The sequence below is a fragment of the Nelumbo lutea genome, chromosome 2 (genome assembly GCF_056320005.1).
Source record: "Nelumbo lutea isolate HS-2025 chromosome 2, American lotus-T2T, whole genome shotgun sequence".
In the NCBI taxonomy this organism is placed as follows: Eukaryota; Viridiplantae; Streptophyta; class Magnoliopsida; order Proteales; family Nelumbonaceae; genus Nelumbo; species Nelumbo lutea.
The window spans coordinates 37,501,009-37,645,187 of record NC_142685.1 but is presented as its reverse complement, the minus strand read 5'-3'; the positions used below and the strand labels follow the sequence as shown (position 1 = coordinate 37,645,187).

Here is a 144,179-nt window from a genome sequence, read left to right as displayed (position 1 = left end):
ACAACAAAGTTCTTCTTTAGCATTAAATCTAGAGGCTATCAGCATCAACTACTCACCCAAAGGTGGATTTCATCACATATCACCAAATAACTTAGAGACAAAAATAAATCTCTCCAAAATGATAATAGAGAAGAGGAATAGCAAACCAAACTAGTAGATGTGCAGCCTGAGACGCCATCAATTGCATACTAAAATCTCAAGGTGATCATAGAAAGGGATGTCACGCAAGTTCTGTGTTCTTAGCCATGAAAGCCTACAAAAAATCTCTTCTCCTTTCCCCCCCCTCTCTCTCTCTATTTTTTTTTTCTCTCTATACTCTATTTTGTTTTTGGTGGAATACTTCACCCAACCGTTTCCACTCCCCTCAACTTGCCGAGCAAGTTTTTATTTGGTCATAACTGTCTTTGCTAATGTGAAGACAGTTATGAGTCTCTTTGACTTCTGCCTCTTTTTTTTTTTATATAGTGGGCCCTCCACGTGGGAAGGGAGCCCAACCAACAATCTCCCCCCTCACTTCTCACGTGGAGGGTGGCAGCCCCATGATAGCGGCCATCCTGCAAAAAACAAGCTTTTCCTTTGACAAAGTCTTAGTCATCATATCTGAGCCATTATCGTCAGTATGAACTTTCTCAAGTTGTAGCACAACACATTTCAAATCCAATGATACCTCACATCTATATGCTTAGAATGTGAGTGGAAAGTAGAGTTCTTACTGAAGTGGATTGCACTCTAGTTGTCACAGTATAGAGAAAATTTTTCTTGCTTATGGCCCAACTCTTGTAGGAACATCTTCATCCACAAGACTTCTTTACAGCACTCAATAATAACAATATACTCAGCCTCAGTAGTAGACAAAGCAACACACATTTGCAGTTTTGATTGCCACAAAACAATTCCCCCTGCAAAGGTAATCAAAAACCTTGATGTAGACTTTTTAGAGTCAATGTCACCAGCCATGTCTGCATCAGTATAACTATCTAGCACTGGCTTGTTACTTCTAAAGCACAAACAAACTCTAGAAGTACCTTTGAGATATCTGAGAATCTATTTCCCAGTTGCCCAATGTTTTTTTCCTGGATTAGAGAGAAAGTGACTAACAACACTAACAACATGAGCTATATCTAGCCTTGTACATACCATAGCATATATCAAACTACCAACTACGGATGCATAAGGCACATTCTTCATTTCTTCATTCTCTTTCTCACTTGTAAGACATTGCTTGGAGCTAAGTTTGAAATGACCTGCAAGTGGAGATACAACCGGTTTTCCTTTGCTCATATTGAATCTCTCTAAAACCTTCTCAATGTACTTTTCTTGGGATAACCAAAGCTTCTTGTTCTTCCTGTCACATATGATTTTCATGCCAATGATCTGTTTAGCTAGACCCAAATCTTTCGTAGCAAAAGCTTTACTGAGTTCTTTCTTCAATTTGTTGATTTTAGTAGCATCATGACCAACAATCAACATATCATCCACATAAACCAGGAGAATAACAAAATCATCATCAAAGAATTTCTTTACAAACACATAGTGATCAGAAGTAGTCTTACTATACCCATTAGCTTCCATAAAGGATTCAAACTTTCTGTACCATTGTCTGGATGCCTGTTTGAGCTCATATAAGCTCTTTCTTAACCTACAAACAAGATCTTCTTTACTTTGTCTCACAAAGCCTTCAAGTTGCTCCATGTAAATCTCCTCCTCTAAGTTACCATGGAGAAAGGCGGTATTCACATCAAGTTGTTCAATTTCCAAGTTTAAGTTGGCAGTCAATCCCAAAACAACTCTAATAGATGACATCTTCACAACGGGTGAGAAAATTTCTTCAAAGTCAACACCCTTTTTCTGATTAAATCCCTTCACAACCAATCTTGCCTTGTACTGTGGTTGTGAGCAATTTTCTTCACTCTTCAATCTGAAAACCCATTTATTCTTCAAGGCCCTCTTACCCTTTGGTAGTTTTACCAGATCATAAGTATGGTTCTCATGCAAGGATTTCATCTCATTTTGCATAGCTTTTAACCATTATTGTTTCTTCTCATGAGACAAAATCTCCTGATAATTCTCTGGTTCTCCCCCATCTGTAATCATTACATACTCAATAGGGGAGTATTTTATAGAAGGTTGATGCGCTCTAGTGGATCTTCTCAACTGAGTCTCTTTTGGTGGCTCTGAATTATTCTGTTCATCTGCTTACTCTTCTTCATTTATTGGTTCATTATCCACTAGAGGAGTATTTTCATCTTGATCTTCTTGTACATCTCTTCTAATTCTAGTATTTGTAGCTGGTGGATCAACCATACCTGGGTCAACTGATTCATGATATGTAGACTTTGGCTCGTCTGGCTTTTCAAAGTCTGCAATAGTCTGATCCTCGATGAACACTACATCTCTGCCTCTGATGAGTTTCTTGTTGACTGGATCCCAAAACCTGTACCCAAATTCCTCATGACCATACCTAGGAAAAATACACTACTTCGTTCTACTATCAAGTTTGGATCTCTCATCTCTAGGAACATGCACAAATGTCCTACAGCAAAAAACTTTCAAATAATCATAAGATACATTTCTTCATTTCCAAACCTTCTCAGGAACATCACCATCCAAAGGAAATGAAGGAGAAAGATTTATCAAGTCAACTGTTGTTCTCATTGCCTTCCCCCAAAAGGACTTAGGCAGCTTTGCATGAGAGAGCATACATCTAATTTTGTCATTAATAGTACGGTTCATTCTCTCTGCAACACCGTTATGTTGAGGTGTTTTTGGCACTGTCTTCTCAAACTTGATCCCATGAGTTCTGCAATACTCTGTATATGGCCCTCTGTATTCACTACCATTATCTGCATGAACACATTTCAACTCCTTCCAGTTTCCCTCTCAACTGCAGCATGAAAATACTAAAGCTTGATCTTTAGTTTTCAAACAATAAGCCCAAACATTTCTGGAATGATCATCAATAAAGGTAATATAATAGTGAGCACCACTAAGACTCAAAGAGTCCATAGAGCAAACATCAATATGGACCAAATCTAGAACATTTGCTCTTCTAGAAGGAGAGAAATTTTTAAATGCGACTCTTTGCTATTTACCTACCAAGCAGTGAGAGCATGACTTCAAGTCAGAAAAATTCAAACCTGAAACATTATGCTTCTTTGAAAGAATCTGCAAACCATTCTGAGTCAAGTGACCCAATCGCGTATGCTAAAGTTCAATGGAAGAGTCTTCAACTGCATTTACCTCTCCCCCACAAGATTTAGCCTCTGTCACATAGAGAGAACTACACTTGTTTCCCCGAGCTACCACCAAAGACCCTTTAGTGAGCTTCCATTTTCCTTCACCAAAGTAGTTATAAAAGCCGTCATCATCAAGCATTCCAGTGGAAATCAAATTAAGGTGAATCTTAGGAACATGTCTCACATTCTTCAAGAGCAATTTGTAAGCAGTATTTGTGTTCAGGCATATATCTCATATACCGACAATTTTGCAATTTCCATCATTCCCCATCTTCACATGACCAAACTGACCACTAGAATATGAAGAGAAAACATCACGATGAGAAGTGACATGATACGAAGCACCGGAGTCAACAACCCATTGTGAGTCCTGACATGTGAGATTGACACTGCCACCATCGCATATAATACAAACATTATCACTAACTACAATTGCTACAGTATTGGCTTCTTCTTTCTTTTCTTCACCCTTTTCTTTGCTTTGTTCCCTCTTAAGTACTCTGCATTGGAACTTCTTGTGTCCTGGAATTCCACAATGATAACACTTAATCTCTTTCCTTGAGTTGGATCTTCCTCGAGACCTGTCATTGCTATCATGATTCTTTGGAGTTCTACTTTTGCTTCTCCCTTGCCTTTCAGTAACCAGAACTTGACTCTGCATTGTTAACCCTCGGTCTTTTCTTCTGCTCTCCTCATTCAACATGCTCTCCTTCACCATTTTCAAAGTGGGTACACCATTTGGAGAAGAGTTTACAAGAGAAATCACAAGAGTATCTCAACTGTCAGGCAAAGAGCTAATCAAACACATAGCATGAATCTCTTCATCTAACTTTACTTCCATAGTAGCCAACTGGTTCAATATACCTTGAAAGACATTCAAGTGCTCAGAAACAGAAGTTTCATCCTGATATTTCAAACACATAAGCTTCTTGAAAAGAAAAACTCTATTTTGATAATTTTTTTTCTCATATAACTCCTACAAAATAGTCCACACCTTATGGGTGTTAATTTCATTAGCAACATGCTGATACACAGTATTATCCACCCATAGCCTGATCTTTCCAACTGCCTTTCTATTTAGTTTTTCCCAGTCTTTACCAGACATACCCCCTGGCTTGCCTTCATCACCTAATATGGTGTCTTTATAGTCATAACAACAGAGAAAATCCATCATTCTAGACTTTTATATTGAATAGTTTGAATTAATGAGCCTAATCATAGTGCCACTATTGTTACTGGTTGAGTCCTCCATTTAATTAGCACAAGAAATTCCTCAAAATAACCTACCTCTGATACCATTTGTTGGGAAAAAGCCTGCTATCTCACAATAGCCAAATAATAAAATATATCTGAACTGAAGCAAAATAATTCTCTTTCCCTCTTTGTGCAATTAAATAAGTATGCAAGCCAAACAATATCAACCAAATAGAAAATATATGCAATAACAAGAACACAATCCACAAATAAAGACACACGATTTTAACATGAAAAACCCTCCAAAACGAAGGGAAAAACCACGAGCAACTAACCACTCAAAAACTTTCACTAATAAATTAATGGGATATAGCAAAGTTCTTCTCTAGCATTAAATCTAGAGGCTATCAACATCAACTACTCACCCAAAGGTGGATTTCATCACATATCACCAAATAACTCAGAGACAAAAATAAATCTCTCCAAAATGATAATAGAGAAGAGAAATAGAAAATCAAACCATTAGATGTGCAGCTTGAGATGCCATCAACTGCATACTAAAATCTCAAGGTGATCGCAGAAAGGGATGCCACGCAAGTTCTGTGTTCTTAGCCATGAAAGCCCACAAAAACTCTCTTCTCCTTTCCCCTCTCTCTCTCTATTTTTTTTCTCTTTGTACTTTGTTTTGTTTTCGATGGAAGACTTCACCGAACCGTCCCACTCCCCTCAACTTGCCGAGCAAGTTTTTATTTGCTCATAGCTGTCTTTGCTAATGTGAAGACAGTAATGAGCCTCTTCGACTTCTGCCTCTTTTATATATATATTGGGCCCTCCACGTGGGAAGGGAGCCCAACCAACACCAATAATCTTATATCGATCAGCAACATCAACATATATAATTTCCTATTTGGAGAAACATTTATGGCAGATTTTAGAGAGCTTAGTTATTTCATGTCCAATTTTTCTGGTGTTTCCTCATACAGTCCGGCTTCCTCTTTACTTCATTCTGAAGATTATATATGAGTTTTAAAAAACTCAAAATGATCGTCATTTGATCTCATCTGCTCCTTGTGTGGATCTGAACAGGAAGACATAGATAATCTATTCTTTAAATGTTAATTCCTCTGTTCATGCAGTTTGGTTTGGCTCTCCATTATCATTTCACATTGACCTAGCACCACGGAAATCATTTACAGATTGGTTCAATGAATGGAAACATAGAGATAAGATGGTTCTAGTACAACATTTTCAACATATGTTCCATGATCTTGTGGTGTATTTGGAACTGCAGATGCATAGTGATTTTTGAATGTAAACCTTTCTGACCACTACAGAAGTTTTTGCTCTTGTCCATTCTCATCATCAAGTTCAACATATGCCCCCACAAACTTCAGTAGGTGCATTCAGTCACATATCGCAACACCTCTCGTTGGGTTAAACCTACTCGTGGATGGGTCAAAATAAATGTTGATAGCGCTACTTCAACTGCGGGAGTTGGACTGGTAATCCTATATGAGAATGGTCTGGCAGCAACTCACACTAGACATTTGGATCCTGCCACTCCAATTCAAACTGAAGCAGAAACCTTCCAATTCAAACTGAAGCAGAAACCTTCAATGCCTGAACAACCGACAGGCCAACACCACTTGAGACGAACAATAAGGCTTCGTCAGTTTTTTGGTAAGTTATTTATCCTGGTAAATACATTTATCCAGGAAGGTAAGCGTTTTATTGGAAAGACTTATCCAGGTAAATACATTTATCCATGTTTTTTTGTTTCCCATGTAATTAGGGCAAAAACTATTTTAGCCAAAAAAATCCATTACTAAAAGGGATATTTTTATCACATTCAAATGTTGGCAATTTCCCCCGGGTGGGAAAGTTATTTATCCACCTAGGAGATGAATATCATTTACCCAGGTAAGTGAGATACCCAAGAAAATAAAAATTTCCTTGATCCCCACATAATTAAATAAGAAAAAAAGAACATGAATTTCTTGGTCAATAAAAATCAAAATCCCATTTACCAACTTTTTTTTGAAAAAAGACATTTCTCTTGTTTTCGTTAAGCAAATAAACACTTAGAATCTTAGAATTAAATATAAAACTGCCTTCTATAGTTCTATACTTCTAACGTCAATGTATCACATAGAACGTGATGCCTATGAGAGTTTGGGCTGGATTCTGGATGCAGATGCGAGGCATGTATTGTCTCGTTGAGAATATAAAATCAAGCTACAACTATGGTACAGTTGAACGTAAACCAAATGCCTAACATGATTTTTCAGAATGTTTACACTTTGGGTGCCGTATGACTTAAATTTTCCTAATTAAAAAAAAAACAAATCAAATCAGGATTTGTTTGAATTAGTATATTTTATACATGAAATCTATGATGGGTCATAGCGGATCCCCCTATTTCAAGATTATCGTTGTTAATCTAATTAATGAAATTCAGATCCAGGTCAAAGTGAGTACCTGTATTATTTGAGAAAAATGAAGAAACCATGTGGTAGAAACCTTCTCAATTCCCTATTTTTATTTCATTTATAATTTAATGTAATCTTTTATAATAAAGATAGGGTCATTTATTAGAACGCTCCTATAGTTTCATGGATTTATTCAGACCTACCATATAGTTTTCATTTTACTAAAACACCTTTATAGTTTGCAATATATTTACTTAACTTTCTCTAAGACTCAGTTTGGAAAAGTATAAATACAAATATAGAGCGCAAATACATACAAAATAATACAAAATACAAGGTTTTGCACTCTACATATTTGTATTTGTAACATAATCACCTAAACTGAATGGAAAACATTCAAGGGCATTGCCCATGATTGTTTATTCCAAAATTACTCCTAATTCTTCTTCATACAAATAACAAAATTGACCAAATAGAGTGGTTGTCGTGTTTTATTAAGGGCAAAAATGATATTTTTATTTTTCTTTTCTGTTGACTAAATTTATTCAAATGAACATCAGGGCCAAAACTGTCATTTTCCATTGTCATTTAATGGAAGGTCGATTAAGCAAACCGATTACAAACTATAGGGGTATTTTAGAAAAACATTAATTTAATAAATTCATGAAGTTATAGGGGTGTTTTAGTAAATGACTCTAAATTCTTCTTGCAATTAAGCACACTTAGGTTGCATCTGGTATTCCTTATTTTAAAGACATATCTTTTTTTGTTGTTAAATTACCCTTATGAACACTGAGCTTTTAACTATAAAAAAGAAATAAATCTATAAAATAAGGAATGTCAAATGCAGCCTTAGCGAGACAACTTTCCTTGCGCCAGCCCAATAAAAACTTAATCTGGGGCCAGTTATATTGGCAATGTAATGGCCCAAGTGTCAGCCCAACTCTTCATGTTGAGAGTTTGAGCAAGACGAATGATGAATAGCCCATCCTAGCCCAGCTCTTATGGTGCTGTGCTATTCGACCAAGGCAGGTCTAGCATAGACATTTAGCATGCATAGCCCATCCTAACCCAGTATTTGGCCGGGCCTAGAGGTTGCCTGGTGCTGGCCAAGGAATATACTTTAAAATCTACGTCCACCCCAAATGCCACTTTATGGAAAAAAATGTCAAAGGTTATGTCGTGTCCATTCTACCCATTCCAAGAACCAAATAGTTGGTACCAATATTGGTAATGGCCCTCTTTGATAGATTCTTCTATAAATCCACCATCTTTAGCTAGTCCATTATAGTGTCGTGTTCAATGCCAAATAAGCAAAGAACCCAGATTTGATCCAGTGATGCTGTTGGCGTCGAAAGAGCATTGTTGGTAGAGAAAGGAGCAAAAACTTGAGGAATCAATTTGGACATGAAGAATAAGATTGAAAATTGTATATAGTTTAGTTGGTATATATGGGTTTGATATTTTGATAGCTTTGCTCCAGTTGGGTGTGTCTATGGATTTGGCTTGCAGGTTAAGTGGGCCAGTTGCAACTAGGCTTTTGGATGTGATGAGAGGGGATTAGATTCTCAGAGAGCTTGAGACTTTGGATCATTGTTGGGGCTGACATGGTAAATGCTTGGGCTTTTGATTGGGTTTGTGAAAGACGATGTGGCTGTCAATTCCACAGATTCTTATCTTAGTCTCCAAGTGGGAGGGAGGGAGTCGAGTATTCAACTTCTTTTCCTTCAAAATGGGATTGTGAGTTACTGAGTTGTGACCACTCGTATGTTTTTGGTCTCCATCTTTCTTTCACTACGAATCCTCAAATCTAATTAAATGAGAGAATATGCCCTGTTTTGTTGGGGATCCTTTCCAACAGTTCTGCCTCCTAGGTGAAAATGCCCATGTTGGAATGGGTATACGACCTCTTTTGTCCATTTACCTTATTGCATCAAGAATGTAAAAGAAAAAAGAGAGGAAAAAATCATGCTTTTGTTAATTGTCTGTGGTTCTTGAGGATTCTATCTAAAGTTTAAGGTGAAGAGCAAATTAAAATTTACTGGGATTAAGATTTTCTTTTTTTTTTCTTTTCTTTTTTTATTGAATTAGCAGTTATTGGAGGTAGAAAAAGTAGAAGTTTTAGTGTCATTTTCTGAGAAACTAGAATCGGACATGTGCTTCATACACATGGATTATATCATAGTTCACCCTTTCTCTATTGGGAAATCCTCAACTTATAGAATATGGTTTTAAACAGAACAAATTGGTGAAACAAGATTCATGTAACCGACCTATATAGTTAAACATAAGGCATAGATGATAATCAATCACAAATTGCAGCTCCTAAAATAGTGGTTCACACCCAAAACATAGATCTAAATCGGCCTCCTGACTGAAGATGGTGTAGTTGATGTTGGTGGTCGATCCTGCAACAATCCTTTAATCGAACTACTCCTCCAACAACCTTGAATGTGTGTAGATGTGAAACCACTTCAAATTTGATGTGTTATAGTAGAAAACACAGCAGAAACAATGAAAGAATAATGGCTTCCAAAGTTGGTTCGAATTAGGGTTTATGGGAAGCAAGAGAGAAGAGAAAAATTGAGTGTAGCTAGACTAGTAGTAATTGAACTCTCCCTCTTGTTTCTTTAAATAGACCCTAATCCTAATGCAATTAAGACTAATCCAAATTGATTTGGGTAGGTCTCTAACTACATTAGATAATATAATATAAAGGCCTATGCCCATATTCCATCCAAATTACATGACAAAGTTGTCATATGACTAGTCTAATTAATCTTACTTGTTAATGAGCTAAGGCCCATTTCTTTAAGTGGTTTACTTACATAATTGTTGCAAGTCTTATTAGACCTGAATATTATATGGTATGGGACCCATAAAGGTCCCATATCTGTCCATATGGGTTCAACTCATATCTAAATACAAGTAGGTCAAATTCATTAAACAAAGACAATGAACCCCTAGGCCAATTGAATTGAATTCAGCCACCTTACGAAACCTAAGAACAATGGAATAACATAAGGTAAAGCCCATTAGGTATCAACCCTATTGGTCTCTTGATCTTAATCTATTAGCCCTAAATGATCAAAAGAATGCTCACAAGGAAGGACCTCTTCCTTGACTGTTAAATGAAGTGTCACACCCTCTATTCTGGATTTAAACGTTTTGTATATCTTTTTTTATAGAATAATGCATCATAAATATTAATACATTTTGAAAAAAATCAAAAACAGTTAACTAGGCAAGAAAAAAAGGATAAAGTGTTACTTGACATCAAATTTAATTAAACTAAAATAAAAGACTGAAGGCATATGACTACAAATTTGAGTAGACTTTAGCTAACAAAAAGGAAGCAACCTAAATCAGAGTCTCATCTTTTTCTTTTTTTTTTTATAAAAAAAGAATCTTAGAGAAATGAAATATTTTGTTGCTCCTTTTTCTTTTAATATTCTCTCCTACTTCATTTTTGTTCACAAATCCAAAAGTAGCTATTAATATTATGGTCAGCCACTTTCAGCCATTGTTTTGAAAACTGAATTAGACCGGACAATCAAACCATTTGACCCGGGAACCAGTCAGGTCACCGTTCTGTTTTGAATTTGAACCATTATTTTGCAAAAAAAAAAAAAAAAAAAAAAGTCATTGGAATGGTCACAGAACCACTGACTCAAAAAAAGTGATGTAAAGATAGGGGAGGGACTAAGATGAGATCTCTCAGATATGAAATCACTAAGATGAGAGAGAGAGCAGAAAGGGTCGGGGAGAAATTTGCCACTGCTTTGTGTTGCCATCAACCCAACCACCATTGCCGCTGCCGCCAGTGAGCATCTCATCCTCCTCCTCCTCCTTCCTTTTCTTCTTCCTCTTCCTTTCTTCCTTTCTTTCTTCTTTTTTTTTATTTCCTCTCCCAACTGACAATCACTCACTTTTCTCTTAATGAGACATATATATATATATATATATATATATATATATATATATATATATATATATATATTTTATTTATTTATTTATTTATTTATCATGGTTTTTGAATTACCATTGATTTGGACGGTCAGACCGTTCGGCCTAGAAACTGTCTAGGCAACCAGTTTCATTTCACCTCAAACCCGATTCTTGACCAAAAACCGTTGAATCAGTCAATAACCCGTTGATCCGAACGATCGATCTGTCAACCCATTCAACAGTTTTAACTGTTTTTTATTTTTTATATTTTTTTTGTCAAAACAGACCATCCATTTGAACTGAACGATCAAACCGTCAACTCAAAAATCCTGGCCAGAACAGTTCCATCCCCGAGTCATTTGTTAAAATGACCCAAAAATTGATTAATGTGACGAGATCTCCTAAACATAAAAGATGATGCATACACCTTGAGAGTATAGCATCTAGAGGCGTAATGTGGGCTGGGTAGGCTAGGCTGCCCATACTGTAGTGAGCCAAGCTAGGCCAGCCTATGAACATAGAGGGCCATGCCGGTCTGGCATGAATTACGCAAGAGGGAAGCCCAGTATTGCCTAAGACCCAAGCCCAGCGGGCTTCGGGTCAACCCTAGTGAGGGCTGGGCTGCAGGTTGAACTACGGGGCCAATATAATATTTTAAGAAAAGTAGGAAAAAAATAATAATAATTAAAAGAAATTAATAAGATAGACAATAAATCGGTAAGAAAAAAAAAATTAAAATTTTATTCTTTATAAATTTTAATGTATGTAATTATTTATATATGAAATAATAAAATAATTTATATACATAAACCCTTGACCCAACCCGACCCCAAGGGTCATTTCATGCCAGGCATGATACATCACTGTAGCTAGTTGGGTGCCAGGCCTGGCCAGTTTACATCAACTACGGCATCCAACCCTACATTGGTGGTATCTCTCCAATCTCCATGAATTTAACATACAAGTTATTCCCAACGTACGTTCAGCTTGATGTTGAGCTCTCCTCAGGGTGCTGGTGCTGGTGCTTGTGCCGGATTCTCTCTGCTCCTTGATTTTTTTCTTTTTCTCTCTTTATTTTTCTCTTAAATTTTCTTTCTCTAATCTCTATGGTTCATTTGTTATTTTGTCTTTGGTTGAATTGAACTTTGGGTTCTTTAATAAAACAATATTTTGAATTTTAGTTCTTTCTTCTTCTTCAGGTCCCTCCATGTCCATCCCCTCACCTGGTGGCAAAGAGATTTATTCCCAGACCTCCGCTACAATAACTAAACTACTAAGCCACCATTGGTACTATGCTACTTGTTCTTCCTTCCATTAAAGTAAGTTTTTCATATTCTGAAAATGTCTTGCTGATGTAAATGACAAAAACACCCTTTACTGTTGCTTTCTTCTGCCATTCAACTTTGTAGATATTTTTTAGAATTTAGAGGTGTACGATAAAATATCGACATGAATTGCGCACGTTAGCAGTGCCGCTGCTTTATCATGGGCATGGCAAATTGATAAGGATTGCTAAATAGTGACATGACATGGTAGCCTGGTGAGTGGTGAGTGGGTGGGCAAAAGATTTTGGACCATAACTCAAACTGTGTCTCTGTGACGGTGTGACCCATGAGAGGATGGTATGACCCACGGCCCACGTGAAGGACAGCAACTATTTAGCTCATCATCAAAGACATTCAAGGTTTGTATCAGTACCGTACGTATCCTAAAACTGGAATTTGTTGATGGCCTGATGACAATAAAGGAAAGCAATAGAATTGAAAGGTGGTTTACACATGAATATGAGCTGCCGCATCGTATATTCATTCCTTCATTTCTAGAGACAATCATTTTTTGGGGGGAGGACTGAAAACAGTAAAAACCCACTTTCAATTATGATGATATCATCTTCTTACGCTTTACCATTTGCTTCGTAAGCACTGTTGTGATGGAATGGTCCCATTCCATAAGGAACATGCTATTGGAAGAATTGTTGCACTTATGATCATCATCTTCCCACCATTCAAATCCTTCTTTTAATTTTGGACAGTCCTCAATGTAAATCCCTACAGATGGGGGCAAAACCAGCCGACTCCCTCTGCGCACTCTTCTCAGTTTTGGTAGATCAAGAAGCAGCAAAAGAGACAAGCGGGGGAGGTGGAGGAAATCATCATCAACATGGTTAGAGGAAGACCCCGCCATCTCAGTGTTCTCAAGCGGGGGAGGTGGAGGAAATCATCATGCGCCTCGATAAGATATATGGCAGTTTATTACAATCTTCTACTACTAGATATTTTAACCGGTAGAGGCTCTGAGGTGTAGGTGGTCCCTCCCAAATGCTCTTCAAATTATCTAGTATCTCAGTACTAATTGATGAATGAAGATTTGGCCCGATCTCTCTATTACGTGACACGTGGCAGAAACAACAGCTCGGCAAAAGGGGCCAAGCCTAGGCGGGAATAAGGGGACATGAGCGGACTGAACTCCCTATCGGGGGTCCGAACTCACCCCTTGTAACAGTTCGGGATACACTTTGCCGAATTGACCTTGTAACAGCTCGGGATATACTTCGCCGAACTGACCCACCTTTTAACAGTTCGGGATACACTTCGCCGAACTGACTACCCTTGTAACAGCTCGGGATACACTTTACCGAACTGACCCACCTTGTAACAGCTCAGGATACACTTCGCCGAACTGACCCACCTTGTAACAGCTCGGGATACACTTCGTCGAACTGACCTGCCCTATAGATACCTCCGAGCTCAAGACCGCCTCGCTCAGCACTTCGCATCACTTGGCAGCAAAACCAAACAAGTCGTACCACGCCTGACATTAAGGAAGTTCGTGCCCAAGGGCGCCGCGCCTGACTGACTTGGGATCTGACATTTGGCGGCAGCACCCTGAATGGCCACCTACCACCGCCACTGACACCGCCATCTCCAGTTAGATGACGGTTAGGCAGTGACGGTTTTGTCTCAGCAGAAAGGACGATGGCCGAATTGACAAGCACAAGGGTAATCATACCTGACCTGACAAGGGCCCCGGGACGAGTGCACGAAGTGATTATAAGAGCCCCCTGCCCCCCGACAACAGAGGAATGCAAACTTTGCGCTATCTGGTATTACCTTGCTTTTGAAGGATTCTAACTTGAGCTTCGGAGCCTCTACACCGGGTTCCCCCCAGAGCTTCCCCATCTCCTCCGTTTCAGGTTCCCTGCTACCCCGTTCGGAAGCAAGGCAGCGGACAGCTAAGACCGGCCGGATCGCGCTCCATCAATTGGCGCTGTCTGTGGGAAACGCTTCAAAAAGCCTCCCTCCAAACTTCGATAACCTCTTCTCTAAAAAAAAATCCAACACTCATGGCCTCCTCCAGTATCATCGGACGTGGCACGGAGACAAACGCCGCCGAGGAGCAACTTCAAGTCCCTGTGGTGTGCGTTGGACAGTTCACCATCCCCCTCTCGGCGGATGGGATCCCCAGCTTGAACGCGCCACAAGCAGTGGCACACGTAAACCCTCCTACCACAAGCATCCCCTTTCCTCCCCCCATTGAGACAACCTTCACTGAACCGGCTGTCGTCCCCTTGGCAGCCAGCCAAAACCGGTTGGAGGACTTGATGCAGTGCATGCGGGCAATGCAAACCCAAATGCAACAGTTCTAGCAGCACCAGCTTCACCAACACCAAGTGCTGCACAACATCTCCCAGTATCACTATCAACAGCAGTCCCCCCAATTGCCACTGAACCAACCACTACTTCCGCCTCGCCACCACGCTCCGAGGCAGGTCAAGGCCTCCCCGCAGGATGGGCGCCCCCACCAGGCGAAGGCCTCCCGGCCCCAGAACCACCACAACAGCCAGGCCTCGTCCCCAGGCCGAAGAGAGAAAAATGTCATCCCCGCCTCGCAACCCGCGGGCGGGTCGGGAACCTCGCCCGCGAGGTCGGCACCCCGGCGCGCCGAGCTCGAGCTCCCGCACACCGAAAACCGATTCGGCGCCCTGGCGGCAGACTACCAGCATTCTGGGCCCATCGAGCTTGGTAACACGGAGGCCAGCAGCGCCAGTACAAGGCCCGCTCAACGGAGAAGGCGCTGGCGAAGTCGCCGAACCACCACCCGTGCCTTGTCGGAATTCAGAGGCAAAGACATGAGCTCGGACGAGGTAGGGGCTGCCCCAGCTCTCTCCGTTCCTTCCCCCCTCGCATCGGAACTCCTGGCGGTCCCCTTACCTAGAGACTTCAAGCTCCCACCTCTGGACAAGTACGACGGGCCCTTCGACCCCAACGACCACGTTGACTCCTTTCAGTCGCAAATGCACCTCGCCAGGGCCAGCGAATCGTGCATGTGCGTGGCCTTTACCACCACCCTCAGGGGGGTAGCCCGCACTTGGTAGAGGAAACTGGCCCCTGGGTCGATAAAATGCTGGGCCCAGTTTGTGCAAGTCTTCACCACACACTTCGCCACCAGCCAACGGTGCCCCAGAACAGAAGAGAGCATCTTCGGAGTAGTCCAAAGAGAAGGAGAATCCATTCGGGGCTACATCAAACGATTCAACAAAGCATGCTTGCAGATACTGCGGTTGGACCCTACAGTGCAGCTCGCGGCGGCCAAAAGAGGGGTGACGCACAAACAATTCAAATGGCACATGGTGGCCAACCAGCCCGCAACCGTGACCGAATTCCTCAAACTCGCGGATAAGTTCATGAGGACAGAGGAATAAATCAGCCAACGAACCGAAGGCGGGAACGAGAAAAGAAAGAGAGAAGGCGAGCTCTCCAACCCGGAGAATAGAAAAAACCCGACCCGGGAGCCGAAGCCGAACCAGTCATTCCCGGCCCCCTAGCAGTTCGGACGGACTACACGCCGTTAAACACGAGGCGGACAGAGATCTTAATGACAATCAAAGACAACCCGTACGTTAAGTGGCCACCTCGCCTACAGGGAAATCCGAACGAGAGAAATAAGAATTTGTATTGTAGTTTCCAAATAAACCATGGTCATAGCACCGAACAGTGTAATAACCTCCGGGACGAGATAGAGGGGCTCATCCGTTGCGGATACTTGAGAAGCTTTGTACAACACAACAATAACAATAAAGCAGGTCGGCAAAGGGAGCACGAAAAGGATGCCCCCGAGTCTAGCAACAGACCTGCTGAACCGTTGCAGAAGCAGCCTCCAGAAGAGAGGCCAGTTCGGGGAACCATCCATGTAATAGTGGGAGGTTCGGTGGTAGCGGGGTGTACCTCGGCAGCAGCCCGGACTTCAGTTCGCGAAGCGGCCCTCGAAGAACGGAACCCCCCAAAGAGACCAAAGACCGAAGAACCAATCTTTTTCACGGAGGACGACGCGCGAGGAGTCCACTACCCCCATGATGACGCACTTGTCATTAAACTAAGGATCAGTGACTTCGAGGTTAGGCGCGTACTGTAGATTCGGGCAGCTCAGCGGACATCCTCTTCAAATCAGCATTTGACCAGCTGCAGTTACAAATGAGCGAGCTGAAGCCCGCGAACACTCCCCTGGTGGGTTTCAGCGGAGAGGAAGTCAGGCCCCTCGGAAAAGTAACTGTCCCTGTGGAAGTCGGCACATGGCCTTGTGCGGTCAGACTCAACCATGATTTCCTGGTAGTCGCGACCCCCTCCCCTTACAATGCCATAATAGGGCGGCCGATCATGCATATCCTACAGGCGGCAGTCTCCACCTACTATTTGGCCATGAAGTTCCCTACGAACTTCGGTGTAGGGGTAGCGCGGGGCGACCAGCTCGAGTCCCGCAAGTGCTATGTTGCCGCCCTGAAGGGAAAAACCAAGGCGGCCGACGACCTCGAGCAAGAGCGGCCTGTGGGGCAAGGTGAGGAACGACCTCAAATACCTTGCCAGCCCGTGGCCCTTTGCACAATGGGGCATCGACCTCCTAGGGCCATTCCCACCAGCAACAGGCGGAAGAAAATTCTTAGTTGTTGTAGTAGATTACTTTACGAAATGGATAGAAGCCGAACCTTTGGCAACTGTTATGACTCGAAACATACAGAACTTCTTTTGGAAGAACATAGTATGTCGGTTCGGGTTACCTCGGGTACTAATCTCCGACAACGGAAAACAGTTCGAGGATATCAAGTTCCAAGAATGGTGCCAAAACATGGGGATTCGGCAAAATTTCACGTCAGTCGCGCATCCGCAGGCAAACGGTAAGACGGAAGTAATGAACAGAGCCATCTTGCGCGGACTGAAAGCACGTCTGGATTGAGCTAAGGGATTGTGGGCCGAAGAGCTACCAAGTGTCTTATGGGCTCACCGAACTACCGAAAAAGCAGCCACGGGAGTAACCCCCTTCAACCTCACCTACGGCACTGAAGCAGCGATCCCGGCGGAAATCGAAATACCAACATTGCGATTAGAAACATACGACGATCAGACGAATGGAGACGAGTTACGTACCAACCTCGACCTACTGGACGAGGTAAGGGACCTCGCGCACATCCGAACAGCGGCATACCAGCAGCAGGTAGCTCGCTACTACAGTAGCAGAGTAAAGCAACGAAGCTTCCGAGTCGGCGACCTGGTCCTTCGTAAGATTATGGTGCCCGAACCCAGCATGGGCAAGCTTGGACCTAATTGGGAAGGGCCCTATAAAGTAAAAAGAGCGCTCGGGGGCGCATACGAACTCGAAACCTTGGAAGGCAAACTTGTACCTCGAGCGTGGAACGTTGTGAACTTAAGGCGATACTACCTATAAACCACCAAGCGAAGTGGACGAAATCAGGTCCTAGGTGCCACGAGGCAAGCCAGGAGGAACTTCGGCGTAGACAAACAAAGAAGAGCATATTATCAGCTCGGCAAAAAACCAGTTCGCGACATAAAAGACCGCGGAAATTTAATATCCCGGACAGTTGCAGACAAAGAAGCAGTTCGGGGAAGATGAGCAAGGGGAAAAAGACATTCCATTGCAAGAAACAGTACATTGAAAAAAAAAATTTACATGCCTGGAGCCACTTCTTCGCCATCGGAAGGCACTTCAACAACACCCGAAGGCCCTGCCTCTCCCTCAGAGTCCGGCTCGCTATCGGCAGCATTGGCCATCTCCTGAGTTATACGCGAAGTGGTTATGGCACTTACATCGAGGTCGGGGTACGTATTCCGGATCATCCACCAGCTCAACTTGAACCCCCTCCTGTAAGAGTCCACCATCAGATCGTCAAAACGCGGAGAGGCAATGTAGCCTTCAACTGCCTTCTTCTTGGCGTCTTCAATGCCTTGGGAAAAAATCTGTGTTCTCTCCCTGATGTCCTCTTGAAGATATTCGACTTGATGCTGCAAATCCAACTTCAAGTCCGCTATATGCTTAACAACTACCCCCATGGCCTCGGCGTCATGCTGAGACCTCGCCTGCCTGGCCATCGCGACGCGAGCAGCCTCTTCAGCAGCGTAAGCAACCGCCTCAGCAGCCCGGGTATTTGCCTCTGCAGCACGGAAAGCTTCTTCAGTAGCATGAGCGGCAGCCTCAGCAGCTCGCGCCTGTCGCGAGCTCCTCTCCACTTGGGCTGCCAAGGCATGAATTGAAGAATTCACCTACCAAAAGAAACAAGTGAGCAAATAACAGCAGAAGCAACAGAATAAAAAAGGAAGACAGAATCTAACTTACCACCATGGCATGTGTTACGGCGCGGTAAGCGACCTGATTCAAGGGAAGATTGGTCCACGCCGCCACCTCCTCAGGGAAAGTAGCGTCCCTACTCTTCTAAAGAGCGTAGTTCGGCGTCAACACGCTCCTAAACTCCCCTTGAGCTCTCGAGCCTGAGGTCCCAGCCCGCGTATGAGCAGACACAGAGTGAGCAGGAGCACTTGAGTGCGCAGGAGCGCCCATATGAGTGGTCTCAGCGTAAGGCACCCCGGCAGTTTCTTGCACCGGTGGAGTCACTTCGGGCTCCCTGGGCAGATCCTCCGGCGTATGGTCTGGAACTTGGGGCTCCTCATCCAGGGGCAGCTCGGTACGAGTTCGTTTGGCGACCCGCTTCCACCTCTTCATACCTTGAAACAAATGCCCCCCACGAGTCCTCTCCGCGTCCATGACACCTGTAGAAACGAGTTCGACATCAAAAAAAAAATGAAAAGAACAGAGCAAGCAAGAACCGCATAGCTAGAAACCTACCCGAACTCAGGCCGGCTGCAATAAGCTTGGCCTCCGTTAAGTAGTGGTGGCACTTTAAGCCTTGCCGTGCCCATTGCCGGAGGCCCTTCACCGTCTCTTTATCGAGAGTTACGCCTAAATTGGGAGCGGCCTCACCCCACCCGATCTGAAAGGGCCATCCTTGTGCACTTTCACGCCGAAGTAGTCCCGCTTCCAAGCCGGGACCTTATTAGGAAGATTGTGCAGAAGCTTAAAACCTTGGTGAGGAGAAAGGTAATACGCCCGTCTCCCCCCAGGAAGAGAACCTGCCTGTCTCTTGAGCATCAAGATAGAGGAGAATATCTCTAAGTCCAAGGGGAAGTTCTACTCGCAAAAAAGGGAAACTGTCCCCACCTGGTTCCGAATAGAGTTCGGATGAAGCTGACCAATGGTGACACCGAAGTGGTTTATGACTTCGATGAGAAGGGGATGGAAAGGAAGTCACAACCCCGCAGCGAGCTGCTCTCGAAAAATCACGATCTCGTCAGGACCGTGTTCCCAAGGAAAGCTGCTCGAAGGAATAAAATATGTGTACCCCCAAGGAAGATTGTAAGACAGAAGTATGGATTGAAGCCCCTCAGGCGTCATGGTCGAAGGACCAAACCTGTCTAGCATCCGACCTCGGCGGGAGGTAGACGTCGAACTGCCCGAAGCGACTCGGCCTACTGGTTCATAGTCCTCAAGCTCCACCTCAAGATCACTGAGGCAGTCTGGGGACACGGCTCGGTTGGTGGAACCTACGTCGGCCCTACTCGAAGAATCGTTTGAGCTATCAAAGCTAGACATTGGGGAAAAGATGGATTCAAGAAAGTACTCACCGGAAAGTTTGAAGAACAAGCCAAAGAATCGTGAAGACTGTATAACCAGCCTTGACGCGAGCTGGAAAATACTTGGACGCGAGCTGAAAGGTTGGACGCAAACTCAGTAGACAAACCGCATAAGTGACAAACCAACCGGGGTCCCCCATTATTTATAGCTACAGTAACCAAGAATCGACCATGCAGACCGAAGATGATCCGACGGCCCACGTTCTTACCGACCGCACAACCCTTAAGGTCGGGACGTGATTGGCGCACGTCTTTCTGAAAAAAGCGAAACGTCAGCGCACGTCTTTTCGAAACCGACGTCGCTTCGACACGCGGCTTTTCCAAAACTAACGCGCCACGCGTCTCCCTGACAGTCACCCGTGCACGTACAGCAGTGGCGCGCCTTTTTGAAATGACCCGCTGTCACGTCCCAGCGGCGCGAATTGGTTTGAAATTTAAAACGCGCGCTGTCACAACCACCAGCATTCTTGAGTAAGCACGTTTCCAGCCTTCTCAGAAACCGAAAGAACCCTAGCAAAAGCATCTTGCGCAGTGAAGGTTCGAAGGACGGGACAAATCCACCTGCTACCTCGCGAAACTCCCCGCACCATGGCAAGACCCCCGGCACAAGGAGTGGGGGGCAATTGATGAAGGAAGATTTGGCCCGACCTCTCTATTACGTGACACATGGCAGAACAACAACTCGGCAAAAGGGGCCAAGCCTAGGCGGGAACAAGGGGACACGATCGGACTAAACTCCCTACCGGGGGCCCGAACTCACCCCTTGTAACAGCTCGGGATACACTTCGCCGAACTGACCTTGTAACAGCTCGGGATACACTTCGCCGAACTGACCTGCCCTATAGATACCTCCGAGCTCAAGACCGCCTCGCTCAGCACTTCGCATCACTTGGCACCAAAACCAAACAAGTCGTACCACGCCTGACACTAAGGAAGTTCGTGCCCAAGGGCGCCGCGCCTGACTGACTTGGGATCTGACGTTTGGCAGCAGCACCCTGAACGGCCACCTGCCACCGCCACTGACACCGCCATCTCCAGTTAGATGACGGTTAGGCAGTGACGGTTCTGTCTCAGCAGAAAGGACGACGGCCGAATTGACAAGCACAAGGGTAATCATACTTGACCTGACAAGGGCCCCGGGACAAGTGCACGAAGTGATTATAAGAGCCCCTTGCCCCCCGACAACAGAGGAATGCAAACTTTGCGCTATCTGGTATTACCTTGCTTTTGAAGGATTCTAACTTGAGCTTCGGAGCCTCTACACCGGGTTCCCCCCGGAGCTTCCCCATCTCCTCCGTTTCAGGTTCCCTGCTACTCCGTTCGGAAGCAAGGCAGCGGACAGCTAAGACCGGCCGGATCGTGCTCCATCACTAATCTTTGTAGATTGGGTAAAACGACATGATGAGTTGGAGTACAGCTGGAACTGCCACCTAACTCATTTCCATCTATTACGCTCTCTACTCTCTCACATAACTGAACATGGAAGTCATTTAGCCCCTTGATATTTTCCACGCCCAAATCTGAGAGTTTTTGAGGCGTTCTACAACCTTTTAACTCCAGCATGCTATTGCCAGGAGCACTTGTTATTGCCTCCTCGACAATATTATCATTGGGTAACACCTCAATGCTCTCCAAAAATCTCAATTTATGGATAGCTTTTAAGCGTGAAGTTTTCCATGCATAGCTTTTCTGGATAAATTTGAGATAAGATTCCAGCTTGGTGAAGTTGAATTCAAGACGACTTAGTTGCTTCAAATTTCCCAACTCCTCTGCTATTGATTCTCCAATCTCAACCCATCGCTCATCCAATCTTGGCCCACCGTTGCTGTACCAATATTTAGAGTCAACATGTATCCGAAGATGTTGTAATAGAGCAAGGCATGATAGTAGCCCATGAGGGATCATCCTCTTACCTCCCACACCCACTGCTGAGGATCCTTCATGTCTCTTAAATTTTAAAAACAAGCTCCTAAGCCCAGTCAGCTTCCCAACCTCAAAAGGCAAGTACTCTAGTTCATCTCCAAGATGAAGCACTTCGAGTCTCTTGAGACATCCTATTTCTGATGGACATGTACGCAACCTTGTTCTCATTGCATATAACCCTCGGAGGCTTTCAAGGCATGAAATAGAGGGCGGTAAAGCATCTATATCAGTATATGATATGTCTAGAACTCGAAGCTTATGCATGTACACAAAGAATGATTCTGGGATTCTCTCCAATTTGAAGTTACTTTGAAGAAACAATGTCAAGAGGGATTCACATTGGGGCTTGTCGGGTAGACAACCAAGGTTGTGATTTTCCATCAAAGAGATTCTATGTTTCTGTTTCCATTCCTCAACGCATGGAGGTTCCTCTATCCCCACTCTTGCTCTTACCAACATCCTACATCCACCTTCAATTTCAAAATTATCTAATATTGATGGGCTTGGTGATGTGATTCTCAATGCCATATCGCTAATCACATCATGCATCTTCACATATATATTGTTGACCGAATCCTCTTTAAATTCCAATAAAGAGGCATTGCAAAGCTCATACACCATAGCATATCCTCTATTAATTGCATCATCCAAGCTTTGCTTTCCATCATCATTAATAAAACCCTCCCCAAACCAATAATATATCAACTTCTCAATTTGGATCTTATCATCTTCTGGAAATAATGCACAATATAAGAAGCAATTCTTCAGGTTTTCACTCCTTAACCGATCAAAACTAAACCTCAATGTATTGAAAACAGAGTCCTCCATATCATCAATCATCTCATACTTGGCTGAACTCAGCTCATAAAGTGCATTCTCCCACACATGAATATCCTCTTGTTTTCTCAAACATCCTCCGATCACCTTAATTGTAAGTGGCAACCCTTTGCACTTGTCAACTATCTTCTTTGCTATCCTTCCTATCTCTGGAGAATTCACAACTTCCAAAACCACTTCCCGAAACATATCCCATGCTTCTTCCTCGGACAATACATCCACTTTGATCTCTTGATCAGTTCCCATTTTGTGACAAACTTTTAGGGATCGAGTCGTTAGTACAATCTTGGATTCATTGCTTCTAGTAGTGTGGATGGGGATCCCTACAGTTTCTAAGTCAACTTTATCCCACATATCGTCCAAGATTAGCAACCATTTCTTTTTCACCAACTTTGTTAATATTTGCTTTTTCACACTTCTATTGTCATGAGATTCTACACCATTATTATTCAGCCGTTGAGCAATTTGATCTTGTACCTTTCTCACATCCCCATCTTTGGACACAGTCGCCCAAATAACAATCTCAAACATATTTCTAATTTCTGGTAAATTATTCAACATCTTCACCACCGTCGTCTTACCCACCCCTCCTAATCCCCACACTCCAATCTTCCAAAATCTGTCATTTCTGAGGCATTGCATATCTTCTGTACAGTACGCTCAGTTGAGGTCCCACTTCTCATTGGTGGTGCATCTATTGGCTCAACAACCGGTAGAGGTGCATCAACCGTCACTCCATCCTCGAACCTGGCTTCATCCATGAGCCTAGCAATCACATTTCTCTGAGATGCCACACGCCAACCTAGCCGTACTCGTTGCGGAATGCGGATCCATTTTCTAGGGAGTCTCCTGTATTCTTCAAAATTCGCAAACAATGTGTTATGTTCAGTTTCAAAACGGTGTACATCATCAAGCCATTGTGAAGTTTCAGGAGCTGGCATTTTTTACACAGTGTCTTCATTTATCTTGCTTTCAATACGCGCCTTCTTATTCAAGAGTTGCCGTTCTTCCCTCTTGAGTTCTTCCATGTTTTCCTCAAGGAAGAAAGCGTCTTCGAATCGACGTTTTAGAGGACCACATAGACATAGATGTTTCCCCAATAGATCCATGATGTTTTGCTGTACCTGCTGCAACGTAACTTTTCCTGTGAAAAACAAAATAATGGAAAAAGTATAATGTGCCTATCAAATCCTTCCGCACGTGAATCCATGATGGTAATAACCAAGTAGGCAGAGAATTCCGAGTTCTAACTTCAATTGAAATTAATTTTGAAGAATTCATAAGTATATATTAAGAAATCACTTCAATGTAATATGCATTTGTGGAGAAGAACAACTTCTATGGATTATGGATAGGGCTGGCAATCTTGACGCTAATCCATTTGACCCACCCAATTCATTCTTAGAACCCACTTATACCCACCCATTCTAGTGGTGGGTCAATATGGATCAAATGACCCATATTGTTTATTCTTTTGTAATTGTTATATTTATTCTTGTATTTTGGTTATTTATTTGCAATTTCCTGCTTTTATATAATTTATGGTGTTTTTTTGTAGATTTTTTTTTATACAATTTTTATATTTTTTGAGATTTTTTACATTTCCATTTTCTTGTTTTTTTCTTTTGCATTTTTAGTTTTTTGCTATAATTTCCATTGGTTTTATAATCTATACTTTTTTGCAATATTCTATTTTCTACAATTTTTGACCCACTAACATGGGTGGCAAGGGTCAATATGGGTGGGTTAGTATTCAACCCATACCCAATCCACCCATTTGCCACCCCTGATTTATGGACCACTCTAGATAACTAAAAAGTTACTAATTTCTTTCACGACTAAAAAAAAAGAATTAACTATAATTTTCCTTGGATATCTAGAACTATTATGCAAAAAAAAATCCTTACTTCATAATGAAAAAAAAATCACAATCCATTTCCAAAACTGGGTTCTAAAAGGGCTCGCAAAAGAGTTGAAAGGGTGAAAGCATTCACAAGTAAACATGGGTCTTGATGCTATCGAGAAGTACTCAAGTCCCTGGGACAACTCGGAGGTATCATATAAGGAGAAAAACGAGGTGAGAGGACCTGGGGTGATATCCCAGGCTTGTAGCTCCGACGGTCAAGTTAGTATGCCAAGTTGTCTAGAGGGTAGTTGAGAATTCAGTGAGTCATAAAGTATGAATTGAATGCTAACCTACCCTTTATATAGGATTTGGGATACCTATCAAAGTATGTACGTGTCAGACATACATAGGACACCTGTCATAGCTTGAAACACTTGGAGATTTCTTTGCCATGGTGGAGCTTGGGTAGGATAGCTAGGACTCTACTAAGACACCTATTACTCGAGCTCGGCCACATTGTGCTCGACTTGGATATTTGTGGCCTAATTCAGGCCAGATGGCATTCAGTTAAGACTCCTAGAACCCGGCCCAGGCACTTGGAGCCTAATTAGGGCTACCTGTTAAGCCACCTATAGCATGCATTGGCCACCTAATGCATAATCGTGACATGTTGTGGTGATCTATCCTCCATGTCTCCAATGTATGAAGTGGGCCCGAGACTGACTATCTGGCAAGCTTACCTTACGTGTTGATGGTCTTATTGCATGTGCCACCAGGTGGTCACTTGATGGACAAGTGTCAAGAGTGTGGAGCTCTCTTGGAAGGGAGCTCGTCTTGCTAAAAGTGAAGGAGCTCTCCTGGGTGGGAGCTCGTGTTGACAGGGAGGTCTCCCCTGAGGTCGGTAAAGCTTGTATATACGAGTTGAGTTGAAAATCCCAAGGTGATCTTATATGTCGCCAAGGTAACTCTTATCCTTTGAGATGACAGCAAGATGACGATCTCCAAGCTAAAGGCAAGGCTGTAAGTTCATCCACACATGCCACGTGTTTGGTGGTTTGGAGGTTAGATTTACTCTCATCACTTGCCTCCCACTTCCGAAGGTGAGGTGATTAATCTCGGGTGAAGGAAGTACCTTACTACATCGCTTGCTTGGGTGTTAAATCTTTTGTTACCCCTACCTCCTTGTATGGTAGCATGTTTGTGGTAGAACTGTGAAGCTTTCCAACTGGCATACATGGACTTGAAATAGTGCCAGTTAACTATTTTCATACTTCAAAAATGTGCTAAACTGATTTAGGACCTTGAGAAGCCCAAGTATCGCGAATCTAAGTCATTGAGACCATTTGCATTTTCATCCTTGGAGTGGTTCTATTGAGGTCGGAGAGCTCGTCCACTAAAGCTTGGTTTGCTCCCTGTTCTAGTCCGTTCATCTTCGTTTCCAGCTAGTCTTGGGTGAGCCCTCTCTTCCTGAGTTCTTTATCCAATTTGTTTAATATTCCAATGTCAAGTTCCATAGCAAAATATTTTTCCGAGATGGAGAGAGTTGAGCAAGTGTATAGGGAGGCCACAGAGTCAGCTTCTCAGGTTCATAGGGATTCAGGGCAACTCACCTCAATTCTTAGTGAGCATGTCTCTATCCCAAACTTGCTTGTCATCAATCCCACTGAACTCTTTTCCCCTTCTCAATCTACCTGGGTCGACCTGCAAAAGATCTAGCTTCTTTATGAGGTCCCCAACAGGGTTTGCGTATTCGAGCAAAGTGACAACAAGGCCCCTTGGCACCAAAGTAACAACGAGGTTTGCATATTCGAGCAAAACTTTGTTGCAGGAATAAGGTTCCCCGTACCTCATATTAGTCATAGATGTTTTGTGTGTCTTCCTCGTCACTTTGGAGCAACTTACCCCAAATGCTATCAAAATAATTGTCGGTGCCATCTCGGCTTGTCACTCACATGGTATCCCCATCGACATCCAATCTTTCGTTGCTTTGTGTGCTATCAAGCAGCTATTAAGCACACTCCTGGGGACGAGAAGTTTTTCTACTTTCCTTTTAAGTTCGGTAAGAAACTCCTTGATGGTCTTCCCAGCAAGGTTTCAGACTGGAAGTCAAAATACTTCTTTGTTGTCTAAGACGGCCCTTGGCACTTCATTAATTAGTGGGGTGTAACTATCACTGACCCTGAGGGCCAATTCTTATTCTTAGAGGCACAAAATCAATTATGGGGGTTTGTGCATCTCGAGTTAAAGATTGATGATTACTTGATCGAGGACGCTCTCTTACGAGTTGGCCTAAGCCAATAGCGTCAAGGTAGTTAGAACATAGTTGTTGTCGCTTTTCTTGCTTTCTCCTTTCTTAGTTGTTTTCAATACTGACTTCTTCTTCTTTTTTTAGATTCGGGTTTAGATATGGATCAACTTGTTAGTAGACTAACAGATCTGAGGAGATTGAGGCCAAAGAAGGGGAAAACCACAAAAGGTGAGTTGTCCCAAGCTGTCGCTGATCGACTTGCCACTAGCTCGTTTGAGGTCATTACTGTGAAGGATGAAAAGTTTCCCTAGCTTCTGCAACCGAGGTATAAGTTCAGCGAGAGGGAACCCCAACACTTCCTTTTGAGGTCGTTCTAAGCATCACCTAGTGCACACCCATCTGAAATCTCAACTAGATAGTCCATAGTGGCGACTTTGTGAGGGACCACATAATCACTTGTGAGCTGAGTAAGGGTATGGTATTGATGACATCTTGGGAGGAGATGGAGAACCTCCCCTTTGTGTTCTGGAGACTCATGTCTTCTCCTACATCGTAAAGGTAATTTTTGCTGTCATCCTCTTTATATGTTGATTCGGTTGGGTTGCTAACTTAAACTTTTGATTTTTCAGGCCAATGCCATGGCACAGGGGGTCTTACTTGAGCTCATAGTCAGCAGGCCCAAGTCGATAATCTGACTCGGATTGAGGAGGATCAACAACTTGGCAATGGAGAAGGCCTAGGTCGAATCCAATTTCGCTACTGTTAAGGCCGAGCTTGAGCGTGAGATCTCTGGTCTCCGATCTGTTGTCATGGAGCTGACACAAAAGTTGGAGGTTTCCAACTTAGAGTGCCATAAGTCACTCTTCGAACTCAATGCCAACGTGGAGAGGGAAGAGGCTCTAAAGGCAAAGCTCGTGGAGCATGAGGAGGAATTCAAGACTAAGCTAGAGGTGGTTGTTGAGAAGGCAGTTGCTACTTTCAAGCTCTTGAGCGAGTTTGATGCTGAGAAGCTTGACTTCAACATCCCTTTCATTAGAAAAGGTTTCAAACTTTGCAAACTCCTCTCAGCCACTGTACCTGACTGCCCGATCTATGAGTTGAAAGTGGAACAGGTGCCCAAAAAGCTCATCTTGGTGGCTAATGTGGAGAGAAAACCCAAGGAGGAGGAAAATGGAACCTAGCCAATGGTTGACAATCCTGAGTCTACCACTCCTAGCGACCAGGCCTCCCGATGATCTATTTTTCTGTCTTCTAGATTTACCTCCAAGCTGTTAAGCATGGTATAAATTAGAAGAACTTTGTTGTTTTTGCTCTTTCATCTTTTTTTTTCACATAGAATTTTCTAACTGGTAATGGAAGTGTATGTTTTTTATGACATCTGTGGTTTCAACTTAGTTATTGACTTAAGCCATTCACCCATGAGTTCACCACCTCAATTGAGTTACTAGTCCCTAATTGTTACCCCTTTTTCCTTAACTGAATTTCTCGGTCTACTCGAGTCATCCCAGTAGGGATCCGAGGTTCCTAGCTCTCTTTTACTCTGAACTGAGTTGCAACAAATCTAATCACTAAAAACTCAAAACCTTATTATAATTCCAGGTTCTTATACATATTACATTCTTAGGTTCATGGCATGTTAGGTGCATGGTACAGCTCGCCCACACAGAGTTTGTAGCTTGTAGGTCATTGGACCTAATACATTGACAAGTTTGAAGGGGCCCTCCCAATTTGGACCGAGCTTTCCTACTCTCGACTCAAGTACAATCACCTTCTTGAGGATGAGGTCTCCCACTCTAAAGCTTCTCTTACAAACTCAGGCATTGTAATACCGAGCTACTTACTATTTATATGCTATTGTCCTTATGTGAAAATGGTCCCTTGTTTCTTCAACTAAGTCCAAGTTGTTCTTCAGCTTGTCATCATTGAGGTCTTCCTCATAAGTCACGGTCTGTCGTGTTGGCACTTCTAGCTTGACTGGAATTATTGCTTCTATCCCATACACTAGTTTGAAGGGTATCTCTCTAGTGGTTGTTCAAGATGTAGTTCTATACGCCCACAACACACTTGGGAGTTCTTCAACCCACCATCCTTTAGCTCGATCTAGTTAGGTCTTCAATCATTGTAGTAATGTGCGATTTGTCACCTTGGCCAAATCATTGGTTTATGGCTGGTTGATCGAGGTGAACTATTAGTGGATACCCATCTCTCTACACTAGTTTTGAAATCCAACATTGTTGAACTATTTTCCATTGTTTGAGACAAGCACCCGTGGTAAGCCAAACTATGGATAATGTTCTTCCAAACAAATTTTTGTATGTTATGTGATGTGATTACGGCTAGTGGCTCGAATTCTACCCACTTGATGAAATAATCTATGGAAACTACGAGTTGCTTCCATTGTCCTGGCGTTATTGGAAAGGGACCTAGTAAGTCAATTCCCCACCGGGCAATGGCCCAAGGACTAACAAGATATTCGAGGTCAACAATGGGCTAGCGAGGTATGTTGCATGGCGTTGGCAATGATCACATTTCTTCACATGGTGGAGTGTCTGCTTTCATTGTAGGCCAGTAATATCCTTGCCGTAGAGATTTTGTGCTAGCGACCTACTTCCTATGTGTGCCCCACACATTCCTCCATGAATATCCTAGAGAACATGTTCGGCCTCAAAAGATCTAAGACACCTGGGGTAGGTCTAGGTAAATGACTTTTGGTATAGCTGGTCTCTGATGACTTTGTGTCGAGCTGACCTCCTTTGTATCCTTTTTGCCTATAGCCAATCTGAGGGTAGAGCTCCTATCTGTAGATAACTCAGAATCAATTCTATCCAACTCAGTTCGGGTGCCAACACTAGAACGACCTCTATAGTAGACATATCCAAAAAACTTATGAACCTTTTCTATTTGGAAATTGAGCTACAAAGCTCAATATGACCAAGCCCAAGCCTACCCCAAGCATGGATGGCAACAAAGTGGGTTCGGAGAGGGTTTTATTAATTCCAAACTCTACCCGCCAAGCGGGTTGGATTTTGAGAATCCAAACCCTCCCCACACATGAAAATGAAAAACCCTCCCCGAATTCAAGGGTAGGAGTAGGTTGGGTTTAAAATATGCATCTAATTTCCTATTGTTTCTTGTTATATAAAAGCAATAAATAAGTAAAATAACATAAATAAACAACAAAATTTCCAATTATTTGATTAAGATTTTAAAGAACACATAAACTATCAATATGTAAGTTGAGGGGGTCAAGTTTAGCCTAATAACGTACCCTAACCATAATGTACAGGTTGTAGAATCCCAAAACCCATCCTTCAAACAAAGAAAAACCAGGTTGTAGAATCCCAAAGCCTGGGATGCTTTGTTAAGGTTGAGTTGGCCCTAGGTTGGAAACCTCAAGCTTAACCTTGAATTGGACCAAGCTTGAGCTTGAGGTTTGAGACTTAGGATTGGATTGACCATCAACCCGACCAAACCCACTAAAGTTGTGCCTAGAAAGGACTTGTGTGTTGTACGGGCTTTGTTAAGCAAAAGCTAAACAATAAAAACACACAAGAGTAGACGATTGTTCAATATTTTAACCTTTTAAATAATTAATAATTAGTTATATTTTACATACTAGTTTTAATAATTTTTTACAATACAAAAAAAAAACAATAATTAAATTTAGCTATATTGTTCATCAAACTGGTGAAACTGACCAACACGACCCAACTCGACTTGAGTTGGTCAGTTTTCTAATATTTCTAAAGGGTTTTGATTCAACAATCCCAACCTAACTAGGTTGGATCAATTTCGGTTTGGCCATTTCTAATATACAATAATGGGAAAATTCCCATATTCCTTAGTTTAAAATATTTTATATTGTAAAGTTAAATTTTATTTTATTTTTAATAATACCATTGTAACTTTTAGATTTAATTTTTTTAAGTTTAAATCATTTGAACCAACCAACCAAACTGAAAATTGACCCAAACCAATATAACCCAAATTAGTTAGTTTTCACTAATGATTGGTTGGTTTCAAGTGACCAACTCTCCGACCTAGTCAGGTGAATTTAGTTGGCCAAACAACCTACAACTGAATCGAACCAACCCGTGATAGTTAAATTAATAGTTTAATCTTTAATAAATAACAATAGTTTAATATTCAATAAATATAAATTTTAGTATATAAATATATAATAAATATAGATTAAGATATTAAAATTATTATTAACAAATATCAATTTTCATAAAGTTATTTTCTAGAATTACTAATTAAAAGAAGTGAAATAATGTTTTTATTAATAATACATTAATAATTGAAATTAGTATTATATTTTTAAAATCTATTAAAAACATTTTTTGAAAGTTATTACCCATTTTTGTTATTTGAAAGCTTCAATACCTCTAAATTATTTAATCTATTTTTCATTATTTCAATAATATTATAAAAATTAAATTATTTAGATTTTATATTCTTATTGTCAAATATTATGAAATCTAATATACTTATTTTTGTGTTTTTGATAAAATAATAATTAAAATATTTAAAATTAGTTATTAATTTTTTTATATTTAAAATATTAATTTCATAATTTATTTATTTATTATATATTTATTTAAATAAAATCATTATTTAGTTATTTTAATATTACTTATTTATGGATTTTTAAATATAAAATTATTTTAAATTTAAATATTATGAAATCTATTATAACGATTTTCTTATTTTAATAAATTTTTTATTTATTACATAATTTTGTTATTTAAACTATTTAAATTTTAGTTATACTAAATATTTCATTATTTAAATATTTAAATAAAATGTAAAATAATTAAAAAAATTTTCATTATTTAAATTTTATTTATTTTAAAGTTACTACATAGGAATTGGAGATAATTTAGAAGATGATTAGGACTTATGTATATATATATATATATGTATATATAATTTAGGAGATAAATAGGAATTATAGATAATTGAGGAGAAAGTAGGAGATAGTTTAGATTTTAGGAATATATTTGATTTTGGTAATTATAGATTATATTAGATTTTGATAGAGAGAGATTTTAAGAATAGTTTTAGGATGGGATGTCCAAAGGGATAAACATAGAGGAAGGAGGGATGGGCCAAGCATGTTGAGATGTCAAAATGAGAGAGGGAGAAGGGAGTGATGAAGTGGCTTCATGAGGGACTAAGGAAGATTAAAGTGAAGAGGGATTGAGAGTTCTCCGTTGGGGTAAGGGATAAAGCTTTAGCCATGACTTGGCATGTTTATACTTTAGTATATATATATATATATATATATATATATATATATATATATATATATATATATATATATATATATATATAGTTGTTTTCTTATTGGTTTAATGAGTAATTACATGGAATTAAAAATGAAAACTTCAAAAAAATGGAAATTAAGAAGGGGTTTGGAGCAAAGAGAGACATAGTGATGTGGACAACATTGCTTTATACATTTAGAATAGACTCTGTTTCTTCTGTCGATTTGTTAATGGTATTGTCTTTACTTATCAAAAACAAAACACTTTACATAAAGAAAAAGGTAAAAGAAAGAGAAATGAAAAGAGGCTGCGCAAAAAAGGGAAAAAGGAAAGAAGGCGGCAAGAAAGGAAAGAAGATATAGAAATAATACCCAAATCCTTCACTCTTCTATCTGCTTTTTTGGTTCTCCTTCTCAACGCTTGTGTTTGCACATAGTAAATGATCCCAAGCTCTCATTTTAATTTCATTCAGTCATTAGCTGCATTTTGTATGAGTGCAAAAGAAATGAACTGATGTAAATGCATAATTGTTCATTTAATCATTTCTCCTATTTGGAATGCTAAAACAGTGGTAAAGCCAAAACTTTTGTTTTAGTACAAAAGTGCATTCTTACCAGATACCTGCAAAATCGAACTGGAGTGCAATTGCAGCCTAGATAACAAAAGAAGAATTCATTCTTTTCCTATATTGATTATAAATAAATTAATTAATTGAATTGTCTTGATGGTTGCAGGAGAGAAAATAGTTAACAACTTGCCAAGGTTTGTGCTGATTATATGGGTGTTTGTGGTGCTCATCCTAACACAAAGTTATACCGCAAGCTTAACGTCTATGTTGACGGTACAACAGTTAAAACCAACACTAACCGATATTAATGAACTCAGAAAGAATGGGTTCTATGTGGGATACCAGAAGGATTCCTTTGTCAAAGGGCTCCTAATAAAAAGGTTGAATTTGGATGAAGACAAACTCAGGGCTTATAGCACTCCTGAAGAGTATCACGAGGCCTTATCTAATGGAACTCAGAATGGTGGAGTTGCTGCAATAATCGATGAGATACCCTACATCAAGCTTTTTCTTGCCAAGTATTGTTCTAAATATATCATGGTTGGGCCAACATACAAGACTGATGGATTTGGTTTTGTAAGTTGTTCTATCTTTCAATTATGTTAATTAAGTAGATTTTATACTCTTTTTCTTAAACAATAATGTCATGTGTTAGTAAAATTATTACCAAAAAACAATACAATAGAAAAATAAAGGGACACCATATTGTTCATTCTTGAGGTCATTGTAGATATTATAAAAGCCAATAATGTGGTTAATTCAAACTACAAAACCTAAAGAATTTCTTCTTTTTTTTTTCCTCTAAATGATGGCTTAGAGACAGTAGATTTGATTCCAATATCAAATTTTGATTTAGCTCTCTGTTAGGTAATTAGGTTGGTCAGTGGCAATAAATGATTGATTTTTATTTTCATCAATCTCTGTTTAGATAAAGAAGCTATATCACATATCAATTCTTCTCTGAATTCTGAATTAGCAAGTACTTTTCTTATATCTCTTACAGGCCTTCCCAGCCGGCTCTCCTCTGGTGCCATATATTTCAAGAGCAATTTTGAACCTGACTGAGGGTGATGAAATGGAAACAATTGAGAGAAAATGGTTTCAGTACCAAACCAAATGTCAGGACCAAAGCACAGAGGTCTCTTCAAATTCAGCAAGTCTCAGCCTCAGGAGCTTTTGGGGACTCTTCCTCATCACAGGACTTGCCTCGATTTGTTCACTTATACTATTCCTAGTTGGATTTCTTTATGAACAATGGCAAGTACCAAATACTAGTACCCCTAAATCAACTTGGAAAAAAATTCTCTCAATGGGAAAACATTTTGACCAGAAGGATCTCAGCTCTCATACTTTCAGAAGAACTGAGTCTAGAGTTCATCCAATAAGTGAAGCTGAAGGTGTTGAAATGACAAACAATGTAAATGATTCACAAATAACACCAAGGATTCAAAACTAGGAAGTTTCAGATATTCGACCGAAGGAAGAGGAACAAAGACAACAACAAGGAATCTCCTCTCACAAACTGCAACCCAACTACAAGTTTATATCATGATTGATCTAATCCTTGTTATATATTTGATGGAAAGATTGCCATGGTTGATCAATATGTGGCTAGCTTTTTGTACAAGCGTAGTTGGAGGATGTGGCCTTGTAATAGACTAATAGTAATATGTGTGCAATGTAAATGATTATTTCAGTAGATTTATAGAGTTGATAAATTAGATGGAAGCATATGGTGAGAAATTTGATGATAAGATGATTGTTGAGGAGATTTTAATTAGTTTGCCTAAGAAATTTGATCATATTGTGGTTATCATTAAAGAAACAAAGGATCTCACTAAATTAACTGTTCATGAATTGTTGACATCACTAAAATCATATGAGCAAAGATTGGCATGTCACACCAAAAAATCAATAGAAAATGCATTACAATCCCATCACAATGTTAGTTCCATAAGTCATGATAGGACATCATCAACTCATGAACATGGAAAATGAAAGTTTTATATAGGTGGTAAATATGCTGGAGAAAGAGGAGACAAAGGTAATTTTGATAGAAAATCTAGTGATGAAGGGTCATCACAACGGTGTTCTATTTGCAAAAGAAAGAGCCATGTTGACAAAAATGGTTGATTTCAAGAAAAACCACAATGTTATTATTGTAAAAAGTTTGGGCATCTACAAAAGATTGTATATTGAAAAATAATCAACAAGCAAATTTTAAAGAAGAAAAGGAAGATGAAGGAAATTTATTTTAGGGTAAATTTCTTAAACTATTCTTATAGTATAGTTAATTGACTAAATGTACCCTTACTGATCGGAAATTAACTAACGTTATTCCTACTGTTTCTGATAATTGACAAACTCTACCCTTACCATTAAATTTCGTTAATATTCTGTCAAAATTCATTATATATTTAAAACCCAAATTTACACTCCACCTCCCTCCCCCTCTTTTTCGTATTGGGTTTAGTCCTCTCCCTACTTCTCTCTCTCCTATCTGCCGGTCTGGTTAGATCGCCACCAGCAGCCCCTTTCCTCTTCCCGTAAGAAACCCTGTTGTAGTGGCGGCGATATTCCTAAGCTTAGAACACTTCTAGTGTTCAGCCGTAGAAAGTAAGCCATGTCAAGCTGCCAAAGCCAGTCGTCTTCCACACGACCGCCTTGTCCAAAACCCAACTCCAAATCATGACCTTGCTCATTGTAATTTGGATACCTGTAGCATATTAGTTCTACACCCTTGGCATAAAAAGATGAAACAATCAATGTATTTAATGTACAATTTGTATGCAATGAGAGCCTTTCTGATAATGGTTTCTTCTTGTTTAGTTTTCTCTAGTATTGTTCTTGAACTCAATCCATCTTAGCCAGTTGCTGGAGATTCATGTTGCGCGTCAGTGTTGTGAAAAGACGATGGGGGCTCGTGAAGGAGGAGAGGAAAAAGAAAGGGAAAGAGAAAAGCAACATGTTAATCGAACAGCTAGGGATAACACCCACATCACTTGGTAAATCCCCATTCTCCAAAGATAAAAAAAGAAAGCAGGCTCTCAAATTCACATAAAACATGGAAAGTGTTCAGATCAAAAGGCTGCGACACCTCAGTTGTCGGTGTTGCCTCAGAATTCTAGCACTTCGTCAACTTGATTACAAGTTGTTGGTGAGTATTTTGAGTTGGTAGTCTTGGAAGTTGGATTCTTTTTCCCAACTCTTTCTTTTGATCCTTTAGAAATCTCCTTCTGGGGCTGACGATGGCAGTCTTGGTTTAATGAGCATCTATAGCACCAAAGAGGAAAAGGCCGCGACCGGTAAAGTTTGTGAAAATTCCAATCGGAGTCATCCAATTTTTTTCCAAATGCAAACAAGGGTTTTGCATAGGGGGGTTTTCATTAGTTTCCAATCGAACCCTATAAAGCCTCTCATTTTTGGAGTTTTTTTGTTCAGATTTGAAGATTTGGCGGTCACAGATTAGGTTAAATCCATTTTCAGCGGTCTGCTCTCTCTCTTGCTCTGACATCGCCCCTTCAATTTGGCAAAGAGTCTTGGCGAACGCCACCGATAGAATCGATTGGTTGACCTTTCTCAGTGACTTGCATCCTTCCCGGAGATTCTCGTCGATGAGATTTTCAGCTAAGTTTCGAACCATTTCATATTTGCAGGAGCTGACTGGGATATAGTTGACGATGGACAAAATCTGAGAGAGTGCTCGAGCGATACCGGAGTCTCCTTGGGTCAGGATTTTCTGCTTAACGTGGTGGGGTTTGAGAGGAAAGTCAGTCACCGATTTGGTAATTAAAGAAGGGAGGATAAAAGGTAGGAAACGAAGAAAAAATAAGAGAAGTTGGATAAGAAGGTAGCGAATGAATTAGAGAAGCTTATATCCTTCTGATAAATTGAGAAGGGATTTGTCAGCAAATATGAATATAGAGGTTACCAAATTCTGAAGAAGAAAAGGAGCCATAGCGGTGGCTGAGTTCTCCATCATCATCCAATCCTATCTATCAGGTTCTAGTCTGAATGTCTGATTCTTCTCCCACCATCCATATCATTTCTGAACTACATTATTAGCAGATTTATGTATCTGTGTAAATATGGGTTAGACCACCACTGGCACACCCTTTCCTCTCACTGTTGGAAACCTATTGTAGCAGCAGTCTTAAGCTTAGAACAATTCTAGTGTTTAGCTGTAGAAACCCTTCCTGCCCAAGTCTCTAAAGTTTCTAAGCGACATTATTCTTTCCCCTTTTCCTTGTTTTATTTTGAAATTTTGAAAAAAAATAAAAGATAAAATAGTTTTTTTTTTTCATTTTTCTATTAACGGCGGCAAGGAAAGTATTAGTCAATTATCAGAAATAGGTAGAGTTAGTTAATTTTCAAACAATAAGGGTACACTTAGTCAATTAGCTAAACCATAAGGGTAGTTTAAGAAATTTACCCTTAGTTTTATGCATGTCAAAGTGCTACAGAGGAAAATAATGATGTATGGTTCTTAGAAAGCGGGGGTAGTAATCATATATAACAGGGCACTCAAATATTTTTCTTAACATGGACATATTATTTAGTTCAAAAGTAAAGTTGGGAAATGGAGAAATTGTTGAAATAAAGGGCAAAGGCACAATTAGTGATGAAACAAAGAAAGAAAGAAAGTTTATACATGATATGTTATTTGTCTTTGAGTTGAATGAGAATCTTCTTAGTGTTTGACAACTTTTAGAAAATGGTTATTCACTTCATTTTGAAGATCTTGGCTATATTATTTATGACCATAAGAAACATGTAGTGAAAAATGTGAAAATGAAGATAAATAGAAGATTTACACTAGTATTAAATTATGCAAGAAATGTTGCTATAAATTCTAAGGAGGTTGATGAGCCATGACTATAGCATTGAAGATTTGGCCACCTAATTTTCAAGGAGCTAAAGTTGCTATCATAAAAGGAGATGGTTAATAAGCTTCCAAAATTGAAGAAAAACATGAATTTCGTAAAAGTTGTGCACTTAGAAAGCATCACCGACAACCATTTCCAAAAGAAGTAGGGAGAGCCAATAAAGTACTAGAATTAGTTCATACCAATGTGTGTGAACCCATGGAGACTCCTTACTCCCAAAACAAGTAATTCTTTTTATTGATGATTATACTCACATGACTAATTAGGTTTATTTTGTGAGTGAAAACCTGATGCATTTACCATTTTTAAGAAACTTAAATGTCTTGTTGAGAAACAAAGTGGTTGTTAGATTAAAAAATTAAGAAGTGATTGTAATAAGGAGTACACTTCAAATGAATTTGATAAATTTTGTGAATATGAAGACATTGAAAACCAACTTATAATACATTATATTCCTCAAAAAATTGGAATATTGAAAATGAAAAATCAAATTGTGATATAGATAGCCAAATCCATGCTACATGAGAAGAAACTTTCCAAAAGTTTTTGGGCTGAAATTGTTAACACAATGTGTATTTGATGAATTGATGCCTTATTGTTTCTATTAAAGGAATGACTCTATTAGAAGCTTGGAGTGGAAAAGACCATCAATTTCACATTTGAAAGTGTTTGATACTATGTGCTATGTCCAAATTCCAAAAAAAAAAAAAAATCAAAACTTGATGAAACAAGTGAGAAGTGTATTTTTGTTGGCTATAGTTCTCTATCAAAGGGTTATAGGTTGTGTAGTTTGAAAACAAATAAGATGATTATTAGTAGAGATGTGTTGTTTGAAGAGAAAGTTGTATAGAATTGGGAGTAAGAAAAAATTGAAGAATATGTTCTCATGTTTAACTTAGAAGAGAATACAATACAAAATAATGAAAGAACTTCTCAATCATCTCCAAGTTCAAAACCATCTTCATCGAACTCAACTCAAAGAAACATGAGGAGATTGAGTAATGTTTATACAAAGTGTTATTTTTGTGTTATGGATAAGGATTCAAATGGATCAATCGGATTCAAATCTAGGTATATCCGAATCCAATCCAATACTATTCATGTCGGATTTGATCCAGTCAGACTTGATAGGCCTCGATCTAAATTTGAATCCTATCAGTAAGTCAAATCTTCAGATATGATCCGATAAGACTTGTTTTCTTTAAAAATTAATAAATTATTAAAAGAAAAATAAAACATACCAATTTAAATAAAGTAAAAGCAAAAATGCAAGTGTTTTTTAATTGTTTTCATCATATATATACATATTTTTATAAAAAAAATAAATAATATAAAAATTATAAAAATACAATATAAATAATATATTTATAAATAAATAACATATTTTATGTATTATATATATTATATTTATAAATATATAACATATATTAGAACTTCTCGGATCGAATAGGGGTGATCCGAATCCGATCTAATTTCTAATTGGGTCCTATTATCCAATCCTATCCAATCCAAAGATCCAAACAAGGGTGATCTGAATTTGACCAAATAGGATTGGATCTCAAATCGGATCAGATCATGATCCAATCCATTTGCACCCCTAGTTATGGAATCAAAAAGTTTTGAAGAATTTGTTAGGGAAGAAGCTTGAAAATAAGCAATGGAAGAAGTTTCTATCATAGAAAAGAATAAAACTTGGGAGTTGGTTGATGGACTAAATGACAAAGAAGTGATTAGTGTTAAATGGATTTACAAAGTGAAACATAATTCTAATGGTTTTGTGCAAAGAAACAAAACAAGGCTAGTTACTAAGGGCTGTGCATAACAACCAAGTGTTGATTACTTTGAAATATTTGCTCCCGTAGCATGGTTGAATACCGATAGAGCTCTCATTACACTTGCTGCTCAAAAAGGGTTTTTTTTTTTTTCAAGCAAAAGAGTGGTGATTAAATTATATTGTGAGTAAAGTTGTACAAGGAAACATGTCCATAGTAGAGTGCCTTTGATATTTACAAGCATAATAAGCTAAAAGATGATCCTAAGTTTTCTTAGTTCTAAATATGTAAATGAATTTTAAATCCCTAAATTGACTTTGGAGATGCAAAATCCATCCAAAACCAACATTTGCTGCTCACAAAAGTTAGTTGGTATGACAACTTAATATTAAATCAATTTTCTTAAATGGAGAATTAAAAGAAGAAGTAAATGTAGAACAACCACAAGGCTTTGTGATTTAAAGCAAAGAAGAAAAGGTGTACAAGTTGAAGAATGCCTTGTATGGGTTAAGATGGCTCCAATGGCATGGTATAGCCAAATTGGTGCCTACTTTTTTGAAAAAGAGTTCATTACAAGGAAAAGTAAGCCTACTTTGTATGTGAAAAAACAAGGTATGGATGATATTCTCATTGTTGCTATGTTGTTGACTTGGTTTTCACTAGAAATAATAGGAAAATAATAGAATATTTCAAAAATGAAATGGTGAAAAATATAAAATGAATGACATTAGACTGTTATATCACTTTCTTGGTATTGAAATTTATAAAGATAATGATATGGCATATTCATTTGTAAAAGTAAGTATGATGAAAAAGTCAGAATATTTGGATGCACTTTCCTCTCTCAACCTAATTGCCACCTTCTTAAAGTAGTTTAGCTGCTGCGTTTTGAGGTTTATTACCCGTCCTTTGAATGCTTCAATACTTGCTATGTCTTGAAATGCAGAGGCGTGCCTTTGGCGATTAAGACCGTAGATGCACCAAGTTCCAAGAATTGCTATGTTTTTCATGCTTAAAAGCATTGAGGGAATATATAATTAATTTATAAAATCCACATATATATCAAAAATGAATTTTAATTTCAAAAATTTATACAAATAGAATATTCATAATAGAATAATTATTTTAATACTTAAATTTTATAAGTTTCCATATGGTATATATATCTTAAGTTTTTATAAATTATTAATTAATATTTTAATTTTCATTAAATAATAATGTACTTATTATTTACAAAAATAAAAGCATTGTTCACAAAGTATTTGAAAATATAATATAAATTGAATATATCAAATCTATTAATCTACATTTTATATAAAAAGTAATTTTTAACTTGAAAATTTTATAAAAATAAAATATTAACAATGAAATAATTATTTTAGTAATTTAAAGTTATGAATTTTCATATGATATGCATTTTCAAAATTTTAATAGATTTGATATATTTTAAGTTAAGATTATATATTTTTATAAATTAATAATTGATATTTTAATTTGTATTTTATGATAACATATTTATTGTTTACAAAAATATAAATATTATTTATCAAATATTTAAGAATTAAAATTTTAGTTAATTTTTTTGTTAATGTTAAAAAATAAAAATAGAAGAATGATATAATAATTCAAATATAATAGTTGCATATGCTTTATGCCTTATACTTTAATAGATAATAAAATAATATTGGCTTTTTGCATGTATTAATTTGTAAAAATCTATATAATATTTGTCTTGGACTTTTGATTGAAGCGTTATTAATAAAATTGTATATATAATATCTACATATCCAATTATATTAATTATAATATATTTTTCATATATATATATATATTATTGCATCATTTAAATATACAATTCATATATATTTATATATTATTTATAGTTGTTTTGACATTAAACTTAATGCTATTAATATATTTATGGAATTTGTGTGCATTTTATTAGCATATTCAAGCGCTTCCATGTTTTTTCGTTTATACCAATACATTTCCCAAATGTATTCGTATCCATATCCAAGTTGTCTGATAGCGTACCCGATACCAATACTTTAGTTCTTAATCGGGAGATGATTTAGCGCCTGCTCTAAGATTTGTCTTGAGGACTTATTGGATATACTTGGGGAACTCACCGCTTTGTTTTGATTAGAGGTTTTATTGTGTTTTTCGTTTTGGTGTTTTGAATGCAACATTAGTTAAAGGGGCATGTAGCACCTCAAATGAGAGATCAAAGACAGTTATTACAAGGTCATTATAGTATTAAGCATAACCACTATTTGGGGAGATAAAGGGACTTGTATTGCCTATTATACTTTAGGAAAGATCGATACATTTTATAGGGAGCAATGAAAGGTCATGAGTTACTTCAACACAACGGTTGAGATTTCTTTAAGTCAACGGTTAGGATTAATTGTTGTTAAGCCTTGGCTAGCTCCTACTATAAATACTTCTCTCAGGTCTGTTTGGTTTGCAAGAATAAGAGTCCGGAATCGGAATCGGAATGGGTCCAGATGTTTGGTTGGGCGGAATCGGAATCCAATTCCCATTCTAAGCAGAATGGCCATTCTCGACCCATCTCCTAGGAATCCGATTCCCTTGGAATGGCAATCCCCCATTTGAGGGAATGGCCATTCCCGACCCATCTCCCAGGAACCTGATTCCCATTCAAGCTGGTTAAATTAGTAAAAAGTAAAATGACAGAAAAACCCCTCAAACCCTTGATTCCCTTTTTCTCCTCTCTCTCAACACTCCAACTCGCTTTCTCCTCTCTCTCAACACTCCCTCCTTCAAACCTTCTACGGTTTGACGATTGGACTCTGAAGATCCGACTTGTATTATTCTGGCCAAGTCATTATGGATCTCTCTCCCTTCCTCTTCTTCTTCTTCTTCTTAGAAATCCACCGCCCCTTGCCTCCTCTTCCTTCTTCTGCTTTTTTTTTCACTAACTAAATATGTTTTTATGTTTTGCAGATCTACTCCTACTCTATTGGGATCGATCTACTTCTTCACATATTTCGATTGTTTAAACAAACGTCTTCAGCAAGTTCATGTTGTGACACTTTCGCTGAAACATGTTTTGATTGTTTAAACAAACGTCTTCAGGCTTTCTATGTTTAAGTTGTCTTATTTTCACCAGAAATTTTGTCTTGGTACATACAACATGTTCCTATTCTTTTTGTTGATACCTGATGGAGCGTGATCCGGTCGGTCTTAGCTGTCAACGAACTCGCCTCTGAGCTGGAGCGTCGGGGAGCCTGAAACGGGAAAGATGAGAGAGCTCCGGGGGGAACCCTGTGTGATAACTCCGAAGCTCAAGTCAGTAATCTCTCAAAGGCAAAGTGTAGACCAGATAGCGCAAAGTTCACATACCTTGTTTGTTGGGGGTAGAGGGCTCTTATAATCACTTCGCGCACTCGCTCCGAGGCCGTTGTCAGGTCGGGTATGATTACCCTTGCGTCTGTCCATTCGGCCGTCGTCCTTTCTACTGGGATAGAACCGTCACTGCCTAACCGTCTCTCTAACTGGAGATGGTGGTGTCAGGTGGCGGTGGCAGGTGGCCGTTTAGGGTGCGGCCGTCAAGCGTCAGATCCCAAGTCAGTCAGGTGCGACGCCCTTGGGTACGGACTTCCTCAGTGTCAGGCATGGTACGACTTGTTTGGTTTTGGTGCCTAGAAGGTGATGTGGAGTGGTGAGCGAGGCGAAGTCTTGAGTTCAGAGGTATGTATAGGGCAGGTCAGTTCGGCGAGGGGTACCCCGAGCTGTTACAAGGTAGGCCAGTTTGACGAGGTGTTTCCCGAACTGTTACAAGGTAGGCCAGTTCGACGAGGTGTATCCCGAACTGTTACAAGGTTGGCCAATTCGGCGAGGTATATCCCGAACTGATAAGGTAGGCCAGTTCGGCGAGGTGTATCCCGAACTGTTACAAGGTTGGCCAGTTCGACGAGGTATATCCCGAACTGATAAGGTAGGCCAATTCGGCGAGGTGTATCCCGAACTGTTACAAGGTTGGCCAGTTCGACGAGGTATATCCCGAACTGATAAGGTAGGCCAGTTCGGATTACTTTCTGGTTTGGGGCCAAGGGTGAGTTCGGGACCCCAGTAGGGAGTTCGGTCTGCTGGTGTCTCCCTTTGGTGTTCGCACCTTAGGCTTGCTTTTCTGTCGAGCTATTGTTTTTTCCACGTGTCGCATAACTGTGAGGTCAGGCCAAATCTTCCTTCATCAATTGCCCCCCACTCCTCGCGCCAAGGGTCTTGCCCTGGTGCGGGGAGTTTCGTGAGGTGGTAGGTGGATTTGTCCCGTCTTTCGAATCTTGACTGCGCGAGTTGCTTTTGCCAGGGTTCTTCGGTTTCCGAGAGGGCAAGAAATGTGCCTACTACTCATAAATGTTGATGGTTGTGATAGCGCGCGTTTTAAATTTCAAAAATTTGTGCTACTGGGACGTGACAGCGGGTCATTCAAACTTGAAAAAAATGCGCCACTATTGGACGTGCGTTGGCAGTTGTCAGGGAGACGTGCGGTGTGGTCAGTTTCAGAAAGACGTGCATCGGCACGACGTCGGTTTCAAAAAGACGTGCGCTGACATTTTGCTTTTTCCGGAAAGAAGTGCGCCAATCACGCCTCAACCTTAGGGGACATGCGGTCAGCGCGAATGTGGGCCGTCGGATCATCTTTGATCTGCATGGTCGGTTCTTGGTTACTATAGCTATAAATAGTGGGGGACCCCAGTCGATTTTTCACTTCTGCGGTTTGCCTATTGAACTCGCGTCCAACTTTTCAGCTCGCATCCAAGTTTTTTTTCAGCTCGCGTCTAAGCTAGTTACATAGCCTCCAAGGTTTTTTGGCTTGTTCCCGTCTCCGGAGCCTTCAAAACTTTCTTCCGGTGTGTACCTTCCTGAATCCACCTCTTTTCCTCAATGTCTAGCTTTGATAGCTCAGACGTCTCTTCAAGTAGGACTGACGTAGGTTCTACAAACCGAGCCGTATCCCCCGACTGCCTCAGTGATCCTGAGGTGAAACTCGAGGACTATGAACCAGTAGGCCGAGCCGCTTCGGGCAGTTTGGCGTCTACCTCTCGCCGAGGTTGGATGCTAGACAGGTTTGGTCCCTCGACCATGATGCCTGAGGGGCTTCAATCTATACTTATGTTTTACAATCTGCCTAGGGGGTATACATATTTTATTCCTTCGGGTAGCTTTCCTTGGGAACACGGTCCTAATGAGATCGTGATTTTTCGAGAGCAGCTCGTTGCGGGGTTGCGACTTCCTTTCCACCCCTTCTCGTCGAAGTCATAAACCACTTCGGTGTCACCATTGGCCAACTTCGTCTGAACTCTATTCGGAACCTGGTGGGGATAGTCTCCCTTTTTTGCGAGCAAAATTTCCCTTTAGACTTAGAGATATTCTCCTCCATCTTGATGCTCAAGAGACAAGCGGATTCTCTTCTTGGGGGAAGACGGGCGTATTACCTTTCTCCTCGCCTGGGCTTTAAGCTTCTGCACGATCTTCCTAATAAGGTCCCGGCGTGGAAGCGGGACTGATTCAGGTGTTAGTCTTGACAAAGAGACGGTGAAGGGCCTCCGGCAATGGGCACGGCAAGGTTTAAAGTGCCATCAGTACTTAACGGAGTCCAAGCTTATTGCGGTTGGCCTGAGTTCGGGTAGGTTTCTAGTTTTGCAGTTTCTTGCTTGCTTTGTTCATTCATTTTTTCTGATGTTGAACTCGTTTCTGCAAGTGTGATGGACGTAGAGAGAACTCGTGGGGGCGTCTATTCCAAGGTATGAAGAGGAGGAAGTGGGTCGCCAAGCGAACTCGTACCAAGCTGCCCCCGGATGAGGAGCCTCAAGTTCCAGGCCACACGCCGGAGGATCTGCCCAGGGAGCCCGAGGTGACTCCATCGATGCATGAAGCTACCGGGGCGCCTTACGCTGAGACCACTTATACAGGCTACTTCTTCACCATCAGAAGCTACTTCTTCGCCAATGGTGAGACCACTTATACGGGCTACTTCTGATGGCCAATGTACTCATGTTTCTTGCAACGGAATAGATAATCTTTTTGCCCAAGTGTTCCTTTCTTCTGAATTGATTCTTTGTCGAATTGATTATATGCCACTTTCTTGTCCGGGTTATTATAATTCCACGACCTGTTTTGCCGCGAAAGCTTTTGCAGCGAACTGATTTTTTACCGAGCTGATAATATGCCCGACTTTTCTTTGCTTGTTTACGCTGAGGTTCCTCCTGGCTCTGCATCGTGGCCCATAGGACCTGATTCCGTCCACTTCGCTTGGCGGTTTATAGGTAGTATCGCCTTAAGTTCACGATGTTCCATGCTCGAGGTACTTGTTTGCCTTCTAAGGTTTCGAGTTCGTATGCCCCCACGAGCGCTCTCTTTACTTTATAGGGCCCTTCCCAGTTTGGTCCAAGTTTGCCCACGCCGAGTTCAGGCACCATAATCTTACGAAGGACCAGGTCGCCGACTCGGAAGCTTTGTTGCTTTACTCTAGCATTGTAGTAGCGAGCTACCTGCTGCTGGTATGCCGCTGTCCGGATGTGCGCGAGGTCCCTTACCTCGTCCAGTAGGTCAAGGTTGGTACGTAACTCATCTCCGTTTGTCCGATCGTCGTATGTTTCTAGTCGCAATGTTGGTACTTCGATTTCCGCTGGGATCACTACTTCAGTGCCGTAGGTGAGGTTGAAGGGGGTTTCTCCCATGACGGTTTTTTCTGTAGTTCGGTGAGCCCACAAGACACTTGGTAGCTCTTCGGCCCACAATCCCTTATCTCGATCCAGACGTGCTTTCAGTCCGCGCAGGATGGCACTGTTCATTACTTTCGTATGACCATTTGCCTGCGGATGCGCGACTAATGTGAAGTTTTGCCAAATCCCCATGTTCTGGCACCACTCTTGGAACTTGATATCCTCGAACTACTTTCCGTTGTCGAAAATTAGTACCTAAGGTAACCCGAAACGACATACTATGTTCTTCCAAAAGAAGTTTTGTATGTTTCGGGCCGTAACAGTTGCCAGAGGTTCGACTTCTATCCACTTCATGAAGTAATCTACTACAACAACTAGGAATTTTCTTCCACCTGTTGCTGGCGGGAATGGCCCCAGGAGGTCGATTCCCATTGTGCAACGGGCCATGGGCTGGCGAGGTATTTGAGGTCGGAAGCAGGCTGATGGTGGATATTGGCGTGCTTCTAACACTTCTCGCATTTTCTGACGAGCTCGACAGCTTCTGCTTTCATCGTTGGCCAGTAGTATCCTTGTCAAAGTGCTTTTTGGGCGAGTGCTCTGCCCCCCAGGTGTCCGCCGCACAGGCCTTCATGAGTGTCGCAGAGTACAAACTCAGCTTCGGCAGGTCGCAGGCAACGCAAGTAGGGGAGCGTGTAGGACCGTCGGTATAACCGTTCGTCTATTATGACGTATTTGGCTGCTTGGCGCTGCACCCTCTTGGCCGCATTGCGTTCTGCAGGGAGGGTTCCATCTATCAAGAAGCTCGCGAGTGGGTCAATCCAGCTCGGCTCTGCTTCGAGGATGGGAGCGACCTCCTCTGTCCCCCTGAGAATAATAGGCCGAGGTAAATTCTCTATGTACACGGTTCTCATGTTGCTGTGACTTGTGTTGGCTAACCGGGACAGAGCGTCGGCCTCAGTGTTCTCTGACCTCGGGATTTGCCTGATGATGTGTGACTAGAAGTTGAGCAGGGCCTCTTTTACTTTCGCCAAGCGGTCTGCCGATTTGGACATGAAGCGGCTATGCGGCCGTTTAGCCTTTGAACTTCTTTTACTTTCCGATGTGGTCTCATATCAAGGATGTCCTTTATTTTGTCTGGGTTGGCCTCAATGCCGCGCCGATTGACAATGTACCCTAGGAACTTACCGGAGGTGACACCGAAGACACACTTGTTTGGGTTTAGTCTCATGTTATACTGACGTAGAATTTGGAAGACAGAATCCAAGTCTTTTATTAATTATCGTGAAAACTGTGTTTTGACGACCATGTCGTCTACATAACATTTGATTTTCGTGCCAATTAAAGGCCGAAAAAGTTTATTTACAAGTCTTTGAAAGGTCGCACTAGCATTCTTTAGCCCGAAGGGCATGACCTTGTAACAGTAAAGGCCGAACTCGGTAATGAAGCTGGTTTTTTCTTGGTCGGACTGGTCCATCTTAATCTGGTTGTAGCCTAAGTAGGCGTCCAAGAAGCTTAGCAGCTTGTGTCCCGAGGTCGCGTCCACCAGGCGGTCAATTCGGGGAAGGGGGAAGCAGTCTTTTGGGCAAGCTCGGTTCAGGTCGGTGTAGTCAACGCACATGCGCCACTTGCCGTTGGGTTTTTTCACCAACACTGTGTTGGCTACCCAGCTCGGGTAATGAACTTCCCTTATGAAGTCCGCTGCGAGGAGCTTTTCGACTTCTTCGTCGATCGCCCTCCAACGCTCCGGGGCTAAGTTGTGTTTCTTCTGTCTAATGGGTCTGACAGTTCAGTTCGCAAAGGCTCGTTGACGGAGGCACCGATCTGTAGTGTTCGCGCTAGATCTGTTGCCGAGGTCGAGACTGTGACTGTTTCCTCAGTGGGCAAAGCTCGTTCCTCGCCCTGCTCCGTAGGTCGCTCTAGTTCGAGATCGTCGGCTGCCTTGGTTTTTCCCTTCAGAGCGGCAACATAGCATTTGCGGGACTCAAGTTGGTTGCCCCGCGCTACCCCCACACTGAAGTTCGTGGGGAACTTCATTGCCAGATAATAGGTGGAGACCACTGCACGCAGAATATGCGTAATTGGTCGCCCTATTATGGCATTGTATGGGGAGGGGGTTGCGACCACCAGGAAATCGTGCTTGAGTCTTACCGCGCACGGCCATGTGCTGACTTCCACAGGTACTGTTATTTTTCCCAAGGGCCTAACTTCCTCTCCACTGAAGCCTACCAGAGGAGTGTGAGCGGGTTTCAAATCACTTTTCTGCAACTGCAACTGGTCAAACCCAATTTGAATAGTATGTCCGCCGAACTGCTTGAGTCTACCAGTACGCGCCAGACTTCGAAGTCGCTGATCCTTAGCTTTATGACGAGCGCGTCGTCATGGGGGTAATGAACACCTCGCGCGTTGTCTTCTGTAAAAAAGATCGGTTCCTTCTTCGGCCTCTTGGGAGGGTTCTGCTCCTCTCGGGCTGCTTCGTGAACTAACGTCCTTGCTGCCGCCGAAGTGCATCCTGCCACCACCGAACCGCCCACTATCACGTGGATGGTTCCCCGGACTGGCCTTTCTTCTGGGGGAGGTCGCTTCAAAGTTTCGACCGATCTGCTGCTTGGCTCGGGGACATCCTTCCCGTGTTCCCCTTGCTGACCTGCTTTATTACTATTGTCATAATGTACAAAATTTCTTAAGTGCCCGTGACAGATGAGTCCTTCTATCTCGTCGCGGAGATTATTACATTGCTCGGTGCTATGACCGTGATCTTTATGAAAATTATAATATAAATTTTTGTTCCTCTCGTTGGGGTTGCTCTTCAGGCGAGGCGACCACTTTACATAAGGGGCGTCCTTGATCGTCATCAGGATCTCGGTCCGCCTTGTGTTCAATGGCGTGTAATTCGTTCGAACTGCTAAGGGAGCTCGGGACGGCTGGCTTGACTTTGCCTCTCGGTTATGGCCTCTTCTGTCGCCGGGGTTGGAGGGCTCGCCTTCTCTTTTTCTTTTTAAAACCCCACCTTCATTTCTCTGGTTGATCTCTTCCTCTGTTCTCATAAACTTGTCCGCGAGCTTGAGGAAGTCAGCCACGGTTGCTGGCTGGTTGGCTACCATGTGCCATTTGAACTCTTTGTGAGTCACTCCTCTTTTGGTCGAGGCGAGATGTACCGCGGGGTCTAACCGAGGGATCTGCAAGCATGCTTCATTGAACCGTTTGATGTAGCTCCGGATGGGTTCTCCCTCTCTTTGGATCACCCCGAAGATACTTTCCTCGGTTTTGGGACACCTTTTGCTGGTAACAAAGTGTGCAGTGAAGATCTGCACGAACTGGGGCCAGCTTTTTATTGACCCGGAAGCTAGGTTCCGGTACCAAGTGTGGACCACCCCTCTGAAGGTGGTGGTGAAGGCCATGCACATGCACGACTCGCTTGCCCTAGCGAGGTGCATTTGTGACTGAAACGCGTCGACATGGTCGTTGGGGTCAAAGGACCCATCATACTTGTCCAGAGAATGGAGTTTGAAATCTCTAGGCAAGGGGACTGCCAAAAGTTTTGCTGAAAGGGGGGAAGGAACTGAGAGAATGGGGACGGTTTTTACCTCGCTCGAGCTCGTTTCTTCCTTGCCTCTGAGCTCGGGTAGCACGCGGGTAGCAGTTCGGTGACTTCACCGGCGCCTTCTTTGATTGGGCCTAGTGCTGGCGTTGCTTGCCTCTGTGTTGCCGAGCTCAATTGGCCCGGATTGCTGGCCTGCTGCTAATGCATTGAAGCGGTTCTCCGTGAGTGGGAACTCGGGCTTGGAGCGCCGAGGTGACTTTGTTGGCAAGGTTCTTGACCCACCTGCGGGCTACGAAGCGGGGGTGATCTTTCTTTGCTTTCGGCCCGGGGATGAAGCCTGACTGTTAGGGGGGTTCTACGGTCGGGAAGCCTCTCCTTGGTGAGGTCGTCCACCTTGGGAGGAGGCCTTGACCGGCTTTGAAACAGGGTGCCGGGGGGGGGGGAGCGGCTGGTTCAAGGGTAGCTGAGGGAATTGTTGTTGATAATGGTGTTGGGAGAGGTGGTGCAACACCTGGTGTTGCTGGAGTTGGTGCTGCTGGAATTACTGCATTTGGGCTTGCATTGCCCGCATGCATTGCATCAGATCATCTATCTAATTTTGGCGGGCTGCCAGTGGGACAGCAGTTGGTTCCGCGAAGTTCGTTTCGATGGGGAGTGGGAGAGGGATGTTCAGCGAGGGAGTGTTTAGAGGTGCCACCGCATGTGGCACATTCAAACTTGGGATCCCATCCACTGAAAGGGGGATGGTGAATTGCCCAATGCACACCGCTGGAGCATGAAGTTGCTCTCCGGTAGTGGCTGTTTCGGTTCCACGTCCGGCACTGCTGGAGGAGGCCAGTTCGGTGTTGGAGTTTTTGAAAGAAGGGTAGGTAAAAGAGATTTAGAGGGAGGCTTTTAGAAGCGTTCCCACAGACGGCGCCAATTGATGGAGTGCGATCCAGTCGGTCTTAGCTATCAACGAACTCGCCTCTGAGCTGGAGCGTCGGGGAGCTTGAAATGGGAAAGATGAGAGAGCTCCGAGGGGAACCCGGTGTGATAACTCCAAAGCTCAAGTCAGTAATCTCTCAAAGGCAAAGTGTAGACCAGATAGCGCAAAGTTCACATACCTTGTTTGTTGGGGGCAGAGGGCTCTTATAATCACTTCGTGCACTCGCTCCGAGGTCGTTGTCAGGTCGGGTATGATTACCCTTGCGTCTATCAATTCGGTCGTCGTCCTTTCTACTGGGACAAAACCGTCACTGCCTAACCGTCTCTCTAACTGGAGATGGTGGTGTCAGGTGGCGGTGGCAGGTGGTCGTTTAGGGTGCGGCTGTCAAGCGTCAGATCCCAAGTCAGTCAGGTGCGGCGCCCTCGGGTACGGACTTCCTCAATGTTAGGCATGGTACGACTTGTTTGGTTTTGGTGCCCAGAAGCTGATGTGGAGTGGTGAGCGAGGCGAAGTCTTGAGTTCGGAGGTATGTATAGGGCAGGTCAGTTCGGCGAGGGGTACCCCGAGCTGTTACAAGGCAGGCCAATTCGGCGAGGTGTATCCCGAACTGTTACAAGGCAGGCCAGTTCGGCGAGGTGTATCCCGAACTGTTACAAGGTTGGCCAGTTCGGCGAGGTATATCCCGAACTGATAAGGTAGGCCATTTCGGCGAGGTGTATCCCGAACTGTTACAAGGTTGGCCAGTTTGGTGTGGTATATCCCGATCTGATAAGGTAGGCCAGTTCGGCGAGGTGTATCTCGAACTATTACAAGGTTGGCCAGTTCGACGAGGTATATCCCGAACTGGTGAGGTAGGCCAGTTCGGATTACTTTCTGGTTTGGGGCCAAGGGTTAGTTTGGGCCCCCAGTAGGGAGTTCGGTCCGCTGGTGTCTCCCCTTGGTGTTCGCGCCTTAGACTTGCTTTTGTGCCGAGCTGTTGTTTTTGCCACGTATCGCATAACTGTGAGGTCGGGCCAAATCTTCCTTCATCAATACCCATGTTAATTGGTTCAATTATTAAAATTTTATCTGTTAAATATGAATAATTAGTTCCATGCATACGTATATATATAGCTAAATCATGTATTAGATATAATTTGGATCGTATGTAGTGAATCTATATTTAGTACAATCAAATTCAGATAACGTTAATGGGATGGAATCGAACTGGAATTTGGACAAACAGATGCCATTTGCAGCCCTAGACGCCATGAGGGAAGAGTCAAGACATGGTAGAGGATACGGAACTGACATGCACAGATGCCCCCAATTGAAGTGAATTTATATGAGAATCTGTTATGCTTGTTATGTGAATTTGGACAAACAGGTGCATGGGTGGTTGTTTTAGGCAATGGCCATCTCTCTGTAGCACCACAAGGAGGTTGAACCAAACAAACCACTCACTCACTTTTAGAAGGAAGTTGTGCTTTGATATGGATGTATGAGATGTGACTTCCTTTCCTAAATCAAAAATTGATTCTGGGTTGGCATCATCTTCTCCTGGGTCCCAAATAGAAACAGACCTTACCTTGATTACATGCCACATTGCTAGACTTTCACCCGAAGTGTATTAAATGATAGGTTTCTGCAGTAAAAAAAGGTGAGCTTCATCAAGGGTTTTATATGGTGTACTAAATGAGTTACAATGGCAGTGGTTGCATGGTGCAAGTGTTAGCATGTCGTGAGTAAGTACCTTTGGATCAGTTTTGACCCTCCCAGTATAGCAGTGGTGCTGTTTTCTTCAATTGTTAGTCATGTGACTGTGTGACCTGAAACGGTCCAAGAGTGTCCATTGTTCTGGAGGGCAAGTTGCTTCGCTTGGTGGAATGGGCAGGCATGGGTTTACCTGTGTCCATTGTTCTTCTTGATGGATTAAATTACTAGGAAAGGTCCAAGAGTGTGAAGATGATTTCTGGAGCTAAGGGAAAGCTGGGGTATCTTATTGGGAATGCTAAGAAACTTGTTAGTGAAGGGGCTGATTATGAGAAGTGGGAGCAAAAAAATTATATGATTATGTCATGACTTACATCTTCAATTCAGCCTACTCTTAGAATTTTATGAGGGCAGAAATAGTCAAGAAGATTTGGAACCAAGCAAAATCAACATATTCAGAACAAAGACATTTTGTTTGGATTTACCACCTCCAAATTGAGTCACGGCATGACTTGCATGTGGAAGGAGGTGGACACTTGGACTATTACAAGACTAATAACTGGTAAGGTGAGGAGGATGCTCCAGCCTATAGAGAGTTGATTTCCGAAGAAAGAATTTTTTTGGTTTCTAGCAGATCTGAATTCTATTTATAAACCTATCCGTGTTCAGATTTTGGATGGTCAAGTGCCAGGTCTTGAAGAAGTTTTTGCATTGATTCAGTCTGAGGAAAGTAGGAAGATTGCTATTTATTCCACTAAGGAGCAGGTGGCTTTATTATTTAAAGGTGATGGCAAGAAGGGTGAAGTGCAAAAGAAGGGTGAAAATGACATGGATCAGCTTTGGTGGCGCCATTGTAAGATGCCTAGCCACACAAAAGAGTTTTGTTTGGACATGACTGGTAAGCCTAAGAAGTTCCAAGGGAAGCAAAGTAAAAGGCATAATGCAGCTATTATTGCCTCCTCTGCAACTAAGCAAGAAAGTCAGCAGCAACCAAATCAAAGTATCTCCTCTCTAGTTCAACCTATGGGCTCTATACCTAAAGGTCTTCTAAGTACCACACATGATCAATTTAAACAGTTTGGGCATGTTCTCAAACAGGTTGAGCATGGTCATCTAAGTACCATGCTCTTTATGTGTCAACTTCACTTCTCAATCACAGTGGATTATTGAAGTAGGGTCCACAAACCACATGACTGGTGAGTCTTCCCTTTTCAGAGATAAAGTTAAACTTGTTGATGGATTCTTTCCTACTATTACCAAGTAGGAAGTTATCTCCCTACCCATGGGCCTTTGCTTATCTGATGTTTACCATGTTCTCAAGATGTCCACCAGTCTTCTCTATATTAGTTGCATTACAAAGTCTTTGAATTGTTTAATAACCTTTTCCCCCCAACACTTGTGTGTTTCAGGATTTGGCTTTGGGGAGAATGATTGGTAGAGGACATTATTCAATGTTAGGGATGGCTTAGATCCACCCCAAATAAAGCCAAAACTCTATTGTTAAATTATGAAGACTTAAATCATTTATTACTACTTCAAACCAAGCCATTTTTATCTGCCCCTGGCCCTTCTAGCCCCTTTGGGTTCTATATGTTGGATTCAGTATTGTTAACCTCAAATTTTTGCTTCTAATCTATGTTGATAAGCTTTTTCTATTGTCATCAATGGTAATTAGGTGATGGAAGCAGCACAAGCTTCAACTGGAATGTCAGGCAGTTTTAGCAGGGGTCACTTGCAAAATGTCAATCACATTGCTCATCTTTCTGGTGCTTTGGTTGGTGTAGCTTTGGTGTGGCTCCTCAGCAGGGTTCCTTCTCAACCTCCGGATCAAAAAGTACCACATTTGAATAGAAGAGTAGACAAAAAAACTTGATAAATGGGTCACAACTTTGCCAACCAAGGGAGCATACTAGATTTTATTGTACAAACTCTCAGTTTACTATATTTTTTGTTGTTAATGTGTAAGGCTTGAAGGAATTCTAAAGTTGGTGTGTTGGAATTACACCAGGAAGAAATTGAGAAGAAAAACCCTTGTAAATTACAGTGCATATTTGACATATTTGCATGTCATTACATCTGGTTTGAAGGATCAATTGATTACAGTACTCGATGTTAGAATAGAAATTTGTGTTATCTTGGAAATCTTACGATGTGCCATTGTCCCTCTTGAGCAGGAGAAGAAGGAGAAGAAGAAAGGAAAAAAGGAAGAAGAAGAAGAGGCTATTGAGTTAAGGCCTCAAAAGAACTATTTAAGTCAAGTGAAGCATTGTATTTATACTATACTGGTCGTACAACACAATAGGTCTACAAAAATACAAAAATACCCCTAGGGGCACAAAAATACAAAAATACCCCTAGTAAAGGAATGTTGATTATAAATCAAATGCTTACAAGTAGGATTAGAGATGTCTTCGTTTCTGTCTTGAGAGAGAGGGACCTCGTTTCAAATGATGCATTTGACATGAGGGTAAGCCTGATTTTTTGTCCAACTTATGTGGTATGCACATTGGATGGTGGATTTTGATGAACAAAAAAAATACAGAACAGATGGCAAAATTATCTGGGCCGGTCCTCAGAAGTATATGGATCTTGCCTCCCATAACCCCTGGTTTTGACCATGTTGCATCTATATGGTTGTTTGACTTGATATTGGGCAATGTTTGATTGTTGACTTTTCTTTTATACGTGTGGGGCTGATCACAACTAGACACCTCCATTAATGGTGCAACTTGCGACCTGGTCAATCATCAGGGCATACTACTTCCAATATGTGTACTGTAATCTTTTTGTGCAGGTTAAATTTTGGTCACAAGATACAGAATCATGTGTTTTATTTTCTTCTTTTCCTTAGTATATCCTTTGTAGTGAAACTTCTTTGGCATTTGTTTTCTTCAATCACAGCTTTGGACCTGTTAAAGAACACACAAGTACAAGCCATAATAGGACCACAAACATCTGCAGAGGCCAACTTTGTGATAGATCTTGGAAATAGAACTCAGGTGCCCATTGTCTCTTTCTCTGCAACGAGTCCAACCCTCTCTTCAGCTGAAACCCCATATTTTGTGCGGACTGCATTAAATGACTCCTCTCAAGTGAAAGCAATTGCTGCCATTTTCCAGGCTTTTGGATGGAAGGAAGCAGTACCCATCTATGAAGACACCAATTATGGAAATGGAATTGTACCTTTCTTAACTGATGCTTTCCAACAGATAGACACCCGTGTCCCTTACAGGAGTGTTATTCCTCCTTTTGCATCTGAAGATCAAATTCTTGCACAACTTTACAAGTTGAAGACGATGCAAACTAGAGTGTTTGTTGTACACATGACACCCTCTATCGGGTCTCGCTTCTTCTTGATGGCCAAAGTGGCTGAAATGATGACTGATGAATATGTATGGATTCTCACAGATGGGCTAACTAATCTCCTTGATTCCATGGATCCTTCTGTCATTGATTCCATGCAAGGCGTATTGGGAATAAGACCCTATGTTCCAAAATCCAAAGAGCTCGAAAATTTCAAAGTTAGATGGAAAAAGAAGTTCCAACAAGATAACCCAGATAGCCCATTAATGAGCAACCTAGACATCTTTGGGCTATGGGCTTATGATACTGCCAAGGCACTAGCAATGGCAGCAGAGAAAGTTGGAGGTGAAAATTCTAGCTACCAGCAGATACAATTCTCGGAGAATTCCACCGACCTTGCCACACTTGGAGTCTCTCAAATAGGTCCCAAGCTTCTCCAAACAATTCTGAAGACTGAATTTCGAGGCCTAAGTGGGGATTTCCGCCTTGTTGATGGGCAATTGCAATCATCAGCCTTCCAGATTCTGAATGTGATAGGGAATGGGTGGAAAGAAGTAGGATTCTGGACTCCAAGAAATGGAATTCTGAGAGAAATGAATGTTACAAGTACTCAAATTTATTCAACTTCAAAGGCCAATCTCCGCACTATTATATGGCCGGGTGACACTACAGCTATACCCAAGGGTTGGGTGATTCCTACCAGTGGAAAGAAGTTGAGAGTTGGAGTTCCAGTGAAGGATGGATTCAGTGAGTTTGTGAAGGTGACACGAGATTCACATACTAACCAAACAATTTTCACTGGATACTGCATCGACGTATTCAAGGCTGTAATGGAGGCATTGCCATATGCAGTACCTTACGAGTTTGTTCCCTTCGAGAAGGCTGATGACAAAAGCGCTGGTAGTTACGATAACTTGATCTACCAAGTATATCTCCAGGTAAGTTTAATTAATCTTGTTTTCTGATTACAAATTTGTCTATCAATCTATATATGTTCTTCATTCTTGTTGCAATAATGTCTATATATATTTGTATGTTGAACAGAAATATGATGCAGTCGTGGGAGATACTACTATCATAGCCAATAGATCCCTGTATGTAGATTTTACATTGCCATATACAGAGTCCGGAGTATCCATGATTGTTCCAGTAAAGAAGGATGATAAGAAGAATGCATGGATTTTCTTGACACCTTTGAGTAGGGATCTTTGGTTAATAAATGGTGCTTTCTTCATTTTCACTGGATTTGTTGTTTGGGTTCTTGAACATCGAGTAAGTGATGATTTTAGAGGTTCCATTGGAGATCAAATCGGAGTGACTCTTTGGTTCAACGCTCGTTTTCGCACACAGTAATGCCTTTTCCACTTCGATTTATTTAGAATACGTAGTACAGTAGATGATACAGTAACAACTATTCTCGTGGTGCAGGAGAGAGAGTTGCAAGCAATTTGGCTAGGTTCGTTGTGATCATTTGGGTGTTTGTTGTTCTCATTCTTTCTTCAAGTTACACGGCAAGCTTAGCTTCGATGTTGACAGTCCAGAAGCTCCAACCCACCATTACTGATGTACAAGAGCTCATAAGAAGTGGAAAGAATGTTGGCTACCAAGATGGTTCATTCGTGGTGGGGTTCTTAAAAAAGATGGGTTTTGACGAGTCCAAGCTGAAGGTTTATAACTCTGTAGAAGAATGTAATGATGGTTTGACGAAAGGGAGTCATAATGGTGGCTTTGATGCTGTTTATGATGAGATCCCTTACATCAAGCTCATTCTATCAAGTTATTGTTCCAAGTACACAATGGTTGGACCTACGTATAAAACCGATGGCTTTGGCTTTGTAAGTCTCTCTCTCTCTCTCTCTCTCTCTCTCTCAGAGACACGCGCAGAGTTGCAGAAACCATTTCAGTAGACATCTAAAGCTAATTTGGCCGGTTTTGTCATGTATAGGTCTATCCAAGAGGATCTCCTTTAGTAGCTGATGTATCAAGAGCGGTTCTAAACGTCACAGAGGGAGATAAATTGGCACAGATTGAGCAAGCCTGGTTTGGGAAACAAACCTATTGCCCGGACCCTGACACAATGGTTTCTTCCAACAGTCTTACCATGAATAGCTTTTGGGGTCTCTTCCTCATCACCGGAGTTGCTTCAGTTTCAGCACTCGTCATATTCTCCATTACTTTCTATTGCAGGAACAGACATTTAGTTGTGAACGTTAATCCAAACACCTCCGTTTGGGAAAAGCTGGTAATCATGGCAAGAAGATTTGATGAGAAAGAGACATCCTCAGCTACTTCAATGAGTTGTTGTTGCTGCAAAGATCAAAATGAAGTGGGAGGTGTAAGAGCCAAACCACAACCTGATAACAATAATGTACCACAAAGTCCGTCAGTCATTTCTAACCGGATAGATGGAAATTGCACTCCTCCCCCTGATGAAGAAGGAAGACCCTCTACTGAGCTTGTCAATGCAATTCCAAATGTATCTCTCTCTCAAGAAATGACTTATTTTATTGAGCTTAGCAATCAAAGAATGGAGCGATCAACTAGACCTGAGATGACTGGTGGAAGGAGTTGAGTTTGATTGATTTATTGCCGCTTTTTGTTATGGCATTGATGTATGTGGATTTATAAAACACAACCTAGTTAGATGATGGAAATTTATACATTCTTGTTATCTTGTATAAGGGTGCCAATGGACCGATTTTGGTTTGGACCCCGTCCAGTACGAAATCAATTTGGACGGATTGGATGGACCAAGAAGACATATTGGATTGGACCAATGGGGTCCAAAATATTTATTAGATTGGATTGGACTTGGTCCATCCATAACAAATTTATATTGGGTTGGGTTGGATTAAGCCAATATCTGATCCATTGATATAAGATAAGAACATATGTGTCAATGGACCGGGTTTGGGTTGAAACCAATCTAAATCAAAATGAATTAGAACAGATTGGACGGTCCAAATATTGAATTGGACCGGTCCAAATTGGTCCAAAACATTCATTGAATTGGATTGGACCTGATTCATTTATAATGGACTCACATTGAACCGGATAGGGTTTTGTTGGCAGAAGATCTCAAATATATGCATATTTCGTATTGCCAATTCTCTACAGTTCTAGTACCAGTCAGTACGTACTGAAGCTGTTGGAGGCTGCTGTTGCAACTCCTTACCTGATGCTCACTAACCCTATATATGATGGTGGACGTTGTTACACATTCTAGTAAGGGAAAGCGCAGACATCCTTGTTTGTTACACTCCATTGCAAGTAAAAAGCTTCAAGCTCTTGGGTTCTTCCTCTCTTCAGCCTGGCAAACAACGATTGAAGACCCAAACTCATCACATTATTTCCTATTCCATTGATGACCATATTCATGGTACATAGGTGTAGGCTGTAGTTCTCTCTACTTAAAATAGCTTCTCCACAATACTAATGTTATAAGGTGTTATTCGTCTCAGAAACTTGCTGCCAGCAATCACACTCTGGGGTTTCTTTCGATCTCTACCTGCAGATTTTCATGGTTATTTTGTACCTCCTGAAGGTTACTTCGGTGGATTGTGGCTTGGGTGGTGTAATGAAATTTATATAGACCATTTGGCATTGTCGATTAATTCTTCTCTTCATTTCATCAAATTTGTTGTTTTCATTGGAATTTAGTTTGTGTATATGGGCATCCCACTCTTCCTTCAAACCTAGCTTCTTGGTGATTTCAATACTGTGACTTCAGATGTAGAGAAGGATGGAGGGTGGCCGGTTTGCCGGTCTCCCTTCACCTCTCTACTCAATTCCACAACTTCATAGATAGTTGTGGTTTAATTGATCTTGGATTTTCTGGCCCACTCATTTGGGAACGATTGGATGGGGTTCTTGTTTGCCCAGATTGGGATAGCAAATTACCTTTTGCTCGTGTTGTTCTCTGCAATGCTTTAATCTTGTTGAAATACTAGTGATTGTGACTTTCCTTCGAAGTTTACTGTTTGTAAGTTTGAGTTGAACAAATGGGGTAAACAATCCACTTCATACCATAAAGGAGCTCTTTGCTCAGATTTCTACTTTACAACGAGTTGAACAAATGGGTCATTATCGTGTTCTAGAGGAGAAGTATTGGAAATAAGTAGCAAATATGATTTTATCAAAGAAGGTGATAAAAATATTAAGTATTTTCATCTCAAAACTTTCATTCACAAAAAAAGAAGAATTCTATCAATTGGCTCAAAGCAAAAAACAAGAACCTCAAAGGGGTTGATGGTGAATGGTTATGTGCGTGGTTCAAAGTATCAATACGTCTTTCTGCGTATGGATAAAGACATATCGGAGATACAAGCAGAAATACCTTTTTTTAGTTTTTTTTTTCAAAATTTGGTTTTTAGGAACCTATTTAACCATATTTTTTTATTAAAAAAGAGTGGGGTCTCGAAACACTTGTAAACAGGTGTATCGGACCCCTAAAGATATGATACGATACGCCCGATATGAGGCATATCGTATCGAAATTTTAAACCTTGGTTATGTGAGCTGACCTTTATAGCCAATTCTCTCCTAACTTATTTTGAGACCATTTTCTCTTCTAAAGCCTCTCACCTCCTAGATCTTGATCTCTCTTTGTTGCCAATAATTATTTCTAATGAAGACAATTCCTTTCTTTGTGCCACTCCTATTATTCATGAGGCAAAGGATGTTTTTTTCATGATTTTGAAAATTGGACTGGATCGGACGGTCAAACCGATTGACCCAAGAAACAGCCATGTGTCCGGGTCCAGTTTTAAACCCCAAAACCATTTGACTCAGGGTTGGACCAAGCAGGTCGGACTGTTTTTCCTGAGAACCAATGGCCAAAACAGTTCCGTTTTCGATCCGTTTTTAAAACCATGCCATTTGTCATATGGGTCCCCATAAAGCACCGGATCCAGATGGTTTGCCACGTTAATTTTTTCAATCAACATGACCCTTTGATCTGTAATGAATTTACTCGATATGCATGCTCTACCTTCACCGACCACACACTCATGGATAGGGTGAATCACATTTTTTTAGCAATTATACCTAAAAAAAGTGGATGAATCTGCTACAGATTTAAGAAACATTCATCTAGATCATAATAATGGCATGTATAAAATTATCACAAAGATCATTGTAAACTAATTAAGATGTATGCCATCCAATTGATTGGTCCATACCAATCAACTTTCACTCTAGTTGTGTTATCCACAATTATTGCACATGAATTGGTTCGTCCATTAAGGTCAACAAACAAGGAATTGGTTCTTTTCTTATGAAAATTGATAATGGCAAAGGTATATGATCGCATCAAGTGAGATTTCTATTATTGACTCTTCATCATTTAGGCTTTTCACATCAGTTCTATGATTTAATTAGGCATTGTATCTCCTCTGTCACAATGGATGTACTACTTAATGGATTACCCTTCCTCGCTTTTAAGCTACAACATACTTTGTGCCTTTGTGGCAAGGGTGTCCTCTCTCACCCTATTTGTATATTATATGCATAGAAATCTTGTTCATGCTTTTTCAACAAAACTTCAGCAGCATATGTTGTGTTTGGTACTATTTCACATCACATCAGATAACCATTTTCACTAAAAAATATAGACATTGGATTAAGTGTGGGCATTTATGATAGAAACACCAAATTTAACATTTCCTGAAGAAGCACCAATGGCACCCAATGTTGCATTGATAACTCAAAGCATTTGTATTAGAAAAAATATATATTCTCATAAAATCTGTATTGACCAACTTAAAAGGTCAAGTAAAAATGGCAATGGTACAAAAAACAACCATAATTTACATGAGACATGACTTCCAATTCATTAGGCATAACCCTTTTATTAATCATCTAATATTTGCTAATGATTTATTGGTGGTGGTCAAGCTTCTCTACATGAAGCTTCTGTTATTAAGGATCGATACACTTTCTAACTATTGTAAATAATTGGGTCAAGCTATCAGTTATCATAAATCCTCTATATTTTTTATTAAAAATGCTCATAGAAGCCACCTGTGCTTCTCGCTTTGTGTTTCCAAGTATGACCCATAGGTGATGAAAACTATAACAATTTAGTAAAAACTTAATAAAAACTAAAATATTATGTCAAAAGTCTAATAAAAACTATCTTTCTAAGATAGTTAACTAATCTTCATAGTCTTGACCATGCATGCGTTGGTTGGCATAGTTAGTCAACACATCTTTCTAGGTAGGACTACTTTTCATAGTTAGGGAAAATTTGCCTGATAAACAATCCAACACTTAAAAACATTAGAGACTTAAGTCTAAAAGGTTTGGAAATACTTTCATTGGCTTTCAACAAATATTTTCTTGACTTTTATCTATAGTTTAACCTCAGGAAAGCCTAGAAACCAAACCCACATGGATTTGTGGTTTCTAAGAAAGATTGACTGAATATAGTCTTGTTGATCATCTTTAGAATGCATTAAACAACCGATTACATCAAGATTCAAAAAATAAAAACAATTAAATACAACTTGAGCATCCATTGTTGAAGAGATGATGATGATGATGATCTAGATGATCATTGAAGCATAGGTACACCTTGGCAAAGTTTCCACTTAATATTTTTTAGCATTCCAACTTTAATACTCATTATGCACAGAGAAGTATATTAAAGGATTGCTACATTTTTAGATACAATTTTAGTACTCTTAGTAAGTTTGTTATCATCAAAACGTATAAGGTCAATAGATTTACGCTTATTGTTGAACCAAGTAATATTAAGTGGTGAAAGAACATTTCTTTTAAATGGGGCAATATAGGTTTTTTGAAAATTATGTGGCGCCAAGATGGGCCAAAAACACGATAAGCACTTATTGAAAAAGTGATTAAAAATAAGGGATAATTTTTTATTTTTTATTTCAAGATAGGTTTGGAATAAACACTTATTCAGTTTTTTTCCCCTAATGCACATAAATGCTTATTGGCATGGTCCTATCCTAAAATAAGTGCTTGTTTGAAAATTATGAGGTTGCTACAAGAATGTTTTGCCAATATGTTCTAAGTGCTTATTTAAATCTCTCTCTCTCTCTCTCTCTCTCTCTCTCTCTCTATACATCTATCTATCTATATAATAAAATTGGACGGTCCATGTCAGCATGTTTCTCATTTGAGAGAAACTATTTATCTATTTTCTCACTTTTTTGTATTTTTGTATTTTCTTTTGTTTTAAAAATATAAAAAGTAATAATTGCCTATCTTTATTAGATTAATAAAGTTGCACACTATTAGAGATAGAGAGATGTTTGGTTTTCCAAAGCCTCTTATTTTATTGCATGCTATTATTATATTTAAAAAAGACTATTAAGAGAGAGTGAGAGAGAGGGAGTAGTAATACAATATAATAAAGTAAAATATTAATAAGTCAAATAACATAAATATTAATTTTAAAGTCCACTAATCTTTCACTTAAAACTAATAAATATTAACAAAGCTTAGTAGAAATTAAAAATATTTCAATTCCACTTAAAAATCAAACTTAATAAACACTTATAAAAATAAGAAATATGGGTTTACATAATATTATGGTTTAAATATGGGTTTGATATATTGCAAATTGAACCCATATTCTAATGTTGTATTTTGTTTTGTTTTTTCTTTTTTTTTTATTTTATTAGATAATTTTGTATTAATATATTTTTAATTAATTAATTGATAATATTGTTAAAATTAAAATTTTTATGAGTTGAAACCTTTATTGTGCACAATGCCCATACTACGCAAGAGACTTATATAAAATAGAGGACCCATTAAAAATGATATACCCGGCCAAGGATGGAGACAGAGATGGGAACAAGGATTTGTTTCACAATCTTAAACCTTGAGCTTGGACTTAAATTAATTTAATTATGACTAAAAAATTTAATCTATAGATTAATTTAATTATAACATTTAATAATTAATAAAGTATAATCAATACAATAAAACACTAATGGATAATATGTAAATAAATAATTATTCATTGAGTATTTAGTAGTAATTTATTATTTTTGTTAAAAAATATTAATATAATTAAACTAAATTATTAAATTATTTTTTATAACAATTACTAAAATAAAAATGGCTAAAATTATTAATATAATTATCAGTTTCCATTATTTCACTTTTCCTTAATAATTCCTGTGCATCATACGGGTCCCCACTAGTAAATGATTAAAAATAAACACTCTCAAAGAAGGGCTTAAGAGTGGAAGTTGAATAGGTTAGACTAAGTTAGGTTTAAGTTCAATCCATGCCCAACCCTAATCGTTCAACCTAAGCTTGAGCTCGAGGTCAAACTCGAACAGTCCAACCTTGGTCCAATTACATTAAAATTTGATACACTTGGGTTGGTCATTCAATCCATATGCATGTCTAATGCACATGTGTATGATTTACATACACATAATCGGGCCGGGCTCAGGTTCACATAAGATCAGTCCGGGCTCGGGCTACAACCCAAAAAATAAAAAAAGCCAGGTTTGCCCAAGCTCAGCCCATGTAAAGTTGCGGGCTGGGGTTGGACCCGCCCAAATTGCACCCCTAAGCCTAGATGACCACTTTGTGTAGAGCTGTGGAAATGGTGTCTGTTTTGTCCTCGTCTCACCATCTGTTTGGGTTTGGAGTTGGGTCCAGTTAGGGTTTCTTATTTCTCTCATCCAAACAGTAGTGCCAACGTTTCCCGCTCCCGTCGCTCGCATCCGGTCGGCATTGTACGTTTCCGACGAGAAACGGGTGAGAGGCCACCTTATTGTGTTTACTGAAAAACAACGCCCATGCTGTCCATAAATCGTCGAAGTCCTTGCTCCACTGTTTTTGGGGTCCTCTAATGGTCTGAACTTCGAAGACGCAATACGGAAAGAAAGGAGAAGAATATGACACAGAAGAAAGGAGCTAGGGTTTCCGAAGATGCAGAGGAGCTCGCCCACGTTCCATTGCAGGCCATCCTCTTGGCCGACAGCTTTACTCAGAAGTTTCGCCCGATTACACTTGAGCGTCCTAAGGCATGCTTTTTATCTTCTCTTGTTCTTTCTTTTTTATTTTTATTTTTTATTTTCGTTTCATTGTCTTTCTGGCGGAAGATTCTAGTGCTTTTGTTAGATTTTTTGACAAACTGTGGCATTAGTTTTTCTGCATTTAATGGTTAAGATGGTTCAGAAATTGAGTATGATAAGCAATTTTGATGACTCGGGATTAGAATCATGTTATTATTCTAAATTGTTTGCTTATTTATTTATTTTATGCTGATGATAGTGATATGATGATCTGGATCATAGTAACACATGCAGTTAAACTTAGTAGCTTCTAGTTAACGGAAAAGAAGACATAGAGCTCAGTTGGTTAAAGCATACATTTAGTAAGTAGGCGGTTTTTGGTTGGTGTTTCGTTGAAGATTCGAGTTGTGGTTGTGATGGATAGTTCAAATTTTAGTGTAAATTCTATATCCAACACTGTGTCCCGATGTGCCCTCGATGTATCTGGGTAAAGTAACTTTCTGGAACATTTTCTTTATCGGGAAAAAAAGGATAATAAAAACTGATTAGTGAACCTCTAATATGTGGGCAAAACTTGATACATGTAATAAGATGAATTAAGGGGATGGCTAGTGGCTCTTAAAAATAAAGTGATCCCTATTTTTTATTTGCAATAGAAAAGTTTTGTGTTATACCCATATGTACCTCAAGAACTTATAACCCCCAACAGAAAAAGGAATGTTTAGAGAAAACTGATTCTTGAACTGCCCTATACATATACCAGTTACCAGGTTCTTGTATATATGAAATAGTAATGCCCTTACCTCAGCATAGTAAAGTGTTTTAAAAGCGCATGACGCAAAAAAAGCGCAAGGGTTATTTTGTGCCTGAGGCGCAAGGTGTAAGATGAGGAGTTGAGGACATGAGGTGTGATTTTTTTTGAAGCAAGGCACAAAAAATGCAAAGAAATGCTACAAAAATAAAAAAAAGCCAAAAATTCAGAATATGCAAAATATTACAAATATTAAACACAATATTAATTGAAAATATAAAGAAGTTTTAAAACAAATATTAAAAACAACTATTATCTCAAATTAAAATACATAAATATAACATGTAAAACATATTTAAAATGAAAATTTAAAAATAAAATGACGGCAGCCAACAGTGGAGTGGGAGAAAAGTGATGGCTATAGTTCATGAATAGGTCTTCACCATAAAAAAAGAGCTTTTATTGATATGCAAGGGCTATTTTTGTAATGATTAATGAAAGTTACTTGTTATTGATCATTTTTTTTCTTTTTAAAAAAATTGATTGGGGTAAAAGTGGAAAGAAAATATCATTTAAAACTTTGGCCTGGATAAAAGAAGAAGGAACTTTGAGCTCCTTTTTCTTTTTCTTGTTTTTTTGGATTTTGCTATTTCAAAAGGTTGGTTATGTTAGGGGTTGCCAAATACTTGAAATCTACATTTTCTTATTTTTTAATGGCTAAAAGGAGAAAAATTCTTTTTAACTGCAATATCAAAATACAGCCTTTGCTGTCTTGAATTGTTTCCTTCTTGAGATTGCTGTCTCGAATTGTTTCCCTTGAGATTTTTCACCAAACAAAGCCACTTCATCCTCCAGCGATCCTTTCTGAGTTTTTTTCTTTCTCACACTCCCTGTCAACTTTTATCCATCCTTCATTGATTTCTTCATCCCTTTGCTCTGTATCTCTCCAATTAGATTCCAATTATATTTAGGATTAGGCCTGTCCAGACTATACATGTTCTTATTAGGTCAAATTCTTTCTTTTTTTGTTTGAATTGCCTACCATAAAAGTTTATATTTTTTTATTTATTTTTACCAACTTATATATATATATATATATATATATATATGTGTGTGACTAATTACTATGAATTATATATGTTGGAGTTAAGCTTAAGGAATGTGATTGTTTTTTGAGAATTTAATAACAACTTTTATATTATTTGTTTTGATCACAACATTGTATGTGTTAAAAAGTTAATCCTAGTTACATTGTATGTGTTAAAAAGTTAATCCTAGTTGTGTTTTTCAGACCAATAATCTATCAAATGAGCTATATACTACTATATACGAATCAAGTTACGTTGGTTTTGATATTTTCATGGATTTTCTATTATTTTTTTAGGCATGTGCCTCAAAATGCCTTGATTGAGCAAATTTCCAATGCAAAACGGGGTCTAAGGGCAGATGTTCAATGCAGGAGTGAACACTTGCCAATCATTAGAGTCTTGATTGGCCATAGTTACTTCTGCATGTAGCATAGAAAGGTGAATTGTCTAGCAAACTTCAATACCTGTACTGTTTTGTTGTTTTGTTTTGGATAGTGGATACTCTTAGAATACCCCTCATTTTATTGTTATATATGTATTGGTATGGTATAGTATTTGTATTATATGAAATGTATGAAAACTCAAAAGGTGTTTACATCATCATCCATGTACACTGAGGCATTGTACAGTGGGGATATACGAAAAGTAGACAGCTAAGCCAGTGATTGGTAGGTACTCTTACCACTGGTCAATATTGCTAATTATTGCATTTTTGCAGGTACTCTTACCACTGGTCAATATCCCAATGATTGATTACTCCTTAGCATGGCTTGAATCTACAGGGGTCGAAGACGTTTATGTGTTCTGCTGTTCACATTCCAAGCAAGTAATAGATTATTTGGAGAATTCTCAGTGGATGTGTCAAAAAAACATTTCAGTCACAACAATAGAATCACATAATTCTGTTAGTGCTGGAGATGCACTGCGATTGATTTATGAGCGAAATGTGGTATGTTGATATTCTTTTTTGGCAATTGTTTCTTGTCTTTGTTTCTCAAGATATCAATATCGTTTTGAGACATTTCAAAGGGATTAAAGGCTTGGTTTTTGGTAGGAACTGGTTATATATTTCTGATGATAGTTAAGACTTAAGATGTATTTTTGTGTTAATGTTTCAGTTGCTTTTTTTCTGGTCCTATATTTCTTGGGTTCTATTGTGTTTAGAGCTCAGGGCAATGTTAAGGTGTTATGTTAGAGCCTCTGAAAGGATGTTTTGATTGCACCACGGTTCACAATATTGACGAAATCTGGTGCAATTTCCCAAAAATCTCCCCATTTTGTTAGGTAGCAACATGGAATTTTCCAAGAATCCTTTTTTTCCTTAATATATCCGATGGTTTTCCAGTAGGTCTGCGATGTTTCAGATTCCATTGTTAAGTTATACATTTAACGTTTAAAATTTTGTTATTTTATTAGAAACTTTCTAATATTTCTTGTTGTACAGCCAGTTGCACAGGGTCTACAGATTGCCAACCAACTTGGAGTGAACAATTTGATAGTTGAGGGAGACTCTAAGGTGGTAGTGGGATGTCTGTTGGACCCGGATACTGTTGTTTGGGGCTACAGGCATATCCTCAAAAAAGTTAAATGGCTTACAATAACTATGTCAGTTAGATTTCGGTGGGTTAGCAGATCAGCCAATGCTTTTGCTGATTCTCTAGCTAAACAAGGGGCTTCAAGGGTTTCTTTGTTTTGGGCTACTTAAGGGGAGGTAACATCTTGTGCCTCCTCTTAGGGTGATTGTACTATTTCTATCTCCATTTAATAAAAATACTACTCATTCATAAAAAAAGTTATACTTTACCTCTTCTCAAAAACAATCATATATATATATATGTGTGTGTGTGTATATAAATTTTTTTCCTAAATGAACAAATGTGGATTTGGTGATTAAATGATTAGTTTATTATATTGGTATGACTCACTTACTAAGTCGCTATAATTTAACAGAAAAAGAAGTAGGAATACAACTACAGAAGGGGATTCTCAATCTAATCAAAATATATAGTAAGAAAAAAGAAAAAAAAAGCTAAAATGGCAAGTAAGTAAAATACATAATAAACAGAATATGGCTAAATGATAAAAAGGGAGATTTCATCCAGTTGATAGAGATGTTCGGAGTTGGTAGGAAGACCTGTGTGTGGTTTTATTAGTTCTTCCTCTTCCTTTTCAGGCTTGAGTTGGAATTTGTGGCTCCATTAACACTTGTGATTTGCTTCAGAGGAGAAGAATTGAATGCCCATGTTTTTGTCTCAAAACATGTGGACACATGCACACCTATGATACATGTATACCTATGGTCCTATGGAAGGGTGCCATATTTATGGGGAGCCTAGGATCACTCACCACAAGCATGATATGTAGAAAAATCATATAAATATTATTTCAATTATCAATCTCCATGTTTTTTTTTTGTCTCATAACATGTACTTCAGCTCCTTTCCCCACTTCAGCATCTCCTTGGAAAGCAATTCAAGATGTATACCCAAATTTTCTCACTTTTACTCATTTTGATGTGGGAGGTGGGAGTAGAATTCTCTTTTGGTTGGTTGGGTGAGTCTCCCCTTAAAGTGCAATACCTTGTTCTTTACACTCTTTCCAACTGCACACTTGAATCTATCTCAACTTTTGGGACCTTTCCCTAGGTGGGTTTAAGGTGGGATTTTGGGTTTAGAAGGGATATAATGTTTGTAACTCCCTTGTTGACTCAACTTTCTTGGTTCACAATATGGAGGATGCTAGAGTTTGGTTAGCCTCTCCTGATGGATTTTTTTTACTTCTTTCTTTAATGCCCTCTTACATTCCAGTACTTCTTTCTTTATTTCTTTAAACACCATCTATCGTGGTCTCTTGGAAGGTTGTTTCAGACTTCCAGTGTAGCATTATTGATTGAAAGTAAATTAAATCATATTTTTCCAGGACATCATTCTGTCAATGGCATAGAACAGTTATGAGAATAAAGTTGAAAGCTTCTAAGTTCATTTTTTTTTAACTTTTTTTTGATGAGTATTAAAAAATTCTTATTAGTAGGTTGAGAGGAATACAAAAATGGCCTGGAGCACAAATCTTACAGTATGCTGCCCTCTTCTACCAAAATATTTACCCAAGTATGGACAAAATTTTACATTTAGAACATTTCAAATCATAGCAAGAGCCCAAACCATGATAAGGTTATTGACATCCACACGTGAATAAGCAATTTTCCTTTATAAAATTTCCAAATAGTCCAACATTTGCATTTGGAAAAGCTCCACCTGGATACCAATCAAAGCATGAGGCCAATATTGGATCACTTCATTGATGAGGAGCAACCTATGAAACCTGAAACATGGAACTAAAGGGCTCCCAAAAGTATGATTTTGCTGGAGAAAAGGAGGAAAGATGATTGGCTGTCTCCTTAGATGCTTTATACTTGCTACAAAGATTATGAACTTGCATTTCTCTATTGTTTAGGTGGTTGATTGTTAGGACCTTATCATTGTAGGAGACATACAAAGGCCCAGACCCTATGGGTTAACCTTCTTTCCCCAAATGCAGCTTGCATCCAAGAAACAGATAGAGGGATCTAACTGAAAACTTTCTTTTTGGTTCCTTTTTACAAGCAATTTCATCCCTTTGGTTAGGGAAAATGATAACATCCTCAAATATTCTAAAGAAGCAGACATTATATGATTCTTTAATTTAAAAGGGACCTAATATTAGGTTCCATACTACCAAACTTCCATGAATAGAGAAATGTTGATAATGTTCTTTCTGACCTGGGGTAGGACTCTATAATGTCTAGGTTGTAGGGAGCAAAGCTTACCAGCACCATACCAATAGTCTTCCAGGACCTGATTTTATGTAATACATCTTGATTTTTATCTGTCCATGTTGTCTTTGGTTTTCCTACTCATCAATTTTTATTGATCATACTATTTCGTTCCTTGGATCACACCTTTCAAATCTAAATTAATGATGATGAAGTTATCCTGGTCAATGTTTTAAATATCTACTGGACAAGTGTTTCAGTCATTTTGGAGAAGGAAATAGATCAAAGATTGAGATACTATAAAGGGAAGGATGTATGAGGTCCTTTTACCTCATAGGAACTTGATGATGTAGCAACTAGTTATCAATGAAACCAATGTCTATCTTATACTTGTTTATTGCTTGCAACTTGCTTATGTATTTCAACAATCTGACTTATCTTCTCTCACATCTGAAGATACATGGAGATTTTGTCCTTATAAGTGGCGATACAGTGAGCAACATGTCCCTTACACAGGCACTTCAAGAACACAAGGAAAGAAGGAAAAAAGATACTAACGCTGTAATGACCATGGTCATAAAACAGTCAAAGCCTTCTCCATTGACTCACCAAACTCGACTTGGTAATGATGAGTTGTTTATGGCAATTGATCCTGATACAAAACAGCTTCTATATTATGAAGATAAGGCTGATCATTTGAAGGGCTTCATTTCTCTTGATAAAACATTGCTAGCAGATAAACCCAGTGTTTTTCTGCACAATGACAAGCAGGTTGTTAATTCCTGTTTTGCTGGTTTCATATTGCATGAAGTTTCTAAAGTTTCTATTACTAATGCTTACCTTTGTTATGTTTGTAACCATTATACAATGAAATATCTGTGTTGTTTTGATTTTTAAGGATTATATATTGTTTCCTCTTTCATGCACTATGGTGGTCCTTTTGTACTTAAAGTAGTAGTGACTGCAAATGCATATTGGAAAAAGCAAAGGTAAGACAGTTTATGCATGCCTAGGTCTTAAGCTCTTAATTTGTTTTGTCAAAAATGTTATTTCTTTTCATTCCTTAGTATATTGTTTCTTTGAATAGTAAGGTGATGTATGTGGTATTATATTACTTCAAAATTTAGTAGTCCATACAAAAGAATCTTGATTCCACTGCTGGTTGTCACACAGAGTGGCTTTGCAACAGCATTGGCATCCAACATCTGCAATCCCCATTAGCCCATCACTTCACTCTTCCGTATATTGGACTTTATAAGTATAGACTGTATAGTTCTCGTACAGTGAGTGGCTAAACAGCCCCATCTACATTGTTTACACTTTTGGACACACTAATATACAAAAGCTTCATCATCATCATCATCATCATCATCATGCGCATATCAAGATCCTTCCATATATTGGACTTTATAAGCTTCTTCCCTAACTCCCTTCTACCCACCCTTAACCACTGTGACTGAGCATTCCATGCACATATCAAGATCCTTCCCCTTCTTTTTCTTCTCCACTACTGATCTCTGGTTCTTCCCAATCAATGCAACCCCTCACTTCCTTCACTAAACCTTTCATTAATCCCTTCATATTCCTTCCCACTAGATGACTCTATGGTTACCCCACCAAATCTGAAAACTTTTTTGTCGGAACTACTCACCACCAACAAAATTTCAGATAAATCAGATAAGAATTGACTGCTCAACTAGTCACTTATTTTCTGGTTGACTGTACATTATGCAGGCCTACAAAATCACCAATTGTTCTCTTTTTTTCTAAGTTTTTCCTTTGAGATCTATTGAGTTTCTTCTTGTAAGCATTTGCATCACATGCAACACAATTTTGCAACTTGTCCAAGAATGAGAAAAGAAGGAAATAAAATATTCTGCAAGACTGCAATGTATGTTTATTGCTAATAACAAAATGCAAGTATTTATTTATTTATTTATTTTTGAAACAGGTAAACTGTAGGTTTTCCTGTTTTGATTCATGTAGGTAGGTTATCCTTTTTTGATTTCCTAACTAGCAACAGAAACCTGCCAGCAGCAAGAGAAGTCATTATTATAGAGGTTAAGTTTTTGCACAGGTTGCAATCTAGCAAAAACAGAATGCCTATATTGATCTGTGTGAAATTATGGTTTGTCCTGTTTCCTGTATGGGTTTGTTGAATGATAAATTGAAAATGAATTGAAGTTGTCTCCTAAGAAAATACATGAAAGATTTGAATATTGATCGTTTCTATGGTGACAAGAGCAAGTGAATTTATTAATAAAACATCAATAAAGAAGGTAAAAGGATAGTGAAGCATGAAAGAAAAAGGCTACCATAAATACAGCATTTCCTTAGGCCTATAAAAAGCACAAAAAACTCATCTTTCAGGGCTGAGCTCTGATACAATACACTACTTTGTACCCTAATTCTAGACAAACTGCCAAAGAGTTGGCTAGAGCATTGGCGTATCACCTAACCCTATGGAATAAGATTTGATTACTTTAAAATGATCATACGTGTTATTTGTTTGTTGATTGCATTTGTATCTGCTAACTAGAACTCTGTTATTCTTTTAATTGATGATGTGGTGTTTGCAGGATTGCTACATTGATATCTGCTCTCCAGAAGTTCTTAGTCTTTTCACTGACAATTTTGACTATCAACATCTTCGGCGTCATTTTGTCAAAGGATTGCTTCTTGATGATGTAGGGTTTGTTTGTTACTCATTTTTTCTTTTCTATTCTCCATGCCTATTAATGAATAAACATGTCCACATGAGCATACATTAACAATCTGCTAACAACTAAAGGTCATTTGACGCTCTCTCTCACCCTTTATATATGTATTTTTGTGTGCATGTGTGTTATATGCCCATTTATTTATATTTATTGTTAAGTTTAGGAGATTAGGTTGCATACAAGAAACCAAAACCTTTTTTTTTTTATCCAGACAAAAAAAGTCCTGGTGTGTCATTGTTTTCTTTTTCTTTTGATTGGTATCAGGTGTCTCACTGTTGGCACCCACTTCAAAAATCCAATATGAATATGAAAAAGGAGATGGGCACAATGAGGTCAAATGATCTTAAGTCTATGTCTTCTTCACCCAAATGTGCATATATAAGGTCTTTGATGAGCTCCTGTCCAGACTTAGGCCGATGGGTATGATGAAAGAATATCAGGTAGAGTTTGAGAAGACAACAACTTGCGTCTCTAGTTGGTTTGAGAAAGCCCTAGTGGAGAGTTTTGTGGGGCTGTTAATGGAGGGGATCAGATTGGAAGTTATGACTTGGAGGCCAAACACTGTCATGGTAGCAACTGGCTTAGCTAGGCTGCAGGAGGAAAAGTTGAACCAGTCTAAGAAGTTCATTTGGCCAGCTAGACTAATACTTAAAAGCTCTGGTTAGAGACCAGCCCAATCCGGTCCAACTGACCCAAAAGGAGCAGTACAGCTCACTATACCCTTTAAGCGCCTAAAGTATTTCACAGACTTAAGGAAGGGCTTGTCGAGGACAGTCCTAGTGGCAGATTCAAGAGGATTTACAATAGGAAAAGATTGAAATTCAAGGCTAAAGGGCAATCCTCACCGAAAGACAGAAATAAGGTAATGGCTCTGAATTTAGATCCGACTAACATGACTTCAGATTCTTTTCCACCCAATCAAATAGATGTGGAGTCCTCAAAGGAAAAGAAGGAAAAAATTGAGCTAGAGATTACAGAAGAGGAGGGTGAAGAGATTGTAGCCGAGGAAGTCATCGAAAAGGTGGTTGAGAAGGAAGGATGGAAAAATCGGATTGTTGGAAAATAAGGCAGCTGCAGAATCTCTTCCTGAGGAAGAAGGGGAAAGGAGAGAGGGGGGGGGGGAAGGAAATTAGGGGGCTGTGGAAATGAAGAGTCTCCTAAGGAGGGCATTTCTAATAAGGAAAGAGTGGGTATTGACAGACTAGTAGATAGACAGGTGGAAATTGGGAAGTCTCTTGGATTTTTCATTCTTGGGGTTGGGGGGGGGGGTGGTGGAAGCAGTGGTTAGAAAAGCAATTGAACAATTTGAAAGAAATAGAAGGGAAGAGTCTAATAAATCAAGATTTTTGGGGGAAGGGGGAAGGCTTGGGATGAAGGTGAAGGGGGAGAGGAAGGAATAGTGGATGAAGAATGACCGGGTGTTGCAAAGCAGCCATTTGGTGAAAGGGAAGCTTTTGAGACGCATCAACAGATTTGAGCTTGGGTGGGGGTTCACTTTGCTGCCTTCAAAGTTTTGGTGAAAGCATTGTGTAGTGGTTCAAGCTATGGGTCGAGGATGTTGTTCTGGTTTAGTTCTGGTTTAGTTTTATTTTGTCTCTGGTTTTGTATTGGATGGGGCTGGCTGGTTTCATTTTTTGTTGTTGATTTTGAAGTCTTTTAGCTTTGTTGTGGAAGTTGTATGGTGATTTCTTGTCACCCTCTTGGTCTCTCGTACTTATTTTTCTTTTAATAAAATTTTTATTTTATCTTCAATAAAAAAATCCTTTAAGTGCCTCACTTGGGCCGAGATGCAAGCCCATAGGGAGAAGAGCTTATGCTACATGAAGACTTAGGCATGGAAGAAGGCCTAGCTTGAAGGGTAAAAAGTGATAGAACAGTTAAGAGACTTAGTTAATTTACTAACAGATATAAGGTTGAATGGGAATTTGGGTATGCAATAGAGGATAAAGAAAGAGAAGTATCAACACTACCAACACCACAAATGGGAGGAGAAGAACCATTGGCTAGGGTAACAGTTTGTGATGAGGAAGCTTTAGAGGGGGAAGAAAACACATTTGGAGTCCCGGTCATGTGATCAAATGCTCCGGAATCAATAATCCAGTGAGAAGGTTTGGATGCAGACAAGCCATACTTGAATGTGCAAGGTAGTAGTGTTCTGTTGTGATGCGGCTTAAAGGAACCTCTCATACTCACTTGTGGGACACTCATCATCTCCTTCATGGAAGTAGATGTAGATGTGAAAGGTGTTTGATTTGTTTGTTGATTATCACTCACTTCACCACCACTAACAACTACATGGTTAGCCCATGTGGAAGGTCGGCCATGTAGATCATAACAGAAATTAATTGTATGTCCTTCATTGCCACAATGTGTACACTTTCTAGTAGTGTTCCCTCTTCCTCTACCATGGCCTACCCCTGAGTCACGACCTCCACCACTTCCACTACCACTACCAAACATAGGACTACCATGGCCTCCTCAAAATGCATGTCCTCCCCCTCTATTTCCATGTCCACCTCCTCTCACTACAACAAACATTGATCTATCAAAAGTTGTAGTACTCTTTGTGGGTCCCAGGGAAATCCTATGGAGCCGAGCAAATACTTCCTCAAGTGTAGGAAGAGCATAACCTCCCAATATTTGTGCTCTAATTGGTTCATATTCTGATTTCAATCCCACTAAGAACTTGGTTACATCAAGTTGTTCCCTCTTTATTGCTGAATTTTGACATCTGAAGTTAGGGGATGATAGATATTGAGTTCATTCCTAAGGTTCCTCATATTGGCATAATACTTTTCAAGGGTTTGATTTCCTTGCTTCAAATTAAAATACTCCTAATAGAATTGATATACTCTCGTAGTATTGTCTTGTCTAGAATAAAGCTTCTTGGCATGATCCCATGTTTCCCTCAGTTCCATACTATTCCAAACCATGTCATGAATCAGGCATCCTCTTGTTCCCAATCATCAAACCTTGGAGATTCAACTAATGGTTTATCCTCCTTCACATGTTTCACATTCCTCTTGGCCTTGAGAAAAACCTCCACCAACTTGGCCCATGGCACATAAATTTCACCATTAAGTTTAATTGATGTCATTTGCACACCTAAATAGTCTACCACCATCTCCAGTTGTTGCCATTGTGGTCTCAATACAAGGAACTATCAATTCCCCTTCCTAATTCTGAATTATCAACCAACCAAAAACAAAAATAAAAAAGATTACTGCTGTTAAGTCAACACTGCAGCAGTCTACACATCATCTTACAACACTCTCTCAACTAGCCACCACGAGAAAACCTAACGTATATCACCATTCAGACACATTCGACTATCTCCTTCATCAAAAAAAAAAAAACTTAGTATTTTTCACACCACTACTATTAGCCAACTACCATAACTGTTAGTCAACAAACAAAAAACCCCTCTTGAAACTGCTCAGTAGAGGGTCTGAACCACCATAAACACCACCACACGACCACAGGCCTGTCACTCATGGTGACAACAGTCTTGGAACCACCAACCTAGGGCTACCACACCTTCCTAGCACCTGTAATGGAGATTGCAGCAGTCCTAGAATTACCAGAAGAGTTGCCGCAGTCTTGAAATTGCTAGGTTGAAACAAGGTATAAATTTGTGTGAAAGAAAATATGTTCTTGATCTGTTGGTAGAAACATGATTGTTAGGTGCTAAACCAACTGAAACACCCATGGAACCAAATGATAAGCTGAGCAGTGATGCGGGTGAAATGTTTGATGATACTGGAAGATGTAGACGGTTAGTGGGAAACTGAACTACCTAACCATTATCAGATCAGATATCTCTTTTGCCGTTAGTGTGGTGAACCAATTTATGCAAAACCCTCGAGTACATCACTGGAATGTAGTTCTTAGAATTGTACCGTACTTGAAGGGAGCTCCAAGTTGCGGGTTGTTGTACAAGCCAGGAGGAAGTCTTGAGATAGTTGGGTATACAGATGCAGATTGGGCAGGCTCGGTGTTTGATAGGAGATCCATTATAGGTTATTGCACATTTCTTGGAGGAAATCTGGTGACGTGGAAGAGTAAGAAGCAAACTGTTGTGGTGAGGAGTAGTGCTGAAGTTGAATATAGGGCCATGGCACACACCACATGTGAATCAGTATGGTTGAAAAATCTTTTGCAAGAAGTTGGATTCTCAATCAACAAGCCTATGAGATTGTACTGTGACAACCAAGCCGCTATCCACATTTCTTCTAATCTGGTTTTTCACGAGAGGACACAACACATAGAGGTTGATTGCCATTTTGTAAGGGAGAAAGTCCTTACTAGAGAGATAAGCACAAAGCATGTGAGTTCGGATGATCAATGGGCAGACTTCTTCCCAAAAGGTATGAGTTCAGGGAGAGTGAACTATATATGTAACAATCTGGGATTATATGACATATATTCTCCAGCTTGAGGGGGACTGTTAGAGTCGGTTGAGTAGGGGTAACTTAGTCTTTTCATTATACTTTAAATAGTGACTTGTCAATTCTGTTTTGTTTTAAATTACTTGACGCATACTTAAGTAGGGGCATACTTGACTTTGTACCCTTATTTAATATAATAAAATGTTATGGTCGACTGGGAGAGGTGAGACTCTAGTTTGACAGAATTCTCTTTTCTCTTCTTCTATTCTTCTTCTTCTTCTTCTTCTTCTTCTTCTCTCTCTCTCTATCTCTCTCTCTCTCTCGCCCCCTCCTTCTGAACAGAACTTATCTGAACCATCAAAACATCTAGAAGGAATAAAAAGAAGAATTTTTGAGTGAAGTATAGAATTGTAAAGAAGCTATGTGCTGATATTGGTTTATTAATTGTGGACTAGGTGCTAAAACTGCAAGATTATTTCTTTTGATAGATGACTCTATACGAAGTCTCAGGGTTATTAAATCCAGCTGACTACAGCTCCCTGTACAGAGTGAGAAAATGAGATTTGTAAAGCAAAGTGATGCATTAAAAATTTCTGTTTGTATCTCTTCAAATCCTTGTATTTCTTAACTCTATAAATCCCACAAGGAGAAACGTAGCCAAATTCTAATGAGAATAATTCCATAATTTTTGATATTTTTTGTTTAGAGATGATTCTAATTATAATATTGCCTGGCCTTTTATGTTTACACTTTAATTATGTCTTGCTTTGGTTAATCTCTTCTATGACATGGTGTAAACTTGCCATATTAAGAAGACTGGATTAAATCCAAATTGCTTGTGTTGTTAACTCTTGTTCTTTTGATATTTTGATTCTTTTTGCAGCTTCTTTGATGGATTTATATACTTTTATAAATTTACTCTTGAAATTTTCTTTATGCTTTCAGATTATGGGATACAAAATTTTCACTCATGAAATCCATTCTAGCTATGCCGCTAGAGTAGATAATTTCAGAAGCTATGACACCATCAGTAAGGATATAATTCAGAGGTGGACATACCCTTTGGTACCAGATGTTCAATTTTTTGGTGGTTGCATGACTAAATTGGAAAGACAGGGGATCTACAAAGCATCAGGTAAGGCCAGAAGTTACAGAACCTTGGTTTTCAGTATTCACTCTTCTAATATGAATAAATAAAAATCCTATTTTCTCTAGATATTGTGTGCCTAAGTAGGTGGAGATATTTTCACTTGCATTTTCATGTTACAATTAGATTATTGATGTAGCAAAAAAAATTTATATGATAACATCTATTCAATATCATAAAATATTTAATTTTCATATTATTATTACTTCTATTTTTATGATGATGTTCCACTTAATTATTTGTTTTATGGTCTTGAGTTGGTTACAAGAAGGTAGTGGACTTTGGAAATATGCTAATGAGAGGAAGGAGATTAAGTGGCTAACTAGAGGAGTGGAAATCAAGTTTCAGTGGGTCAAGAGAACAGCAAATGCATTTGCTGATGCTTTGGCAAAGCAGGGGGTGGGAAGGGATCAAATGTTTTCGGATGTTCTGTAACTTTTTCTTTTTTGTTATCTTCCTGGAGAGAGTTAAGCCTGTTTATCTCTCTTTGGAGCGCTGTAACTAAATTCTTTTAATCTAATGAATTCCAGTTATTGATAAAAAAAAATTATTTGTTTTATGGTAACATGTTTACCCACACCAAAATTGTTTTGTTGATAATGCCAAATATGGTACTCATGAAAGATAAATATCTGGATAAGAATTATTTTGGAATGGATAAGAAGCAGTTCCAAATTGGTAATAACTAGGGAAATGTATAGACATCTTGCCTATCAGAGTGGTTTCAGTTTTATTCTCTAAAAGGTGGACTGTTTTCCTGGCTATACAGAGTTTCCATCCAATTCTGTTGCTGCCGTGTCATGCGTGAATTGATTTCTTATTCAATGTGGGGCCTTTTAAATTTTGGAACTTGATAAGTAAGAAATAATATTGATGGATGGTTGAAGATTCTATGGCCTCATTTTAGTGACCTCTTAACATGATTTTGTTATAATTTGGACATTGAGAATTGGCTAAAGTATCAATTCTTCAAGTATGGTGGTGTGTGTTCCTTTTTTTATTTTTTTTTTGAGGAGAGGTGTTAGATCTGGTGAGGGTACTTGTATGTTTTGTGGCTTGTTTTTTATGGATGGTTCTCTTTTTCTCCTCACCTTTCTTTGTTTTGATTCTTTTATTTTCCTTTGTGTATGTGCCTGTATATACCCCTTGTATGTTCCATTCCTTTTCAATGAATAATTTTATTATTGATAAAAGGAAAGGATATTGAGAGTGGTATGCTAGTTTGTTCATTGTTTGTCTTATTTTCCTTAAGCATTTTCATGTTAACTAAGCCCAATTATCTTCTCCAGAGGTAAAGCAATCACGTTCTGCACAAATCGGTCCTTTTACATTGGTTGGGAACAATACCAGCATTGGTGACAACTCTAAAATCTCAAATTCCGTTATTGGTGAAGGATGTAATATTGGATCAAATGTTTCCATTGAAGGTTCCTATATTTGGAATAATGTGACCATTCAAGATGATTGTAAGCTAAGGCATGCAATAGTTTGTGATGGGGTAGTATTAAAGACAGGAGCTGTTTTGGAATCTGGAGTGATTTTATCTTTCAAGGTACATATTTCTTATGCATGTGTCTAGTACCATAATGATGATAACATATGATGATTTTTCATTTTGATTAAGCTTTAGTTCTCATTATAGATTGGAATATTTGTTCTCTCATATGATAAACTAATTAGAACATGATTTGTACAAACATTGTAATACAAATGCTTTTCAGTCCAGCCTGGAATAACATACATACAAGTCATCATCATCATCTAAATCTTGTCCCAACTTTATGGGCTTGGCTACATGAGTATTGTTTCACAATTCTGTTCTGTTCAGTGCCATAGCTATTGTTGAACTATGAGTGCTTACATCACCTATACCCTTTTCTTTCTGTTCCTAGATCATCTAACCCCTTAAACTTGTAACAGTTAACTTCTTATGAGTGCTGTTGATGGTCTTCCATTCACATGGCCAAACCATCTTAATCTACTTTCTAAGTTTATTGCCTATAGGAAATAATCCTATGCTCCTTTGACTGACTTCATTTCTGACTGTCTTTTCTAGTTTTTCAACTCGTCCATATCAAAATTCGTCTTTCTGTTACACCTTGGACATGTTGCATTTTGGCTACCCAATACAATACTCCATACAACATTGCTGGCCTTACAACTGTTTTATAGAACTCTCCTTTTAGCCGAAGTGGTATTCACCTATCTTATAAGTTTCCAGATGCTCCCCTCCATTTTTCCATCCTGCTTTAATTCTATGGGTGACATCCTCTTAATCTTTCACTTATCATGAATTATTGAACCAAGGTAGTATAAGAGGTCTCTTTGAATTTTTTCTGTCTCCAATCCCAAGTCTATGTTCACCTTGACTTGCACTCCTACTATTATTAAATTTATTTATTTATTTTTGATAAATGAAAGTGGTTTTATTAAATCAAATAACGAAAATACAATCAGCCTAGAAAGAGGCACGAGATGTTACCCCCCCTAGGGCTGAACCATATACACCAAAAATCCCAAGCCTGAGACACAATTACAAAGTAGCCCAAAATAGATATCCCCTTGACACCCCTTGCTTGGCCAGAGAATCAGCCATTGCATTTGCTGATCTATTGACCCACTGAAACCTGACAGTCATATTCCTTGTCATCCATTTAACTTTCTTTAACAGATCCCTGTAGCCCCAACAAGCTGTTTCTGGGATAATTAGCCAGCCTACTACTACCTTGGAATCCCCTTCTACTGAGACACAATTACAAAGTAGCCCAAAATAGATATCCCCTTGACACCCCTTGCTTGGCCAGAGAATCAGCCATTGCATTTGCTAATCTTTTGACCCACTGAAACCTGACAGTCATATTCCTTGTCATCCATTTAACTTTCTTTAACAGATCCCTGTAGCCCCAACAAGCTGTTTCTGGGCTAATTAGCCAGCCTACTACTACCTTGGAATCCCCTTCTACTAGCAGATTGGTCACTCCAATTTGACTAGCCATCTGTATACCTTGTACCGCTGCTAGTAGCTCTGCCCTTACTAAATCACCTTCACCCACTGGTCCTGAAAATAGAGACAACATATTGCTGTCTTTGTCTCTCAGAATCCCACCAATTCTCGATGGCCCTGGGTTACCTTGGCAACTTTCATCAAAATTCAATTTTACCACACCATCCGGTGGGGGAATCCATTCAGCTTGTGATTTGATCTTGGTAGAGACTATTGCAGCCACTGCAGCTTAATTTCTCCTTAAGTCATCAAAGGAGTAATCTGTCAACAAGTGTGAAGATTTTAACCATGAGATAGTCCTTGTCAATATGCATTCCTTGATTTCAGCAAGACTTCTTTCCTGTTCTTGAAATATTCTAGCATTTCTCTCCTCCCAGACGGTCCACAACGTAGCAGCTCTGATACATTTCCACATTAGCTTCCCTCTTTTTGTCAATCTCCCAAAAGCAGCCGGAGTGAACAACAACTTTACTTCAGAGGGCAAATTCCATTTGCACCCAAATAATGAAACAACCCAGTTCCAAATATTGGTAGCAAAGGAGCATGATTATCAGCAAATGGTTACAGTCCTCACCCTTCACTTTACACAGAGAGCACCAATTAGGGGACAAACACATAAAAGGTTTCTTCTTTTGCAAGTTTTCCACAGTATTGATCTTACCATAATAGGTTTCTCAATAAGAACACTGCTATTTTGGGGGGAATTGGTCTCGACCATACCTCTTTAATGGGGAAAGACCTGAAAGGAGGGGTTGGAACAAAGGGCTTTAAAGAAAGAAGCACAAGTGAATGATCCAACCGGGGTTAAGGACCAGACTCTTTTATTCGGGTTAGGGAGGGTCTAAACACACTGAATCTAGAAGCAACAACAGCTCTGAAATGCAAAGAGATTCTTCATCCCTTAACCCTCTTCGAAACCCAAAATCCCAATTTAAGGCCAAAGGGCAAACCGGGTGGGAAAGGAACCAAGAAATGGGTTTCTTTTTAAAGAGGGAGATGGAATAGAGAGAAGGGAAACAATCTTTTAGGGGTTGAGAGCTCACCCAAGTATCTTCCCAAAAAAGAATGGAGTTTCCAAAGCAAGCATCGTACCTTACAAAACTGAGGAACTTAGGGAGAATGCCAGAGATGACCTTCCAAGGTGTTGTGAGCAAAGCCCTTCGGGATACTCCCGCATCCCAACCTGATTCGGAACAGTCATGGATACTCTTCACTACTACATGCCACAACCTCTCCCTCTCTAGGGGCCACCTCCAAAGCCACTTACCTAAAAGAGCCTCATTCTTGCTCACCATGTTCCCTAATCCTAGGCCTCCTTCCTTACTCCGACACACCACCTCCCACCTAATCAAGTGATCTTTTTTTTCTTCACTAGGTTCCCATAAGAAATCCCTCATTAGTTTTTCCAACCTCTTTGCCTCTCTTTTAGGAATTCTAAAGACTGACAAGAAGTATAAAGGCAAGTTGGCTAAAGTTGCTTTAATCAATGTAACTCTACCCCCCTTGGAAATATAGTTTCTCTTCCAAGTTGCCAATCTTTTTTCGAAATTTTCCACCACCGGGTTCCAGAACCTACTTTCCTTTGGATTTGCACCTAATGGAAGCCCTAGGTAGGATAGAGGCCACTGAGAGCAGGTGCATTCTAGCAAGGCTGCTATAGATTCCAACTCCTCTCTGTTCAAGTGAACTCCCACAACACAACTCTTCTCAAAATTTACCTTTAAACTTGAGGCCCTCTCAAAGTGAATTATTAAATCCTTCAGATTCCTTACCTCCATCAAATCACAACCTTCACAAAAGATTATTCTGTCATCTGCAAATTGGAGATGGGTTATTGAAACTCTGTCTCTACTTATTCTCTACCCTCTTAGAGATTCGACTCTATCTGCTTTTAAGAGGAGTCTACTAAAAGCATCGGCGACTAAAGTGAAAAGGAACAGTGACATAGGATCACCTTGTCTCAGACCCCTACTAGCTGGGAAAAAATCATTAACTACCCCATTGACTAGGATGGAATAATGGCAATTGGACAGGCAATCATTTATTCTTTTTTAGTCTTCATTATTTTAAAACCTCTTGTTTATACGCTATTTAACCTAATTGTGTATTTAATTAACCCATTATTAGTGCAAATAAACAAGGACCAAGTACCAATCCTTTGGTGAATAGGGAACATGCCAACTTGGCACTTTCCTGCTTTCTGGTTGTTTTTGAAAGGCACTTATCTTTTTTTTGCTGTTCTTTTTTTTTTTTTTAAATTTGTCTAATTTTAAAATTGACAGAATAACTAAAGTGGCCAATCAGCTTTAAGACTAATTTCCTCTCATTAGTTCACCATTAACTCACTCCTCTTTCTCACCAATTCCTTTAATTATCTCTTCTCATTAATTATGCCATTAACACTCTCTTTCAATAACTCATGCCACTAGTTCTCTCTCCTCTCCATTACTCCACTAAATTGCCTAAAATTCATTAACTTTATTTGTATCTATTTCCATTTCAATTTGACTATTATTTTATATACATTAGATATGTTTATATTAAATTAAAGAAATAATTATATTGAAATGGAGATATCAATGATATATTATTAGGCTAAATAATCTACTTCAATTTAAAAGATAAATTAAAACCGACTTGGAGGCTGAATAGTTTTTGCCTCTAGGTTATGGGTCAACGGTTCAACTGTTCGGGTTGGATGAGTCAAGCCATGACACATCATCCATATGTATATCATAGTTTTCAAGGCTTCAAGGTGAGGCTAGGCGACAAGGGGCGCTTTGTCGCCTATGCGATGGATTTTTTTAAGTAAAAACCACAGATCCTAGAGTAGTTCCCTAGGTTCCATAACCATCTTTCCTTAATAACTATCCATAATTTTTATAAACTTCATGTTTAAGTCTAGAAAATCAACATATTTATGAGAAGACAAAGAAGAAAGAAAAGAAAATTAAAAAAATGTAGGGGCTGAACCCCTATTTTTATTACAGGAAAAGAAGAAAAGAAAAGGTGTAAGAAGAAATACGTTGATTAGACAAAATTTTAAGTTCTTCCCTTATTGGTTCAGATTTTGGAGTCTTTGAGGGTTCAATACAGCAGTAAGCAATGGCTGGTGTCGCTGGCATACTTTTGAGCCTTTCTCACATTGTCTCTCTCTCTCTCTCTCTCTTTCTCTCTCTCTTCTCTTCTTTGTCTTCTTTGAAGACGCAACTTTATGTTTGAATTGGCACCTCGAGTCGGCTGGTGGTGTTTTTTGGGTGATGATTCAGAACCAGAACCAGACTCTTCTTGAGAATTGAACTCTTCATCATTCGAGGGATGGTGGACTTGACAGCCTGAGTGCCTTACACTGTATTTGGAGTGGGCATAGATTTAATGGTCGGATTCTTGGCAGAAACCTTCTTGTGTTCATCTTCTTTGTACCTGACCATATACTTATAATACATTTTGCATCGACCTGCTCCTACATTGATTCCTCTTATAACACCAGGTCTGGTTTTCCCAATGTTTTAAAATCCAACCTGGAGGCTGAACTGTTTTTGCCTCTGGGTCACGGGTCACCAGTTTGACCGGCCAGGTTGAACATGTCAGACATGCCATGTCAGCAAATATAGTATATATATACACACACATGTATAAGCACATTTTATCTATAAATAGTGTCCAAATTTATTTTACATGTAGTATATTCATCATTTTATATTCAAATTGTATTTTTAAAATTTTTATTTGTAAAAAATGCTAAAAGTTGCAATTTGAGGCCAAAACAGGATTTTTTTTTGGAAAAAATAATGGGGTAATGCGGCTTCGACACCTTGGGATGCATAGATCTCAAGAAGTTACCCAAAATAAAAAAGTACCCCAATCGGACATCTGAGTGCAAAGTTATGGCCTCTGAAAGTTTGCACATACATTAAGTGTGCAACCCGTGATCCAGTGACCGAGTTGAACGGTTCGACCGCCTTGGTCAAACGATAATAGTGTAGGCTATCTCTCATCTTAGTCACAATAATAATGACATATAAGCTTCTCACCTTTTTCCCACAAATCAAACTGAAGTCATATATGTGACTTGTATAGAAGGATAGCATGGCTTATCATCTATCATTTTATTATTTTTTACAATTTTTTCAATAAATGCTTTCTTTGGAGTATAATGTTCAGGTTGAAAAATTCATTCTTCTGGTGATTTATTGACTGCCTCTTTTCTCCAAATTTATTGCTGTGCTTCTATGTATTAACTTCTTATATTTTTACAGATTGTAATTGGGCAACAATGTGTTGTTCCTGCTTACTCAAAGGTATCTCTACTTCCCCAACCAACAAAACAAGATAGTGATGAGGAGCTTGAGTATGATGCTGACAGTACTGGTGGAGTTGCAGAAAATCCATGTAAATTACTAATGCTTCATCTTCCAACCTAATTTTCTAGATTGTTTTTTATCCTGTATTGTCATTTGATATGGTGGAAATGTGCGTAGTCCACATTTCCGTATGATTCTTAATGTACCTTATTGCATTTTTTGCATTGAGTTTTTTAATGGTTTTTAAGATTAAAAGTCTCTGAAGGTCTGGTGAAGGTGTGGGGCTTGAGACATGAATTGGAGACACAAGGGCATTTTTGGACCAACTATCTTCTGAGAATAGCTTTTGGAAAATGCTTGTATTGTTTCCTATACGGAGGTGTTTGTGATGACAATGCAATCTACAAGATTACTCCCAAACCTATAAAAGTTACTGAAAGATGGTGGATATCTTACTAATTTCTCCATAACAACCAGTTACGTACCCACAAGTTTGTTCAGGATGTTTAGCTCACTTTTTTTGTTTGGTAACTTAGTGAGCTTTATATTGATGCTGTGAAAATGAAGGGGACATGATACAGTATATCAGAAATGATAAAAACTCAAGAGCTCTAGACTGCACTTCTGCAACTCCCTTTTACTCCCTTTTACACCCTTCAGAACTCTAATCTAGAAGAGTGGAACTCCAGTAGAATACCTCATCATCTTTATACAGATTGCACTTTTATCTCATCATCTAACCATTGGGGTGGCCTGGATTTTGGGTGAGTGGTGGTTCTATGAATCTTGTTCCTATCTTTAAATTTTGGATCATTTGGAGAAACATAGGACATCATTAAGAGATCAAACAAAGGTTTGCATTTGAGTCTTTTGTCAAGAATTTGTTGATGATTAGTTATGTCAAATGGTCTAGTCTAAGAAAAATAGAACTTCAATTTATGGAGTCAGTTATTGGGTTTTGTATTGGAGTCAATATCTTGAGGGCGGGCCTTGGTGACCAGGGTTGCTCCATTGCAACCTGGCTGACCAGGGTTCAAATCTTGGAAACAGACTCTCTGTATGTGCAGGGGTAAGGCTGCGTACATCTGTCCCTCCCCAGACCCCGCATTGGTGGGAGCCTTGTGCACTGGGATGCTCTATTTTATTGGAGTCAATATCTTGCAAAATGAAGATGGTCAATTGTCTATAATATTCTAAGAAACAGGAAACTTTTGGAATTAGCTAAGTCCTACAATGCGTTGTCATATTTTTCATGCCTATTTTTTTTCAGATGGAAATGCTTTTGCTGAAGAGACTCTTTAAGGGACTGGTGGAAAGAGATGGAGAAAGTCAAGAGGAGTCAACTTTGCCTAAATTACTGATATTAGTGGGTATGCTTGAGGAAGTGCATAGGGTGGTTCACAACCTTAATGAATGGGAATGATGCTGAAATTTGCAAAAGAGTGGGGTTGATGAATCTTTCCAGTGAATTCTGAAGAGAATTAAGGTGCCTAGGAAGAAGATAAGGGTTGGGATAAAGTTAGTTGGTAGTTTACTGCTGCATATGCTCCTTTGGTTTGATGTACTTTTGCATGCTTATGTGGCTAGGTTGATTATCTTTGGAAGGGTTTAAAATGTTGATGTCGGTGGAAATGTTGGTGATCCAACCATAGAAACATGTTGGAGATATTATAAAAATTACAAGAGCTATGGAAACAATGTAAATATGCAAAAATATAGAATGATATTTTATAAAATGATAAAGGAAGTATAGGCACACCTTTTTAAAATATTATCTTTCTCCAAATCGTTAAACAAAGATAGACAAAAATAATATGTTGTGAAGTTGTCATGTAAACCTTAAGATTCAAAACTACATGATAGAACGAGTTCAAGAAAAATTTAAACTCATGGAAATGCAAATGATTTTTCTAGATCAACCAAATAATCTATTACAAAACTAATATTTAACTTTATGCTTGAAATGAATATCGAGCTCACGCAAAGTGTTAGTGTAGTACTTTAGGCAGGTAATAACATTGCTACTCTACATATCTATAATATTGTCATCAAATTATGTTATAATACTATCCTTTGTACTCTACATAGTGCTGTTAGTGTTTACTAGGGAATTTGTTGATTCTAGTAAGATTTTGTGTCGCTACCCATGGAAATGGAAATATTAGGAATATTATGGACATTTCAAACCATGATCTTTGGTGGCCATGTTAAGTTTTGGGGTTATTTCTGTGGAGAGACCCTCCATTGAATATGGTAATGTTGCTCATTCGTTCATTTTAATAAAATATATTTTTAAAAGACACTTCAAGTTATAAAACCATTTTTTTGTAGGCATTAAGAATTTGAGACCATGATATGGACTTGTTTGGGCTTTTCCCTCGAGGGGCTTGGTACAATGGTGGCTTATAGAATGAGGAATGCATAACAACATCATATTAGCTATTAGAATCAGGGACGCTCCATTGAATTTGGTAATGTTGGTTATTCATTCATTCAAATAAAAGATATTTGAAAAGACACTTCAAGTTATAAAACCTTATTTTATAGGGATTAAGAATTTAAGATCCTGATATGGACTTGTTGGGCTTGCTTCGAGGGGCTTGGTAAAAATGAGGCTTATAGAATCAGGAATGCATAACACTTAACATCACATTGGCTATTTGAATTAATGTAGTTGGGAAGATATAGAGGTTAAGAGTTTACATGCTTGAATATGTTTTATATGTCATGCTTGATTTTAAATATGTTTTTCATTTAAGTTTGTATATTTAACTAATAATGTGTTTAATATTTTGCATTTCTTTTTGAAATTTTTAGCATTTTTTGAGTTTTTTAGAATTTTTCCATTTTTGCGCCTTGCTTCAACAAGGCATGCGCCTTGTTTGTGCCTTGCACTTTGCACGCAAAATGGCCCTTGCGTTTTTTTAGTACCTTGCACTTTTAAAACACTGGCCTTGGTGCTACCAGTCCAAAAGTCGAGGGTCTATCTCATGGGCCGGAGGTTCACCATTCGCATGGACCAATAGAGTCTCGAGCATCTATTCAATCATCAGGTACTAACTAGCTACCAGAAAAAAAGTGGATGTATAAATGAATGGGCTACGACTACAACATCGAATATACCGTTGGGCCCACCAATGCTGCAGCAGACACTCTATTAAACACCTGAACCACAAGTGCATAACCCAAAACTTGAAAGGTGTTGTAAATTACTAGTTGCTGGTCATAAAAAATGCACAGTAACAGAACATTATAATGGGAAGCATAAACAAGACAAAACAACTTCACATTTTTTTAGATACCCAAGAGCTCCACTAGGGCTAATTACTGTTGCATCACACAGAAACCTCAAGCAAGCTTGTGGAACACTCCGACACCTTCACAGAAATCCTAAACATGCAGGTACAACCTGCGTATGAAAGGGAGCTGGGTAGAGATACAATTATGTCTCTTCTTATCCAGTGATCTAAAAGGCGTGGCTGGGTGCACAGGCGAGCTGCATTTTAAGGTATGTGCCTTGCCTAGCCTCCAGGCAGAGCACTTTCATAAGGCAAGTGACTTTTTGGGGTTGCCTTGAGGGGCTTGGTACAAAGGCGGTTCGTAGAATTAGGAATGCATAATGTTTAACATCATATTAGCTATTTGGAGTAATGCAATTAGGAAGAGAATAAAGAGATTGGGAGTGTTACATGCTTGAATATGTTTTATATGTTATGCTTGACTTTATTTTTAAATTTTAATTTTAAATATGTTTTACATGTTATGTTTATGTATCTTAAGTTTTAAAATATTTTTATGTTTAATATTTTAATTAATATTAATATGTTTTTCTGTTTATATTTTTTTTTGTATTATGTTTTACATTGTGTTTTTTTTTAATTAACATGTTTTACAGATTATATTTTTAATTAGTATTATGTTTAATAACTTTTTAAATTTATTGTTTTTTTTTGAATTTTTGGCTTTTTTAATGATGTTTTGGCATTTTTTAATTTTTAGCATTTTTTTTTTCATTTTGTGTCTTTGGAAAGGTGCATGCCTCGCTTTGCGCCTTGCGCCTTGGGTACAATATGCCCCTTGCGCTTTTTTTGTGCTGTACATTCACAACAACAAATCTTCTTTGTAAAGCAACCAAGAATAAATAAAAAGGAAGAAAAGAGGCTGAAACTACCTATTGATCAGTCCAGAAATTAACCACTTTCTCTATGTGTTTGTCAATCAAAAGGTAGAGAGGGATGAGAGGAAGAGAAGAGATTAGTCTGTAGAATCAGAAATATTGCTCTGATACCATTTTTTCTGAGTTGGAATTCTTGGAAGAAGAGAAAGAGAGAGAAGGGATAAAACAGAATATTGGAGCCAATAGAATAGTGGGGTGGAAGGTCATTTCATTACTGTATTAGGGCAAACATAAGCGACAGGTAAGAGGACCATATTACCCCTAATAAAAAAATAGAACACTCTACATACAAATATTTAACCGATCAAAGCATATAGAAGAAACTTATCAACTTTTATAAACTGGAGGGTACGAGTATTGAAGGGATACTATGTCAAAAACAGGCATCGAAAAAGATAACTGCATATACATATTCTGGATTTTCGATATGAAGATTCTTCTATTGTTTTCCATACCCGTGTCTATATTATTATGCATATATCTGGGGGTTTAAGTTGATTTGGAAGTATAGAGTTTGTTAGGGAACTTGTCATTCTATTTGCTTCTAATGGGTCCCAGCTATCTGGGGTTCTGGGAAAGGTAGATTGGATATGGAGCTAACCTTTGGCATTCTTTTTTTCATAAAACAATCGTTCTCAAACTCATACCTGTGTTCTCGTGTTTTTCAGCCCTACTTTTTTTCGATTGTACCATGTAATTGCTCTTTAGTCTTTTCGCTTCTAATATGCAATTGAAATTATACAGTTAGTTTTGTCAATTATAATTAAATTTTGATTGAAATTTATTTTGAAGGGTGAAATATATTGTGTATATATTATTTCCAATTTATATGCCTTTTCAGGTTTTTATTTTATTCTTTGGATATTTATGGCCTAGTCCTAGTTGTAATATGGATGAGTCTATTGGAGAGTTTGCATGTGTAGTGAGGGTTCTATATTTTGTATCAGGACATGCTTTTATTTTTAGATGTTCAATTTTCAGCAGTTAATAGCACTCTGGATGCTTCCAATGGTGAGTTGACGTCTGAGTCTTCTGATACAAAATGTTGGGACTCTGCTGAGGTTAGTTATGGAGATCTATTGCCTGTTTACTCTACCATTTTTACCTTATATATTCTTAGCTTCTGATGTTTGTAAATCCACTTTTGGAAACGATAGTTGTTTATATATTTTTATACATAAGCTTGTCACCTCCTTAGTTTCTGTACAAACAGCAGCCCCAATCAATTCATGGTGTGATTTTCTTTTTGATTTTATTATTATTGTTACACACACACATAGTTGTCAAGGCGACACCTAGGCGTGTATGTGCTTGTTGGGTCTCGCCTCGCCCAAACGCCATATGATGTTTCTATAACAATTGTAATTTTTTCATATTTAATATTTTTTTATACTTTAAGTCTATGATATAAATATAGACACGATGCACCAAATCATTATCTTTATTTCTTTTATATTATAATAAAATTTTTATTAATTTCTTATCTTTTTAAGGTTTATAATAGATAAAATATTCGAAGATGAATTCTATCAAACGAGTTAAGAGATATCCTCCTCCTCCTCTCTTCTTCTTCTTCTTCTTCTTCTTCTTCTGGAACAAAAAACAGGGGCTCCGCCCCTGCTGCTCCTGTTGCTGCAGTGCTGCTGGAACAAAAAACAGGGGTTCCGCCCCTTCTTATTCTTTTTTTTTTTGGAATAAAAACAGGGGCTTCACTCCTTCTTCTTTCCTCCTCCTCCTCCTCCTCCTCCTCTCTTCTTCTTTTTCTTCTGGAACAAAAAATAGGGGTCTGTTTCTTTTTTCGGAAGAAAGATAGGGGTTCTGCCCTTCTGTATTTGGGGTTCATCCCATTTTTATTTTATTTTATTTTTAGACATTAAGCGATGCCTAGGTGCCTGCCTAGGCGACCATGCGACTAAGTGCTCCCCTGTCGCCTAGGTTCGCCTTGGCGCCTTTAAAACTATGCACACACACACACACACATATATATATATATACATACATACATACATACATATGCGTGTGTCTGTGTATGTATGTATATAACTGGGACCAACATTGGGTAATGGCTCACGTTACACACACATACAAAATGGCCATTCAGAGGCTTGAACCCGTGTTCTCACACTTGAGTCACTTGATATACCGAGGTTTTACCATTACACCAAGTATTGGTATTGCTCATTTTCTTTTAACCATTATAGAATGTTATATTTGAATATTCAGAGGCTTGAACCCGTGTTCTCACACTTGAGTCACTTGATATACCGAGGTTTTACCATTACACCAAGTATTGGTATTGCTCATTTTCTTTTAACCATTATAGAATGTTAAATTTGAATATTAATTATATCTAAGGCCTTGGATTCTAAATGAAAATTTGCTATATTCTTATATCTTATTAGTACACTGTACAATCAATGAGGTTCTTCTTTTTTGCATCTTACAATTTTAAGCATTGTTTATCAGGTTGGTGTTTCAGGAGCTGGTTATATTTGGTCAGTTTGTGAAGGTGGACAAGAAGATGAATGGAAGCATTCAGTTGCACCCATTCCTGCAGACAAACTTATGGAGTTGATGCAATATTCAAATGATGATGTAGATTTATCAACTCAAGATGGCAGTGTTCTTCCACCTTCAGGAGAGTTGAGGCCTGACTCTGACATTGCTAATTCTGAAGTCTATGATAATGAAGATTTTAAAGATGATTCTGTTGACTTTGAGAGAGAGGTGATTAATGTGTGATATTGATACTGATAAATCCCCATTTTGTCTAGCAAGTTGTTTTCTTAACCCATTTATAATCTTCAGGTTGAAGCAACATTTTTAAGGGCTGTTCATGAAAATGTGAAACAAGACAATGTGATCCTAGAAGTGAATTCACTTAGGTATGTGTTATACTGTTATTTACTCGTCTTAAAGGAAGACTGGACCAGTGGAAGGATTGTTTTTTAAAAGAAGGAATTAGGTTCTTACTGGCCTTCTATTTTTGTCGTTCTTTTGTTTATTATCCCTGGAGTATTAAAGTACCATCAAATGATTGTAGTCTGTGTGATTAATATGCACCCTTCCATGTTCTTGTTGTGTTGTCTTAGTTATGAAACACATTTCCTTCGAGAGGTAAAAGATCTACATGCAACTTGAAGTATATATTTTCATGGTTAGGAAGATATACAAGTGTGTTTTCACAGATTACCTAGTTGAAAGTGGAGTAGAGCAACCTGAATTAGTTTTGACCATAGTTGTCAAGGCGACGCCTAGGCGGGCGCCTAGGCAACAAGGCACCCTTTGGGGCTCGCCTCGCCTAATCACCAAGAAGTTTTGTACTATGTATTGTAAAATACTTTTTTATTCTTTATTTTTTGACATTATAATTATAAAATAGTCACTATTAAACTAAAATATTCATTTTGTGTGTTTATATACTAATTTGTTATTATTATTTTCTTATTTGTTAGGATTTAATCAATACAAACATTGCTAAATGCTGTATTGAACCCTCAAAGACTTTAAAATCTGAACCAATAAGTAAGGAAGAACTTAAAATTTTGTCTAATCAACACATTTTCTATACTTTAAAATGAACTCTATACTTTTCTTATGAAAATTATGAATATTTATTAAGGAAATATGGCTATGGTACCTAGGAAACTACCCTAGGGTCTAAGTTTTCTATATAAAAAAATCCATCGCCTAGGTGACTAGGCGACCAGGCACCCCCCTAATGCCCAGCCTCGCCTTGGCGCCTTGAAAACTATGGTTTTGTCCCTCCTCATTCTGCACTAGGCTATGCTTGTTTTATGTCTTAAATGGTGTTAGCAGATGTTGCTTGCCAACCCAAGTGATAGTTGTTTGTTCTTGCACTGTACTTTTTTTTATCTTTTCCATATTAATAATATCTCTTTGGGTTTCCCCTTTATAATACATTGTCTTTTTTCAAAAAAAAAAAAAAGAAAGATCAAATTCTGGCGTTGACATTTCCTCACATAGACATACGGATATTTTCTTATTACATTTCATCTAATATTCAAGGTTTATGTTGGTGTCAGTGGTATTATTGCTCATCTAAACATAGGAACATGTTGGAAATGTCATTTGGTGATATTCTAAAATTATAAACGTGGTGGAAACATTGTGAAATATGCAAAAAAATATAATGATATTTTAGGAAATGATAAAAGAATTCTAGGTAGAGCCTTTTTCGCTAAGAAACTAGGGTTAGTAGACAAAATAATACACTATGAAGTTGTCCTGTAAGTTTTAAGAGTCAATATTACATGATGGAGTGAGTTCAAGAAAAAATAGACTCGGAATATGTAAGTGATTCTAATAGATCAACCAAATAATTTATTGCACAAATGAAAACTAAGATATAAATTCATATTTGAAAACAATTTTGAGATGACTTGAAGTGGTAATCATGTCCATTTGGTAGGCAATAATAATACTAATCTAGTACTTCACATTATCAACAATAGTTTTGCCAACTTACGTTATTATGTTATAATACTCTCTCTTTTACTTCACATAACACCGATGGTTTTTATTGTTGAATTATTATGTTATAATGGAATTATTATTTTTTTGTCGAAATTATGAAACATATGGACATTTTAAACCATGCTGATATTATCTATCTATCTATCTATAGATAGATAGATAGATAGATAGTTTGTGAACTGAAGATTGCCCTCTATTACAACTTTCTTTCTTATCGGGTTACAGGTTATCATACAACATGTCTTTTGCTGATTGTGCTGGAGCAATATTTTATTCAGTGATGAAGTTGGCATTAGAAACTCCACATAGTACCAATAGTGAGTATTCCTTTGCAATTTCATTCCTATTTTGGATTTGGCCTCAAATAGTGTGTCAAGTGCAGCATTCTTTGTTGTGCATAGTTTCTTGTGTAATAGGATGTATGCTTACAACCATGAGCATATAGCATCTGGTTTGAAACTAAATATATGTTTTTGTGTTGTAGTATCCTTGTCGAGTAAAATACAAAAATGGTGTACCGGTTTAGATATTCTATTGTGCATTCTTCTCATAGAATATTTATAGGTTTAACTGTATAAAAATGAAGATACTCGTATGCAACCAGCTTTTGTTACTATTAGTATTAAAAGTAATCATTGATACTAGATAGTTGGTAGAGAGTTTTGAAAGGGGGGTGAGTTAGTGCTTCATACCTTAGACCTATACTTGTACACTTTCCACTTGACCACCAGAGAAGAAATAATAATGACACTAATGATAATAGTACCAACCATTATCCAGACCAGCCCTCCCAAGACCCCAGATAGCTGGGAGTCTGGGACCGACATAAGGTAATGGTCTTTAGTATGAAAATAACAACTAAAACAGTACTAGTGCCAAAATTTTATGGATGCAAATAAGCTCAGTAACCATAAAGCTTGTCATGCTTCTATGAATAATATACATAAAGGTGATATTTTTTTCTTACTTTATTTTAAAAATTTAATGACAGTAAAAAATAGATAAAAGGATAAAGTGACCATTCTGAATCAACATCTGCAGAATCTATTATATCAAATGATAAATCAAGTCTAAAGAGAATAGTGGGAGATTAAATTTGCTAAAAATTAATAGTGGTCTAAAATAGATAAAAAAATTGATGTTCTGCAACTCAAAATTCCGAAACAAAAGATTTCAGAATGTATAGCACTAACAAATAGTAAAACCTAAAATAATAAAATCACTGAAATTTATCAAGAGACGAGCTACTATCAGTCAACAGATGCAGAAAATCAAATCAGAATTACAGAATTACAAAATCAATGCAGAAAACCACTGAAAGTTATTTCCTTGCTCTCAGGCCAATTAATGTAGGTGACTCACTTTGAGAAGAGATACTGGCTGTTTTGCAAGGTGCCAAAGGGCAAAGGAGCTCAATATTAGCAGATAGATCATTGAAGGCAATCCAAAATTGGTAATGGCTGGTTAGAGGATGATGAGATGTTGGGTTACATTAATGAAAGAAGGAAATTTAAGTGGCTGACTCAGGGTATGGAAGTGAGACTGCAGTGGGTTAAAAGATGTGCTAATTCCTTTGCAGGTGCACTTGCCAAACAAGGTGTGGGAGGGATCAAATGTTTTGTGCTATGTTGTAATCTTGTTGTTCATTGTGGGGAAAGTTAAGAGAGCTTACCTCTCCCTGCACTTATCTGTTCTTGTATTTCTTATTTCTAATAAAACGATTCTGTTATTGATAAAAAAAATTGTAGCATGCCAAACAAATCATGGTAAATTAAGATGAAGAATGGCGTAGAAGAAATCTGAAATGAGGAGCACTGATTATGGTGTATGTAAAAGAAAAGAAGAAACTCCCAATACACTAAAGGGATCACAGGAAATTTGCAAAGCTTTATCCAGTTCATTAAAATATAAAAAGGAATTACAAGCATGGGTTCCAATCAGGTTACTGGGATGCATTTTATGTCAGTTGGAGCCTTGCAATTTGAACACTCAGGGAATAACAAAACTAAAAGGTGGATTAAAATTCTGCAATTCAAAGTTAAATAAATACTAGAGGAATTGGACATTGCAATTCAAGCCAAATTTGAACCAACTAATGACTATAATTATGTTATTGAAATCAAACCTGAAAGTTGAAATCGATGTTTTTGAACTGTCGTTGACCCAGTCGGTCGGACCTTTTGGCCCGGAAACCGTTCAAGCAACCGATTCCGTTTCACCCCTAACCCATTCCTGGGTAAAAAACCGTTGACTTTGTCAAAAAACCGCTGACCCGGATGGTTGAACTGTCGACTTATTTGACCCGGACAGTAGTTCACAGTATAAAGTTGCAGGGGAGAGAGAGAGAGAGAAACTTCGTGTCTCAGATCTGAGGAAGAAGAAGAAGAAGAGAGAGAAGAAGATCTGAGAACTCAGAGTCTGTTGCCGCCGCTTTGCCGTCACCATTATCATTGCCGGTGAGCGTCGAACCACCCTCCTCTTCCTTCTTCCCTCCTTCCCTCCTTCCTTTCCCTCTTCTTTTCTTTTTTCCTCTCCTTTCTTTCTTTCTTTTCTTCTTTATTTTTTTTTCTTTCTCAGCCGGCAACATCTCTTCTCTCCTTTCTCGAATTTCATAACTCATAAAATATTTGCCCTAATAGCAAACCATCCGAACCGTTCGACCCGGATGGTCGAACCACTGACCCAGAAACCGGTAGCTAGAACGGTTCCGTTTCCAGGTCGGTTTTTAAAACCTTGGTTGAAACTACTAACACCCTCTTTGCATCTTCTGATAATAAGATTGATCAGTACAGAGGAAATAGGGATATTGCAAAAATACCTCACTCAAGCCCTTTTATAAATTAAACTACGATATGAGATATAAAAGTTAGGGGTGGCTGCAAGCTAACTAATGAAAGATGAAATTTCTAGAGAATAAATAGAATCATAGAGCTTTCATCATGCAAGATAAATAATTTGTAGAACAGTAATATAAGAAATACAAAGCACTAAATGACTACAATCGTAATGGTAATGAGAAGAACTCTAATTAAATGGTGATAGGAGTAGATAGAGAGGACTGTCAACATATAAATTTCTTCCTTGATTAAGTTTTCAAATGAATACTAATGTATGTTATAATTTTTTTTTGAACTAATATCTAAAATCAAGTCAAGAAAAACTTTAGAACTAGATTCAAATCAAAATTGTAATTGTGATCTGGTCTGAAACAACTCTATTTAATGGTAAGAAAAGAAGAAAAACTCAACCTGGTCTGTCCTGGTTCAAGTAGAAGAAGAGGGAAGAAGTAGAAAAGAAGAATAGGGCTGAAAGCAAAGAGATTGAACTACCTGATCTCAACTGCCTCCGTTTCTTTAATTTTCTTATAACAAAGAAACTAAAATTACACGACTACCCTCAATTAATAAATAAAGAAATAGCGAGAATCTTGTTTTCTTCCTATGCCCCTTCAATATTATACTCCTTGTGCTTCTTCTAACATGAGATTGAAGACCATATTCTATCTATTCCTCTCACTCCTTTCTTTCTTCCTTTTATTTTTCTTTTCTTCCTTGTTTCATATTGAAATACATGTAAGGAGATAACCATCTATAGCCTTGTCTATGAAACTTGGCTAATTATGCTTCCTTATTTCATTTTGACCCTGAAAAATGATACTTAGTTTAGCCTATTTTTTTGTACTTCTGAATCAGAATCACAGGGTTTTCTCTGTCCCTAGCAGAGGTGTAATTAAGGGGGAATATCTATGTGATTTCCTGAATGGGGCTTACCCAAATAACAAAAAAACCCAGTTATTAGTCTAATTGGGTGAATTATGTTATGTGAGAAAATATACTAAAAAAGAAATTCCACTAACATGCAATTATCGTGCATGGTAGAGGAAGGGGAGTTGGGGGATAAAAGGTCATGGCGGCATAACTTTGTGTTGCTGAATTTAGTTTTTAGTTGTTGCTTTGGTTTTCTTTGTTTTGTTTTAGCTTTGTGGTGTCAGTTGGGTTTGGGCTACTGGTTGTGTCAACGGCCTCAACTCTTGTGGATCCTCCTTGGGCTTAGTTGCTGTCATTTCAGCTTTCTTTTGCTGAAGCTGGGCTTTTGGCTCTAATGGTTTGATCCTTTGTTCTTGTTTATTCTATCTTTTCTCTTTTTATTTTAATACATACCAAACCTTTTTCAAAAGAAGAAAATGTCTATTCTTCCATCCAGTCACCTATTTTGTAGGGTTGTAGATGAACAAGAAGACTGATGTATAATGCCATGGTAATAAAAAAATGTTTGAAAAGGGTGTTGAAAATATTATTTTTCAGTGTCAGAACAAAAAAAAAAAAACTTGTTAGAAATACCAAATTGCTTCTTGGTTTTAGCATAAAATGAGAGAAAGATATCAAACAAGTTTGTACAAGTTTCATTAAATAAAGCCAAGATATCCTTGAATTATTATCAATAAATGAGACAAAATATTTGAAACCTTTGTAATGCTGGAATGGACAATGATCCCAAACATATGGATGAACAAGTTCAAAAAGACTCAAGACTATTATTTGCTTTTTAAACAAAAGACATGGCAATGTATACTAAGATAACAGGCTTGACATTGTAATTGATGAACAAACACCAAATTGGGAACCAATCTCTGAAGTGCAGGAAGAATAGATGGCCCTGCTGACAATGCACTGTAATGGTGTAGTAGTAGTATGGCTGATAAAAAAAAAATGGTGTACTAGTAGCATGTAGGACTTTCTGCGAACCATCATCATCCATGTGGTATAATCCTCCAACCCTCACATTCTTGAAATACACTAGGATGGAAAAAACGAGGCAGAGTAGTTAGGAGTTATTATCAACTTACTAACAAATATAAGGCTGAAATGTAATTTAGGAACATATAGAACAGAGGGCAGAGTCAAATCAGAATGGGATGCAACATTACCAGTACCTGACATAGCTGATGTAGTACCATCTGTTAGGGCGGCAGTTTGGGAGGCCAAGGAGGATAAAGATACAAACATGATTGTCCCAAGTAGGTGGCGGGCCATGCATAGCATAGTAGCAATTTACCACATGTCATTGTCCACAATGGCTACACTCTCACTACATCATGACCACCAATACCATGACCTCGTGCGCCTCCATCTCTGCCACCTCCATGAACTCCTCTCATTCCACAACCACCACCTCTGGTTTGGCCAGAACAGAAGTTTTTTTTTTTTGTTGAAGAATCAAGAAAAATTTTCATTAAAAGAAAAAGATTACATCCTAGCACCCTTGGTTGTCTAGATGACATACCAAATACATTCTCAAAGCTTTAAATTGAAAAGGATTCGCATTACAGAATTTTTTTTGTTGAAGAATCAATAAAATTTTTCATTAAAAGAAAAAGATTACATCCTAGCACCCTTGGTTGTCTAGATGGCATACCAAATACATTCTCAAAGCTTTAAATTGAAAAGGATTCTGCATTACAAGGCTGTAAGTCAAGGGAGTTCCAGAAAATTTCCAACAAATCGGCTTTGGAGACTTGATCAAATTGCCCATTCCTGCTATCAAATATTCAATACTCTACCCATTCTTTCCCACCTTCGTCCTTCTCTCATACCCCTCACGATCCAGCTAAGAAACCTCATCTTCCTCCTCCTCTCCCTGTCTTCCCACCAACCCCAAGTTCACTCAATCTCGTCCAGTCTCTCCTCTTCTCCCCCTTCCTCGTCCCATCCCTTGATTTTTTTCTAGGTATTCTTCCTTTTTCTTTTTCTCTTCTCTTTTCTTTTTTTTTTTTTTTCAAATTTCTCAAATGATATTTTCGCAGAGCCTTCCCCTCCCCAAAAAACTACCTCCCTCTCCACCAATGTATTAATATTCACCTTCCCATTTTGTACTAATTCCTTGACTTCTTGTTCCCATTTTGACTAGAGCAGATTTTTATGATATAGGTGAACTATCTGTTTATTGCTTAAAAAGCCTTCAAACTCTAGAGAAGACTTCCGTTAATGTAGGATTTCTGAAATCTGTCCATATGGTTTGAAAATTCTGAAAGAAGCCTAGCCTTGTCCAGCTGATCTCTTTGTTGTTGTTGCACCTTGAGATCAGTTGACAGGGCCTGATAAGAATCAAAGTCATTACGTGAGCTCCTGAGACTGGCATAATATTCTTCTACACTCCTATCACCTTGTTGTAACTGAAAATATTCTTGATAAAGTTGATAGATCCTTGTCAGATAATCTATACTTAATACAACTATTTAGCATGCTTCCAGATTTCTTTAGTAGTGTCAACAAACATCAAGTGCATACTAATCTGAGGTTCCGTTCTATTCAAGAGACATCTCATGATCTAGGCATTCACTTGAATAGAGGGTCTTTTGAATGAAATGGGCTTTGAAAAGAGGTGGAAGGGTGAGCTGTTGGGTTTGGTGTGAAGACTGAAAGAGGAGGTGGGAGAGAAGAGAGAGAAAGGAAAAGAAGGAAAAGAGAGTGTTGGGGGGGGGACAAGAAGGCAACAGAGTGGATCATAGGGGAGGCCGGGTACTTATCTGATTTTGTCACTTATGCCCATTATCCATGTAACCTACGTTCACAACCAAATCTTTTAACAAGGCTTTGACTAGGAAGCATGTGGAGGCATCTCAGATTGCAAGTATCGGGTAATGCAGTGTTGCCAATAGTTGAAGGTTTGCAGTATGTCATGGTCTATAGAGAGAGAGGAACAGGAATATTTTTTTTATGGTAAATCTAAAGACTCAAGGCAGTTGTGTGCTGATATTGGTGCCTCTGTCAGATTGTAAAGATGCCTATCTATAGTTTCAGAAGTGAGTTTTGGATGATCTTAGACCTAATGGAAGAGAATTTATAGGCCAATGGATGTTATATAGTCTCTACTTTAGAAATCCTTTTTTTTTTTGGGATCATATTGTACTTTCCATTATTTTTTGTATCTCTCTCTTCTCCCCCTTGCTTTGTAATAATATTTTTATTTTCCATCTAAACATTAAAAGCATTGAATATGTATTAATATTTAATAATGACAAAGGTGGTGGTAAACAATAGAAAGTGATCTACCTTTGTTTTCTGAACTATACTTCTTGTTCCAATTCATCATTTTCTTATGAAAACTTCTATTCCATACGATTTGTATTTTTTCATTTTTCCATCCCTTGTGCTATTACTATAAATGAAGCCACTTTTCATATTTAAATCTTCTTTCATTCTATCTCTCAGGTGAATTATTTAAAAATGTTGCAAGTGTAATTGCTACATGGGGTGGCCTAATGAAGCATTACTTACAGACCATAGATGAGGAGGTTTGTGTCTTTTATTTAATAAATTTCTTATGCTGTTCTACAATAGCACTTACTAGTGCTTTTGAATTACTTGAATTTACAATTCTTGTGTTATGTGAAGTGGAACTTGTTATATTACCACCAACTACCATTTGGAATTTAAAACAAAATTAGTTAAATGGAACATACATGCTGGTGCACAGGAAAAGTACGAGACACAGACACAGTGACGCCTTTTTTTTTTATTTCTTTGAATTTTTAACAGTGAATTTAGTAATGAAAAAGTGAGGATATAATAAATTAAAAATAGAAAGTGAAGGGATCTTATGGTTTAGATAAGAAAGGCATTCTTCTGCCAGTAATGCAAGTGCTACTGGTTCTGGATTTCATTAAGGTGATTGCTTCCATTTTACAACTTTTTTCTTTCCTAACTTTTCATGCAAGGTCTATAGGATCCATTAAAGCAGGCAGGCTGGGGATTAGAAGTTTGAAGAACTTAATGTTGCCTTGTGTGGGGATTGGCGTTGGTGGTTTAGTAAGTTACCAGAAGGTTTCAAAATAAGTAGGATTACAGCAGGATATATACAATGTAAGCTTAATAATAATGGAAGTGCAAATCGGGGTACACTTAGAGGCCGAGAGATAATTCATTGTAACCTCTCCTGTACTTTGGTTCAATAATTCATAACAGGGGAGAGATTAAGGAGAATGCTGCTCAATATGGGCAAAATAAAGGGGTACATCCGGAATCTTATGTGATAGAACCAAATGCTCACCCCTAGAAAGGAGAATTTCATAAAACAGTCATAAGGTCATCAATGTTGTATAGAATGAAGAGTTGGGAAGCAAACAACAAACATTTCCAAACAATGAGTGTGGAAGAAATGCAGTGCTGAGATGGGTGAGTGGAAAAACTAGAATGGATAGGGTCTTCCTTTATTTGGTTAAAACCGAAATACCGAACCGAAAATTTTGGTTTTGGTTTTTTCGGTTTTTGGGTAATTCGGTTTGGTGAATCTGGTTTTTAAGAATTTTGGTTTTCGTTTTTGGTTTTCAGAATTAGAAATTTGGTTAACTGAAATAACCGAATTAACTGAAATTCATTACATAATATGTAATATATAATATACAATATATAAAATGTAATATATAATATGCTATATATTTATATATTAATTTATTATATTTAATGTATTATAATGAAATTCAATGTCATAATATATATTTTACAATAATAATATATTATAGGTTATAATATATAATATTATATATATATTAATTGAATGGGTAAAATACAAAAACCTCCCCTGAAGTTTCTAAGAATCATGAAAACCTCCCGTATAGTTTAACTTTAGCAAAAACCTTCCTTTTATTTTCAGAAAAACCGATAAAAACCTCCCTTCCATCAATGGTCAAGACGAAAAACGTTAAACTGATGATAATTTTTTTCAAAATATCTATTTTACCCCTCTAGCTGCGATGCATGGCACAACACAAGTTCTCTCTCTGCAGCGGTGGTCCCTTTGTTTCTACTTCCAATCAGCTCAATCATTTCTTTGGTGAGATCCCAGCATCACTTGGTGTCATATGCCGCCGGAGTCACAATAGTCGGTTTGCTCATAAAAGAAAAGATTCAAAAAGTTGCAGCTGCACTAGTAAAGGAAAGTTGGGGCAATGGAGGTGAAGGCAAAAAATTGGGAGTGTGAAATCCTCCGATGAGGTCTCAAACGTTGGTGCCGTTCTCCCAATTTTTGAAGAAACCGACTTCAGTGAAATAAAAGACATATCTTTCCCCCGGATCGCTACGTTTGGACATTGATTCTCGGAGTTGAATAAGTGGTTTGACGGCTCGTTCGGGTGTAGAGTCGGCCAGTCGGGCATAGTCCATGAGAGATTTCAGCAGCGGCGACTTAGATTCCATTTCAGGTGATTAAGCTACTACAACAGCAGCATCACTCACCCTGTTGAACGGCGGCGGATGAATCGCTATTGGGGAATCATCAGCTAGTGATGGGGATGGGGTGGAGGTGGTGGTGGCGAAAGCAGTGGGGCTCACGTTTGGACTTGAGTTTTGAGCATGTTGTGATTTTTCTGGGCATCTGAGAAGACGAGCCGATTGCGCAGTTACCAGTGAATTTGTTCTCAGGAGGACGATAGGGGCCCTACATGGAATGAGTAAATTAAGGACTGCAGAACTGAAAACTCAAGAAACGATCAAAAAAATGAGACAACATTGAAAGATCGTAGGGCCACAACGTCTCTTCAATCTATTCAACCAGGGAGATCCCAAATGTGAGCCACAACAAACAACAATCCCCATCTTAGTCTTAGATAGTGTCTAGCTCCTGCGAGAGAGTATAGGTTGTAATTAAACTGTAAATACCCCATTTCTTCCTATCATCAAAAGAGATCAATCACCATCAAGGAGATCGATCAATCGTCTCAATACTAACCACGTTCTATATCTAATATCCAATGGCCTTATTCTCTTCCACGAAGTGCTCGTTCGTTGTCGTATGGTGTAGGACCTAGGACGTATGTTCACAAACAATAATATTACATGTGTGAGAATTTGCTGCACTTGCATTTAATCACTAACACATGTCCCATTACACGTGTGATGAAACACTTGTCACAAATTAAACGCAATTGCACGACAAGTGCAGTAGATCCAAACTCAAGAGAGTCTAGAAACTCAAAAAATTGAAAATGAAAAGAAGTTGGAGAAGAATTCACTGCGAAGAGCCGAAGCCAAACTGCCATTAGAGATGAGAAGCTTTTCATCAGAAGTATAGTAATAAGCCCTTAATCTCACAATACTAGGGTGCTTAACCTGTCCGACCGCCTGTATTTCTTCTGCAAATTCTTTATACTCCTGCCCTCCACCTTCACCGAATCTCCTCACCGCCACCACAACTCCATTACCCAACATCACCTTGTATACGATCCCCAATTTGCTCTTACCCAAAACATAAGCCAACAATCTTAGAAGCTCATCCAGTTCGGACGTGAACCCTTTATCGATCGCATCCAGACCACCTTTTCCTCCTTTATTACTTCTTGCCTTCTCATCAGACTCCAGCTCCAAATCTTCGTTACTCAGGAATACATTCCAACAAGAGAAAGAAGACAATTTTTCCTTCACCTCCACTGACCAACTTTCCTTTACCAACTTTTGTGAATCTTTTCTTTTACAATATACATAGACGATGAGCAAACTGACTACTGTGACTCCAGCGGCATAATTAAGATTATTAAACTTGCTTTCAATCCTGTTTTTTGGATTGGTATCAAATACCACTGTCTGGTTTTGGTTCACTGAGGTGTTCTTTTGGTGATTCCCGCTACAAGGTTTCTGGAGAGGAAATCCACACAAGCAGGGATTGTGGAGGAATGCATTCGGGCCTTGATTTGCAACAGTTCTAGTTCGAGGGATTTCTCCGGTGAGGTTGTTATGCCTCAGATTGAAGCTCATCGTCATCGGCAATCTCCCAAGTGATGCCGGGATCTCGCTATACAAATGATTGAGCCGACTAGAACTAGAAACTAAGGGATCGCCGCTGCAGAGAGAGAACTCGTGTTGTGCCATGCGTCGTAGCTAGAGGGGTAAAATAGGTATTTTGAAAAAAATTATAATCAGTTTAACGTTTTTTGTCTTGATCATTGATGGAAGGGAGGTTTTTATCGGTTTTCTTAAAAATAGAAGGGAGGTTTTTGCTAAAGTTAAACTATAGGGGAGGTTTTTATGATTGTCAGAAACTTCAGGGGAGGTTTTTTGGATTTTACCCTAATTAAATTCGGTTTATAACCAAAAACCGAACTGAAAATTTCGGTTTTGGTTATTTTGGGTTTCTTGTAATTCGGTTTTGGTTCAGTTTTCATTTTTTTTATATATATTTTTTAAATTTTGGTTTATTTGGTTCGGTTTTTAACCGAATAAATCGAATGCTCACCCCTAGAAAGGAGATTTTGATAAAACAGTCATAAGGTCATCGATGTTGTATAGAATGAAGAGTTGGGAAGCAAAAAACAAACATTTCCAAACGAGTGTGGAATAAATGCTGTGCTGAGATAGATGAGTGGAAAAACTAGAATGGACAGGGCTGGGAATGAACTCATTTAAAGGAACCCAGGATTATCTCCAATAGGTGATAGAATGAGGTAAATTAGACTAAGATGATTTGGTCACATGCACAGAAGACTATCTACAGCTCCATACGACGGGATCTGTCACAATTTTGTGGGGATAGAAGAGTTGGGGGCACACAAAAAACACCACCCATTGAAGCAGTAAGAAATGATTCAAGGGTCATCATTTTAAAAATGGATTTCTCACTTAACAGAATTCATGTAGCTATCTCCATATAGTTAGGACAAGGCTTTAAATATTAAGTAACTGACTATTTATATTATAAGATTTTAAAATCTGATAGAAATGACAAATATGTAGACCAAAATGTCGTCTGCATGTCTTCCCTGTCAATATGCAGCTATTGTCTACGATGGGTACTTTTCTTCCTTAATCTTACTTTTACTCAACTGGTCATTTTCTATTATATTAGCCAACCCGATATGGTTAGAGCAAAGCTTGGATGATATTGACAACGAGTTTGATGATGACGGTGATGATTAGTTGTTTTAGTATTAACCATGTCTAATTTCACAATATCATTCTTCATAATGCTTCCATCAAGTCGAAAAGAATTCACCATTCTGATATTTGCTATGAAAATTTTTATTTTGTAATGCATTTAAACTTACCAGAAAATTGAAATTGAAAAATGTAGGTTGGAATATTTATGTTTCAATGGTTCAAAGGTAGAGAGTAAAGACGAGAGGATGAAAGGGTCAACAGTGTCATGGGTTTTGGTTGTTTCTTTCTTTTCTATTCATTCCATGTAGTTATAATCTCTCTCTCTCTCTCTCTCAGAGTTATCACACTTGTGCTTTGTATCATTCTGTTTCTGTTTAGCTATAAGTTTGCCCCAATTAATCTTTCTTTCTTTGCTTTTTTAATCATTATTTGCATAATGACTAGAATTAAGCATTAATTAATTATATTTGATGTTAGTTTTCATTTTCTACATTGAATTGTTGTTTAACCGTGTAATAAAAAATTTGGCATTTTGCCAATTATACTCTACTTGGCAATTTATAATCTAACTTCTCATTGCCTTATTGAATCCATGAACAAATATGCTTTGACATGTGAAATCATTAGGAATAAAGAACAATTTTTTTTTTTTGTTAAATTAGGAATGAAGAACTAATATGCTTTGAAAGCTATCCTTGCTTTGAAAACTATCCTTTACTCCAGAATTTTTCTTCTCATATCATACGTTGTCTTAAGGAATAAAAATTTAGAGAATTTTAATATTGAGCTTTCCTTAACAACTATTGTATCTTACAGATTGAAGTGACAATGAAATTTGAGGAAATGTGCTTGGAGTCTGCAAAAGAGTTCTCTCCATTATTTGCACAGGTTTGTATATTCTTATTGGTAACCTTTCTAACTGATCCTACTAATGAGTCCTTAATGTTCATTGTCATTTGACCACATGGAGTTTTCTCTTTTCTTCTCTTCATTCCAATAAGAAAATCTTTTGAATTTTCTTCATCTTCTTGGTTTCTGATGTTTGAATTTGAGTATGGTTATGCATAAACTAGAGAGGACCTTTGTTCAGTGATCCTTCTTCCACGACAAGTATCTGTATTTGAGTCCAACTAGCCTTCTCTTTATTCTTCTGATGACAAGGCCCTATGTTCTCATGAGGCTTTGTTCAATCCAATTGGAAGCACTAGAACTGTAGTAGAACTGTAGAAGAAGGTTTCTTCTGATGACAAGGCCCTATCTTTTTATTTATACTTAATGAAGAAAAATAACAAAATTACACAGATACCCTTGATGTCTTAAATTTCAATATTACTTGTTCTCCTATGTGAAGCGTAGATATCTATCATGCCTAACTTGCACAAGATTTTGTCTAGTTTTCTTTTTGCAGCCCCTTTAGTTAGAAATTAGCATGTCTGTCTCCTGTCTTGGCAATTATTTTTTTTCACATTTTAAGATAAAATGTTTTCCCTGATGAATTTTGTGTCCTCAACACGCTTTATCTTGTCATGTTGACTTGGATTATGAATTAATATTAATGGTAGTACTTGTCATGGTCATAATTCACCAAGTAAAACTTAATTGTAGTAGCTAGATACACATAGGGTCATTGTTAGCAAGGTTCAAAATATCGATACTGGCCGATATGCTGCTAGGGGTGTATTGGCCTGTATCGAGACTCAATTCTCCGTTCTTTTATGTTTTTTTTTTTCAATTTGGTTCAGAGGGGTTGGTTTAAGGTCCGTCTACTCTCTGAACCAGGTCAGACCCCGAAACATCCACTGTAAGGGTGTATCGGGAAGCCATCGGTATGATACGTATCGGACAATATGGCCTGATACATATTGAAACTTTGAGCCTTGATTGCTAGGTACTCTGCTTCTACATAGAGACAACAGAACTAGACTATTTCCTGCTTAGCTGCTCCTCCAGTTTAGAAGGTTATCATAAAAGTGTGTGCTTGTCATTGACTTAAAGTATCTTTAGATCCATTGCCTCTATTTTAGGGACTCTAGGTGTGTACTGAATAATAATTCTTATGGCATAAGAAATGTCTGGTCTAAGTTAATGGCAAGGAAGAAGGCCTATGCATCTCTAGTATTTCCATGTCAACCAGCGATTCATCCTCATCTTCGTTAAGCTGATGGTGTTATTTATAGGTGTTTTAGCCAGTTACCTCTAAATTCCCTAGTGTTCTTTAGTGGATCTTGGATATTTTCTTTAGGAAATGGAAAGGCCTTTTTTCGATGTAATTATTTCATTGTCTGGAAATACTCAAGATACCAGAAATTCTGTAAATTGCTTTCACCAGGTGATATGATGCATTGGTAACTGTCATAGGATGAGTAGTTAGTGAGTTATAATAGTTTCTTTATGTTGAAGTATAACAGGAGTTCATTGTTGTCAATGCAATTCCAAGGTGACAATGCACCCTTGGTGGAGCAGCTTGCCTGGACACCATGACTTGTCTCAAAAAGACCCCCATCTAGACAACTAAGGCAGCTGCACAGGGAACATGGCATCTTCCTAGGTGACATAAATCGCAAGATGGGTGCCTTACTATAACATCGTTAGTAAGGATACTTCTCATAAAGATACGTGTTGATACATCCTATCATATATTGCATATATTACTTATGATTTGTATTAGAGATTTACCATCGAAACATAAAAGATCCAAGGGGTTTTAGAAGGGAAAAGAAAATGAGGATAAAAGAGGTTTCTTCCGTTTTTCTACAATTACCTTCTCTCTATTACATTAAATAGAATAGGGGATCTGACCCTTATTCTCTTCTTATTTTCATTACTCTTTCTCTATCCTCTCTCAAATTTCTTATTTCTGTATAATAATGGGCTTCTTTATTTTCTACTAATTTTTTAACATGCAATTCTTCTATTAAATATTTAACTATTAAAATTCTATTATTGTCTTCTTTTAGATATGATGATTTACAATGTTTTGAGTTGAAAAACAAGGTTTTTAATAAAGTGCATTGAATATTTTCAATATGATGATATTCTCCATTCATTGGCTCTAGCTTAGAATCTCTTCATTTTTTAAACAAATAGAATCCTGTATTTCCACATTTACCTACCTTGAATGAAAGTTTTAAAACACAGAGGTGGTTTCACTACCTGGAGGCATGAGGCATAGTTCAGAACTCAATTGGGGCATAAGCCTTCCGAGCACAAGGAGGCTTAAGCCTCCCAAGTTCTTTTCTTTTCTTTTCCCTCTTTCTATGCAAGGAGTGCATGAGGCACACGCCTCTGGTACCCCTCATGCAAAAGGTGTTTGAGGCATACACCTCATGCACCTGAGGCATATGCCTCGGATTAATGCTTCCAGCATGTGCCTCAGGGCATTTTAAGGGTGTCAGTACGTGCATTGACCTAGGTTTCCCCACTTGAATGTTGCTGAGAGAATACTATGCTACTTGAATGGATTTCCAGGTAAAGATTTGCTTTATTCTTTTCAGTAACCTCAAGTTACTGCACCTTTCTAGGAGGGTAACATTGTCACGTGGAGAAGTTAGAAGTAGACTGGTTGCTAGATCCAGTGTTCAAATGAGCATAGAGTCATGTAGTGTATGAAATATTATGGTTGAGGATGTTTTTCTTCTCTTCTGTACTTAATACTACTTATTTCTTCATTAAATACTTAAAGAAACATCAACCATTCTCACTACTATGTTAGATCCTTGATATTGTGTGCTTATATTCCCAGTCAAGTATGCCAACTTGCCATATCTATGAACATATATCTCTTTGTTCAGAATAGGAAGGGTGAATTGCATTCTTATTGTAGAGATGTAGACAGGGACACCTAGTCGTTTTTTATATGTTGTTAGTTGCAGAAATATGCTCCCCATATTTATTTGTTTTTACTTCAAACTGCTGTACTTGTGTTTTCTTTCTCTCACAGTCGACAGGGGTATTTTTGTCATTGTACTCTTTTTTATCAAGTAATATAAAAGCCAGTGAGGGGGGGGGGGTGGCAGAACCTGATTCATTCTGCTCTATCTTTCTCTTATTCCTTCTTCTTGTTCTCAGTGTTTTCTGGGCAGTTTTTTGACTTGTTTAGATGCCGACGGCAAGTGGAGGACTGTCAGAAGTCTCTGGAGGTTGCGGCTGAAACTTCTCTTCTGTTTTCTATGGGTATTTTTGTCATTGTACTCTTTTTTATCAAGTAATATAAAAGCCAATGAGGGGGTGGCAGAACCTGATTCATTCTGCTCTATCTTTCTCTCTTTCCTTCTTGTTCTCAGTGTTTTCTGGGCAGTTTTTTGACTTGTTTAGAGGCCAACTGCAAGTGAACTGTCAGAAGTCTCTGGAGGTTGCGACTGAAACTTCTCTTCTGTTTTCTAGGGTTTTTTTTTTCCTTTGCTGGAATAACCATGTGTGTTGCAGCCGATTTGTTTCAGCCTGACTGCTCCTTCAATAAGAAAATCATTCCTTCCATCAGAAAATTGCTGGGAAGTGTGATATCTTGCTCAGTCCGGAATGGAAAATATTGGAAATGAGTCTAAACCAATCGGGGAAGGGCTTGTAGGGGCTGGTAGTGTGACAAACAGTAGCTCCTTCCAGATTTCGACCATCAAGTTTGGTGGAGCAAACTATCTTGAATGGGCTCAAATTGCAATGATGGCCATTGGAGGAAGGGGCACGCTAGGGTATGTATAAGTGGTGACACTAAGATGCCAGCCAAGGAAGACCCCTCCTATGCGAAGTGGGTTCAAGAAAATTACTTGGTAATGACTTGGCTTTGCAACTCAATGCAGATTCATATCAGTAGAAACTATCTTTGGGCCAAGACTACCAAAGAAATATGGGATAATATGAAGGAAACTTATTCTCAACCTCTTGATGTAGCAATAGCTTATGAGCTGAAAGTTGGAGTGACAAATCTGAAGCAGGGGGAGAAACTTGTGTTGATTTATTTCTCAACCTTAAAGTCTCTATGGCATGAAATTGATCACTTGGAGACAATTGAATGGGAAAGTCAGAAGGATGCAGCAACATATAACAAATTGATGGAAAGGAATGGGGTTTTTGAGTTTTTTTGCAGGGCTGAATTCTGAATATAATATAGCGAGACAACAACTTCTTACTAGGGAAGTTGCTACATTGTCTCAAGCATATTCTTTGGTACATAGTGGGGAGAGTAGAAGGAAAGTTATGCTACAAAACTCCAAGATTGAAACGACCTTTAGAGATCTGTTGGAAGGAAAGTTATGGTGACAAGGAGAGAAATGTAAGGAAGGAAGAAAAAGGGAGATCATATGTTACTATTGCAAGAAACCTAGACACACTATAGAGACCTGTTGGAAGTTTCATCCTTAGTTGGCACCGTCAAGAATTAAGAATAAGAAGGGAAATGCAAATGTTTCCATTGCTACAAATGTCTCATCCTCTACTAGAGCTACGTCGACCTCCTTGGATGCCTTGGCTGCTATCAGGGTAGTCTTGACGCAGTTGGAGAGTGAGGCTGGCATTACTGGACCATCTCAGTCTACCTTAGGCACCTCTATTTCCACTTCAGCTTTTGCTTAGTTGGGTACAGGGGCTACTGCCTATCATTGCCTCAACTACCCTTAACATTGATCTTGTTTGAATTGTAGATTCGGGTGCCTCAGACCATATGGCCAGTTTAGCCTCTATTTTCTTCTTACCACTTGTCCTCTGCTAGAGATAAGGTCTCTATTGCTGATGGCACTCTTGTCCCCATCTTTGGTAAGGGGGACATTAGAGTGTTTGATACACATTCCTTATCATTAGCTTTAGATGTGCCCAAACTTAGTACTAACCTTCTTTCTGTTAGTAGCATTACTAAAAGCCAGAATTGTTTAGCGACTATTTTCCCTAATCATTGTGGTTTCCAAGATTTGGTGACAAAGAAGGTGATTGGGACTGGCCATGAGGCGAATGGTATCTATTTGCTTGAGCATCCACCTGAAAGAAATAAAGGAGTTGGAAAGTCTTTTGTCTCTCAATCTGAGTTAGATTATGCTTTGGCATAATTGGTTAGGTCATTTGTCTTTTGGCATAATCGGTTAGGTCATTTGTCTTTTGGTCTTTAAAGAGTCTTTTTCCTACTTCGTTTGAATCAATCCAAGTGTCCAATCTAATGTGTGAACATTGTGAGTTGGCAAAACATTATAGATCAAAGTATACTTGGAGTAATAAAAGAAGCATTGTTCCTTTTGAAATTGTGCATACTCATGTTTGGGGACCGTATCATATCATTGCTATGGGGGATACAAGTATTTCCTGTTATTTGTTGATGATTATTCTTGTTTTTCTTGGGTTTATCTCATGCGTTCTCATGATGAGGTCCCCATTTTGACTCGTGCCTTCCATCAAATGGTTTTCACTTAATTTGGGGTGAAGTTCAAAGTTTCTGGATCTAATAATGCCAAGGAGTACTTCAGTAAACCATTTAACTCGTACTTCCTTGAACATGGAGTTATTCATTAGAGCACTTATACTTATACCCCTCAACAAAATGGGGTAGTTGAGAGGAAGAATAGGCACATCCTTGAGGTTGCAAGAAGCATTATGCTTAATTCAAATGTCCTTATACTATTTTAGGGGAATGCAGTTCACACGGTTGTGGATCTCATTAACCGGGTTCCTTCTCGTGTGTTGGGCATGAAGACTCCTTTCACCTTATTGTATCCTGAGAAAGACTTGTTTTCTATTCCTCGTAGAGTTTTTGGGTGCACATGTTTTGTTCAGATTTTGGGACCTAATCGTTCTAAAATTGATCCAAAAGCTTCCAAATGCATTTTTCTTAGGTAGCCCAAAAGCAAAAGGGATATTGTTGTTATGACCTAGTTTCTGGCTCTCGATTTGTGTCTATGGATGTTACATTTTTTGAGGATATTCCTTTTTATTTGGTAGTTTCATCTTAAGGGGAGAAAGAAGTGAGGGGGGTGTTTGTTCCTGAAGTTCCCCTTCCTATTCCTGTTCTTGAAAAGGAATTGTGCCAGGAGGATCATTGTCAGAAATGTAAGGAGTTGAAGGTTTAGCATAGGAGGTGGAGGTGAGTTGATTTTGGTGCTCTTGATCAGTCCAGGCCAGTTCCAATTTCTTTTGCAGCACCTGATCCAGATACTACTACTTCCAGTCCTGAGATTACCATCACAGAGCCATTGCCTTCTGCTAATGATCTTAACCTTCCCATTGCAGTCCGTAAAGGGAAACAGAGATGTACCACATGCACTGCTCATTGCATATCTCAGTTTCTCTCATATGATATCTTTCCCAATCCTATAAATCATATGTGGCATCCTATTCTGCTATATCCATTCCTAAAACTGTTTAGGAAGCTTTTTCTGTGCCTGAGTGAAAGGATGCAATGGAGGAAATGAATGCACTCATTAAAAATGAGACATGAGAGCTGGTTGATCAACCAAAAGGAAAGAAACTAGTTGGGTGCAGATGGGTGTTCACTGTGAAGCATAATGTAGATGGATCAGTTGAAAGATATAAAGCCCGTCTTGTTGCGAAGGGGTACACACAAACTTATGACATTGATTACTTTGAGACCTTTGCACTAGTTGCCAAGATGTTTACTACCCGTGTTTTGTTATCTTTGGCTGCAAATTTTTCATGGTCTATGTTCCAAATGGATGTTAAGAACACTTTCGTCAATGGTGATTTACAGGAGGAAGTGTACATGGAGTTACCTCATGGTTTTAATGATACAGATGATGGCAAGAAAGTTTGCAAACTTAAGAAGGTATTGTATGGTTTAAAGAAATCTCCAATGGCCTGGTTTGACAAGTTTAGACTTCCTCTAGAGAAATTTGGATATATGTAGGCTCACTCAGACCACACACTTCATCAAGAGGGGTGGTTCCTCCTTGACACTTCTTGTTGTGTATGTAGATGACATTGTGGTAACAGGTAGTGATGCTGATGAGATTTATTCCCTCAGACAATTACTTCACACGGAGTTTGAGGTGAAAGATTTGGGTCATCTTCGACGTTTTTTGGGCATTAAGGTGGTTTGATTTAAACATGGCATATTCATTTCTCAAATGAAATATGTCCTTGACCTTTTGGAGGAAATAGGAAAGTTGGGAGTTAAACCTACATACACTCCCCATTGAATTGAATCATAAGATAAGTGCAGAAGACGATGAACCTCTTGATGACAAGACCATGTATCAACGGATGGTAGGGAAACTTCTGTATCTTTGTCTGACTCGGCCTGACATTTCTTATGCTAGTGTTGTTAGTTAGTATATGCATTCCCCAAGAACCACTCATTTGTTGGCTGTTGAGAGGGTTCTAGCATACCTCAAGAGGTGTCTAGGTCATGGAATACACTTCAAGAATAATGGTCATATGAGGATTGAGGTGTACAATGATGCAGATTGGGCTGGATGTGTAGATGACAGGAGGTCTATATCTAGGTATTGTGCCTTTATTGGAGGAAATCTGGTTTCATGGCGAAGTAAGAAGCAAAATGTAGTGGTTCGATCAGGTGCTGAACCCAAGTAGAGATCTATGGCTCGTGGAGTGGCAAAAATTCTATTGTTGAGATCTTTACTTGAAGAACTTGGCATTGAGCATGAGAAGCCCTTAATGCTGTATTGTGGCAATCAGACTGCTGTTAATATCAAGGATTTAAATAGCAATATGATACATTCGATACGGGGAGTATCGTATCAGTATCGGCAAGAGGGGATACGGGATACATTACAACTAAACCCGTATTCCCTTAATTGCGCGTATCGGAGTGATATGCATTCGTATTGGCCCGTATCGTGATGTATCAGAGCGATATGCACCGATACAGTCGATACGGATTGGTGTGTTTCTTGCGCATGCGCATTTATTTGTAAAAAATGCATTTGGTGTGATTCAAACACAAATCACCCAACATTAAAGCCTTAATTGCGCGCTTGATCTACTAAGACAATTTTCAACTTGTGAAATTTAATGGAATAAAATAACTTTTTTCTATTCTAGTGTCCACATGTAATGCAGAAAAATTACATTTGTGTTTAACAATTCCAACAAAATAAAAAAAATAATCTTCAAAACTAATATTTTATAAACTAATAGAATAAATAATTTATTAAATCCACATTTATATAAAAAATTTGTTTGATCTCAAGAAATTTATATGAAAAAAGATATTAATAATAGAATAATTATTTTAGTACTTAATATTTATAAATTTGAACATGACATTTATCTTAAAATTTTACAAATTATTAATTAATATTTTAATTTGAACTAAATAAAAGAATATAAATTATTTATAAAAATAAAAATATTATTTACAAAAACCTCAAGAATATAATATAAATTGAATTTGTCAAATCCATTAATCTACATTTATATTAAAAAATGATTTTTTATCTCAAAATTTATGGAATAAAAATATTAATAATGGAATAATTATTTTAGCAGTTGAAAATAATGAATTTTCATATGATGTGTATCTTAGAAAATTTAATATATTTGATATATTTTAAGTTGATATTATATATTATTATAAATTTTTAATTTATATTTTAATTACATTTTCTAAGAACGTGTTTCTTGTTTATAGAAATAAAAGTATTGTTAACTAAACATTTGAGAATTAATTTTTAGTTGACTTTCGGTTAATATTAAAAATTAAAAATAGCAAAATAGAAAATCATCGACATAATAATTGACATATATTAGTTGCATATGTTTTGTGCCTTGAAATTCAATAGAAAATAACATTATAATAGCTTTGTGCATGTATTAATTATTAAAGAATATATATAATGTGTTCCAAGATTCTTGATTGATACAATATCAATAAAATTTTATGATTTCTATGCATCCCACTATATTAATTGTAGTATATTTCTTCACATATACCTTTAGAATATACATTTTCTATGTATCTATACATTAATTATGTCTATTTTGATCTTAAAAATAATGCTATTAATATGTTTATGGAATTCATATGCATTTTTGGCATATCCATATTTTTTTGTCTGTATCCATGTGTTTCCAAAGCGTATCCGTATCCGAGTGGTCCAATACGATACCTGATGCCGGTACTTTAATCCTTGATTAATATTGCCCATAACCCAATACTGCATGACAGGACAAAACACATTGAGGACCGACACTTCATTAGGGAGAGAGTAGCCTCCCAAGAAGTGTGCTCTCCTTATATTGTCTCTGATATGCAGCTTACTAATCTCTTCAACAAGGCAGTCACTAAAGTCAGGATGGATAGATTTAAGCAAGTTGGGAATGCTGAATATCTATTCCCAACTTGAGGGGGAGTGTAGAGATGTAGACAGGGACACCTAGTCTCTTTTTATATGTTGTTAGTTGCAGAAATATGCTCCCCACATTTTTATTTGTTTTTATTTCAAACTGCTGTACTCTCCTTCATTTCTTCTTCTTCTTCTTCTTTTTCTTCTTCTTCTTCTTCTCTTGAACAGATTTCGAACTAAACCTAGGACTTCTGTATCTGAAAACTTATCCTCCTGATAACAAGAACCCCTTCAGCCTGCAACTTGGGTGGGCCAAACTTGAGCCTAATCTGACCCAGCCCAATCTTTTGCATTGGTTGGGCCTTAAGTTTTTGGGTTTCAGGCTGGGTCTAGGACAGAAAACTTATAGTTGACCTAACTTAGGTTGGGCTTCAGTATCCTAAGTCCAACCCAACCCAAGCCCGACTGAACAAGTATATACATATATGCATTTTATTTATAGGAAAATATCTTTTTTTTTTCAATTATATGTATGTATAAAATATGTATATGTAAATTTGTTAAAGAATTTTTACATATTTTCATTTCATTCTAATCTTATATTTAGTTATAAAAACTAATAAAAGATCATTGTACAAAAATATATTCTTAAATTCTTTCAACTAAGAGGTGGCTCAGTTGGTACATTAGCTGGTTTATTCCAGCAGAGATGTGTATTTGATTCCTGCAACCAATGACTTTGGGGGGTGGGGGTTATTAGTGTGCTGCTGCTCTATTCAAACAGCCCCTATGGGGGATTCGGGTGTATCACTAAAATACCAAAAAAAAAAGAAACTTTCTTTCAAACCGACCAACCCACTCAAGCCCAACTTGACCTAACCTGAGTCTGAGCCTAGCCCGAGTTGTGTTTGTTTAAGATTTTGCTGGTAATTTGGAGCTCGACATTGGATTGGGCCAGGCCCGAGCTTGAGTTGCACATCTTAGGAATGGGCTTGGGTTGAACCTCTATCAGACTTAATCAACCCAATTTGCAGTCCTACTCTTAGATACCAAGGGTAGGACCCAATATTAATTTGCTGCACTAGCCCTTCCAATATTAACTTTAAATCCATCTAAATGAGGTATTCATTCTAGAGGCCAGAGTTCTTTCCTCTCCATTTAAGTGATGGAGTGTCCACAGATCTTGTCCTTGATCCTTCATCCACCTTTGTCATCACTTGGGGATCTCTTAAAGAAGTGGTAGAAACTTAGCTCAAATGAGCCCCCATCTTCTATTTCAAAATGTTTCTCTTATTCTTGACTTTTTCTTTTTTTTGATTGGTAAAAAAATTCATTAATTATTAGAGAATGGAAAATAAAGAGGCAAATAAATAGAAACAAAGAGCTCTATAATGGTCGCTGAGCCAAAGAATGAAATGACAGGTAAAACAGGAGGAATATGCAACATATATATATATATATATATATATATATATATATATATTTTATATATATGTGTGTGTGTGTGTGTGTGTGTGTGTGTGTGTATTTGATCAATAAATGATCAGATTTCATTAAGAAAGAAAAATGAATCAAGTACATGGAGGGGAGGGGAGACAAACTCTATTAGAAAAAAAAAAAAAAACATTACAGCATAGCCCAGAATCAAACTATTAGCATCTCTCTTAATCCAGTTAAACTGATTTTCCATTCCTTGAGCCATACCTCTGAACTTCCTTTTTTCGTTTATATACTCCCACCGGTCCATCTCCTCCTCCTTTTGTAGTCAACCAATAACAAGCTCCAAATCCCCTTCAATTATCAACTTGGAAATATTTAACTCCTTGGCTTTCTGAATTCCTTCCTCATTTCTGAAAGCACCTCCAATGCCAGAAGGTCCAGGATTGTCCTCACTACTGCCATCAAAATTCAATTTGAGAAATCCATTAGATGGAAGGGTCCAGGATGGTTTAATTACAGTTTTCAAAGGAATAGAGTCAGCTACTTCCCCCCACTTTCTCATCAGATCTGCAGCAGAAGCTCCTTCAAAAACTTTCAGAGTCCTCACCTGATGGACCACCCTGGTTGTAATTTCTTCAATGAGGTCTTCCCTATTTCTTTCCTTTTCTGCAAATAATCTTTAATTTCTTTCTTCCTAAATTGTCCAGCATACAGCATCTCTTGTACATCTCCACAAAGTGTTACCTCTTCTTTACTTCCCACTAACGAAGGTGGGGTAGAAGAGATTTTGTACATTAGGTGGGGGATTCCATCTGCACCCAAATAAGGAGAGAAACCAATCCCAAATTGGGAAAACAAAAGGACATGATATCAATAAGTGATGGGTAGACTCACCATTAGCCTTACAGAAAAGACACCAATGAGGAGATAAGCACCAGTTAGGTCTTTTCTTTTGGGGCAAGTCACAAGTATTAACCTTACCAAGAAATACTTCCCAACAGAAGCATGCAGAGCTTTGAGCCTATATTGTTAAGGTTTTGGGCCTTTTGGCTAACCTAAGAGTCATGTAAAGCTTTGTTATTATGCTTCGTTTTAACTTTTAGGAAAGCACATCAGCTTGTGATGTTTTCTCAATCCTACTGAACAACATTCCATATTTTTTTTCTTCAGATTCTGCATCTCCTTTATGACAAAGACATACTACAAGAAGAAGCTATTCTCTCATGGGCATCTGAGAAAGAAGGGGCAGATGAATCAGATAAAATTTTTGTTAAGCAAGCAGAAACATTTATTCAGGTTAGAATATGTCCTAACTTTTCTTTTTATTTTCTATGGAATGCTTTTTGTCATTATTATTATGCAATTATTTTCTGTGTCCTTTTTAGTCCCACTTTCCACTTAACAATAGAAGGCACTTGTTGTGAGGTTGTTTCATGTTTTGGTATTAATTTTTATTTCCATTGTAAATATCTGCTTAATAGCTTTTAAATTAAAATCTAGGCTATATTCCCTTTGAATAAATTATTTTTAAATATAATGGTCATCCTTTTAAATGTATAGAGAGATTTGATGTTTATGTCTTGTAGGCAAGAAACAAGAGGACAGGGGTTCTTAATAGTTGGATTACAATCTTCATTTTTTATTTATGGGAAAATTCCAGATTAGTACCCTGTACTTTAGGGGTAGTGTCAAGTTAATACCCGAACTTCAAATTGTGTCACTGCAGTACCTAAGCTTCCAAAAACTGTCAAGTTGGTCCAAAACTGTATCATATAAAAGGACAAAAATGCCCTTCACCTATCATCTAATTTTCTTATGATTCATATCAGATCTGTAACCACTTCCTCGATTTCAGCGACTCTGTAGATGTCTGTAGGACTTTCTCCTTCCTGTCCTACATCACGTATTTAAAATCCTTCGAAGATTCTTCACAGTTCACATACAGCCACGTCAAGGCACTTAAACTGAATTGGTAATATCGTGAAAACCAGAAATGGTTTTTCGCCGGATATCTGAATACAACCACAAAATCAGACGATGGTAATGCTGGAATTTGACTTGCCGCTGTAACAAGGGAACAGTGGCTGAAGTTCCTAGAAGGTTGCCGACAAACTGGTTGATTACTCGACAGAAAACAAACGGGCAAAACAGAGCGCAAATCATTGTGGTCCAATGAATTAAAAAAGAAAAAACTTGTTCAACAAACGTCAGTGATTTAAAAGGCGTGCCTAGGTGCACAGGCGAGGCACATTTTGGTGTATGTGCCTCGCCCTGGTCCTAGGTGCACCCTTTTCAAAAGGTGCACCCCTTTCAAAAGGCAATGAAAGTTATAAAATCATTATTTTTTTATGTGAGATAAGAATTTTAGACCCTAACATGGACTTATTCGGGCTTGCCTCGAGGGGCGTGGTACAAAGGCGACGATTTAAGAATGTAAAATGTTTTACATCACATTAGCTACTTGAAGCAATGCAATTAAGGAGAAAAAGAGATTGTGGGTTTTACATGCTTGAAAATGCTTTATATGTTTGCTTTTATTTTTAAATTTTCATTTGAATACACTTTACATGTTATGTTTATGTATTTTAGTTTTATATAATAGGATTTTTAAAACATTTATTTTAAAATTTAAGTTTATATTTTTTATTAACATTATGTTTAATATTTTTTGCATTTCTTTTAAAATTTTTTGGCATTTTTTTTATTTTTCTGACTTTTTTTTTGTAATTTTGTGACTTGCTTAAAAAGGCATGCACACCTTGCACCTTGCTCCTCAGGCGCACGCTTCTTTTGCGCCTTGTGCTTTTAAAACACTGGCAAACGTATGAAATTCGGCTTCCTAACATCCAAAAAGCAAGAAAAGTCCACTTCAATCCTCACTGCCTTCATTTCCTGTAAGCTAGATGAAGAAGAGACCCTCTTGTTCTGTTTGGTTGAGATTAGAATGAGCTAATCTCACCCAATAGTAACAGACTGCTTGGTCTTCAGATTTAACATAGGGAGTAACAATCTCCCTACTTGTTACTTTCTCTCTCACAAGATGGCAATCAACCTCAATGTGTTTAGTCCTTTCATGAAACACTAGATTGGAGGCAATATGTGTTACAGCTTGGTTGTCACAAAATGATTTAATGGGTGACAAATTATGATATTCATCTCTTGAAGAAGATGCTTCAACCAAACTAGCTCATAGGTAGCATGGGCCATTACCCTGTTTTCAGCTTTAGCACTACTCCTAGCAACCACTCTACTTTCTTGCTCTTCCAAGTAACGAGATTACCACACAAGAGGGTACAATAATCTGTAGTAGACTTCTTGTCCATCCTTACAATAACCTGTAACAAGATTTTAGGGACTGACATTTGAATCAACAAGGCCCGAGCAATTTCAATCACATGATTTTTTTTTTCTCTCAACCACTCCACTTTGTTGAGGAGTGTGTGAACATGAGGACTGATATATAATACCATGAGAGTCAAAATAAGACTGAAAACTATTATGAAAGTATTCCTTGGCATTATCAGAACGAAACACTTTAATGCATACATCAAACTGAGTCCTTATCTCAACATGTAAAGATAGATAAATAGAGAACAATTCTGAACGGTCCTTCATTAAGTAAATCCATGTCAATTTTGAATAGTCATCAATAAATGTTACAAAAATATCTGAATCCATTATAAGATGACACACCGATAAGGACCCCAAACATCTGAGTGGGTTAAAGCAAAAGGACTCAGGACTCTCTTATCATCCCTAGAAACAAAAGACACTCTATGATGTTTACTTAACGAACATGACTCATAATCTAGCTGAGTTACAAACTCCAAAGTTGGGACTTGCTTTTTTAAAACATGCAGAGAAGGATGACCAAGACGACAGTGCCATTGATGTGGTGTAAGAGAGGAATGAGGAGCCTTCTGAGGATCATGGTTATCCAAGTAGTACAGTCCTCTAACTTCACAACTGCCACCAATTGTCTTCCCTATCTTGAGATCCTGAAAGACACAATATGAAGGATAAAATGTAACCGAACAATGAAGGGTTTGAGTATGCCTACTTATAGACAAGAGACTAAAGGGGAACTTGGGAACATAAAAGACAAAGCGTAAATTAAGGTCAGAACCAAGAGACACATTACTAGTACTAGTAATAGCATAAGAAGAACCATCAACAAAGGTAACACTTTGAGAGGTAGAAGGTGGTGACAAGGATACAAACATATCTAAGGAGCCAGCCATGTAGTCTAAGGCTCCAAAATCAATTACCCAGGGTGAAGGTGAAGAACTAGAAACAAGGCAAGCAGTACCTGACTTCATAGGTGTACTAGTGGCAGAACTAGAACAGACAAACTGGCAAAGCTTTTCATACTCCTCATGTGAGATAAGGATTGTGTCTTTATCCTTATCAACATTGGAAGCAAGACCATCTTCAGTCACACTAAGACTAAGTCACCTTCCACCATTGCATGGTTAGCCTAGGAAGATGGAGGGCCATAAAGATCATGACAAAATTCGACTATGTGACCTCATCCACAATGTGAGCACTAACAAGCTGAACCACGACCTCTACCATTACGACCACCACCTCTTGCACCACCAACCTCTCTACCACCTTCTCGTGCACCTCTAGGCCCACGGCCAAAACCCCCTCACATTACCTCCACCTCTACCACATATTTCTACCTAGAAAACCTCCTTTGGAAACCACTATGGTTGATCTCTCTGAAGGTGGGAGATGATCACTATGTGGATTTGAGGCTCTTATGCGGGAGAAAACCTCAGACAATGATGGAAGATCACTGCTCCCTAAGATTTGGGCCCACATTGGTTCAAATTCAGACCTCAATCCAGATAAAAATCTTGCCACATTTAGATGGTCTCTTTGTTCTTGTTGAGTCTTCAAAACAGTGGATAGGGGTTGATAAACATTAAGCTCGTTCCTTAAGCCTTTTGGAGAATCATAGTATTCTTTAACACTTTTATCCCCTTGTTGAAGAGAAAAATAGTCTTGGTATAACTGGTAAATTCTTGTGACATTGTCTTGTCCAGAATACAATTGTTTGTTATGGTCCCAAATCTCCTTGGTCATGTCTAGAAACATATGGTTCACACTAATGGGATTCTCCATGCTATTCGAAAGGGATATCATAATTTGGGCAATCTCTTGTACCCGGTAATTGAATCCTTCTGATTCACTTTTCAATGGACCCTCCTTGATGTACTTCAACTTGCCTAATGAGAGATACCTCAACCGACTTGGTCCATGAGACCTGATTGCACAACTACCGTAGGTTTAGTGCTACTATTTGATGAAACCATGAGCGAGAGGAGATCACCGATTTTAGGCAAACTGTCAAATAGCTGGTATGTAACAACTGTAATACATCTTTTTCTTTAGGGAAAACACCAAGAATCATCAGCCTTTACTTTAGAAACACTTGGGAAAGATTACACACTTACCACAAGGTGTCCCCACACCACAAACCACCACAAAATCACCATAGATTGAGGAGCGCCTGCCTCATAACTCAAGACATCACAAGGCTGCCCTCTTCAAACTGCCGAATAGAGGGCTTTTAGAAAAACACCACCAACTCAAACAACACTGCAACTTGAGGCATTAAAGCCTCTTTTCCAAGTGGGCAATCAGTCATCTTAAGTCCTTTTCCTCTCCAACAAAGAATAAAGAATATTCTCTATTCCTAGGCCACAAAAAGCTGAGACGTCAACAGTGCCGTGAAACAGTACAGTCGACCTCAAGGCTTTGATACCATGTTCCAACTTCAATAAAAAAAAGAAAAGGTGAAGAAAATGATAGAAGAAAGAAAGAGAAGAAAGGAAGAGAAAGTGAAGGGAAAGAGAAGAAAAGGAGAAAAAAAAGAGGGAAGACTAGCAAGGTGAAATCTCATTCACTCCACCTTACTGTCGACCCAGGTTGTATTAGCATTCTACTAAAGCTGAAATGACTACAATACCCTTAGGTAAGTTACAGCAGACATAAGAGAGAAAAATAATATGAAAAAGACAATAATGCCCCTTTCAACTAATTCTAACAATTCTAACAGTTACAAATAAAGTCAACCCAAAATCGATCAAATCCACAAGCCAGTAAGTTGATTTCTAAACTTGATATATGGGATAGTGATGTCTTTTAAGAAGCCTCTCCCAAACAAGCTGACAGTCCACTTTAATATGCTTTTTCCTCTCATAAAATAGTTGGTTACAAGTAATGTGAATAGCAGCCAGATTATCACAATGAAATCGATACCCAATTCTTGAACAGCAGCCAGAATCATGGAAAGTTGAGCAGGAATACCCAATTCTTGACCATCCAACCCACATTAGCTCTGAGTAGCTCTGAGTAGCACAATATTCTGCATCAGTACTTGACCATCCAACCCACAGTTTGTTTCTTTGTTTTCAGATGACTTGATTACCACCTAGAAAAGTACAATATCCTATAGTGGACCACCTATCAAAAGGTGAACCAGTCCAATGAATATATGACCTGGCGATCCCTTTAGATATTTCAATATATGATAAGAAGCTTCCATGTGCAGTACCCTTGAAGAGCCCATGAATTGACTGGGCCCACTTGTTGCATGAGAAATGGCTAACCCAGTGATTGCTAGATAATTCAATTTCCCTACCATTGCTTTTACCTTCCTGGATTTTCTAAGAGATCACTTTGTTCTGATGCTAACTGGACACTTGGGTCCATACAAGTGTAGCATGGCTTGGACCCTAGTATACATGTCTTCTCAAGCAAATCAATGACATACCTGCATTGGGAAAGACTAATCTCAGTGGGAGATCAAGAAACCTCGACCCTGGAAAGTTCCTTGGTTCCCTAAATTCTTAGTATAGAATCTTTACTAAAGAAAGGACTTAATGATGTTGGATGGGAAGGGGTCCTACCGACTTATGATCTGGTGGTGGGCTTCACGAGCTTGATTGATGGCTGTGGGTGATTAGAGATGAAGGATATGAATGGAGAAACAATTAGAATGCTTGCTGTTACCAAAGAATGAAAAAGAAATTGGAAGAGAACACTTGCTGTTAGGGTAAACAGCAAAGTGACAGATTGCAATGACTGCTTATTTCATAAACTCAACTTAGTAACCCGGATGTCCACTTTTAGACTCCAATTTGGACTAGGACACTTAAATAAGAACTCCAACTCCTAAGAAACTCTAATGACACTTTCCTAATCCAAATAAAACTACTTTAATTTAAAGACCTCAGAAATTAATAAAAATATTGAACCGTAAGTTTAATGAAAATAGTAATTACGATAATTACTATAGATAGTAATTCAGAAAGTTACCTTAAATAGTAATTTCGAAATAGCAATAAAAAACTAAGAAATATAACCCTATTCTTAAGACACCCACAACTAGAATTATTTAATAACTGAAACAGTACCAATATCCTATAACCCAAAAATTCTGAAACTGGCATAGGAATTGGAGAATTGGCTTATTTATCGAAAAAAAAAAAAAGAGAATTGGCTTATTTCCCCATGAATTCTTTCCTTGCTTCTTCATCTGTATCACTTAACATCTGTAATGCCATGTTTATCATCACCTATAATAACAATACCTTTTACATAGACAAATAAAATAATCTGCCCTGATGATGTCTGTCTACAAAAAATACAGAATGGTGTGTGGTTGGCACTTCTTCAACCCAAAGAGATCAGTGTCAAAGTTACCAAACCAAACATGGGTGGTTGCTCTATATCAAGGTTTAAAATGTTGGTGTTGATGGAGATGCCAGTCATCAAAATATGGGACATACGTCAGAAGTGTCAGATAGAAATATTGTAAAAATATAGGCATGGTGGAAATATTATGAAATATGTGGAAATATACAATGATATTATGTTAAGTGATAAAAGAAGCATTAATACACCATTTTAGACTATTATTGTATTCCTTGATCTTTTTTTATTTAAATGCATCTTAAATTTTATTTTAAACTAAAAATAATAAATTAATCAATGACTATTTAAGTAACTTATTTGTTACTTAAATAGTCACGGTGTGTGTGTAGCTATGGTTACTTGTATCCCTCTTAAAGTAGAAGCATGGGAACAAAACCACCCTGTCCCCACCTCATGAATCCTCTATGATGTGCGTTATACAATGTTGAAAATAGCCTTGTATGAACAAGGGTTTACTGTCTGCTACTGAACTAAAGAGAGGGTAAAGGCAAAGTTGAAGCTAGCTGAAGCACGAAGACCAAATGGGATTTTTTTGCTGATGCAGCCTCTCCGCTTTTACAGCTCACTTCTCTTCTTTCTTTTCTTTTTGCCTTTTCCTTTTTCCATGTGCATTGGATGATTCATGGTGCACACTTGCACCTTTGAGCTTCAAAGTTTCTGAGGTAAAACCACTATCCTAGAATTCAACTAAGATGCAGAATTGGCTAAGATTTGCATTTTGCCAGATTCCATTTCTATGGAAGTGGACCCAATTTGGGGATCCAGTGGTTTGCAGAATTTACAATTCCATATTCCACCAGAGTTATGTAGGATCTTTATCTTTTAGAAAGGACTTACGGTATATTGAAATTAACTATCATGGAGTTTATTATTCCTTTACACCTGTTTTGTAAGTTGAGGATCTGAGATGTGCCCATGCCCATGATCTTTAGAAATTGTAGGTTTAGAATTTAATTGTTCATTTGTCTTGCTAGCGCAACAGTATAATCTTTTGAATCTTTAAAGAGCATAATTGTGATCTGATGGACAGAATTAGGACTAGTATCAGTGAGAGTAGTCTTGTACGGTTAAGTAATCTCGAGTATGTACCATTTAAGCCCTTCTTTTCAATTAGCTATAAAGATTTTTTTATCTGCAAAAGTGAATTTATTTTATTAAGTTTATTTTCTATAAAAATTCATCTTGTCCTTATTTGCATCATTGCTGTCTCATTTAGTACTTATCAATTGATTTGTGGGCTTTATTTCCAGTGGCTGAAAGAGGCACCTGAAGAAGATGATTGATGACGCAACCAAACTAACGCAGAGATGCTTATATATAGCGCTGCCTTTTTGGAACTACAATCTATACAAGGCATTCTTTGAGCTGGGGAAGTCATTTTAATGGGTATCCCTATGATTTTGATGAAATATGTTTTCATCATTCTGGTACATGAACTTTCACATCTGACAGAGATGCCTCGCTATGGCTACTGCTTTCATCCGCAGGAGTGATAGGCCTGTAGATAAGATGAAATGACAGTGTTTTGGTAAAGAGAACTTCATTTGTTATAAAGATTTAGTGGAAACTGGAAAGTCAAATATTTATTCAATTGAGTCCTCTCTCTCTCTCTCTCTCTCTGTGTCTGACAAAGTATCATACTTGATGACATAGTGCACAAACCAGATTCGGACTCGAACAGGTTTCATCCAATTTTTCTTGCGAGGTTATCCAATGTATCAAACGGCTTATGGCAGAGATGGGGGAACCAAATCTTGAGAAGTAAATTTACTTCTGCATGTCCATGGGAAAAGGGGCGGCACCGATTGAACATCCAATCCTAAGTTTTCAACACATCTTATGCTGTCTAGCCATCACCAAGTCTCATTGTGCCATGTGCTAGAGAATGATGCTGCAATATTTATGCAGTTGCCTTTTGTCAAAGTAAGAGGATTTAAGGGAACCATTTTCCAAGTGAAACTCGTCAGTGGAACAGGGCCGAAACAAAGGTGGAATAAAGGAAAAGAGAAGATAGTATCACATCCTAAATAAGAATATTCAAGTGCATAATCCTATTTGGCTAATTCTTAGGGTTCTGTTGTGACATCCCATCCTTTCTTAAACACAAGGTTTTAAAAACGGTTTGATCATCCAGATCGAACGGTTCAGACAGTTTGATCTATTTGACCTATTAGGGTAAGAGGATGATACATGTATATAATGTCTCATTTCTTTTCATGGGAAAAGAGACGAACAGGTGGCTGTCAATTGGGAAAGAATAGAAAGAAAGAGAAGGAATGAAGGAGTTGGTTCACCGGCAATGATGACAACGGTGGCAGTGGTAACAGAGCAGCGGCGACCATGAACCATGAACCACTGCCCGGGTTGATTTTAGAACAGTGATTTCAGATCTGAGATCTCATTTTAATCCCTCCCCCGTTTCTAGATCTCCTCTCTATAAATGCTCTTAAAAGATTAAATAACAAATATTTTATTAAACAATGTTTTTTTTTTTTGAAAATGCAGTCCACTTGAAAAACGGACCTAGAGATATAACCGTTTATGGGTTAAGTGGTTCGAAAGAATGCTTAAACATTACTTTAATCTTAACAAGCAATTTTTCTCCTTTCTCCGAGGTTGGGAGACGGTATTGAAAAGCCAATCTTAGGAGATGCATCAAGATGCATTTTGAATATGCATTGATAGTTTGATACAATAAAAATAATAGGGGAGTTGAACGAATTATAAAGTTTAATAATACTAAAATCTAGGTCTTAAATGATTATAAATAAAGTCATAAATATGAAAACACATACTTTAATAATTTATGTGAAATATCAAGTACCGGACACACCTGACATACAACACGTGAGGCTTGAATATCTTAATTCTTAAACTAGAAGTCACATAATCAGGATGAGTAATTCAAGTATATGGTTTAGTGGTAGATATTACCTCATGATGTAACCGTTTCTGGTCACGTATCATTTTTTGTGATGTGTAAATTTTTGGCTAAATACCTTGTTATTTGACCCAGTGGTGACGTGCCTTGGTGATGAGCTACTTGGTGGCGAACTCCCAAGTGGAGAACTGCTTGGTGGCGAGCTTCCTGGTGGAGAGCTACTTAGTGACGAACTGCTTGGTGGCAAATTCTTTGGTGGTGAACTGCCTGGTGGCGAGCTCCCTGGTGGAAAGCTACTTGGTGACGAACTGCTTGGTGGCAAACTCCCTGGTGGCGAGCTCCCTGGTGGACTCGTCATTTGACCTGCTCTTAGGCAGCCTACAATTCAGAGGATGGTGGAGCTCCTTGGTGCAGCGCAACCTGACTACCCTCTACATGAGGTGATTTCCTCTCGTTTGTAGGTGGCGGGAGCTGGGGGACCTGCGAGAACTGAATCAGAGGACCCGGGGGTATTTTCCCGGCAGGGATTCTCCGATGCCTAAGTTAACATTCTGATTATAGAGAACTTGGAGAGAAATGAGAGAGCTAGAGAGCAGGGATACTATCCTTTTTTTCCCTCTCCCTCCCCTTTGGGGGGTGAGGTCTTTATATACCAGAGTCCTTGCGGGTTAGGTGGGTGAAAAGCCTCCAAACAGTAAGACCTGTCACATCCCATCAGAATTGGGGTACAGTGGTGAACTCCTCGAGGTCATCAGGCTGGCGCTTGTGTCAGGCGGCCAGGTCGGCACCTGGGCCAGGTTGTCAGGGCGGTGCCTGCGTCAACCGGCGGGTCGGTGCCTGGGCCAGGTTATCAGGTCGGCGCCTATGTCAGCTGGCAGGTCGGTGTCTAGGCCAGGTTGTCAGGTTGGTGCCTATGTGAGTCGGCGGGTCAGTGTCTAGGCCAGGTCGTTAGGTAGGAGATCTTCCTGCGATATGCCAAACTACTCCTGTACCGAGCTACCCTACAAATGGCGAGCTGCCCGGGGGAGCTATGCCTAGCTACTTGTGGCGAGCTCTACCGAGCTGCCTAGCTCCTTGGCGAGCTCTCTGGTGAGCTACCGAGCTCCTTGGTGAGATACCGAGCTTGTAGGGTATGCATGCCGAGATTATCGGTGGGCGTCTTATGGACGGCTAGGTCGGCCAGGTCGGATCATGTGCCAGGCCGATCCAGGTCAGCCAGGTCGCGCAGGCTGCACGTAGGCCACGCCAGGCTGCCCGTAAGCCGCGTGCAGGTCGCGCCAAGCCGGCCAAACCGGTGCCCGGGTGAGACCCCAACTTGGTAAGTTGTTGCTTGGGTGTTTGCCTAATTATCACGAGGTGACACGTGTCGCAATTTCATTGGAGGGCCAAATCTGCCCTCATCACCTCCCAAATTGATATTAAGCAAGTGAAACAGTTTATACTTAGGAATGACGAGGTGGAGAGAAATCTTAACATATTTGTTTATGTGGGAAAAAGGGATTTTCGAATTTGTCTCACCTCGCCTTAGTCATTTTTACTTATATACTTAAAATTTATTTATTTTTTATTTTTTGAAACTTACTTTGACCTATTTAATATTATATAATATAATATTTAATATTAATAATATAATATAACATATATTAACAGTTATCATCCCCAACCGGTCCAGTATTTTGGGCTTCCCCAAGCCCTCTCAGAACCCCGACCAATGGTCAAAAGACCCACCCCAACTGAGAAGGGATAGGATGGGACCTAACAGGGACAGGTCAAATCGCCATTACAATGCGTATTGGCTGATATGATCGGCATGTGTGGAATAAAATAACGAATCGACAATTCCATCTGTGCCACATGGCTGATACAGTGATACTTTAAAGCCACTCTGGAACTCCTATCCACATTCCTACCACAAGATACTACTGCGTGTACTGGAAACATCTTCCCCATGAATGACAAGGGGCTACAGCTTCCTGTCGATAGGGACGTGGGAAGAATTTGTAGCTAAACTCCTTTAAACCATCTATTTCACTTATTTCTCAGTGTTGTTCTTTCTCTTATGCCTTCACTTCCCAATAGAATTCTCTCTCCAATTTATCATTATCTTTCTAAACCCATTATATACAAATACACAATTAGGGTGCAAGATGTGAAATATTAACTAAATATATTTTGTATTTTTCCGTATAACTAATTGTTTCAAGACTCGAGTTTTTGAAATGTGACTTCAGACTTACTATAGAATATTTTAGTCATTATTGATTTATTAAATTTTGCATCAAGTTTTTATAACTTGTAATTTGTATCTTATGTTGTTTAATCCTACAACAACCAATAAAAGAACATAGCCAATTCAACATGCAACCAAAACCCCAACTCACAACAAATGAAATCAAATATGAATATAATAAATCAAAACCCATGTGTGAAAGTCACAAGTTGTTTTTTACCTGAAATTACTTCTTTTACCATCTAATATCAAGTAGGAAGATAGTGAAGCAAGCACCTAGTGGAAGATGCAAGTTGTTTAGGTTAAAAAATAAGAATCGAAGCTAAAAAAAAAAAAAGAAAACAAATATCTCTCTCTGCTTTATGCAATGGGTGTACTCCTGCAATGTCAATTAAACAAGGAAATGAAATAAAATAGAGAAAATAAATAGAGAGGGGAAGAGAGAATCCAAACGAATCTTAAGCAAATGGATGTTAGGACATGGGCAAACCATTTCCATACTCTCTCTCTCTCTCTCCCTCTCTCCCTCCCTTTATTTCCTTGCAAGTCAGATGTCAAGCCCATTTCCAGCATGCAAGACAAAGAGAAAAAACAGAAACCAACAGCCATGAATCTAACACAAAATACTAAAAACCTATTTAGAAATAACGTACATGAAATCTATTCAATCTCTACAAAAAAGAATCACAGAAAACCAAAAGCAAAATAATAAATCAAGAGAGAATCCTTGAAAAAAATGAAAAAAATAGGGCCATTGAGAGTAGAGAGCAATTGGAAAAAAGATTGAGAAATGAGAGAGGAGATATAAGAGAGAGCTAGACCCTTTTTTTCTCATTTGGTTGATGGTGGCACCATAGTAATCAGGAGGCCTTTGCAAAAATACCTATGTTCGAGAGATGAGAGAAAAACGAAACAAGGCTTCTAGAAACACGGTGGTACTACAAGCTACCCCAAGGAAGAAAACCAAGAATGCATGAACCATGCTTTGTGGGATGAAGGAGAAGGCATGTGAACTCAGACCAAGAAGAACAACCTAAAAAACGACAACGCTACCCATGCTTAAAGCTCTGACCAAGAATGGCAACACAGGGACGTGCTCGGACAAAGAATGGCAAAGCAAGGAACACATTGATGGAGGATAGGAGAACCGACAGAAATGAAAGCTAGAAAAGAAAGGGTTATATAAGGAGCAAATTTCTGAGGCTTCCAATGACCCACCTAGGGGTGCTCTTCACGAGCTATTCGAGCTCGGCTCGGCTCGGTTTCAACCGAGCTTTGAGCTGAGCTTCTCGAATATATATATGTAGTAATAATAATAATAATAATAATATAAAATTATAGAAAATAATATATATATAATAAAAATATTTTATATATAATATTTTATTTTTATATATAATAATAACTAATTATTATAATTCTTATTTTTTTAAATATCAAATAAAAAATACTTTTTATATATAATTTTTTATAAAACATTTTTTCTCAAGTCGAGCTCGAGCTTATGAGTTTTTGACTCGAGCCAAGCTCGAGCTCAAGGTTCTAGCTTGAACCAAGCTCCAACTCGAACTCGAGCCTTGTACTACCTTGGCGAGCCAAGCTTGAGCCTCGTACTATTCGGCTTGGCTTGGTTCAAATGGCATGGGCCAAATTCCTAGACGTGCTGCACATGTGAAGGTGCATAGAGAGGAGCCCAAAGATTCCATTTCATGCATGCTAGGGCTCTTTCTTTACTCCATTTTGTTGTTAGTAAGAATATATGATTGCTGGTTTAATACAATAAAAATTGAAAATGATTTAACATACTAATAAATAGTAAGGTATCAATCATTAGTAGATTTGAACTAAAACATAGTTTTTATAATTGTTACTAAATCAATCATAAACATAATTTACTATAATATAATTGTTATAGTAAATTAACCTTATCCCAACCTAATTTACTATAATATAATTGTTATAGTTTTTATAATTGAACTAAAACATAATTGTTACTAAATCAACCTTATCCCAACCTTTCCCTAACCTGGCCTGATTTCTTTGCTTTTTTTTGCCAAATGTTTTTATTTCCTTACTTAAGGGTTGGGGTCAATTCAGTTAGTTTTAGCATTGTCATATGTGAGTGAAAGGACATGCTCATGTAAAATTTTGAGTTTAACTTAAAATAGTCAACATACATACATAATATAAAAATGCGCATGGAAAGATCTATATAGATACATATTGATAATAGGGGACTAGCCGGCTTAGGGGGCGCTTTTAGAGATCCAGAAGGTAGGGTGGTGGCTTTGTATTCAGGATCCTTTGAGAAATAGTGAAGCACTGACATAAGAACTGGTCAATTTACTGCAGGGTTAAGGTTTGCTAAACAATTGGGTGTCCACATCCTAGAGGTGGAAGGGGATTCTCAAGGTAGTCATCTCTTAGACTAGATGCAATATCTTAATTCCTTGGTTTCTTGGCCCAAATTTAGGGAGATTGAAAGCTTAATAAGAGAGCTAAATGTCTCTTTCAGGTGGGTAATAAGAACAACAAATCCAATGGCTGACTCTTTAGCCAAACAAAGAGTTGTAAGATAATAAATGTTTCAGGCAAATCCTAATTTTTTGTTGTTTTGGGTGGAAAGTTATATTAATGTTATATAATATTTAAACATTCAAATATGAAGCCATGTCCAGTTTAGGTTGGGTTGGGCTAGCCAAGGCCTCAACCTGAAGTTAAGTACATTCATAATTTTCAACACTAACCCTAACTTGAAAACCCAACCCAACCCAAAATGAATTTTCTGACTGGGTTCAGGCCAACCCAACTCAAGATGCAGCCTTAACTACTTAACGAGTTTATTAGATTTCAAGTTAAACTTCTTACTTAAACCACAAGAACTTAAGGGCTGCAAATGATATCCTTCGACAAAATTTGACTTCATGTTTAATTTGGTTAAGGGTGATTCGAATTAAACCCATTTATAATCAAGTCAAATATGGATCCACCCCTATCTGACGTGATATAATAAGTTAAGGCTACGGATAGGGCACACATGGTCGGACTTCAAAAATCCAAAGAAATGCCGATCTGAACCGAGACCGAGAAGAATAGGAGATAAGGCGAGAGAACTGGTGGACTCATGGAGTAGCTGCCTATATACCCTCTGGCGAGGGATCTGCTGTAATTCACTGATGATAGAATTTCGGCTAAGAATAGTAGAAAGTAATATTGGTGGTTAGTGTTGAATGGAATTAGAAAGAGGAAAGGCAAGGAGAGATAGATAGATAGAGATCTAGAGAGAGAGAGAGAGAGATCTCCTTAGAGTAATTAACTTCCATGGCATTTGGGTGTGGGGATCCTATTTATAGAATTTAGTGTGTTTACCTGATTTCTGGAAAGTTCTTCCGCTGACCTTGTTTGTCATTATTTTTGTTGCTTTGGATTTGTTTGAATTGCCTTAAGTATTATGGCTTGCTTGGTCTAAAATGGTCTAATCTGATTCGTGTTCGCTCTGGGTAAATCAGGTTTATGTACTTATATAAATCTGTTGACTCACAATAAGCTTATAGCTTCATTCAATTTATATTGATTATTAAAATGTTTTATATTTAGTAACAAGTCATAGATATCAATTCTCATGTTTTCTTTGCTTCAGATTTGATTCTTATTTGTTTGTGAAAAATAAAATAGGAAGTAAAATGAAATGGTACCCATTTTATATGAAAGAGAATAGAAAGATACGAGGGGATTGTTTCTTTGGAGGTAAAGTAGGAAGCAAAATGACGTTGCTCATTTTATATGAGGGGATATTCTTTGGAATGAGTACAAATACAAATAGTACAGTACAAATATATACAAAACAATACAAAATATAAGGGTTTGCACTTTACATATTTGTATTTATACTCCTTCCAAACTGAGCCTAACTTCATATGAAAAAGAAATAACGTAAGAGGAAAATAATGCAAAATTTGCATCGGTTTTTAGATTGTAAATTAAAATTTGCACCGTTAATGAGTACAAAGGCTTGACAAAGGCATAAATGTATAAATTTTACATCAGATAGACAGTGCAAGTCAAGACTAGAAATAAATGCATGATGAAGTACAAATTTTCTATCCAATTCAGATTTGCACTCGAGTGGAGGCAGTTTTCACATCGCCACAGTTGATTCATCAGACTTAAACAGCAACACTTTGTTGTTCCGTTGTACATCCAGAAGAGCTATGGAATATATTTGGACGAGACGGTCTCGGAGCTTCAACAAAGACCATCAACATACATGAATAAGTCGAGCAGATCTAGTTCTGCGTACACCGTCAATTGAATATCTCACCTAAGATGGCCATTATTAGAGTATATCCTGTTTGTATATCAGTTAGGATAGGACTCCATCTTAGAATAACAATTATCCTTATAGATTTAGGATAATTGTTATCCTAATGAGATGAATTTTGTTGGTTGTTATCTCTGTAGGACTCTATCTAAGATAGAGTTTCCTTTCATGTAAAACTCCTCTATTATAAATTTAGTACAAGGCCAATGGCCAATTCATTTTGCGTCCAAATATTCTTGGTGTCCTTTAGTTTTAACTTGGTATCAGAGCACTTGCCGATCCCATGGATTCTAGCGGCTTCAATTCTGAATCACAGCACTCAACAGGTGTGTCCGCCTCCAGCAACAAGCAGGTTAGAATTCAGTTCCCCATAGCGGGATTCATTATCTTCCTATCAAGGTCACGAATGACAACTACCTAATTTGGAAGGCGCAGATGCTACCGATCCTCTACACCAATAGGTTGATGGGGTATGTAGATGGGTCTCGCTGCACCTCCTCAGTACATACCAGATCCGATAGATGGCAACTGGATGATTCTCAATCTAGCACACACAAAGTGGTTTGAAAAAGATCAACTGGTCTTATCCTGGATCATTGCGTCGCTCATGAAGAATGTGTTTGCTCAAGTTGTAGGACATCGATTTTCCCGTGATGTCTGGAACGCTCTTGCCAAGTCTTTTGCCAATTACTCACGGTCCAGGCTGATGCAGTACAGAAGACAACTTTAGAGTCTCAAAAGAGGAGGTATGTCTATTTCTAAATATGTTCGGAAAGCTAAATCCATAGCCAATAGCCTTGCAGTTGTCGCAGAACCAGTAAAGACGAGTGGTTTGATTCCTTATATACTAGCTGGCTTAGGATCAGAATATGAGTCTGTTGTTACTGCCATTACTAATAGGTCCGATATAGAGGACCTCGATATTGATGATGTTTTAGGCATTATTCTTGGCCATGAGGGCTGGCTAGAATAGAATGTTACTACAGTTGATAATTCACCCCCTACGGCGAATATGACCAATTTTAAAAACAAGAATCAAAATAATAATCAATATTCCTCTTTCGGGAACACCCGCGAGAGAGGCAAGAGGTGCGGTTCTTCAAAAAACCGCATGAAAAATAGTGGTAGAGGATGTGATAGTCAGATTGTTTGTCAGCTGTGCAATAAACCGTGACATGGAGTTGTTAAATATCATTGGCGTTATGATCTCAATTACAAGAATGAGGAGCTAGAATCAGCCGCCTACAACAGTAACACTGCTCCCTCTCAGTCTGTGTTCGATCCAACCCAGTACTTGGATAATGGTGCCACGCATCACATGACACTTGACATCGTCAATTTGCAAGCTCAATCTGAATATGGTGGGTTAATTTCGGTTCTTCAATTCTTCATACTACTACTCATCAATTTTCGTTAAATAATGTTTTCCATGGCTAGGACTTTCCAAAAATCTGTTATTTGTTCAGAAATTTGCTCGCGATAACAAATTATTTTTTGAATTTCATGGTGATTATTTTCTTGTGAATACGAGGAACCAGTAGAGATGGGCTATATCAGTTTCTGGGCGAGGTGACTAACACAAATCAATCTTCTGCATTAATTGGAGAGTATGTTTCTGTTGATGATTGGCACAAATGCCTTGGGCATCCAGCCATGTGAATTGTGAAGCAAGTTGTCACTCAGTTCGGACTACCATATAAAGGTCAATTATGTATTAATCCTAATTTAATTTGTGAGTCATGTCAAATCAGTAAGAGTCATAGGTTATCTCTTCGTTCGTTTTCCTCAGTTGTTTCTAGTCCACTAAATTTAGTGTTTTTAGATGTATGGGGACCAACCCCAATTTTATCTAATGCAGGGTTTTGCTATTATGTAATTTTCATTGATGCTTATAGTAGATTTTCTTGGTTATTTCCGTTACAATGGAAGTTAGATGTTTTTGATGTATTTTTATCCTTTAAGTGTCATTTTGAAATTTTATTTAATACCAAAATCAAGGCTATGCAATTTGATTAGGGTGGAGAATATTGAAAATTTTCCTCTTTGACTCCATCAGCATTACTCATCAACTTGCCTGTTCTCACACACATGAACAGAATGGTTGTGCTGAACAGAAGCATCGCCATGTCATTGAAGTAACCATGTCTCTACTGGCCTCCTCATCACTCCCCTTCTCCTTCTGGGCAGATGCCGCCCTTACAATAGTTTATTTAATTAATCGGCTTCCAACTGCTACTCTCCGACAAAAATCTCCATATGAAGTATTGTTCAACTCCCCTCCAGATTATAGGTTCCTCAAAATTTTCAGGTGTGCTTGCTACCCTCTTCTTCGCCCTTACAATCGGCACAAGTTTGATTATTGCTCTTAGCAATGCATCTTTCTTGGCTACAGCGACAAACACAAAGGGTATCACTGTCTGCATCTTGTAACTGGGAAAGAATATATTTCTAGACATGTTATCTTTGATGAGCATCATTTTTTGGGGTACTCTATGACTGTTCCTACCGAATCTATCCATCCAAGTGGCGTTTATTTGCAGCTACCAATCGTAACTCCAACTGCATCTTCACCCTCCACTTCAGATTCCCTGGCTCCCACTTCACTAGCTACCACTTCATTGTTATAGAATAATTCTATTATTCCGCTACCATCTGACAACTCTCATCATTCAACAACTTCCTCAATAGGCATGCCTTCTCCTGAAGTTGGACCTCGTGGGATCCGTCCTGTGCAGGACATTCTTGATGCAACAGTTCCAGTTGCTCCCTAGCATTCTTGCCAGCATACTATGATTACTTGTTCTATGGATGGGTCTCTTCCTCCCCGTTCTCATCTCACGACTAGATGTCCCTTACCTCATTCACTATTAGCTCAGTCTCGAGATGATACTACGGAACCTTCCAATTATTCACAAGCAGTAAAATCCGCTCATTGGCATGATGCTATGACTAAGGAGTTTAATGCACTTGTTTCTAATAGTACTTGGAGCCTTGTTCCCTACTCTTCTCACATGAATGTGCTAGGGAGCAAATGGGTCTATAAGGTAAAATGAAAGGCAGATGGTACTATTGGCAGGTACAAGGCCCGATTGGTTGAACAAGATTTTACTCAAATCCCGGGGGTTGATTTTACTACTACTTTTAGCCCGGTTATAAAACCCGCAACCATCCATACCATTCTCTCTCTTGCTTGTTAAATCAATGGTGTATTTATCAGATTGATTTTGATAATGCCTTTCTGTAGGATTCGAGAAGCTCACTCACTAGTTAACACAAATGGGTTTTAGAGCCTTTACAACTGATACTTCTTTATTTGTATTATGCTCCAAGACTGTTACTTTTTTGTTAGACAGTTTTGTATGCCCTTAGCTTCAATCAGAATGATGTACATTATGAGTTTATTGTAAATGAATAAAAGTACATATTTGATTCATGTTCCCTTGGTATGTTTCTGTGTAATACCCTTAAACTGGACACTTAATGAGACTCGTGTTAGTTTAGAATGTTCACAGTTAGTGGGTCGGTCTGGGGAGACCTATCCTGATAAGGCTGACACTGATGTGCCACCAAGTTGGTTGGGGTGGCTTGTCTCAGCTACCAGGGTGAGACCCTAGGCACATGCAATGTAGGATCAATTGAATCTTTGAACCAGACTAGATTTCTAATATTGCCCTAGACCTTGGAAATTAATGGGCAAAACTAGAAAGTTACACCCGACCCCTAGACTTGATTATGATACTGCACTAGGTGTCGGATTGGGCTGTCTTTGATGTACCAATCAGTGAGATCCTTAGCGGGGGTCAAAACCTGGGTATGTTGGGACAGTTTGAGAATTCAACTGAGTGGGTAATCATAGTGACAGGATCAGCCCCTTTGTCGGACAAAGGTAATGATTGGGGATGCACTCTCGCTGATGGAAACCAAGACTGCCGACAGCCGATTTCAATCGTTGAGATTTCTTTTGCAAAATATATTTTATATGAGATATAAAAGTATACATATTATGGTTTCTAAAATGTTTGCAAAATGTTTTAATTCCCGGGATCCATATCAGAGGGTGCAACACTGTTCCTTGCAGTCGAGGGAGAGGTCCTCTCTTGTCGGGCAGTGTATGATCATTATGGGCTGAGAGGTTGAGTGTAAGACCATTGAGGGCAATACCTGATGGGCTAATCTTGCATCTGCCCATAGTCTCTGGGTGTTACAAGGTGGCTTGGCCCAAGGACCACTTAGGGTAAGTGTTGGGCCCATAGAGCCCATGTGATGGGTTTCAGGGGGCGCACTGTCCATACCAGTGTATTCGGCTAGGCCTTGTAACAAAGGCTGGGTCGAACCCATGTGGCTGATGTGTAGATCAATGTTTGGGCCCCACACCATACAAGGAAGCCCAACTGGGCAGCGGTTTGGAAGGCTAAGTGAGCACACAACATTAATGGGCCTGAAGCCCATTTTGAACTGGGCTGATTTGATTAGTTTAAATGAGGGGCGGATCTGAGATTAAATCAGATGATAGGATTGAGCCTTGACCCTATCCACTCAGAGAGTCCAAGATCTAAATAAGATTTAGATCTAGGAGCCTCCTAATAGGATTAGGAGAGGACTAATCTAATCTACAAATAAGATAATGGTTCATCCTTATCACCTAAAGGGAGGCCTGATCCAAAGGTGATTTGGATCAGCAACTCCCAATTGGATTAGAAGCTGATCCTTTAGGGTTACAAGAAAAAGAAGGGGCGGCAGCCTTTAGACAACAGAACAACACATCAAGATCTCTAGTCTTCAGAGCTGAAATCACAAAAGAAAGATTTCTGCAATCTCTGCGAAATACTTTCTTGCCGCCTCCTTCCTACCGCTGCCAGACCTCCAGTTCGATCTCCAACTTTGTAGGAGAGATCAAGATTCGATCTTGATATCAGCCCTTTGTGAAAGGACTGATTGGAAGTAGTGCTCACGTGCCATCCAGCTATTCTTGCGAAGGATCAGGTTCTTGGAGAACGCTGCTGATTCTGCTCCATCCTGCACTGCGCCATCTTCAGTGGAAACAGTCTTTGGATCCTTCCTTGGGCGTGAACACCTCCATTGAGAGATAATATTTCTTTGTATTAGGTATACCTCTCTCCAATTCCTTTTGGTTCAGATTTGGTTTAGTTTATGGTTCAAGGTTGATCATTGAAAATATGATTTTCTAAATAGGGAATGCAATTCCCAGTTGAAGGGAGAAAAATTTTTGAAATTCGCCCACCTTATTCCGCAAGATTTGGGCATCCATACGATGGATCTCTCATCCCTTCATTTTTATCTTCTTCTATATGTGGATGATGTTTTACTTATTGAGAACTCCCAAAGTGCTATGCATAGCTGCATTTAGGAGCTCTCTCGCCATTTCTCTTTTAAAGATCTAGGTCTTGTTGCATTCTTCCTCGGTATTCAGCTTATTTGGCATCCTCATAGGGTCCTCAGTCAACGTCAGTACATCACAGATCTACTGCATCAAGCTCACATGGAAGCTGCAAAGCCCATTTCTTCTCCTATGGCAGTTCATCCTAAGCTCACTCAATATGGTGGTTGTCCTCTTGATGATCCTATGGAATATAGAAGTATTGTTGGTGCTCTTCAATATGTGGCAACCACCCATTCGGACATCTCATTTGCAATAAGCGAAGTCTCTCAGTTTCTTCAGTCTCCTACTAATGAACACTGGGCAGCCATGAAGCGCATCTTGCGTTACCTTAAGCATACTATTATGCATGGTTTGAACCTCTCACGGGCATCATCTACTTCTCTTTCTCTTCATGCTTATTCAAATGCTGACTAGCAGGTTGTCTAGATGATTACAGATCTATTAGAGGCTTTTCTATCTATTTAAGTCCGAATTTAATTGCTTGGAGCTCTCGCAAACAAGCTACAGTTTCATGTTCCAACATTGAGTCTGAATTTCGTGCTTGTGCCACATCAGCAATTGAAGTTCTTTGGATTACATCTCTCCTTCAAAATCTTGGGGTTACACTTTCCGAGGTACCTACTATTTGGTGTAACAACATTGGTGCCACCTATCTTACTGCCAACCCTGCATTCCATGCTCGGACTCATTATGTTGAGGTTGACTTTCATTTTCTTTGGGATCTTGTTTTTGCACGATACCTCTAAGCGTCCATTTTATCTCTGCAAGGATCAGGTTGCTAATATTCTCACCAAGCCTCTTGCCGGTGATCACTTCTGCTTTTTGAAAGACAAACTCCATCATGAACATGGATCTTGAGGGGGCGTATTAGAGTATATGCTGTTATGTATATCAGTTACGATAGGACTCCATCCTTAGGATAACAATTATCGTTAGAGATTTAGGATAATTGTTATCCTAATGAGATGAACTTTGTTGGTTGTTATCTCTGTAGGACTCTATCTAAGATAGAATTTCCTTTCATGTAAACTCCTATATTATAAATTCAGTACAAATTGAATGGTTCATGTAAACTCCTATATTATCCTAATGAGATGAACTTGGTGTTCTTTAGTTTTAACTGCCATGGTCATGCACTTAGCTACAAACTAGTGCTGCCAATGGTTCCTGTTGAGCAGGAGGCCAAGAAGAAGAAGAAAAGAAGAAGAAAAGAAGAAGAAGGAAGGAGAAGAGGAAGAAGAATAAGAGGCAATTGAATTAAGGCCTCAACAAAACTTAGCTTCAGTCGAATGAAGCTTTGCATTTATACTATTCTGGTCGTACATAACAATATGCCTACAAAATTACAAAAATACCCCTACGGGTATTAAGTCTGTGAACAGTACATATATTACACCTGTTAACACTTCCCCTCAAGTTGGGGCATAGATATCAATCATGCTCAACTTGTCACAGAGACCTTGATGTCTGGAATGGTTTAGCCCTTTTGTAAATAAGTCTGCTAGTTGGTCTTCAGAGCTGATGTATGGAGTGCATACTTCGCCTGTGATGGTTTTCTCTCTGATAAAATGCTTGTCAACTTCAATGTGCTTTGTTCTATCATGTAGTATCGGGTTGGCAGCAGCGATACTGATAGCTGCCTTGTTGTCACAGAGTAGAGGCATGGGTTTACCAACTAGAAAACCCAACTCTCCCAATAGATTCTTTATCCACATACATTTGGCTACTCCATGTGCCATTGCACGGTACTCAGCTTCAGCACTAGATCTAGCTACCATGGTTTGCTTCTTACTCCTCCAAGTAACAAGGTTCCCTCCTACAAAGGTGCAGTAACCACTAGTAGACCTTCTGTCACTTTGGGATCTAGCCCAATCTGCATCTGTGTAAATTTCAACCCTCAAGTGTCCATGTTTCTGGATTAATAAACCAGCACCCGGGAACTTCTTAAGATACCGAAGTACTCTCTCTACTGCTTCAAGATGGGTCGACCTAGGTGCATGCATGAACTGACTGAGGACACCAATAGCATATGCTATGTCTGGACGAGTCATAGAGAGGTACAACAATCTTCCTACAAGCCTCTGAAATTGCTTCACATCCTTAAGAGGTTCACCTTGGCTGTCACTTAACTTATGGTTGGGGTCAATGGGAGAGTCAACTAGTTTAACCCCAATCTTTCCAATGTCCTTAAGCAAATCTAGGACATATTTCCTTTGGGAGATGAAGATACAATTTTTTTTATCGGGCAACCTCAATTCCAATGAAGTATTTGGCAGGTCTTAGATCTTTCACTTCGAACTGAGTGGCAATGAAGCCCTTCAAACTTTGAATTTCATCCTCCCAGTCACCAGTAACAATTATGTCATCCACATACACTCTTAGGGCAGCCATTTTACTTTCTACCCTTTTTACAAACAGTGTGTGATCTGACTGACATTGCTTGTATCCCCTCTGCTGAACTACAGTACAAAATCTGTTAAACCAAGCTCTTGGTGATTGCTTCAGCCCATATAAAGACTTCTTTAACTTGCACACTTTTTGTTCACTTCCTTGAGCCAAAAAACTGGGGGGTTGAGCCATATAAACTTCCTCTTCAAGGTCACCATTCAAGAAGGCATTCTTGATATCGAGCTGATGTAGATCCCAATTCAGATTGGCAGCAAGAGAGAAAATTACTCTAATAGAGTTCATTTTGGCAACAGGGGCAAAGGTTTCTACATAATCAACTCCATATACTTGAGTAAAACCCTTTGCCACTAAACGAGCTTTATACCTCTGCACAACTCCATCAGCCTCATGCTTAACAGTGAACACCCATTTATATCCAACTGGAACCTTACCCTTAGGGAGATCAACAAATTCTCACGTGCCATTCTTATGAAGAGCATCAATTTCTTCCTTCATGGCATTTGTCCATTCTAGTTGAGAGAGCTTCTGCCACATTCTTGGGAATAGGGATACTGTCAATGGAGGTAAGGAAGGTATGAAATGAAGGTGAGATGTTCTCATAGGAGACAAAGTTGGAAATGGGGTGTTTTGTGGTGCACAACCTAACACCTTTCCTGTGAGCAATAGGAAGGTCAAGATCATTAGCAACAGGGAGGTCAGGACTATCATTGGGAGTCAAGTTACCTGAGAGGGTATGATCTTCCCCTGAGGAGTTTGATGGCAATTGAGGTACAACTTCTAGATTCTCCACAGCTCTTGAACTTGGTTGGCCTTTATGACGACGAGAAAAAACATGGAAATGTGGAGGATCAGGAAGAGAAGGGGGAGAAGGAGAAGGATTAGGAAGAGGAGGAAGTTCAAGTTTCTCCTCATGCCTACACTCCCCCTGAGGAGAAACCGGAAAGAAGGGCTCATCTTCAAAGAAGGTAACATCCATGGAGACATAGAATCTCCGAGAAACAGGATCAAAGCAACGATACCCTTTCTGAGAGAATGAGTAGCCAAAAATATACACGGGATAGCACGAGAGTCCAATTTCCCTCGGGTGGGAGATAGGCTTTGGACAAAGCACCGACAACCAAAAACACGAGGAGGGATAGAAAGAAGAGGAGCCTTAGGAAAGAGAAGCTGATGTGGGGCTTTGTACTCTAACCAACAAGAGGGGATTCGGTTAATGAGGTATGTAGAACAAATGACAGCCTCAAGCCAAAATCGTTTGGGAACATTCATGTGGAGTAGTAAACCCCGTGCCACTTCAAGGAGGTGTCGGTTCTTCCGTTCAGCCACAAATACATTTTACTCTTTTTGAACTGATTCATAGACTCTATAACATGAAGGCCAGCCGTATTCTCCAGCATGTAGAGTCCATCAACCATACGACCCCTACCAATCATCCTCCCCAAGGCCAGATCCTGAATCACACAATAGGTAGGGGAAAAAGTCACAGAACAGTTCAAAGAATTTGTAATACTACTGACCGAGAACAAATTCATAGGGAATTT

The 144,179-nt window shown here is 38.7% G+C and overlaps 2 protein-coding genes, 2 long non-coding RNA genes and 1 pseudogene across 7 annotated transcripts; 4 read left to right on the top strand and 1 right to left on the bottom strand.

The window, feature by feature from the left end:
* Nucleotides 1-32,630: 32,630 nt before the first annotated feature.
* On the top strand, nucleotides 32,631-33,930 carry LOC148869925 (glutamate receptor 2.8 pseudogene; annotated as a pseudogene).
* Nucleotides 33,931-34,925: 995 nt separating this feature from the next.
* On the top strand, nucleotides 34,926-36,774 carry LOC148869923 (uncharacterized). Its single transcript, XR_016107007.1, has 2 exons — nucleotides 34,926-35,631; nucleotides 35,916-36,774. It is a non-coding gene; the product is annotated as an uncharacterized LOC148869923 (long non-coding RNA).
* Nucleotides 35,411-36,661, bottom strand: LOC148869924 (uncharacterized). The gene is made up of 2 exons (XR_016107006.1): nucleotides 36,406-36,661; nucleotides 35,411-36,213 (listed from the first exon to the last, which is right to left on the bottom strand). It is a non-coding gene; the product is annotated as an uncharacterized LOC148869924 (long non-coding RNA).
* A 15,718-nt stretch (nucleotides 36,775-52,492) lies between the features above and the next one.
* LOC148869922 (glutamate receptor 2.7-like) lies at nucleotides 52,493-57,911 on the top strand. The gene is given in 9 exon segments (XM_088969945.1): nucleotides 52,493-52,552; nucleotides 52,655-53,083; nucleotides 53,661-53,759; nucleotides 53,994-54,064; nucleotides 54,780-56,226; nucleotides 56,333-56,616; nucleotides 56,618-56,637; nucleotides 56,717-57,123; nucleotides 57,234-57,911. Coding segments are annotated over 9 exon segments (3,444 nt in total). The 3' UTR covers nucleotides 57,861-57,911.
* A 5,886-nt stretch (nucleotides 57,912-63,797) lies between these two features.
* On the top strand, nucleotides 63,798-126,987 carry LOC148869921 (Trimeric LpxA-like enzyme). Of its 4 annotated transcripts, none has more exons than XM_088969399.1 (16): nucleotides 63,836-64,302; nucleotides 66,429-66,570; nucleotides 66,851-67,081; nucleotides 70,340-70,654; nucleotides 72,463-72,570; nucleotides 77,937-78,126; nucleotides 79,428-79,690; nucleotides 85,402-85,534; nucleotides 90,605-90,684; nucleotides 92,090-92,350; nucleotides 92,432-92,508; nucleotides 94,346-94,437; nucleotides 101,332-101,414; nucleotides 106,804-106,875; nucleotides 118,839-118,964; nucleotides 126,647-126,987. In XM_088969399.1, exons 3-16 carry the CDS (start codon nucleotides 66,878-66,880, stop codon nucleotides 126,677-126,679), a joined length of 2,037 nt encoding a protein of 678 aa, XP_088825525.1. In that variant the 5' UTR covers nucleotides 63,836-64,302; nucleotides 66,429-66,570; nucleotides 66,851-66,877; the 3' UTR covers nucleotides 126,680-126,987. The 4 variants fall into 4 exon arrangements, with proteins under 4 accessions (XP_088825524.1, XP_088825523.1, XP_088825525.1 ...); XM_088969400.1 differs by having other exon boundaries at nucleotides 63,841-64,302; nucleotides 90,608-90,684; XM_088969398.1 differs by lacking the exon at nucleotides 66,429-66,570 and having other exon boundaries at nucleotides 63,798-64,302; nucleotides 90,608-90,684.
* The last annotated feature ends 17,192 nt before the right edge of the window (nucleotides 126,988-144,179 follow it).

Bases quoted from the DNA above. Each gene is read 5' to 3' on its own strand.
- LOC148869921 (XM_088969397.1), top strand. From the start codon at position 64,174: ATGACACAGAAGAAAGGAGCTAGGGTTTCCGAAGATGCAGAGGAGCTC. The intron at 67,082-70,339 runs GTATGTTGATAT...TCACATCTGAAG, and splicing joins TGATTTATGAGCGAAATGTG to ATACATGGAGATTTTGTCCT. The intron at 118,965-126,646 runs GTTAGAATATGT...CTTTATTTCCAG, and splicing joins AAGCAGAAACATTTATTCAG to TGGCTGAAAGAGGCACCTGA.